At 35.8% G+C, this 123,430-nt stretch overlaps 5 protein-coding genes, 3 long non-coding RNA genes and 1 pseudogene across 8 annotated transcripts in view; 3 read left to right on the top strand and 6 right to left on the bottom strand.

Moving 5' to 3' along the window:
- Window positions 1-2,144: 2,144 nt before the first annotated feature.
- On the bottom strand, window positions 2,145-6,922 carry LOC104889572 (protein DUF642 L-GALACTONO-1,4-LACTONE-RESPONSIVE GENE 2). Its single transcript, XM_010674830.4, has 3 exons — window positions 6,716-6,922; window positions 5,265-5,762; window positions 2,145-2,935 (listed from the first exon to the last, which is right to left on the bottom strand). Exons 1-3 carry the CDS (start codon window positions 6,813-6,815, stop codon window positions 2,418-2,420), a joined length of 1,116 nt encoding a protein of 371 aa, XP_010673132.1. The 5' UTR covers window positions 6,816-6,922; the 3' UTR covers window positions 2,145-2,417.
- A 12,890-nt stretch (window positions 6,923-19,812) lies between these two features.
- LOC130590843 (uncharacterized) lies at window positions 19,813-49,498 on the bottom strand (annotated as a pseudogene).
- LOC125495929 (uncharacterized) lies at window positions 25,640-27,944 on the bottom strand. The gene is made up of 3 exons (XR_007272315.2): window positions 27,183-27,944; window positions 26,672-26,728; window positions 25,640-25,732 (listed from the first exon to the last, which is right to left on the bottom strand). It is a non-coding gene; the product is annotated as an uncharacterized LOC125495929 (long non-coding RNA).
- Window positions 33,585-35,232, bottom strand: LOC125495928 (uncharacterized). The gene is made up of 3 exons (XR_008968504.1): window positions 35,094-35,232; window positions 34,581-34,637; window positions 33,585-33,657 (listed from the first exon to the last, which is right to left on the bottom strand). It is a non-coding gene; the product is annotated as an uncharacterized LOC125495928 (long non-coding RNA).
- A 26,379-nt stretch (window positions 49,499-75,877) lies between the features above and the next one.
- Window positions 75,878-77,393, top strand: LOC125495927 (uncharacterized). Its single transcript, XR_007272313.2, has 3 exons — window positions 75,878-76,442; window positions 76,542-76,596; window positions 76,700-77,393. It is a non-coding gene; the product is annotated as an uncharacterized LOC125495927 (long non-coding RNA).
- A 15,261-nt stretch (window positions 77,394-92,654) lies between these two features.
- On the top strand, window positions 92,655-96,403 carry LOC104883883 (leucine-rich repeat receptor-like tyrosine-protein kinase PXC3). The gene is made up of 2 exons (XM_010668452.4): window positions 92,655-95,584; window positions 95,712-96,403. Exons 1-2 carry the CDS (start codon window positions 93,217-93,219, stop codon window positions 96,041-96,043), a joined length of 2,700 nt encoding a protein of 899 aa, XP_010666754.1. The 5' UTR covers window positions 92,655-93,216; the 3' UTR covers window positions 96,044-96,403.
- Window positions 96,404-98,204: 1,801 nt separating this feature from the next.
- LOC130590654 (uncharacterized) lies at window positions 98,205-107,911 on the bottom strand. The gene is made up of 3 exons (XM_057393151.1): window positions 107,803-107,911; window positions 98,604-98,714; window positions 98,205-98,482 (listed from the first exon to the last, which is right to left on the bottom strand). Exons 2-3 carry the CDS (start codon window positions 98,695-98,697, stop codon window positions 98,340-98,342), a joined length of 237 nt encoding a protein of 78 aa, XP_057249134.1. The 5' UTR covers window positions 98,698-98,714; window positions 107,803-107,911; the 3' UTR covers window positions 98,205-98,339.
- A 3,577-nt stretch (window positions 107,912-111,488) lies between these two features.
- On the top strand, window positions 111,489-116,549 carry LOC104883884 (sugar transport protein 8). Its single transcript, XM_010668453.3, has 4 exons — window positions 111,489-111,810; window positions 112,287-112,606; window positions 114,470-115,096; window positions 115,903-116,549. The coding sequence occupies exons 1-4, from the start codon at window positions 111,690-111,692 to the stop codon at window positions 116,341-116,343; spliced, it is 1,509 nt and encodes a 502-aa protein (XP_010666755.1). The 5' UTR covers window positions 111,489-111,689; the 3' UTR covers window positions 116,344-116,549.
- Window positions 116,550-117,477: 928 nt separating this feature from the next.
- LOC104883885 (hypothetical protein) overlaps window positions 117,478-123,430 on the bottom strand; it is a 13,549-nt gene continuing 7,596 nt past the window's right edge. The window contains exons 12-20 of the mRNA XM_010668454.4: window positions 123,394-123,430; window positions 122,998-123,147; window positions 122,612-122,687; window positions 121,104-121,231; window positions 120,813-121,004; window positions 120,400-120,537; window positions 120,183-120,299; window positions 119,367-119,579; window positions 117,478-118,187 (exon numbers count right to left, since the gene is read on the bottom strand). The exon at window positions 123,394-123,430 is cut by the window's right edge and continues 359 nt beyond it. Of these exons, the coding sequence (XP_010666756.1) occupies window positions 118,017-118,187; window positions 119,367-119,579; window positions 120,183-120,299; window positions 120,400-120,537; window positions 120,813-121,004; window positions 121,104-121,231; window positions 122,612-122,687; window positions 122,998-123,147; window positions 123,394-123,430 (1,222 nt within the window). The 3' untranslated portion in view covers window positions 117,478-118,016. The remainder of the gene's footprint in view (window positions 118,188-119,366; window positions 119,580-120,182; window positions 120,300-120,399; window positions 120,538-120,812; window positions 121,005-121,103; window positions 121,232-122,611; window positions 122,688-122,997; window positions 123,148-123,393) is intronic.

Raw genomic sequence — 123,430 nt, 5'->3', positions numbered from 1 at the left:
CATAACATGTGCATAAAACATAACATGTACATACACAACAGTATGTTTTCGCCAATTAACCTTTACAATGCCCAATAATCTTTCACCAATAATTAAGCATTCCCACCAGCTTTTCAAATTATGAATTTTGGGTCCAAATTTTTAAGTATTAGTGTACTTTGGATGATCAGTTAAAGTAGTACAAGTTCCTTGTCCTACATTGTAGAATATGAGTCTTTTTTACCTTCTTCATTATCTCTCAACTCACAGTTCGATTTCGTTAAAGGAATAGAGGGAGACTCTTGACCACCACACACAGGGGCGGACCTATTAAGGATCCTGGGTGGCACGTGCCCCACAAAAAAAAAATCGGATTCTTTTTACTTTTAACTTCAAGCAGATTTTTTTACAATAGGTTAAAATTAAAACACGCGTAATAATTACATATAATGCAACTTAGTCGAATGGTTCTCTTAGTAGCATGTAATTGCTCTTGCCGCGGCTCGCGGGTTCGATTCCCCTACACGCATTTTATGCTTTCTTTTTTTCTTTTCTTTCTTATTTGCTTAATACCTTTTGTTTTGTTTTTTCTTTTTCTTTTTTACTTCTTACTCTTTCTCTTCACTATTTTAGCATTTTTCTCTTCTTCATTTTGAATCTTCATTTCATATTTTAAATAGTATCCATCTCCTTGAGTTCTAGCTCTAATTTTAACCTTTTTTTTTTTTTGAGGGGAATTTTAACCATTTTTTTGTTTGTGATATAATGGTTACTTTTTCTTTCATTTACAAATAAATGCAAAAATGGATATAGTATTGAATACTTAATAATATTATTTATTAAGGTTGTGAAATTAAAGTGTTGCATTGTTTTAAAATATAATATTATGATTTTTCTTTTGTAATTTGGTGCCCCACCAAATTCAAAATCCTGGATCCGCCCCTGACCACACATGTGCGTACCGGCTGGGTTCAGGTGAGTCGGTGAGTGGCGCAAGTGTGGCCTGTTTTTCTACATTGTCTAATACCTTTAATTTCTTATAATTCACCTATTAGCAGGAAACAACACTACTCGTGAGTATTCGGTGAAAAATTCGTAAATTAAATGAACATACATCTTAAATATAAAAATCAGACCAATTTTCAACTATTATTATATATTTACATTTTAAACAATTTCGTATTCTTTTTTCATATTGAGTTGTGCTCTTTTTATATGTACTAAATTATGATAACGTACATATTGATTTTGAACTGTGTCTATAATTAAGTTTTTAATTGTCAAACAACTTCATATTCATTTTTATATTAAGTCATGTTCTCTTTTATATGTATCGGGAAGGAAATAGGTTAATATTCTTTTTCGTATCGAGTCGTGCTCAAAAGAACATATAGTAGTAGGTTGTACTTAGGTGCACAATAATATACAAGGTTTTTTTTTTCATATAAGTGTTTAGCTTTTGCCTAACTTCAAAACCCTTATGCTAAAACTACAAAAATTATTAAAAGAGACAATCTAATTTTAATATAAAAGTAGACCTAGTCACTAAATGGATCAAACTACAAATATATTAAAACGCGTTCGTGATAATGTATACACGACACGTGACACCTCTGTTACTCCACTAGAATTGTCTAATGTGTACATAAGTCATGTCGATTAACAAAAGTAAAATTAGCTTGCAACAAGATTTGGACCCGTGACCGATCTTGCTATAAAACATGACACAATTACCATCTCAACCAACTTTTAATCATGTTGTAAGTGTAGATGTCTACATTATTGTATTTGTACCTTTTAAATGTTGAGTTTTCCATAATATATTTTAACGAAAATGGAAAAAAATGCATATCAAGTTCGGATAACAGTACCAACCCGGAGCAACGCTCGAGCCCAAATACTAATTTTAATTTAAAAGTAGGCGGTCTCTTACAAGACAAACTCCTAAAACTAATCATGTCTCGTAGAAAGCAAGGAAAATAATGTTACTTTATAGTTTATCCATATTGAAAGAATTGAATAGCAACGCCCCTTAGCTTGATTATATTTATTATATATTATTGCATGTATATAGATGGAAGCAAAATAATGTTAACGAATAATAATGTACTAGGGAAAAAATAAATAATACCTCATGTACACATTTAAGGTATAACAATAAGATATAATTTCAAGATCAATTTATTACATATAGCTTTCCTAAGACGATATAAATTATATAACCGTCTAGTACATCCAAAATTATATATAATATAAGTATATATTTCTATGATGATATATTATTTATGACTATAAAAAATAGAGTAGCCTACAATGGATTTTTCGAAAATTAAAAATGTAAATCTAGCCAGTCTTTCATAATTTTTTGAGTCTGATCTAGTTTTTCATAGTCATATTTAATATCACCACCTACATACCAATCATGCTATATTGAATCATTAAAGAGGTACAACAGTAACATCATCCAAGATAGGACCACACATGTGCCCAAAATCCTCAACATTAGTGTGATAATGTGCACTCCAAAATGTTATTCTAGTACGATCAGAGATAGCCTGAAACTTAAGACTTGCATGCGTAAAACCACCCTTTCCATCAGACTCATGGTGAACTTTAACATTTTCCATAGCAGCAAATGCTTCCACAACCATTGATCCATGGCAACCATTTTCGGCATCTCCGATGTTGAAGGTCATAAGGTAGGATTTGTTAGGTTTTGTTCTTATGATTTGAGCTATGGCACTTTCTCTACCTCCAACTAACTCAACAGCAAAGGATCCTGAAGGTACGGCGAAATGTGCCGAATCAACGTATTTTACTGGTTTAAGCGATTCAACGATCCAACCAGGAAGTGGAGAAACAACGTCCATTGAATGTGGAGGTAAAAGCACCCCAGTTGAGAAATACTCGAATACATGAGGACCTATTTCAAAGTCTCCGTTTTTAACAAGGTTTCCTGCATTCAAATTGAGTTTTCATAAGTTCTATTTTTTTTTTTACAAAAATGTAGATCAGCAAGGATTGTTAAGGCATAAAGATCAGATTAGGCTAAAATCATCATTTACCAACATATATCTAAGATTTCAATAGCCAGCTTAGGGTTCAAATTTACAGTAAGATAAATATATACACTTCAGTTGTGCAAATATAATACTTCCTCCGTTTCTTAATAAATGCAACATAGAAAAAGTGGGGGAATACCAAGGAATATAGAAAGAGAAAGTTGGGACCACAATAAAGTAGAGTAATTCAAGTGACGAAACAAAAAAGTTGTGATCCCCTCTTGCTTTTTGGTGGCATATTTTTAATAATATTGAACTTTTTTTACCATTTTGAGCTTGGTTGCACTTATTGTGACTATTCCAAATAAGGAAAATGTTGCACTTATTAAGAAACGGAAGTAGTATTTACCTCTTAAGGAACACATAGGTTAACTTCCAAGTTTTCTATGGATAATTTTTTTTTTCAAACTATTCATTATATAACAATTATTTTATTCATTAGTAATTTCAAACTTCAGTTCAACTATTCATTAAATATATTCACTAGAGGAAAAAACATAAAGGGCTGCGCAGGAAGGGCTGCGCAGGAAGGGCTGCGCTTTTCGTAAAAGCGCAGCCCTACTAGTGAAGGGCTGCGCTTATTTAAAAAAGCGCAGCCCTACTAAGCAGAAGGGCTGCGCTTATTTAAAAAAGCGCAACCCTTCACTAGTAGGGCTGCGCTTTTTTAAATAAGCGCAGCCCTTCTGTAGGTAAGAAGGGCTGCGCTTTTAAAAAAGCGCAGCCCTACTAAGTGAAGGCTGCGCTTTTTTAAAAAGCGCAGCCCTTCTGCTTAGTAGGGCTGCGCTTTTTAAAAAAGCGCAGCCCTTCCTGAAAAAATTTGAAATTTCGGAATCGCGGGCTTTGAAATATTGAGCGGGATTCGTCAAATATATTATCTCTCATTCTCTCTCCTCTCTCACGTCCCTCATTATTCCTTTCCTCCTTCTCTCTCATCCTCTCTTCTCTCTATCCTTCTTCTCTCTCAAAATCTCCCATAAACATTTGCGACAAAAACCTTGAAATGATTTGCACTAAACATGGCGACGGAGTCCGATTGCCTATTGTGCTACCTTTTCGGAAGCGGAACAAGCCAACGAGTCAAACTCACCGCTACGCCGTGATGTTTAGGCTTTTTAAGCCATCCGAGTTCGTTTAAGCCTCCAAATAGCCATTTTAATTTTTCCAAAATTTTTTTTTCCTTAAATTATGTATTTGGGTTTTGTTTTATGTATTTAAACATTATTAGGTTGTAGTTCTTGTATTTTCAGATCTATAATGTTCTTGTATACTTCTCTTTGTTTATATGTTTTGATTAATGTTCTTGTATACTTCTCTTTTTATATGTTTTGATTAATGTTCTTGTATAGTTCTCTTTGTTTGATTAATGTTCTTGTATACTTCTCTTTGTTATTTGATTAATGTTATTCTTGTATGCTTCTCTTTGTTTATTTTGATTAATGTTCTTGTATACTTATTGTATACTTCTCTTTGTATATTAGTTTTTGTTCCTTTTTTTCATTTTCGTTTCATTCTTTTTATTGTTTTGGGTTTAGTATTTCGTTTCGTTTCTATTCTCTTCTGTTTAATTTCAGAAAATGTGAGATTATGAGTAAAAAAATGACAAAAAAAAATTTTTTTTTTATTTTTTTTTTGGTAGGAAGGGCTGCGCTAGTTAGGAAAACGCGCAGCCCTTTAGCTTAAGGGCTGCGCTTTTCTAGCGCAGCCCTACTTAAAAAGTGAAGGGCTGTTGTCAAAAAGCGCAGCCCTACATGCCTTTTTTTAGCGCAGCCCTTCTTCATTTTTCCACTAGTGATTAGACAATATAACACTTAGTTATTCATTAGTAATGATTTTAAAAAATTAAAATAGTAATTTGAGTATTAAAAATTATTTGTAGGGTTTCAAGTTGCAACTCAGTTTTATAGACAAAAACTTATTTTCATACTCAAAACTGAATTTGTTAAAATTTTAAAGTCAAAACAATTTTTTATAGATCAAAGGTAATTTGAAAAAATTGATGAGAAATTGACCTAGCTAATTAGATTATGAACTCTAAAACTAAAGTATAATTTAGAAGGTATATCAATTCTAGAGAAAGAGGAGGAGGATTAACAATTAAGGCTCTCTTTTGTTCAACTTAGTTTAGAAAAAATAAGATAAGATCATATTAGTTCAGATTAGGTAAGATAAACTCGGATCAGATAAGATGAATCAAACGAATCCTAAATGAGAAGCAAAGATTACCTATTGGTTTGGGGAGAGGCAACATCTTCTTGATGGCAATGGCATCTAAGAGTGGTCCACAAGTGCGATCTTCTTGAATGTTAGGGTTATAGAAAGTAACCTTAACAATATTAGAAGTAGCTTGAAAGGCCCAAGCATAGGTATCCCCTCCATTGCTACTATACATTGTTTGAATTGGTAAATCAACCGTCTCTTTAGAAGCTGATACTTCCAAAATCTCATCTTCCACACAAGTCTTTGTTGCACTAAAAGTAAGAGAGTAGTATGATCCCTTCTCCACTCTTAAATATTGGGATATAGAGGCATGATTTCCTAGCCTTATCGCGTGTACGCCACGAGGAACTGCGAAGTAAAACCCACCTGGTTGAGGTCCACCGGATACATATTGTACTAAACCTTTTTTCACCCATTTGGGAAGGGAGTATTTTCCAACGATTACCTTCCCCTTAAGGTTTGATCGTTTTGGTCCTTCTTCAAAGTTTCCATTTGGAAGAGGCCCTATTTGGAAAAGAAAAATTATTGTTAAAAGTGTTTGAATGAAAAGATTAGGCCTTAGGGCAACAAGGAAAATAAACTCAAACCTATGAAGTACATATATTGCAAGTATATATGTTATTCTATTTTGAATCTATATATTCATATATACTTCCTCTGTTCTTTTTCTACTGCAACAATTACCATTTTGGATAGTTTTACATTTATTGCAACAATACCATTTTTAGTATAAAAAGCAATTTTAATGGACATTATTACCCTTACTTTATCTTACTAAAACTCTCACTATAATTATTCACCAAGCCACCTTTTTCCTTTCCTTAAAAAACTGTGCACAAACCTATTGTTGCAATAGAAAAACGAAAGTAGTATATAATATAAAATGTTGTACATCGTGGTAGGATTTCCGCCACATGATACCTCCTTCATGCAATAAAAATCTATCGAACACTGCACAACCCGCTTCTTCCTTATTTTATAAATGACTTAAAAATTCTAAATTTCATTATAGTAATTCAAATCATTTATATAAATTAACAAAAATTGAAGAGTAAATGCATATACACATCTAGCTAATGTAATGTCCTATTCCTGCATTTCACATTACTTGAACACTTTGACCAAAAAGCTCTGACTTTTTTGTCAAAGTGTTGCAAGTAGTTCAAAACGGAGAAAATATATATTAGAGTTTAAAGGCAATTAGTATTCAACAAGTCATTTCAGATTTATGAGAGAATTTTAAGAAGGAAAACTAGCTTCAGTGACTTTCATTTCAAAATACACCTACTTAATATGCAGATTTAAAGTAATGTTAGGAAAATAAAGGAATAGAGGTAGTATCTCCTATAATATAACCTCAAAGTCTCAAACATGTAGATGTTACCACTAATAAAACACTATGAAATACTACTAAGTCAGAAAATATAGCGTTAGATTAATTAAAGAAAGTGACTCACCATCAAGAGGAGCGACATTGACTGGAGCAGCAATATAACAGCTGCTACTTATCGACAAAAAGAGTAGCACAAGGCAAAGAGAAGGGAATGGAGTTACCATTTCTATATTCTAGAGAGATAATTTGTGACACGATATTGTGCAATTGCAATAAACGATGAGACTAATTGATCATATAAATAACTGCTGCTAGATGCTGGAACTGAATGTGCAAGCAATTATGAAGAGAGATAGATAAGCCATAAGAGGCGTCGAGCTGTCTCCTTTTTTGTATCCTAAGATTTATTCTCATGCTTTATTTTTTGTCAATCTTTACTTTATTTATTAGTAATAATAGAAAGGGTGGAATTTTCCCTTTCAACTCGTCTCGCTCTCTAGTCACATACACTGTTTATGAGTGCATTTATTATAGACCTATATGGTTTATTTATATGAAAATAATAATAATAATAATAATTCTAACATAATAAAGGTTATATAATAAACCTCAAGTTTTTTCATACTTGATGCTACTGACTAGTGAGTGCATCACGCAAAGGCTACACATACACTGTGTGCCACACATAAAATGGGTGAATGCGTTACTACTAAAATATATATTATTACAAAAAATATTACAAATTTAGAATGTTTCGACATATAATTTTATTTTTAATGATTTGTTCTTTATCTTTGCTTAAAAAAATTATTTTATGAAATTTCTTTGTTTAGATTTGTATCAATTATTTGTTTAAAACTAAAAAAAAGAATTGTAATTTTTTTCATATTATTTATATATTAGCTCCATCTTATTCATCTTCACCATTTTTCTACTATCAATTTTTACTAAATTTTCCTGATGTTTTTAATTATTTAATTTGTTTGTAGAAAAATAGTGTTATATTATCATTCCTACCATGTAATAAATTTCATTTCGAAATATAATATTTCAATTGTATATGTATTAGGTAAATTCAAATATCGTTGAATAACAAAACAGGTTCGAATGATTGTAAGTTTGTAATTTTTTTTAGTAACAATATACATTTTAGTAGTAACACATAAAAAATATATATACTCCCTCCGTCCCAAAATATAGTTCTCATTTCCCTTTTTTTCATGATAATTTATGCAAGTAGAATCTAAGAGGGATAGTAAAGATTTTTTGTTTATTTAAATAAATGTTGTATTGGAAAAGATGATTTTAGGAGAGAGGATGGAGAATAATTCGTGAAAGGTAACATTTTGGTTGAATAAACAAAGGAAAAAAAAAAATTCAAGAAACAAATAAAAGATGGGACACGATTTTTAGATAAATTACGGAAAAATGTGGAACTAAATATGAAAATGGAAACTATATTTTGGGATACCCAAAATGAAAATGGAAACTATATTTTAGAACGAAGTGAGTACATTTTAGTAGTAACACATACATCCAGTATATGTGTAATCTACATATACCGAGTGTAGTCTACATATACTGAGTGTATGTGTATCATCTATTATATAATTTCCTCTTCTAAAAAGTTACAAATACAAACTTTTATTATCTATCGGATGAACTCTGAGCCGACTTTGTCACTGGTACTTTGGCTCCCTCGTTCATGTGATTGCATGATATTTTAAACATCACACTAATTTATCATAATTACTCTTAGGTTGTAAGTCAAATGATAACTTTTGCGACATCGATTAAATGGATATAAAGCTCATAACTCACCACTTTGTAAGTCAACTGAGTAATTTGCTTAGATTTAGAAGCACGTGACCTCCGCAATTGAAAGGCTGGAATGGAAAATTATATATACAGGCGTACATGGGTGTGAATATCCCACTAAACATAAATCTTAATATTAGTGGAATATAAATAACAAAGTAAACACAAATATTTTATTTTTCTAACTTTAGCAGGTAGATTATTTAAAGATAACATATTCGATAGGAATAACTAGATCACTTAGATGTCTTTTTATTGAGTTGGTTCGATACAATGTTACTTCACTTCTCCCGCTATGACTTCATTGCTATATGAGTATTTATCAACTTATATGTACATTTAAAAAATAAAATCTCTTTTTCTTTTTCTCTTCTCTCCTACAAAACCCTAATTTTCAACCTAGGGACTATGTATACCGCCATCCTTTTGGACGGTGATAAGCCCCTTTTCCCATTTTGTTACTAGTTTTTTATATTTATACTTCTGATAAACATCAGTCTCTCTCTAATGGAGAGTTTTTCTACCCATATATTGAATTATATATACTCATATATATTGGGTTTTATCTCTCTCCATGTGAGAGTTTGGAGACTTTATTTTTGGAATTTTGGGTAATTCGAGAGGTTGATTTGTTGATCGAAATTTGTGTGGAGTGGCAACAGATGTCAAGACTTCGTTTACAATCACTTGAATTGAATCCAGTTCTACTTCAAAACTACAAAAGATTGATAGACCCCTTACACAAGGCTGCATCAGACAGCGATGTGAAGACGAGGTTTTCAGAAGTGTTAGATCTACTCAACGATCGTGGTTTTGTCATATTAGAATTGTGTTTATTTTATTTTGATATGTATTTGTTTAGTTGTAATTTCTATTGTAGATGTCGTATGACTTTGAATCAATGAATTAATGTTAATTCCCACTAGTAACCCTGTACTATGGAACAATTGCAATGGTAAACCGTTTTTCTTTTGAGTTTCAAAAATAACCATATACTTAGTAATATTATACAACTGTGACATTAATGATGGTTTAATCGTTACTTCAACCATTAGTGTTATTGGCTTACCTAACCCAAATTAACCAACATTAACTAATACAAATAAAATGTTCTTCAATACTTCATCATAGTGAAGAAAAATCTAATAATACTAATGGTTGAAGTAACGATTAAACCATCATTAATGTCACAGTTGTATAATATTACTAAGTATAGGGTTATTTTTGAAGCTCAAAAGAAAAACGGTTTACCATTGCAATTGTTCCATAGTACAGGGTTACCAGTGGGAATTTCCCAAAAACTTATATGTACATTTATTTGCAATTGTTGTAATTGTAAACATTGGCTGGTCAAACCAATTTTTATAAAACCAATCAAAAAAAATAAAATAATGCCATTATATTTTCAATTGGTTTTTATGAACGATTTTTTCACCAAATACTCCGAGTTTTCATTGCATTCATCAAGTACCCTCGCACTTTCATAATCCTAATTTTTTGTTCAAACCCAATTTAACCCATAACTCTAACCCCCAACTTTCAACCCGACCCCTAACCATTACCCGTAACCCCTGACCATAACCCTTAGCCCCTAACCACCACTCCACCACCTGAAACCTAACCACCACCACCTCATTTGCTCCCCCCAACACGGGCAACCCCCCTTCCCCCACCTTTCTCCCTAGCTCTCTCCCCCGCCAAGCCCCCACCGTCGCAGCCCAACAGCCTCGCAGCTCCGTACCCCTCCCCCCGCCCCGCAAACCCGTCCCCAGCCATCCCCCTGATCCCCCACCCATTCGAAATACAAATAGATCAACTAGGAAATTGAAGAAGCTCTAAATTTGATAGTGAAGCTCGCACGAAATCGAAGGGGGTTGTGGGACTGCGAGGGTAAGGGGAGGGTGGGGATGCAAAAAATGAAGGGGTGTGAGATACAGGGGTAGGGGAAGGGGTGAGGGTGCTCGTGGGGGAGGGGTGAAGGTTGCAGGGATGGGGTAGGGGAGGTAGTGGTGGTTAGGGCTAGGTATATATTAGGGAGTTATGGTTAAGGTTTAGGGGTTAGGGGTTAATGTTAGAGGGCTTAATTATGATAAGAGGACTTAATTAGGAGTTAATGACTAATGAAGTTAACCATCATTAATCATTAAGCGCATTTTGATGTATTACTAAGAAACTGATAGGTATCTGGTGAATTTTGAAAAGTGTGACGGTATATCTGGTGAATGAACCCAAAACTCAGGGATACTTGGTGAAAAAAAAACCTTTTATAATTCCCCTCATTTCATACTTCCTTCGTCCCCTAATATAGTGCATGTTTCGAATTTTATAGGATAAAATTTTAAAACTTTGACCAAATATTCTTATTCATGTATATAAAAAAACATACCCATGTGGGATCTTGTTAGATTCGACTCAACATGTAATTTGACAATATCAACTTTTTGTATTTTCTTTTAATAAGGAAATGAAAATATCGAAAGTCAAAGGTCTATTTTGGTGACCATGTAAAAAAGAAAGAACCACTTTATTATAAGATGGAGGGAGTAAGTTATAAGAAAGTTGTATTCCCTCCATTCTGTATTAATGCTTCTAGTTTGGCTTTGCACATCTGCCAATACACATATTTAACTGTAAATATCAGTAATTATATATTTATAAAAATTATTTAAAAATATTATCGAAGTACTAATTTAAACTGATTATAAAAGACCCCGCATAATATTATTATTTGTTATTTCAAATAATGCAAAGATTCCAACTAGAAAGATAGATAAGGAACGAGGGAGTATTCTGAAAAAAATATCCCGTAAAAAATATAGTAGAATTGTCATTAAGTAACCAAAGGTGGATCCAATAAGGATCTTGGGTGGCTCAGAACCCCCCCCCCCCCCCAAAAAAAAAGGAAGTTATGTCTTGGGCCTTTACCTATCATCGTTTATAAGATAAATATATATTTTCACAATAAATCAATGCTAATAAACATGTTGGCTCAGTGGTATTATGTGCGTTTGAAACTTTGCATACTACACATGAGACACACGTTCGAGGCTATACTTTGTGCCATTCTTTTTCTTCTTTTTCTTACTTCCTATATTCTCCCGGTTCTTTCTGCCTTTAGAAATTTTTGTTCTTCCATTCTTCTACTGCTCTTGCTTCCATTCTTGTGTTTATTACAAAATTTTACTTTTACCTTTTTTTCAAATAATGTTCAACTATATTTAATATTCGGTTCCAAATTCATGTCTAACAATTATTAAATGCAACATTTTTTAAATAAATTAGTTTACCAAATTAATGTTAGATTTATTAATGTTGAATCTAAATTTCTTATCATTGTCCATTGCTGTAATAAAATTATTTGAGGTGTATTAGGCATATTGCTCCTAATTAGTAGGTTTAATTGATATATTGATGAGGACCTCGCAAACTTAAATATATGTCTCTGTAAGTAACCCTTTGTATAATCAATCCAATTATCCAAATAGTAAAAATTGTCATTAAGTAACCTCCAAATAATGAGAAGAAAATAACAACTGATTTTGAAATTTTGGTTAACTGTAGCATGCTCATATTGTCCCATTATATTCTTCCCAAAGAAAATAAAAACATTGAGTTGACTATTCCTCTAATTGGAGCACAGCCTAGGTTGAAGTTTCCTCCCTTGCACTATTGAATTAGGCTGCAGATTCTTAGTTCATCAGTACATGTACATGTACATGATCACTATCAAAAATTGCCTTTTGACTTTCAGATACCAGCAATCAGAAGCTGTACCAGGTATAACCAGAAACCATCTATGAAGCTTCAAAAAAAATCTTTAAAATAATTATAGATGCATGTGCATTTATTGAAAATTTTTAAGAGTATAATAATTTCCTTATATTACTTGGCGCCGCACCTTAAGCCATAGGTACGTCAATACATGAGCTTACTCTTATGTCCTCTCTAAATCAAGCACGACAGCACTTCCTTCTTAGAAATATGCCATGCATTGTATGGCTTGTCGGCTGTCGCACATTTAAGCTAATGGATCCTAAAGTAAAGATGTACTTTTTGCTTCATTTATAATTAGGTCAGCTATTCCAAAATTTTAATATGATTTTGCTGTGGTCTATATCTATTTACAAATTATTAAAATGACGGTCAACTTTATATGGTTTTTTTGTCAGAAAAGACCTAATAAAATACAAGTTTTGTGGGGAAGGACCTAATAAATTTTCTTTTGTCAAAAAGGACGTAATAAAATACTTCCAATTGTGAACAGGAACCACTTTATGAATTTCCGACCAAATTTACCATTTACCGGCGTTGACCCTTTTTTACCTCTAGTTGACTCTTTAATGTTCTGTTTCTATTACCGTAAAATTAGGAGGAGAAGAGAAATTACCGTAAAATTAAGAACCCTAATTTGCATTTTGTGAAAAACGTATTATAGGAGCCCTAAATTTCAAAAACCCTTAAACATTGAGAGAGAAAAAGTTGAAGAGCAAAACATACATTGGATTTGATGAAGGTTGCAGGATAAGATCGAATAGGTTGATGCTTCCCTTCAATGGAGATTGCGTTGTTGGGAGGAAAGTGTGAGAATTCAATATGTTTGGGTCAGTTAAAATAGGAACAAAGCATTAAAGAGTCAACTAGGGGTAAAAAAAGGGTCAACGTCGGTAAATGGTAAATTTGGCCGGAAATTCATAAAGTGGTTCCTGTTCACAGTCGGAAGTATTTTATTAGGTCCTTCTTGACAAAAAATTTTTTTATTAGGTCCTTCCCCACAAAACTTGTATTTTATTAGCTCCTTTCTGATAAAAAAAAAACCCTACAATTAGACAACTTCAACTTACATTCTCCTAACAATTTCAATCCATCTCACTCTAACCTAACAATATCTCTAGATATTTGACATCGACCTAATTGCCTCTTCTCTTCTCCTTTTTTGTTTCCCTTTGAATCTCGAACTACATCAGATAGTTTTAATAAATAACCAGTGGTCTTCGAATGGATTAAATTAGTCACTGAATGAATTAAAACTAGTCACTAAATTGATTCAAGCATGTGATTATTCAATGAATTAAGCTAATTACTAAATATATTAAACTGATCATGTAATAGGTTAAACTAGTAATTATATTTTAAAATATGGCCCGTTCTCTTCTTTACATTGAAGTTGGGTTGTTGTCTAATTTTAAATTAAAAGTAGGCAGTCTCTTACAAGACCAACTCAAATCTATTTGGCTGGGTTTAATTATGGTTTGATATGATACCGTGTGAGATAATTTTATTTTATTTTTAAAATAAATAAAAAAATTCTGCAAATTAGTATAATATACTACCTTTTATTTAGATTATGCAACCCTCGACTTTTTTTAGGTTAATGTTTGTAAACTTTAACCATATATACATATATGTAATAACAAATGCAAGAGGTGGATGACATATAATTGACTAAATTTAGCTAGTAAAGTCTTGTGATAGTGGTCAGGGGAGGGACCTATTAAGAATCCTGGGTGGCCCAAGCCTTATCAAAAAAAAAATTCGGTTATTTCACCAAATACCCCCGACAAATCAACAAATTCACAATATACCCTCAATGTTTCAAAAATGCACCATATACCCCTAAGTTTTCGAAAACGTTCACCAAATACCCTTTTCGTAACTGCCGTTACCTCACCATTAGCATTATTTACAATTTTGCCATTAGTAAACCCTAACCCTAATTCTAATCTAACCCTAACCCTTATTCTAATCTAACCCTACCCCTAAACCCTTTCCCTAACCCTAACCCTAACCCTAACCCTAACCCTTTGACAGCCCCCACCCCTCCCCTCAACCCCATCCCAGGCCCCACCCCTCCCCCTCCTCCACCACCGCAGCACCCCTTCCCCCCCCACCGCCGCAGCACCGCTCCTCCTCCCCCTCTTTGTTAACCGGTGCCGCACCCCCCACGCCTCCCCCCTCTTCGTTCACCGAATCAGCACCCCCCACCCCTCCCTCCCTCTTCGTTCACCGGTGCAGCACCCCCCACCCCTCCCTCTCTCTTCGTTCACTAGTGCAGCACCCCCCACCCCTCCCCCTCTTCGTTCACCGGTGCAACACCCCCCACCCCTCCCCACCTCTGTTCGTTCACCGGTGCAGCACCATCCCCTCTCCCCTCTCCCCCGTGATTCACCATCCCCTCTGAAATTCACCATTCCCTTTGCCAACCCATCCCCTCTCCTTCTTGATTTTCCCAGCCCCGACCCCCGTGACAGTGAAGGAGGAGAGAAAAGCACAGCGCAAGAGCAGCATCGACGCAAACAAGGTGGTACGCCTGGTACGGGTGTTCAATGTCGGATATCAGATTGGATCCGATCCGAAAATTCGATTATCCGAAAATTTCGGATCGGGGAAATTGCGATCCGAATCCGATCCGAAATTTTCGGATATCCGAACTTTTCGGATCGGGTCCGTTGAATTTTTTGAAAAATCCCGATCCGTATCCGATTCGAAAACCCGAAATTTTTTCCGGATACCCGATCCGAAATATCCGAAATCTTAAAATTGGATCGGATATCCGAAATTTCGGATCGGATCGGCGGATTTTCGGATCGGATATTTCAGATCGGATATTTTTGCACACCCCTAACGCCTGGTGGTCGAGAGATAGACCTGGCAAAGTTGGTCCTGATCCGAAAATCCGGTCCGAAATATCCGATCCGTGGTCCGATCTGGGTCCGAACGAGACGGTCCGAACCTTGATCCGAATCCGAAACGGTCTCGATCCGATCCGAATCCCGATCCGAATTAATCATGATCCGAAACTCATCCGAAATCTGAATGATCCGATATAATCTTACCCGATCCGAAACCGATCCAACCCGATCTAAAACTGATCCGACCCGAAGGTAAACCGATCCGAAATTATTGGTTTCGATTAGGCTTTGATCCGAAATACCCGAAACTTACCCGTTTTTTTATATAAAAAAAATATCATTGGCATAAGTATTCCATTCATTCCACCATAGTCCGGTTCCGATCCGAAATAATAGTCCGAACGATGACCCAATCCGAAACGATCCAATCCGGTCCGATCCCGGTCCGAATGTAACTTGATCCGAAAACGGTCCGATTTGAATTGGTCCGGTTCGATTCCGATCCGAAATAATAGTCCGAACGATGACCCAATCCGAAACGGTCCGATCCGGTCCGATCCCAGTCCGAATGTAACTTGATCCGAAAACGGTCCGATCTGAATTGGTCAGGTCCGAATCCGATCCGATTGGTCCGATTGCCAGGTCTATCGAGAGATGGAGCAGCAACACAAACCGAAGAGGGAGGAAAGCAGGAGCAGTGGTGGTGCTGCGGTTGTTGGAGAAAACAACACGTTGTCGGGAAGATGGCAGGAGGCACAGGCTGACGGGGGAGGGTTGCAACGGAGGGGAGAGGGGAGGGGAGCGGTGCTACGGAAGTGGGGGAGGGGTGGGGGCTGGGGTGGGGGGTGGTGTAGGGGAGGGGGTGGGTTAGGGTTTAGATTTTAGGGTTAGGTTTAGACTTTAGGGATTAGGATTTAAATTAGGTTTAGTGAATAATGGTGGCAAAATCGTAAATAAAGCAAACGGCAATCTAACGTCCGTTAGAAAAAGGGTATATGGTGCACAGTTTTGAAAACTCAGGGGTATATGGTGAATATCTGAAACATTGAAGGTATATGGTGAATTTCGCGATTTGTCTGGGGTATTTGGTGAAAAAACCGAAAAAATTGTTCTTTTTATTTAGGGAAATTTCTTGAGGTATCCTTGAGATTTGGCTTAATTCTCAAAATACCCAATGCTATGTTTGGATAGCAAGATTTCATTTCAAATTCTGGATTTGGATGAAATCTATTGTTTGGATGGCATGGAATTTGAAAGCATGGAATTTGTCCAAATTCTTATCAAAAGCCTGTATTAGTAGAATTTAAAATTTAAGTCATTATCTTGTCATTTGAATCTCCTCATACATATCCTAACTCCATGAGTATCTATATCCCAACCTCACTCATTCTCTTTCTAATATTTATTTCTCTCTTCTTTAGTAAACCACACTTTTTCTCTCTCCTCCATTTAACCTATATTTCTATCTCTTCTATCAAATTAAACCCCCTTTACAAAACAGTGATTAGGAATTGAAATACAAACTTTAAATTCCAGATTTCAATTCCATTATTTGAAATGAAATACAAGTTTCCAAACGCTACCTTATTGAATTTTGAAATTCAAAGTTTAAGTTTTAAGGGTACTTTAAAAAATTATTAATGCACTTAAATTTCGGTGTATGATAATGGTATTTTGAGCCCGAACACAAAGTTTAGGGGCATCCGAAGAATTTCCCAGATGTGAGAGATAATATGAGAATTACGTCAAACCTCAGGGTACCTGAGGAAAATTCCCTTTTATTTATTATCGTCAAGCAGATTCTGAATATCCGCGCTATAATTTAATTCTATACAAACTTAATCCGTTGGTGAACTCTTTAACTTCTTGCATGTTAAAGCGGCTTCGATTCCTGGATAGCCGCCATTCCAGTTTTTTTTTTTTTTTGGTTTAATTTCTTCATGGCGTTTTTTTTCTTCTTTCTTTTTTTTTTCTTTTTATTTAACTTTTTACTTCTTTCTCTTTTTTACTTTAACATTTTTTTCTCTTCTAGTTTGGATCTTTATTTCATTATTATATATCTTTTTAGTTTTAGCTCTAATTTTAACTTTTTTTAAAAAAAATAATGATTAATTCTCCTTTTATTTTCAAATAATTACAACAAATTGACTATATACACTAATGGTATGCCTTCCCATATCTCACGTTGGAGAACAATGTTCAAATCTTGGTGGAAGCAAAATTACAATATTGTTTGGGGGGGGGGGTTGGCTATTGTTGGTCCTCTGGGTGACTGACCTTGTACGAGGCAGCTCAAAAGAAATTTATTTTACCACGAGTTTTCGAAAGGAGTTCCAAAAAAAAGTTTTAGGCTAGCTACATGATTACTCTTATGTTAATAGTCGGGATAAGGCCATGGCCTCCCAATTAGATATCCCCTCAGCCTTATCTTCTGCTTCCATTTTCAATAAGCTTTCCCCTTGTGTTGGTTCATGTCTTGCTTGGAGCCCCCCCCCTCCCCCTCTCCTATTTGTCTTAAGTTGAATTTTGATAGTCTATACTTGCTAATGGTGAAACTTTTTATGGGTATTTTTTATATTAGGAAATTAAGTCGGTTCAAGGGCTAATCCCTACAAGGCTACTGATATATAGGAAATACCAACACATTGGCTGGTAAGGCATGTATAGCATACTAAGAAAATACCCCAGCATAATACTGGGGGTAAGGATCGGACCCCTGACCTTAGGGGCCAAGGGGGAGCGCTCTACCCACTTAGCTAACTCCTATCCTTAAACTTTTTATGGGTATGTTATTAGGAATAGTCAGTGTATCATTCTTATGGCTGGTGTTAATCTCTTGGTTGCCATACGAGCATTGTCCAGGTTGAGGCTTTAGGTCTCTTACATGGAATTAAAGGAGATTTCTCTATCAGTACTGCCCCATACTAGTATTGAAGTAAGGAAATAATCTCACGGTTATTAATGCTATTAATCATACTTCTAATATCGCGTGGGAAATTGCTAATATTATTGGTGATGCAAGTTTAGCTTTGCCTAATGTCAATCGCTGCTGGATTCGGAACTTTTTTTCGGGAAGCGAACAGAGCTGCAGATTTTATGGCGTATAAGGGTCATTCTTACCCTGACACTCTTTTTTGGTCCCCCCCCCCCCTTATGTATTGATTTTTCCCTCCTTATCCGCAAGAATATTTTAGGTTGTGCCTTTTAGTGTTGTACTTCAGTTATAAATACTAGGGGAATTGTAGGAAATGCAATCAATGAAAATAGGAAAATTTGATAGGAATAGTCCCAACTATGGGCGTTCCGCCAATTTTAATCCCAACTAACTAAGGATATGAATAGAAAGGGAACGGAAATGAATAAAGGAGGGGAATGGTAACAAAAATGGTTACTTTTATTGAGTGTTTGGTTCAAGCCAAGGAATGGAAATAAATGGTACCATTACCACCAAGTAATAGAATTTGTTACTTGAGGGGGAGGGGGAGGTAACAAATTGGGGGAATCCATTACCATCAAGTAATAGTAATGTATTGATGAGGGGTTGAACCAAACAAGAAAAAAGGAAATCTCGATAATTGATTTCGTTTCTTTGAGGCCAGTGAACCAAGCGTTCCCTTAGAGTATTAAGTCATCGAAGTTATAAAAGAACAAAGCAAACAACCGTTTCCTTAAAAGTTGAACCTCGCTAATAATAGTTCCTAAAATGAAATCTACTCCTTATTGGGCTAAATTGAAAGAATTATGTGATGCCACAACAGTTTAGCATAAGATGCAAGACTTTCCATTGAAATTCGAACTTATATAATCAACTAGAACACTTGAAAATATTGTAGAACACACTTTCCAAACAACAATATTATTATAGATATATCACAGATAACTCAGGAAAAGAAGCTAAACACGTATCAGCACAAAAATTCAAAACAAGAAGTAGAAAAACTAACTAGCAATACTTTGTGACAGCATCACTCCATGTCTCCATGTCGAGTTTGTCTAGGCAACCAACCGTTTGAGTCTCTTAGGGGACTCAAACGGGGGCAATTTGGTCATTTTAAGCCTTGGAAATTTCACGCGCGTGTTGTTTGGTACCAATGCTAGGTTAGATTGGTACCATTGTCCGAAAATTTTGATACCAAAGTAAGGTTGCTTGTACCAATCCTGATAACAATGTGATACCAATACCAGATTATAATGGTACCATTGTGTAACTTTTTGAGTGTTTGAGTCTTTTTTGGACTCAAACAGTTGGTTACCAAGGCTTTCTCATGTCTCCATTGCCAGAAGTCAGTGTTACAATAACTCCATAAAATCAAGCATTGTCTTACCAATAATTCTAGCACTAAAAATCTCGAAGATGTATTAGACTGCAACATCTCCAAATAGACCTCCCATAAGGTTCACATATGCTAGGAGGGCAATTAAGGGTAAAGAGGGAAACTAGTAAAATTCTCTATTTACATCATGTTGATGCTTTAAATAGTTAAACAGATTAATTAAAATATCTCAGGTGGTTTGTTAGAATCAGTCAGAGTTGGTTAGAACCAAGGCAGCATAAATAATAGGGGGGGGGGGGAGGAAGAATCTATCCGGAAAATATTGAGAGAGAAAGTTACTTCAGAGTTAAGAGAGCTCCACTTTACTCCTGAAAGAGTGTGGGTTGTATCTGATTTTCTACCTTGGTTAATCAATTATCCGGCCACTTAAGTTGTTCTTGATCGTAATTGCTTGATTAATCCTAGTTCTTAGCAAGACATCCAACAAAAAGGACTCTGGTTCACAGCTATGTTCATAGGTCAAAAACAAGAGAAAAGATGAATAGATATCCAATGTCAAGAATTAGACATTCAACCACACTCAAGCAAAGGTCACAAATTACCTTTTCAACGATAAGGCCTTTAGAAATGCTAGGGAAGGTCTGGATAATTTTCTCGGCGACATTTAAATCGGCGGCATAGAAGTTAGTTGCCATAATTCCCACAGAAGGTCGACAAATTTCCCTATTGAGAGGAAAAAACACTCTGTGAGTTCATGAACGCATATACAAGTAATGAAGAAGCTGAGATATCAGCAAGAACAAAAATATAGAGAGAGAAAGAAGAAGAAGTTTGTATTAATCTCAGAAACTGAATCAAGCTTTTACAGTTGATCAAATGATCTATTTATACAATAGTTTGTTGTAAGATAACAAACTTGTAACAGAATATGCTGACTAGGATTAACATAATTTATATATAAATCTTATATCCCCTTCAAGCTGGACTTGAGATACAAGACCAAGCTTGGAGCAAAGAAGGTGATGTTGCTGAGAAGCTAATGCTTTGGTAAGCAAGTCAGCCAGCTGAGCTGAACTTTGAATATGACAAGTAGCTAAGAACCCAGCCTCTACTTGCTCACGAACATAGTGCATATCTCGCTTGAGATGTTTAGTCTTTTCATGAAACTTTGGATTAAGAGCCAGGTGCTCAGCAGATGTATTATCACAATACATAGTGATTGGAAGAGAAACTGTCTCTTGTAAGTCTTCTAATAACCCATGTAACCAAACAACTTCACTAGCAGTGGCTGACATGCTCCTGTACTCAGCTGAAGACTTACTGACAGTGGATTGTTTCTTGGTTTTCCAAGAAACTAAGCTGTCTCCAAGACACACAGCATATGCACTCAAAGATCTACTAGAGAACTGACAAGCACTCCAATCTGAATCACTATAAGCAGTGACCAGAAGCTTGTTATTAGAAGGATAAAACAGACCACAATCTTTAGTACCTTGAAGATACTTCATAACATGTAAGGCAGCCCTGAGATGAGGAACACGAGGTTGATGAAGAAATTGGCTAAGATGCTGAATGGAATAGGATAGATCAGGTCTAGTAAGACCTAAGTATAACAGCCTCCCAATTAATCTTCTATAAACTTCTGGTTCATCAAGCACATCACCAATTTCAGTAGATAATTTCAAACCAACAGGAAGAGGTGCAAGAGAAGAATCACTAGACAGCATCCCACAGTCAACAATGATGTCATTAATGTATTTCTTTTGTGATAAAAATACACCAGAGGAATTTCGAGTAACCTGAACACCCAGAAAGTAGTTAAGATCACCAAGATCTTATATAGTAAATTCCTTGTCAAGAGCCTGTTTGACAGCATGAATTTGAACCAAATTAGTACCAGTAACCACCATGTCATCCACATATACTAAAATGGCTAAAAAATCACCCTCCAATTTTCTTGTAAATAGGGAGTAGTCTTGCTTAGACTGAATAAAGCCAAGACCCATGAGAAACTTTGAAAGCTCCTTGTTCCATTGTCTTGAAGCTTGTTTAAGTCCATATATAGACTTCTTCAGTTTGCATACTTGACCAGGAAGAGCTTTATCATAACCAGCAGGAGGCACCATATATACTTCCTCATCCAAATAGCCATGCAGAAATGCATTATTCACATCTAATTGGCACATAGGCCAGTTCTGTGCAACAGCAACAGCTATCAAAACTCTGACAGTGGCAAGCTTAGCAACTGGTGCAAAAGTCTGTGTGAAATCTTGACCTTCCACCTGTTGATATCCTATAGCAACCAAGCGTGCCTTGTATCTCTCAATAGAACCATCAGGATTCAACTTTGTTTTGTACACCCACTTAGAACCAATAGCCTTCTTATCTTCTGGAAGAGAAGTTAACTCCCATGTCTGATTAGTTTCAAGAGCCTCTATTTCTTTATTCATAGCAGTAATCCAATGTGGATTAAGTTTAGCTTGATTATAATGTTTGGGCTCTTTATGTGGCTGTGAATCAACATTAAAAGAAGCATAAGAAGTAGGAAGTGAAGGAGGAGAAATGTTTGTGTGATGAGGTATATAAGTGGTGATGAAATCATTCAATTTAGTAGAAGGTTTAATGTGTCTAGATGGTCTAGGAATGAAAGGAAGAGAAGTAGAAGAGGAAGTAAGATCAGGTTGAGAAGAAGAATGTGGGGTAGGACTAGAATTATCAATATGTGTGGGAGAAGAAATGATGTGAGATGTAGATAGAGAAGGAGTATTTATGTGAGAAGAAGATTCATTAGTACTTGAATCTTCAAGAGTAATCTGCCATTGATTACATGTATCCAGGGGGTCATCACCAAATTGAACAAGAGAAATGGATAAAGTTTGTTTAGAATGAACTTCAGTGGAATAAGGAAAAACAGTTTCAAAGAATATTACATCTCTAGACACAAAGCATGTATGAGAAGTTAAATCATATAATTTGTAAGCCTTTTGCCCATAAGGGTATCCCAAGAAGATGCACTTTCTAGCTCTAGCATCAAACTTATCTTTCTGCACATTCATGTTATAAGCATAGCATAGACACCCAAGTACTCTCAGATTATCATAGGATGGTACTTTGTTAAACAAAACTTCATAAGGAGACTTCCAGTTTAACACCTTAGTTGGAAGTTTGTTAATAACATGAGTGGCAGTTAAAAGACAGTCTCCCCAAAATTTCTTGGGAAGATTAGCATGAAATCTAAAGGCTCTAGACATCTCTAGTAAGTGTTAATGTTTTCTCTCTACCCTTCCATTTTGTTGAGGAACATATGGAACACTTTTCTGATGTAAGATACCTCTTTCAGTAAATAAATTCAAGCAACATTCTTTAATCACCTTAGTGCCATTATCAGATCTAATGACTTTCACCTTCTTATTGAACTGTGTATCAACCATAGCCAAGAAGTCTGCAATAGTCTTGACAACTTGTAGTTTGTTATGTAACAAAAAAGTCCAAACCACCCTACTGTTATCATCTAACACAGTTAAAAAATAAGAAGCTCCATTTAAAGCTTTCACCTTGTAATAAGGACCCCAAAGGTCTAAATGAATTAACTCAAAGCATTCAACAGCTCTACTTTGGCTAATAGGAAATGGCAACTTGTGTTGTTTTGCATGAAAGCACACATTGCAGTTATATTCCTTCAAATCTTTGCAATTACATACAACAATATGCTGCATTTTAGACAAAGAAACATGCCCCAAACGAGCATGTATTACATCAAGATTCTTCTTACCACTCATTTTATTCTTGATACTTGTACTAGTTTTATTTGGTAAAGTACTAGTATCTACAAAAGATTCAGTAACAACTACATTACATGAATTTTCACCATCAAGTATCTCATATTCTCTTCCAGATTTCAGCAAGAAGGAAGAGTTGAAGTAGTATAAACCATGTTGCTTCTTTCCCACAACAATAATGTGTTTGCTAGTAAGGTCCTGAAAGTAACATCCATTTTTGGTAAACACTACTGTAATCCCATATTTTTCAATAAGTTGTCCTATAGACATGAGATTATGTTTGAAATTTTCTACTAAAAGCACATCATGTAATACCAAACCATCTCCCAAAATAACTGTACCAGTTAATTTCACTGAACAGTGACTCCCATCAGGCATCCCTACTTTAATTGGAGTTTTTAGCAATACTTTATTAACTAGCAGATTGATATCAAATACCATATGATCACACGCACCTGAGTCAATTATCCAGTTGACATGCTCTTGTGATTTAAAAACAGAACAAGTAATAGAGTTATTACCTGCAAAACTAGCAAAGCTAGATGCTCCTTCATCAGATGTCATCTGCTTGCCCTTCATATTCTTCATAACTTGTTGACATATAACAGCCAACATATCATAATCAATCCCAGTAGCATTATTATGACTTTCATTATGAGTGTCATAGGCATCCAGTGGAGTATCTTGACTGGCAGTACGCACATTAGCCACAATCTTATGAACATTAGGACCTCCTTTCTTACCAGCCTTGATTGTGTTATACCATTCCGGATAACCAATCAATTTAAAACATTGATCAATAGAATGACCCTTGTTCTTACAGTGATCACAAAACTTATCCATTTTATCTCTTCTCCAATCTTTCTTTATAGGATTAAAGAAATTCTTCTGAGATTGAACAGCCTTATAAGATCAAGATCTCTGTGCTGCCATAGCACTACTTTCTGCACCAATTTCCACACTACCAGCACCTACTTCTTGTTGTTTTTCAATTTGTTGTACTATGGAAAATGCACGATTTATTGTGGGCATAGGATCCATTGACAGAAGATTAGAGATAGTAGAATTAAAACCACTGTTTAATCCAAGCAAAAACTGCATCAATTTATCTTCTGCCTCCAAATCTTGTAGTTTCTTTAAAAAATTACAAGAACATGAGTTTAATGCACCACAAGAACAGATAGGGAACATTTTCAAACTCTGTAATTCATCCCAAAGTTTCTTAACTTTGCCATAATAAGCAACAATTGACAGATTTTCTTGTTTTAAGGCACTAATTTCTTTCTTCAATTGATATACAAGAGGTCCATTAGATTGACCAAAACGTTCTTGTAATTCACTCCATAAATCTGTTGAATTCTCTATGAATCCAAATTCATCAGCCAATTCAGGACTTAGAGTTCAAAATCCAACTCATTACCATGTAATCATCACGTTTCCATTTATGGAAATTTTGATATTTTTCATCCGGCATTTTCAAGACTCCAGTTATAAATCCTTCTTTGTTTTTAGCTATTAAAGCTCTCCTTACATTTCTACTCCAACGCATGAAGTTATTACCAGAAAATATTGTAATAACAAGAGAAGAATTCGGATTATCAGATGAAGATATGAACAAAGGATCAATGTTACCTCCATTTTCAGTTCCTGCATTTCTACCTCCAGTATTTCCACTATTCAAAGATCCTTCAGAATCTTGCGTCATTCTTTGATTGTTACAAAACAATCAATATTAAACCTCAATTCAAAATTTCAATGAATTATGAAATTTTAAGAACTGAATCTTGAAACCTTTATCTCAGTATCGAGATAAAGCTCTGATACCATGAAGAAGCTGAGATATCAGCAAGAACAAAAATATAGAGAGAGAAAGAAGAAGAAGTTTGTATTAATCTCAGAAACTGAATCAAGCTTTTACAGTTGATCAAATGATCTATTTATACAATAGTTTGTTGTAAGATAACAAACTTGTAACAGAATATGCTGACTAGGATTAACATAATTTATATATAAATCTTATAAGTAATAATCAAGGTGCAACACGATTTTGGCAGAACTGGAAATGTTTAACATTGAGTATATGCATCCTATAGACAACATCATCCTGCATAATCCATACCCCTATCAATTGGATAACTAAACTGCTCCTCATTCAATTAGATTAACCGAATTGATGAGCGTAGAATGCCTCAAAGAAAGGAAGAAAAGGCAAGATAATTGGAACATGATACGCACCATGGTAACATATTTCAATGGAATTAATAAAAATCACCATGGCAAGTTTGGGAGGACATAATACGCACCATGGCAACTTCAGGGAGGACATGTGTAACACCCCCGAAATCCACGCGCGCCCACCACTGCTGCGTCGCGTCGACTTCGGGCGTGTTACCGCCGCGATGGAACGCAAGGCATAATAAGGGTTAACGATAACTTAAAACATTAACTTGAAAACTAAAATGCAGCGTAATTAAAATATAAATACAACTCGGGAATCATCAAGGACCCCTTTCATTCAAACCACAAACCATATATAAGTCTTAGAAAAACCAATAATACTTATTTCAAAATGCTTTAAATGTAAATACCAAGCCTAGTCCCCGTATGCTCGAGATTATGCAGCAGCACCAGCACACCTAGTCTGCTCCCCATTGTAGCATCAATGGTTCATCGCAGTTCATCAAAACATAATAACACACAATCAGCTATGCTGAGTACGTAATGAACCATTGAATACATGTAAACATAAATGATGCACACATGAACAATCTTAAGCATGATGATACACTATGTTACATCCTTTGACCTTTAATCTTTAATCTTTAATTGGCATCGAACGGGCACCGTCATCTTACTGGAATCATACGGGCTACTGAATCCTTAACAGACACTAGGTCTGTTAGATGAAATGCAAATACGGTTTTTGTTCCGTCTCACACCCATCACCTTAGTATGATCATACCCCCAAGATCGAACGGAACCTTCCGCCTACTTGAGTGTCAAAAATATAAGGACAATACTGTCGTCACAGTAGGCCTGCGTAGGAGCGTAGGACAAGTCCCACACTCCCCCATTGTTCATCACTTGTAGGGAGTCCAGCTACAAGATATTGCCATAATTCATTTTAATATTAACCATTCATTTCATAACCACATATAATCATTTACCTTTTTTCTTAGTTACAATGCTCAAATCGTATCTCTTGTAACACTCTTGTTACACTATGGATACATAGAATCAATTACCTGTTCTTTTCATTAAAATGCTCAAATCGTATCTCTTGTAACACTCTTGTTACACTATGGATACATAGAATCATTTACCTGTCCTCTTAGTTACAATGCTCAAATCATATCTCTTGTAACAACCTTGTTACACTATGGATAGATTAAAAATGCTCTTGTTTATACTACGATAGAATTACGCATTCCAATGCAACATATCGATTCCAATTACAAATGTCTAACCAGACAATCTCAATCAATCAAACGTTCCCTATCATGCTTCTAGGTTCCAATAACATAGATTGCAACCTAATCATGATACTAATACTTGGGATTAAACTGGTACGCGTACGTACCTTGTAACGGAGAATTTTCGCTGTCTTAATCGAACGTTCCGCTTATGAAATTGGGACCTAAACCGTTAAATAAAACTTTAGTGCTACGTCGTTGGTAATAATAACAACTACTACGTAACTAAGACTATACGGTTTAATAATTCGAAGTAAACGATTAATAAACCCCTTGTTTAAGAATTTTCGTTACTTTTCTTATTATAAAGAGTTTAACGTCTTTTATGAGTCAAAGCTAGTGAACATACTAATATTAGTTAGTGTCATTAGTCCACTATCTTGACCAACCAGTTAAATTATAAGTCCAACCATGTTTTATGTCCAAATCTTATGTCCAAAACTCTTAGGTCCAATCCAGTATTATGTCCAAGAGTTATATTCGCAATTATAGTCAGAATAATAAAATGAACTCATTAACTTGAATTATTAATTAATAATTATAATTTAACATAATTATGAAAACATAAATTATAGTTAAACTTAATATAATATATTCAATATATAAAATGTTTTATACCGTTAAGCTTGCCGGAAATCAAGTTCCGGCGACCGATTTCCGTCAACGGCACACAACCCCACGCTCTACCACAGCAGCCGCACGGCTACGCTCGAACCAGCCCTCGATTCGCACAGCAGCCTCGCACACGCTTCGAGCTTCGTCGCACAACTCGCACAGCAGCAACAGCAGCCTCGCGCAGCAGCAACAGCAGCCTCGCACGTCCCTCGAACACTCACGGGCTCCCTCGTCGCGCGCCTTTCGCACAACCGCACAATACTCGACTCATTCGAGCCCTTAGCCTCGCTCGCACAGCCTTCGATCCAGCCCTCGACTCCACTCACTCGCACAATCCGCACAACACTCGCACTACACTCTATCCCTTAGCCTCGCTCGCACAACCCTCGTCCCGCACCTGCACCGACACGCTTGCAACGCCTCGCACTCGCGAGCCTCGCACAGCAGCCCACTGCGAGAGAGAAGAAGTAGGCGAGGGAGACGAAACAAGCGAGAGAGACGAAGCAAGGGAAGAGAGGAAGAATCGGTGAGGGAGAAGAAACCAGCGAGAGAGGAGAGAGAAATTGAGAGAGAGGGAGATGACGGCTGAAGAGGAGAAAGGGAAACTTAGGGTTTTCTGAAATTTCTCCTCTTACTTTCCCTTTTTATACCCTTCCAAAAGTGGTAACCCTAGATCGGGTGAACTCGGTTTAACCTTTATAAATCCGAAATTAACACAACCGACTCGTATTAATATTATTATATTCTTATTATTCTGTAAATAATATTAAAATACCTTTTTATTATTTTTTGTATTTCTTAATTATTACGAATTAATTCCAAAAATACGGAGTATTACAGGCTTTCCCCCTTAAAAGAAGTTTCGTCCCGAAACTTGGAGGTAGCCAGTCTTAACGACGATCTTTTGCACTTCTAAGTCCCAAAATTTCATAAGCGTTTTCTAACGTTCGCACAACAGATCAGCAATAATTACAATAACTATCATAATTAACATACTTTAGGGTGAAAGCGCGAAATTCTATCGCATTCTTCCCCCTTAAAAGAAAAGTTACGTCCCCGTAACTCACGTACCTCTTGAAAAAGCTCAGGGTACTTCAGACGCATTGCATCTTCGGCTTCCCAGGTGGCTTCTTCAGTATTTTGATTTCTCCACAACACTTTGACAATTCTGATGTCCTTATTCCTCGTACTACGCACTTGCGGTCTAGGATCTGGACAGGTTTCTCCTCATAGGATAAGGTTTCGTCTATTTCGACATTTTCCGGTTCAAGTACATGTGACTCATCAGGTACGTATCTCCGGAGTTGGGATACGTGAAACACATTATGGACCCTTTCTAAGTTATTGGGCAAATCTAGGCGATAAGCGACTTTGCCTACTTTCGCTCTCATATGGTCCTATGAATTTAGGGCTTAGCTTCCCCTTTTTCCCGAATCGCATCACTCCTTTCATTGGAGACACCTTAAGCAATACTTTTTCCCCGACTTCGTAATTCTCATCCCTTCGCTTCTGATCCGCATAGGATTTCTGCCTGTCCTGTGCAGCCTTAATCTTTTCTTGAATGAATCGAACTGATCCATGTCTCCTGAATCATCTCAGGTCCTAACACCACAGTCTCACTAATGTCGTTCCAACAAAAGGGCTACGACACTTTCTCCCATATAGTGCTTCAAATGGTGCCATCTTAATACTAGCATGGTAGCTGTTGTTGTATGAGAATTCTATGAGGTCCAAATGGTCTTCCCATGATCCCTGGTATTCTAAGGCACATGCTCGCAACATGTCCTCTAATGTCTGAATAGTTCTTTCGGTTTGACCGTCTGTAGCTGGGTGAAAAGCTGTACTCATCAATAGCTCACTACCAAATGCTTCCTGAACCTTTTTCCAGAAATTCGAAAGGAATCGCGAATCTCTATCTGATACTATACTCGTGGGTATCCATGCAATCGAATGACATTTTTCACATAGGCCTTGGCTAAGGCTTCCATACTCCACGTATCTTTCATAGGTATGAACCTTGCTGTTTTGGTTAGTCTATCCACTATCACCCATATGGTATTATTGCCTCCCCGACTCCTAGGTAAGGCTACAACGAAGTCCATGGATATCGAGTCCCATTTCCATGTCGGAATGTCTAAAGGTTGAATCTTTCCTTGAGGTCTCTTGTGTTCACTTTTGACTTTCTGGCATGTTAGACATTTTGAAACAAATTCAGCTACTGCTCTTTTCATCCCAGGCCACCAGAACATCTTCTTGAGGTCCTTATATAACTTATCTCCCCCTGGGTGGACGGAATAAGTCGTGTTATGACCCTCACCCATTATCTTTTGTTTCAATTCTTCACATTTTTGTGGCACACACCTCTACCCTTATATCTTATGCTTCCATCCTCATGGATCGCAAACCCTTCTGCTTTTCCCTCCTTAAGCTTTGCTTTGACTCGCTCAAGCTTCACATCCCCAGGTTGACTCTCTCTTATTTCGTCTAGAAAGTTGGGCTCGATGGTTAAGGCACTCAGCAATCTTTCTACCTCCCCTTCATGAACAACTTCTAACTGGAGTCTAGAAAACTCCTCACAAAGTTTGTCGGCAACGACTAATGTATCAGGCTATGGCTAGACTTGCGACTTAAGCATCAGCAACGAGTTGGCTTTACCCTCATGGTACTGGATGTCTAAGTCATAGTCCTTGATGAGCTCTAACCATCTGCGCTGTCTCATGTTAAGGTCTTTCTGGGTGAAGATGTATTTGAGACTTTTGTGATCGTGAAGATTCGACAAGTCACCCCGTAAAGGTAGTGTCTCCAGATTTTTAGGGCAAACACTATTGCGGCCAATTCTAAGTCTGTGTTGGGTAATTGACTTCATACGGCTTCAACTGCGAGACGCATAAGCTATGACCTTCCCATTTTGCATAAGAACACAACCCAACCCATTCTTGGACGCATCACTATACACATCATATCCCTCATTCCCATTAGGCAAGGTTAGGACAGGGGCTGATGTTAACCTTTCTTTGAGCGTTTGAAAGGCTTTCTCACTGTCCTCATTCCAGTTAAACCTACAATCCTTCTTCATCAAATGGTCATGGGCTTTGCTATTTTGGAGAAGTCTTTCACAAATCTCCTATAGTAACCGGCTAAACCCAAGAAACTTCTTATGTCTGTGACATTCTTTGGAGTAGGCCATTCACTCACGGCTTTGATCTTTGCAGGATGACTGACACACCTCCTTGGAGACAAAGTGACCCAAAAATGACACTCTTTCCAACCAAAATTCACATTTCGAAAACTTCGCATATAGTTGGTTGTCCCTAAGTGTCTGCAAAATGACTCTCAAATGACCCTCATGGTCCTCCTTGCTCCTAGAATAGATCAGTATATCGTCTATGAATACAACGACAAATTTATCGAGGTAGGGTCGAAAGATCCTATTCATAAGGTCCATGAAAACTGCAGGTGCATTAGATAACCCAAAAGGCATTACAGTAAACTCATAGTGGCCATATCTAGTCCTGAAGGCAGTCTTAGGTATATCATGATCAACAATCCTCAATTGATGGTAACCTGACCTTAAGTCTATTTTGGAGAACATCCCCGCACCCTGAAGTTGGTCGAACAAGTCATCAATCCTAGGCAATGGTACTTGTTTTTCACAGTGACATTGTTCAACTCTCGATAGTCTATACACAACCTCAAACTACCATCCTTCTTTTTCACAAATAAGACAGGTGCTCCCCATGGTGACATGCTAGGTCTAATATACCCTTTGTCAAGTAGTTCCTCCAACTGGTTTTTCAACTCGTTCATTTCTGCTGGAGCCATTCGATATGGGGCTTTCGAAATTGGTCCAGTCCCAGGTACTAGGTCAACGGTGAACTCTACATCTCTCCTTGGTGGCATACCAGGTATATCTTCAGGAAAAACATCCTGAACTCTCGGACTACTGGCACATCCTCAGGTCTTAACGGATCATCCTCAATTCTTCTCACCGAACACATAAATAGAGGCCATCCCTTGTCTACTAGTTCTTAAGTTGTATGGCATTGATCACCTTAATTCCCGGTTCTCGAGGTATTCTCCTATATGACACTCTTTTTCCCAAAGGATCTCTCAGTTCCACTTTCTGCGCATCGCAGTCTATCTTAGCCATGTACTTTCCAAGCCAATCCATCCCCAAAATAAGTCTAGGTTTGATAAGTTAAACTCTATCAGGTCAGAAGGAAAGAAACTCTCTCCTATTTTCAGTGGCACTTTTAGAAATCTTTTAGAGCATTAACAGTCTCACCAGACGGAATGACTATAGGCATAGAAATCGACTCAGACTCGATCAATGTTAAAGTCCTAACAGTTGAATGGGCAATAAATGACAATGATGCTCCAGAATCAAACAATACTTTAACAGGAGTGGAGTTGATAGAAAATGTACCCGAGACAACATCCCTTCGAGCCTCTTGTTCTCTAGTCGACATCATATACAGCTTCCCCTTGCCCTTATCTTGGGAATTGGTTGCATTGTTCCCATTAGATGTTTGATTATTGGTGTGGGTTAAAGGCTTGGAGTAGTTAGAATTCCCATTATAAGCACTTCCCCCATTTCCATTCCCGTTTCCATTTCCATTTCGAGGTTGTCCCCATAATTCCCATTCTTTTGGCCATTAGGGTTGATCAGTTTGTTCTTCGAGTAGCACTCATATGCCCTATGTCCCAATTTCCCGCATTCTCGACATTCCACCTTGTTACCCTCACAGTCTCTACCAGGATGGTTGTTAGGGCACTTTCTACACCTATACACACGCTCAGATCTGCGGTTATTGGTGTTGTTATTGCGGTTATTGTTGTTGGGATTAGTTGTTGTTATTGGGTCCCTTACCGAAATTCCTTTGAGGGTCTTGATGGTTTTGGTTCCCATTATGCTTCTTCTCAAACTTCTGGACCTCAGGGTTTGGATTATCCTTTCGTTTCTCACCCTGCTTACCCCCTTCCTCTCTCTTCCTGATGGCATAAAGATGAGCAGCTTTGCCAAACACATGATCTAAAGAGGTGAATGTATCTCCCCCTAGTCTTCCTTGCAGGTCAAGGGTAAGTCCTAGTTCGAAACGTGAGGCTTTAGATTCCTCAGTAGGTGCTATTTCCGGGGCAAATCTCATCAGCTCGATGAATTTCCGGTAGTACTCCTCAACAGACAGAGTCCCTTGTTCCAACATCATAAATTCCTGGGCTTTCTGCTTCTTAAGGTATGGAGGGTAATATTTGTCCCTTAAGGCCTTTTTGAAAGTTTCCCACCCAAAACCAGGCTGACTCAGGAGGTTGCTCTTAGCTTGGGTCCACCAGAAATGGGCATCTCCCTGAAGGTAGTAGCTCGCTAAGGGACAGTTTTCTCATCAGGGCAAGGATAAGGTGAAGAAAAGTTTATCGAATTCCCCAACCCATTCTCTAATTCTTCAGGTCCCCCTTTCCCATTCAGTATTGGTGGGTTCCTACGGGCAACCTTTTCGATAAATCCCCTTCACGATTGTGACCTTGGGCTAGGTTGGCAGTGATTTGCACCAAGTCACGTATCGATTGCTCGATATTCAGAGAGGTTTCAGGCGTGCCTCCCTCCCGAACCATTCTACGCTGAAAATAACATAATAGCTATCTCAGTGACACACATCATCCTGTCCTTTCTTAACCAATACACATTGCACATATAGCAAGTAATTGTCACGAACAAATATTAAGTCTTTATTGACTTGCAACACAAACATCTCACATGAGACGTCACAACCATAACAAGGAATATCATAAAGTATCCTTAAAGGTTTTCGAACATATATCATATATATGTATATATATGTATTTAAGAGATAAAACGATCGTTTCAATCAAGTAAAGAGTTTTGTCGCAAAAATAAGGTTAATTCAACACTATTTTTTTTTTGAAACATCTTTGTACATCCTCTTAGCATATTCTTATTCGAATATTGCAAGAATCGTTCGCAACTTCAATTGAACCATCAAACAACACATTTGCGTTCAAGACACGAAACGAAATCACATTTGCAATCATTCCTATGACTTAATGCACATAACATATATGTTCTATATGCTCCTATCCCATACTACCCATTTTGAAATCGTTTTTAAAACGTCTTTGAAATTCAGAGCCTTCGGCTCTGATACCAGTTTTGTAACACCCCCGAAATCCACGCGCGCCCACCACTGCTGCGTCGTGTCGACTTCGGGCGTGTTACCGCCGCGATGGAACGCAAGGCATAATAAGGGTTAACGATAACTTAAAACATTAACTTGAAAACTAAAATGCAGCGAATTAAAATATAAATACAACTCGGGAATCATCAAGACCCCTTTCATTCAAACCACAAACCATATATAAGTCTTAGAAAAACCAATAATACTTATTTCAAAATGCTTTAAATGTAAATACCAAGCCTATCCCCGTATGCTCGAGATTATGCAGCAGCACCAGCACACCTAGTCTGCTCCCCATTGTAGCATCAATGGTTCATCGCAGTTCATCAAACACATAATAACACACAATCAGCTATGCTGAGTACGTAATGAACCATTGAATACATGTAAACATAAATGATGCACACATGAACAATCTTAAGCATGATGCTACACTATGTACATCCTTTAACCTTTAATCTTAATCTTTAATTGGCATCGAACGGGCACCGTCATCTTACTAGAATCATACGGGCTACTGAATCCTTAACAACACTAGGTCTGTTAGATGAAATGCAAATACGGTTTTGTTCCGTCTCACACCATCACCTTAGTATGCATACCCCCAAGATCGAACGGAACCTTCCGCCTACTTGAGTGTCAAAAATATAAGGACATACTGTCGTCACAGTAGGCCTGCGTAGTGAGCGTAGGACAAGTCCCACCCCCCCATTGTTCATCACTTGTAGGGAGTCCAGCTACAAGATATTGCCATAATTCATTTTAATATTAACCATTCATTTCATAACCACATATATCATTTACCTTTTCTTAGTTACAATGCTCAAATCGTATCTCTTGTAACACTCTTGTTACACTATGGATACATAGAATCAATTACCTGTTCTTTTCATTAAAATGCTCAAATCGTATCTCTTGTAACACTCTTGTTACACTATGGATACATAGAATCATTTACCTGTCCTCTTATTACAATGCTCAATCATATCTCTTGTAACAACCTTGTTACACTATGGATAGATTAAAAATGCTCTTGTTTAATACAGATAAATTACGCATTCCAATGCAACATATCGATTCAATTACAAATGTCTAACCAGACAATCTCAATCAATCAAACGTTCCCTATCATGCTTCTAGGTTCCAATAACATAGATTGCAACCTAATCATGATACTAATACTTGGGATTAAACTGGTACGCGTACGTACCTTGTAACGGAGAATTTTCGCTGTCTTAATCGAACGTTCCGCTTATGAAATTGGGACCTAAACCGTTAAATAAAACTTTATGCTACGTCGTTGGTAATAATAACAACGTACTACGTAAACTAAGACTATACGGTTTAATAATTCGAAGTAAACGATTAATAAACCCCTTGTTTAAGAATTTTCGTTACTTTTCTTATTATAAAGAGTTTAACGTCTTTTAATGAGTCAAAGCTAGTGAACTACTAATATTAGTTAGTGTCATTAGTCCACTATCTTGACCAACCAGTTAAATTATAAGTCCAACCATGTTTTATGTCCAAATCTTATGTCCAAAACTCTTAGGTCCAATCCAGTATTATGTCCAAGAGTTATATTCGCAATTATAGTCAGAATAATAAAATGAACTCATTAACTTGAATTATTAATTAACTAATTATAATTTAACATAATTATGAAAACATAAATTATAGTTAAACTTAATATAATATATTCAATATATAAAATGTTTTATACCGTTAAGCTTGCCGGAAATCAAGTTCCGGCGACCGATTTCCGTCAACGGCACACAACCCCACGCTCTACCACAGCAGCCGCACGGCTACGCTCGAACCAGCCCTCGATTCGCACAGCAGCCTCTGCACACGCTTCGAGCTTCGTCGCACAACTCGCACAGCAGCAACAGCAGCCTCGCGCAGCAGCAACAGCAGCCTCGCACGTCCCTCGAACACTCACGGGCTCCCTCGTCGCGCACCTTTCGCACAACCGCACAATACTCGACTCATTCGAGCCCTTAGCCTCGCTCGCACAGCCTTCGATCCAGCCCTCGACTCCACTCACTCGCACAATCCGCACAACACTCGCACTACACTCGATCCCTTAGCCTCGCTCGCACAACCCTCGTCCCGCACCTGCACCGACACGCTTGCAACGCCTCGCACTCCGAGCCTCGCCACAGCAGCCCACTGCGAGAGAGAAGAAGTAGGCGAGGGAGACGAAACAAGCGAGAGAGACGAAGCAAGGGAAGAGAGGAAGAATCGGTGAGGGAGAAGAAACCAGCGAGAGAGGAGAGAGAAATTGAGAGAGAGGGAGATGACGGCTGAAGAGGAGAAAGGGAAACTTAGGGTTTTCTGAAATTTCTCCTCTTACTTTCCCTTTTTATACCCTTCCAAAAGTGGTAACCCTAGATCGGGTGAACTCGGTTTAACCTTATAAATCCGAAATTAACACAACCGACTCGTATTAATATTATTAAATTCTTATTATTCTGTAAATAATATTAAAATACCTTTTATTATTTTCTTGGTATTTCTTAATTATTACGAATTAATTCCAAAAATACGGAGTATTACAGGCTTTCCCCCTTAAAAGAAGTTTCGTCCCGAAACTTGGAGGTAGCTAGTCTTAACGACGATCTTTTGCACTTCTAAGTCCCAAAATTTCATAAGCGTTTTCTAACGTTCGCACAACAGATCAGCAATAATTACAGATAACTATCATAAGTAACATACTTTAGGGTGAAAGCGCGAAATTCTATCGCATTCTTCCCCCCTTAAAAGAAAAGTTACGTCCCCGTAACTCACGTACCTCTTGAAAAAGCTCAGGGTACTTCAGACGCATTGCATCTTCGGCTTCCCAGTGGCTTCTTCAGTATTTTGATTTCTCCACAACACTTTGACAATTCTGATGTCCTTATTCCTCGTACTACGCACCTTGCGGTCTAGGATCTGGACAGGTTTCTCCTCATAGGATAAGGTTTCGTCTATTTCGACATTTTCCGGTTCAAGTACATGTGACTCATCAGGTACGTATCTCCGGAGTTGGGATACGTGAAACACATTATGGACCCTTTCTAAGTTATTGGGCAAATCTAGGCGATAAGCGACTTTGCCTACTCTCGCCAGGATCTCATATGGTCCTATGAATTTAGGGCTTAACTTCCCCTTTTTCCCGAATCGCATCACTCCTTTCATTGGAGACACCTTAAGCAATACTTTTTCCCCGACTTCGTAATTCTCATCCCTTCGCTTCTGATCCGCATAGGATTTCTGCCTGTCCTGTGCAGCCTTAATCTTATCTTGAATGAATCGAACCTGATCCATTGTCTCCTGAATCATCTCAGGTCCTAACACCACAGTCTCACTAATGTCGTTCCAACATAAAGGGCTACGACACTTTCTCCCATATAGTGCTTCAAATGGTGCCATCTTAATACTAGCATGGTAGCTGTTGTTGTATGAGAATTCTATGAGGTCCAAATGGTCTTCCCATGATCCCTGGTATTCTAAGGCACATGCTCGCAACATGTCCTCTAATGTCTGAATAGTTCTTTCGGTTTGACCGTCTGTAGCTGGGTGAAAAGCTGTACTCATCAATAGCTCACTACCAAATGCTTCCTGAACCTTTTTCCAGAAATTCGAAAGAAATCGCGAATCTCTATCTGATACTATACTCGTGGGTACACCATGCAATCGAATGACATTTCTCACATAGGCCTTGGCTAAGGCTTCCATACTCCACGTATCTTTCATAGGTATGAACCTTGCTGTTTTGGTTAGTCTATCTACTATCACCCATATGGTATTATTGCCTCCCCGACTCCTAGGTAAGGCTACAACGAAGTCCATGGATATCGAATCCCATTTCCATGTCGGAATGTCTAAAGGTTGAATCTTTCCTTGAGGTCTCTTGTGTTCACTTTTGACTTTCTGGCATGTTAGACATTTTGAAACAAATTCAGCTACTGCTCTTTTCATCCCAGGCCACCAGAACATCTTCTTGAGGTCCTTATATAACTTATCTCCCCTGGGTGGACGGAATAAGTCGTGTTATGACCCTCACCCATTATCTTTTGTTTCAATTCTTCACATTTTTGTGGCACACACCACCTACCCTTATATCTTATGCTTCCATCCTCATGGATCGCAAACCCTTCTGCTTTTCCCTCCTTAAGCTTTACTTTGACTCGCTCAAGCTTCACATCCCCAGGTTGACTCTCTCTTATTTCGTCTAGAAAGTTGGGCTCGATGGTTAAGGCACTCAACAATCTTTCTACCTCCCCTTCATGAACAACCTCTAACTGGAGTCTAGAAAACTCCTCACAAAGTTTGTCGGCAACGACTAATGTACCGCATACTCGCATAGCCGTTAGCCGCAATGTAAACATGCAAGTTTAAAATAAAATCCATCCCAGAGCTCTAGGCCAACATGATCAATATAGCATAAAGTAATAGATAAATACATTTCATTTTCACATACCCAAATTTCTTGTAGTACTCCCATCATTTGTAAACAATGTTTATGGGAAGAAAAGGAGTGAAAACGTCGTCATAGAAAGCAATACCAATGAAATCTCCAGCAATATTGAGAACTGGACCTCCATCACCACATTACAACAGAAAGCAAGTATTAGTGAAAATGTGAAATAACAAAACACCACACAATAAATTAATATGCATACATACTAGAGGTGATCATGGGCCGGGCCGGGCCGGGTTCGGGCCGGGCCTAAATTCGGGACGAATGTTTGTGTCCAAAGCCCGCTATTTCGGGCCGAGCTTAGCGGGCTTTTGCGGGACAAAACGGGCCGGGCCAAAAAATAGACTAAAAAGTCGTTTTTAGCTTGCCAAAGCCCGTCCAAAAACAAAAAAAAAAACAACCGGGCCGGGCCGGGCCCGGCCCGCGGGCCAAAAAATTCTGCCCAAAACCCGGCCCAAAAACAGGCCGGGCCGGGCCAGCGGGCCGGGCCAAAATGATCACCTCTCAATTACATACAATTCCCCAACATAGTGCCTTTCGTGAATTACCATGATAACAGAAGGTGTTTCCTAAAATGTGAAATAATAAAAAACCACATGATAAAATAATATGCATACATACCAATTCCCCAGCACAATGCCTTTCATGAATTATCATGATAACAAAAGGTGCTTCTGTTAAGATGATAAAAATATCTTGGTTCAGTTTAGGAAAGTTTGTTATTTTTTCCTACAAGTTGTTAGAAGTTAGTACTGATGTATTTAAAAGGATGTAATATCTGAAAAGTAAGAAAGCATAATAAGACACAAATTAAAGATTTTCTCTCTCTATCATTCTTCTCCCACTATTTTCTCTCTCTAAATTCTCAGATAGTTCTGAGATAGTTCTGAGATTTCACATGGTATCAGAGAAATTCTTGTTTTGAATTGTTTTTTCTTTCAATCTTGATTCTTAATCGAACGATTTTGTCTTCGATTATCTTCTCTTTTTCTGCATTTCTTGATCACGATTATGATTTCCTTCGTGTTTCTTGAATTCTTCTTGTTTTTGAGCTTATATTACTGGATAATGGCACCAGAAATCTCAGAAGCAGAAATTTCTTCGCAGCGTAACAACAATGGAGTAAATTTCAATGATCCTTATTATCTCACTAATGGAGATCATCCAGGAATGCAGCTTGGAAATAACATTCTTACTGGTTCTAATTTTGTTAATTGGAATCGGAGTGTGAGAATGGCATTAATTGCTCGGAATAAGCTTCAATTTGTTGACGGAACTCTTCTTTCTCCAGGTATTGACCATCCTGATTATCAAAAATGGTTGTGAAATGATTATATGGTTATGTCTTGGATTTTGAACTCTATGGATAAGAATTTAGCCGAGAGTTTTATGTTTGTCAATTCTTGTTGAATTGTGGTCTGAACTTGCTGAGCGATTTGGACATACTAATGCTCCTCAATTGTTTGAGTTGCATCGAAGTTTGAGTTCTACTGCTCAAAATAATGAGAGTATTGCAGAATATTATGGAAAATTGAAGAGAGTTTGGGATGAGTTACAGGTTCTTGAAGGAATTCCAGACTGTACTTGTGGTGCTTTGAAGCTATGCAGTTGTGGAATTGTCAAGAAGATTTTTGAGATGGATCAGATGAGAAAATTAATGCAATTGTTGTCAGGTCTGAATCAGAATTATGATCAAGTGACCACAAATTTACTGAGTTCTGATCCTTTGCCTACAATTTATAAGGCTTATCATACCTTACAGCAGATTGAACAGAAGCATAAGCTTAATCAATCTACTGTGTCAGTTGAGATGAGTGCTTTAAATGTTACTACTCCAAATTCTTTTCAGCCTAAAATGTTTCCTAAGCCTGTTTTTCATCAGAGGTAAGATAATTCTAAGCGCCTTAAGCATGATCTTCTTTGTGATCATTGCAAGAAGAGAGGTCATACTATTGACCAATGTTTTAAGTTGTATGGAGTGCCTGATTGGTATACAACTTTGAAAGGGAAAGGAGGTCTTCGAACAGCTGCAAATGTGTCTATTGAGTCTGGTGTTCATGGGAGATTACCTACAGATCATGCTGAATCTAGTAAAAGATCTGGTCCTGGAAATGGCAATGTCATTGATCCAACAGCAAATTCTGTGATGTATAATGAATTTCTGAAGATGATGCAGGCCAATTCTTCTCATATGGATAATCCTCTTTCTTCTGAGGTCAATTTTGCAGGTATCACCATTGCTTCTAATGTTGATGCTATAGTTAGTCATTCTGATAAAACTTGCTGGATCATTGACACTGGTGCAACAGATCACATGACAAGTAATTTGAAATTGTTTGCTTCCTATAAATTGCTTCAAAATCCAGTTAAAGTTAGCTTACCAGATGGAACTATTAAAGTTGTGTTTTATACTGGCAGTATATGTTTAACACCTCAAATCACCTTGCACAATGTGCTTTACATACCTGATTTTAAGCATAATTTGCTATCAGTAGGCAGATTGCTTGATCACAATAATTTGTGTGCTCGTTTTGAAAGGAAGTCTTGTTTCTTTCAGGACCTTGTGAGTAAACAGATCAAGGCTATTGGCACGAGAGAATCTGGCCTATATCGTTTTAATTCTGTTTCATCCATTTCTTCTTTTACAAATAATAGTGATACTTCACTTGTACATAACACTATCACTTCCGCTGTAAAACCTAGTGTTGAGCTTGTTCATGCTAGATTAGGTCATATTTCTGCCAGTAAACTCAAGCATGTAATAGTTTCTATTCTTGGTCATAATAACTGTGATTTTACTTGTGAAGCATGTGTGTTTGGAAAGCATCATAAATTGCCTTATCCTGTTTCTGATTCCATTGCTTCTGTTCCTTTTGAGTTAATTCATGTGGATCTTTGGGGAAAATATAGAAGGCCATCTCTCTCAGGTGCTACTTATTTCCTTACTATTCTGGATGACAGTACCAGATTAACTTGGACCTATTTGGTTCATGATAAAACTCAAGTGTCTGGGATTTTATCTTGTTTTTTTGCGTATGTTGAGAATCAGTTTGGGACAAGGATTAAGACTCTTAGAAGTGATAATGGGACATAGATCATTCAGGAAGCTTGTGCTCAATTATTTCTTGCTAAGGGTGTTATTCATCACAAAAGTATTCCTGGTAATCCTCAACAAAATGGGCGGGTTGAACGTAAACATAGACATTTGTTGGAAACTGCGAGGACTTTAAGGATTCATGCTTCTTTGCCTTTGAAGTTCTGGGGAGAGTGTTTGTTGGCTGCCACTTATCTCATCAATCTTCTTCCTAGTTCAGTGCTTAAATGGAAGGCTCCTTATGAGTTATTATTTGGCAAGTCCCCTGATTACAGTCATTTGAAGGTGATGGGTTGTTTATGTTATGCTGCTCAAAAGGTTGGTGATAAGTTTGAACCTAGGGCGCGTAAATGTGTGTTCATTGGTTATCCTTATGGACAAAAAGGCTACAAATTGTATGATCTTGTTACTCATAAGATAATTTTGAGTAGGGATGTTGTGTTTTGTGAGAATGTTTTCCCTTTTCAATCCCAAACACCTCCTTCTATTAATCCAGCATTACCACTCATGAATCCTGCCCTCGATAACTCACAGCCTATTCTTCCTGATTTCTCTTCCTCCTCCCCTAATTCTATTCTTGCTTCTGGTGATCAGAATATTTCTACTTCTCCACTTTCCTCTTGTTCTGCTGATGTCGCTCCTTCACCCTCTCCTAATTCTTCTTCTCTTCCTATTATAATACAATCTTCCAGGACTCGACAGCTTCCAAAGAAGTTTGATGATTTTCAGCTTACTATTCCACCTTCTTTACAGACTGGTTCTTCTTTTAGTGTGTATTCTGAACCAGTTCTTGCTTATATGGCTCAGGATTCATTACAAAGTCTTGAAAATGTTTTAACTGCTTTTGAACCTAGCACATATAATCAAGCTAAAGCTCATCCCGAATGGATAGATGCTATGCAAAAAGAGCTTGATGCAATGGAGACAACTGAAACTTGGGAACTTACTCAATTACCCCCTGGCAAGAAGGCCATAGGTTCTAAATGGGTTTACAAAACGAAATTCAATTCTGATGGAACTGTGGAGAGATGTAAAGCTAGAATTGTTGCACGTGGTGATAAACAAATTGAAGGCAAAGATTATAAACATACTTTCAGTCCGGTAGCCAAGTTTACTACAGTGCGAGTGGTTATTGCTTTAGCAGCTGCTTTTGGCTGGGATGTTCAACAAGTTGATGTGAACAACGCTTTCTTGCATGGTTATCTTGATGAGGAGGTCTACATGACCCCACCTCAAGGTTATACAAAAGCAAACTCAGGGCAAGTTTGCAAGTTGAAAAGGTCCATTTATGGACTCAAACAAGCATCAAGATGCTGGAATAAAGAATTAAGCAAATTTTTGCTTGATTTTGGTTTCACTCAGTCTCAGCAAGATTATTCTCTTTTTATTATGCACTCTTCCACCTCTTATACAATTGTGGTTGCCTATGTGGATGACTTACTGATTACTGGTACTGATGTTACTGTTATTCAGAATCTTAAGACTGCTATGCACACTGCGTTTACTATCAAAATCTGGGTAGTCTCAAATATTTTCTGGGCATAGAAGTTTCTCGTTCTCAATCTGGGATTCTTCTAAATCAGAGGAAATATATCTTAGATATGTTAAGAGATGCTCATATGGAAGGCTGTACTACAGCTAGTTTCCCTTTACAAAAAGGTTTGAAGCTGAGTAAGGATGAAGGGGATTTGCTAGCTGATCCTGAGCAGTACAGGAGGATAATTGGAAAACTTTTATACTTAAATCTTACTCGCCCAGATATTAGTTATGTTGTTCAGCATTTGAGTCAGTTTCTTCATAATCCTAGGGCTCCTCATCTATCTGCTGCAGTTCATGTTTTGAAATATCTTAAAGGTACTCTTCATTATGGGTTGTTTTATCCTGCACATAATGACTTGAAGATTACAGCCTACAATGATGCGGATTGGGGGACATTTGTTGACTCAGGACGATCTTTGTCTGGATATTGTGTTTTTCTTGGAAAGGCTTTAGTATCCTGGAAAACAAAGAAACAACAAGTTGTTTCAAAGAGCTCTACAGAAGCAGAGTATAGGAGTATGAGTTACACTGCCAATGAAGTAGTTTGGTTGGAAAGACTACTTCATGATTTGGGGTTTTCAATTCCTACTCCAATTCCTTTATACTGTGATAATGTTTCTGCACAGTATATTGCAGAAAATCCATGTTTTCATGAGAAAACTAAGCACTTGAGGTCAAAGTCTCAGAAGATAGACGTTCATTTTATCAGAGAAAACGTGCAGTCAAGTTTTCTTAAGACTGTTCATGTTCAATCTGCTTTACAACTTGCTGATTTGATGACAAAAGCTTTAGGGACTGATCAACATAGGTTCTTAAGTTCCAAGATTGGTATTGTTTGTCAACCTCCAGTTCAAGATTGGATCTTAGCAGCTCCATCTTGAGGGAGGGGTGTTAAGATGATAAAAATATCTTGGTTCAGTTTAGGAAAGTTTGTTATTTTTTCCTACAAGTTGTTAGAAGTTAGTACTGATGTATTTAAAAGGATGTAATATCTGAAAAGTAAGAAAGCATAATAAGACACAAATTAAAGATTTTCTCTCTCTATCATTCTTCTCCCACTATTTTCTCTCTCTAAATTCTCAGATAGTTGAAGTTATAGAAAAACATCTAACATGATTTGACTACAGAAGATCTCTCCTGGAGAACCTAATAAACAAGTTGAAGTTAGAACAAAAAATAGGAAGCTCCAGCTCTTCGGGCATTGATAAGATGAATCAACTACATATAAGCTGGCAGAGCCAGACCTTCTGTTTGGTTAATACCTAAACCTAATCGAAATTCACAACAGTAGGAACTACACTCCATTTTTGGTGTTTAGAAAGCCACAATGGCATGGATGAGAATCGATCCCAAGATCTCTTCAAATCCGGAGGGGAGCTCTAACCAACTGAGGTATCCCTCACTCTCCAGGAACTACACTCTATGGATTGGTGAAAGAACATGGCTTTCTAGATTCAAGGCCTAACGGTTCAGTCCACCAACATATGGGCGCATGAGGGGGATAATTGTGCTACCAAATGCGAATGCCATACCCAAAACTCAATTCTATTTCTTATCTGACTCACTCAAGCACATATTTATAATAATCAACCCCTTGTCAAGGCCATCAATCTACCAACCAGCCACTTTCCTAACTATCACTTATCAATCTACTACACCTAAATCTCCATAGTAACCCTTTCCGATTTCATGATTATCTTTCAAATTTTTTTAATTGAAACTTGATCAGCTATCAACTCTTTACTGGTATGATGTTAAAATAAATTAACTGTTTATGTTTTCCCACTTTACCTTAGTATAGAGGAATTCATACACACTGAGCATTTTTTCCATTGGATTTACATGTATATGTAAACATACAGTGTAGTACTATGGTAGACTGGTAGTATGGTTTTCCTTTTGACATTTTAGTATTTTATCAATAAAAAGAAATAAGAGCATAAGGTTCTTTTGTTTTCAAAATCAAGGTTATCGGAGTACCTGTTGCACTTATGTCAGAAACTTGTACTCGTGATACACAAAAGCAGCGTTCACTTTTCAGTTAGGTAGTGTTTGGAAACTTGTATTTCATTTCAAATAATGGAATTGAAATCTGGAATTTAAAGTTTGTATTTCAATTCCTAAACATTGTTTTGTAGAGGGGGTTTGATAGAGGAGAGAGAAATAGTGGTTTAATGGAGGAGAGAGAAAAAGTGTGGGTTTACTAAAGGAGAGAGAAATAAATATTAGAAAGGGAATGAGTAAAGTTGGGATAGAGATACTCATGGAGTTGGAATATGTATGAGGAGAGAATTTCAAATGACAAGGTAATAGCTTGAATTTCAAATTCTACTAATATAGGCTTTTGATAAGAATTTGGACAAATTCCATAATTTCAAATTCCATACCATCCAAACAATAGATTTCATCCAAATCCAGGATTCGAAATGAAATCTTGCTATCCAAACATAGCATTAGTGGATTTGGAGCAAATAAATACAAGGTAAGAATTTGTGTTACCTTATTCAACATGACCTAATTAATCAGGGATTTTCTGCCTTGGATAAATCTCACAAGTTAGACTATTGTGAAATTTCATATTAGCAACAATTCTTTCACCATAACGAAGAATGAAAAATCAATAGACCCCCAAGGGTGGGGGTGTTAACAAACCGAACCAAGACAGAACCTGAGAAGGCTTGGCTAGGCTTGAAAACATATTTTATTGGGCTCGGCTCGAGCTTGAAGCTCGTCGAACTTCGACTCCAAAACTTACAGCTCAACTCGAATTCGATAGGCTCAAAAAGCTCGCAATCCACTTTCAACCAAAGGTTAGATTTTATGAGCCCAAGCAAATAGCCAGCTTGCTCTAGGGAACCAGGAGGTGAAGGATTTGTTTTATAACAGCTTGTAACTAGGTCCTCAAGCTATCCCACCGATGTGGGATATGCATCTGCCAAACTTTTGTTTTTTAAGCTGAAGCTTTGCTCTTACTTTTTCTGCCAAGAAAATTAGGAGAGTGCCTCCAACATCGCAATCCAGTTATGGGACTCCATCTGTACCTCAGGGGTATGGGCCACCGCAGGGCCAAAAAAGGCCACCAAATCCATCAGCATATGGTCAGCTCAGCAATCACCATCTCAAGCAGGTGCATCACCTCAGAGCTAGTAATTTGTGTGTGAGAGAGTCGTCGAAGGAGTTAAACAGTTTGTTCTGGTATTGTGAAATTTCATATTAGCCATAATTCTTTCACCAAAACGGAGAATCAAAAATCATTGGACCCCCAAGGGCCAAGTGAATCAAAAGGTTGTAAGTTGTTAGGAATTTACGGGTAACAAAGAAAAGAAATTTAATCGACACAAAGTATGCAATCAACATCTATCGGGAAACTAGAGAATAGAATCTAACAACTTTGAACATGTACCAAGAAGCTGACATTACTTGGTTCAAAAGTCAGGTTGTCTGAAACAGATTTTATATTCTTGCATGTTACTTTCTTTATTTCTACTCTGCTCAATTCTCTTTTGTCTTTCCACTATATTATATATCTTTTTTATTTATACTTCAATGCATCTTTTCCTTGGACTCTAAAATTGAAACAGAATTAGACACAACATGTGCATTCCTACCTATTGACCTCTTCACTCTAGAATGTTTGAATCGAAACCAATGTAACTACACATACATGCACAAAATAAACATGCATAGGCATTAGTCGCACTGTGTGAGTAGAAAGACAGAGAAGATAAGGGCTAATAGCGTAAGGACGTACCCTTGCTATTTTGCAAGTTGCCTTGAAGAGCTCTTTACAGTCATAATTACAGCAATCAAGACTAAAGATAAATAAACAAGACACACATGGTCAATTCAATTGACCAAAAGTTTTACCAATATAATGCTTTAAAATAAATCACTAAATAAGATATGTTTTATTTACCTAAGAACACCTGATGCAGCCCTAAGATCGTATGGGCTCGCAAAATGTCGCCCAATGACAACTATAGGATCACCAGGTGAAATGCTAACCAAACTTGAATTACGAACAAGAACAGGTGTCGCCAAGCATTGGCTTGGGTTGAGATGAATAGAGTCATCCAGTCGTTTCCTTGGTGCACATCTGACAACATCATCAGATGCAAATTTGATGGCGGCAAAGTTGAGGTGGAAGTCATGGGCACACAATTCAGCATCGTATGATATGCCATCAGCTAGCGTAACTTTCACCTGCAACAATTAAAAAAATTATATTCTTCATACAATTAATTAAGCCATTAGAATATTTGATAAGTGCATAAGTATCTATGTCTTAACTCACTAATTAAATCTATAAGGTCACATATCGTGATCTGTTTTGAAATTACGTTTTCTCTTTGTCATTTTAGGAGAAATTGTGAAGTTGAGTAATCTTCCCTTCTAATGGTATCAAGTAAATTAAACTTCAAAAATGGGAAACAAAAACTGCATTTCGTTGCCAAGGAAATTACTTTTCGTCCTAAGGAATAGGAGGCCTAGGTATAAGAAGCCATAGTCCTTGACACTATTGCCATGGGGGGCCAATGGCAAAACTAGGGTGGAAAAGGTCCCAAGGGCCTTCAAAGCTTGTTGTGCAATGTGTGCAGTCAAAGTATGTTCACAATCATTCTGGAAAATTATTGGTAAGGGGTGGCAATTTTTAGTGACATCAAACAATTGATGGCATATCGATAGTGGGAGAGTATTTCAGTTTGGTATGAAAATTGGATTGGAAGCAGTACTCTCTGTAGCTTTCTTCAGACTCTTAATCAGCGTACATGGATGGTGAATGGAACTTTCACAACCTCTCCTTCTCCCTCTCCCCTGAAATTTTGGACCGAATTTATAGTCTCCCTAAGCCAAACTAAGATACGCAAGACTCCCATATCCCCCCTTTGTTATCCAATGAAAATTCTCCCTCTTATAATAAAACAGCGGCTTCACAACCTAAAATACCAAATCTCACCTGGTTATGGAACTTTAAAACCCCACCCAAGTAATCATATTTATTAAGGCTGCTGTGGAAGGATACAATTCCTCAAAAAATCTCCTTGACTCTAGGTGTATTATTGACCTTCATGTAGCTCGTGGAGTTTGAGATGAAATGCAGCAAAGCCCGCACCTCAGGAAATATTAGGACATGGGTCCAACAAAACACCCAGTTCCATGTTACAAGAAGAGAGAGCCTAAAGTGGTTATCATTTTCCCCTTCATAACCTATGAATTATGGGAGCAAAGCAATAACTTGGTCTCTATTCAATCTTCCCAGCTGGCCTCCCTAACCTTGATTACCAAAGCACCAAAATAGCATGGGAATATAAGGCCTCCCTGTCATGCCCAGACCTCATCAAACAACCCTCCATAACCTAGCACCATCCCCTCCCCCTCTCATAGGTAACTCCAAGTGTATTTGTTGATGCCTCCTTTGCCAACAGTGTGTATACTTCAAGTGTTGTCCAGGAGTCCTGCGGGATCATCATGGCTACCGATTGCAAAGCTTCTAATAGAACACTGATTTATACTTTGACGTTTTGCATAAACTTAGGGAGTTGCGTGCGGCAGTCATGAGCTTAGAGTCAGATTGTTTAGCAAAGAAAGCTAGAAGTCTTTTGAATTCAATATAACTAGCCATTTTCTCCAACCCTGGTTATTATTTTAAATTTTACTTTGCATATCGTAATCGGCTTAATGCCACACCTTAATTTTCCATATATACTTTCCTTTTTCACCAGAAAAAAAAAGAAATATAACTTAAAATATAGAATTATGATCAATGACACTATGATGAGCAAAAATGACCAAAATCGTAAAGTTTAATTAGTTGAATTATCTTCTCATGGGATCAACCCTTGAGTTCACTCATGGTACACCCGGGTGTACCATGAGCATGGTACACCCAGGGGTATTTTTGTAATAAATTAGAACTTCAGGTGCTCATTTGACACTAAATTTGCTCATATGTGCATTTTGCTCATTTACTCATTTGTTCATTTGCTCATTTTGTATTAAAAGTGTTTGCTCATTTTCTTAAATGAGTAGAAATGTTTGCTCATTTGTTCATTTTGCTCATTTGCTCATTCGCTCATTTTGCTCATTTGGAGAAAATAGTCTTGGGTGTACCATGAGCATGGTACACCCAGGTGTACTATAAATATTCTCTCAACCCTTCTTTAACCTATAACTATTATACATGATATAGTTGAGGGTATACGGTATCTTATAGTTTTCAATGATACACAAAGCATATCAATAATATACTCCATAATTAAGTTTACATTCATTGATATGCAACAATGGAACATTTGACGGGTAAGTGTAAGAGAATTGACCATATGGTATTCATCATACACTGTACTTAGTTACCTATCATCCGTCCAAACTGAGAAATTTTGGGACTTAAATAATTGATGAGAAGAGATAAATTTAGCATTACCTTAAGATCATGAGCTACTTTGTTTTCAGCAAAGTGTTTTTCAGTGCGTTGTCTAATCAAATTGGCTGAAGTGAACACTACACGAATATTGGTATCATCAGTCGCAATGATAATACCAGAGCTCTAGTTCAACTCTTTCTCTCCTAAAAAAAAAAAGATTATTAATTTGATGAAATAGGTGACTGGAAACAACTAGGGGTGATCATGGGCCGGGCCGGGTTCGGGCCGTGACCAAAAAATTGCCCATTGGTTGAGCCGGGACTGAATTCGGGCCGAATTTTTGTGTCCAAAGCCCGCTATTTTGGACCTAAATTAGCGGGCTTTTGCGGGCCAAAACGGGCCGGGCCAAAAAATAGACTAAAAAGTCGTTTTCAGCTTGCCCAAAGCCCGCCCAAAGCCAAAAAAAATACGGCCGGGCCCTGCCCGCGGGCCGAAAAATTCTGCCCAAAACTCGGACCAAAAACGGGCCGGGCCGGGCCAAAATGATCACCTCTAGCAAACAACAAACACAAATGTGATCGTACATTACCAGTGTAAGATACCAGAGAAACCACAAATGGCGAAGCCACTAACGCCGCTTTTTTGACGTGAATATTTGAAACACATCGTTTCAGTAATCCTAGTTACTCTAATGAGAATAATTTCAAAAAGGATTGTACCAACTTCACAACACCAAAACAAAGCTAACAAAAGCCCAACCTAATTGATTCTGTCGTATTAGAAAATATTACAAATTGAATCAATAGAAATACAAATAAATCAAAACAAAACAAGAAAACAAACTAAAATCAGAGAATAAGAGATAAAAATCATACATGGCTGCCCCTCACAAGGATTTACTGTGAAGAGGAAGAGAGACGAGGGGACGAGAGCCGCCAAAGAGAAAACCAAAGATAACATCTCCAAGTAGAATATACTTCTTTTGTCCGTTTCGGATTAATTATATTGTGACACTCCCACTTTCACACATGTCAATATAAAATTTGGAGAATATATATCTCTAATTTAGTATCGGTAAAAAATTATAAAAAGTTCATATAGAAAAATATATATTAAGATGAATCTAATAAGAACCCACATGACTATATTTTTATTTGAACTTCCGTCCACAAAAGTACTTAAAATCGCCCCAAAAAAGTTGAAATTATATCTCTAAACTTTTCCTTCTTTCTCCCTAAACCATCTCGCTCCACCACCGAGGAATGATAAATCTCTTTTTGCTAGATGTTTGCAAACATCTAGCAGATAAAAGAGGAATAAAACACTATTAGCTGATTAAAAATAGTGCAAAGCAAATTAATTAAGAAGAACATATCCTTAATCCATAATTTTTTTTAATAAAATTTTGATATTATCTAATATAAATTTTAATTATTTTTTATCACTTGATTTTGGTCCAGGTTAAATTTTTCCGCCTTTGGTCCTTCTATAATGGATGGTTGCAACTTTTTTTCGATTTTGCAAAATTGCAACTTTATTTATAATTTCTTTATTAATCATTTAATTGTGCATCTTTTCAATTTCTTTTTTTGGGTTTTCTTATTGACATATTAAATGATCAAGTACTTACATCCTTATTTTAACATTTCTTTAAAAAATTTCGGACCAAAAAATTGTTTATTGTTCGGTCTAGACAGAAAAATAAAATATTCAAAAAACTTGGACTTAATGAGGGCCCAAATATGTAGGCTCGCCTTTGGGCCTCCAAAATTTCAAAAACGGGGCTATGTCTGTGAATGCTGGTCTGATTCCAAAAGATAATTATTATGGAAAACTTCACCCTTTAATTCCAATTATACAATGTGGAGATATTTGTACTAAGGAGGGTTGTGCAGGTGATCCTGTATTTAATACTCGACGAGAAGTGGTTGGCATAATTGTTTCTAATAATTCCACTAATCAAGTTGCTATTCATGTAACTTTAATTAGAGAATTTGTTAAGGAAGAATGTATCCATGATCAAGATTGAAGATGATACAAGGTACTTTTTGGTTTCATTTGCTATGTCTCTGCCTAATTTAGTTTCATTTACTCTTGTCTTGAGCTATAGTGGAATCAGTGTTTCATCTTCATCATTGTTTTGTTTGACAGTGATACATACATTTTATTGGATACCCCTTGATACTTTTACGTAAATAAGGAAATTCCTTTGAGCTTAAAGGCTAAGCTCAACCATGTACAAATAATGCACCTTTTTGTTTTGCTTATATTGTCCTTATATTTATTTACACTTATTGATTCTCAACCTAAGGAGTAGCAGTTTTTTGTTTGTAAATCTCTATAGAAAAGCACATCATTTCCCTTTACGTGGTTGTAGCTTTCTACTTTTCCTCATACAAAGTCATCTTTTGTTTGGTCTTTAGACGTTATGTTCTTTGATCATGCATAATTTTTTTAATTTGCAGAATCTACTCGTTATTTACTTCAATCTCGTGTTGTGCTCCTTGCAGTTCTCTAATCTCGGAACTGCTATGAGGAAGAGTTATTTGTTTGCTAGACCAGATGTGAGGAATGTGCATAAATGGCGTCTTAAGGGTGCTTCGTGCTCTTTATCTTTGAAATTAGTCTTCGAGACAAATGAAACAAACTCTTGTTTGTATTTTCAGTTAGTGTTTGTTACTATATGTAGTTGGAGATTGTTAGCCTATTGACGATTGTAGAGTTTAGCTCCTTTTCTCTATGAATCGAAACCTGATAGGTAAATTTTGATGCTTCGTCATCTGTTGTTAAAGAGCTAATATGGATTGATCATGTTTTTCGTTTTCTTAGGTGATTATGGATTGATGTTGTTGGACTATATTATGTGTGTTTATTGTTTTATATCTTTGGCCCAATTATGATATTCCTTGAGGCACATTGTATAGTTAGCCTTTTAACTATTAGGTTGTAAAAGATTACGTGGGAACACATAAATACAAAAACACAAAAACTTACCTCTCATACTCCATCCTCGAAAGACTGTTGTTGTAGCCTTGACATGGTATCAAAGCGCTAGTGATCGGTGGCTGTGCGAACCATTTTTTTTTCGATGAACCTTGACTACACCTTAGTCTCACACGCGTGAAGTGCTACGGAGAAACACAATGATGGGGGACGAGAAAATCGTGATTCCTGGAGCGAAGGGGAGTGGCAGGTAACTTATAGATTGTTAGAAGTGTGTGTAGATAAAACGGTGAGTAACAGAATATTAGAACTTCCAAGCACGTATTAGATACACTTTCCTATAAGTTATTTACCGACCCACTAGGAACAACAGAGTATCACGGTAATGCTTATGAGATACGAAGAAGAAACATTGAATCTTGGTTGTTAACAAGAAACAATATCAACAAGAGTTTGTAGTTTGATTTTGTTTAGAGAAAACACAAGAGAATTTTATTCTCTAAGCAAGTACCATGGAATGATTTCACACTTTAAGTAAGTATGAGTGATCTCTCTTTTTCATTCCACATGTGATATGTCCCTATATATATTAGGGAAGACTTACTAATGAAAAGACGCAACCATATACGACAAGACATGCACCATTTCGCAAAAGAAATGCCTCGTCAGAAAAACTGACGAATAGGAGCTGGCGCTTCGTTGTGGAGCCGGCGCTCCAGGCAGGAGCCGACACTCCTCAGCCATGTCAAGAATTTGGTTCTAATTTCAAATCCTTGCCAACTTTGAGCGTGCGCTCTTTTGGAGAGCGAGCACTCTATTGACTTGCTTTCTCGTTTTTCCTTCTTACACATCAATAACACCAACAAACACATTTAAAACTATAAATGTTCCAACAAGTCTCACACACGTGAAGTGCTACGGAGAAACACAATGCTAAGGGACGAGAAAATCGTGATTCCTGGAGCGAAGGGGAGTGGCAGGTGAGTACCACCTCCCCGTTTTACCTGGGCTTCGGCGACCAACCGGACGACATGATCAGTCATGTGATTTTCTCAGGCGAAAATTACATGGCTGGGCGCGAGCGATGATGCTCTCCCTCCATGCGACGTAAGTTCGTGTTTATTGATGGGTCGGTTGCTAAACCAACCAAATTGAATGCCTTGTGTTGTATAATATGAGCACTATAAGAGGGGGGTGAATTATAGTGAGAGAATAAGTTATACTTTTTGCGGAATTAAAAGTAAACTTGGGAACAAACAATGGGAACACGAGAGATTTTACGAGGAAAAACTTCCTAGGCCTAGTAGGAAGAAACAACCTCGACCACAAGGGATTTTAAACAACTTTCCACTATAATAGGCCAAAACAACTCTGATTACAACCTATTACTTTTCTCTCGATTCTCAACTTAAGTCACTCAACTCAAGTTCCCAACGACAGTTCCCAACAACTGACGTTTTCTCTCAAACTTCACTCGAAGTTCCTTTCTCTTTCTCTTTCTCTTTCTCTTGCTTCACTCAAAGCTTTCTCACACTTACAAGAGTTCACTCAAACCCTTTTTCTCAAAAATACACTTTATATAATAATGGAAGAGTAATAAACTCGATTAATGTAAGTATGAATTCTCTCAAGGAAAAGGCACTGACACTTTAGATAACTTAGGACAAATTAACTAAGTCAGACACAATTTTGCTCAAATGAATTAGGCGCGCGCCTATTAATAGACAATTAAGACAAGACATGTTCTCCACTAACTTAGACCATTAACACATGTTCACCATGATGTTTAATTAATTAATTAAATTAAATTAATTATTCCATGTCATGTAAAGTATCCACTAATCCACTACTTCAATTCATAGAAGCAGTAACACAATACGTGGTTTTTGCAGAACTTGGAGAATAATTAAACTTATTTAATTAAATAAATACTTGGAGGATAATTAACTTAAGCCACTAAATCCACTAACTACATAAAACGTGTAGCAGTAAACTTTAGGCGTGCAATCTAGATTTTAGGAAATAAAATAAAATACTTTAGCTAGTTTTTAGGAAAAATATCTTTTTCAAAATCTTTTATAAAACCGGAAAAACAGTTTTTATAATTTAAAAATCCAAAACATTTAAAAACCGGAAATATTAAATTTTCGAAAACTAAATCTTTTAAATAAAATATAAACGATAAAATATATATTTTGAAAAGATAATATTTGAAAATCAGTTAATTTAAAATCAGAAAATCTTTTTAAAATCTTTTCCTAACAAACTTAAACTAACTTCCTAAAATAATGGATCTTAGTCAAAGTATCCCTAAAAACTCTAACAACTATATTGGGCACACATTTCACTTAGGCGCACAATATTAGTCACTTAGAAGTTCCTAAATTAGTTTTAAGTCTTGTTCCCTAATTTTTAAGTCTTGTTCCTTAGCCTTGTTCCTATAGTGTCAAGTATGTTCCTTTCATGGGAACAGAACCAAGTTCCTTTGAGAATTCACCACGAACTTAATAAAGCTTTTACTCAACCTTAACAAGAAGATTAATAAATACCCTTATGTATTCTAATCTTCATTCCATGCTTGATTCTTCATCTCTCGAACATCTTTACTTCGATCTTGATTAATTCTCCGCTTTAATCTTCAATCAAGTATTCTCTTAGCTCGAGCATGAATTACCTTGCAATAACATAAATAAAATATACTATGTCTTTTGTGGTTAGGTCATCTTCAAAACCCAAGGGTCAACACCTTGCTTGATTGGGAAACTGTATACTCGATGATTATCTCATGGCTGCTGAGAAGCATGGAGCCGAGAATTGCAGCAACCATACCGTTGCACGATAATGTCAAAGACTTGTGGGAATACCTTGAGAGGAGATTTTTTGTGGCAAATGGACCCCGTGTACAGCAGATTAAGGCAGCCAATACTTATTGCAAGCAAACTGACACAACGAAAGTGGATGAATATTACACAAAACTCATGGGGTTATATGACGAATTGACGAGATTGAAACCTTCGCCTTCGTGTGAATGTAAAAAATGTGATTGTGGTCTTGGTGCGAAACTGGCGAAAGATAGGGAAGAAGAGATCTTCCATTAATTCTTGATTGGACTAGATGCTAAGTATGGTCCTGTGCGTACTAACTTGTTATCACAATAGCCTTTTGGTGACTTGAACCGTGCGTATCAAGTCTTGATTCAAGAGGAGCAATCGCGAGTGGTTGTTCATAGCAAGGATACTCATGAGAGTGTTCATGCTTTCTACGTGAGTGGTGAACGTGGGAGAGGGCGATTTGATTGCATTGATAAAAGTAAACTTGTGTGTTCGCATTGCAAGAAACAAGTACATGAAGTAGGTACTTGCTTCAAGATCCATGGGAATCCAACATGGTATGAAGACCGGATTCTTGCGCGCGATGCTGCTGCAGGGTGGTCAGATGGTGGGACGGCTGGAGGCTCGGTCGTGTGGGGGACAACACGTGGGTGCTGGCATTGCACGGTGGTGGTGGTGGCTCGGTTGGGCAAAGTAAGGGGGAAGGGGAAATCGAGCAAATGTAGTCCAAGATGGTGTGTTCAACACGCCTAGTGAAGGAGGAACTCCTCTTGCAAACCTTACTCCTGAGAAAATTCAAACTCTTATGAATCTTATTAACAACGAACTTAATAATGGTGAATGTATGACTGGTGAGTTTTGTGATATGGCTTGGATCATGACACGGGAGCTTCACATCAAATTACTGGTGCATTGTCATGTTTATGTAATGTGCCTAATGTGGAGGGGAGACTAGTTGGACTTCCTAATGGGAATACTGCTCTTGCAACAAAAACAGGAGATGTTTATCTCACACCTCATCTTGTTTTACGTGATGTGTTGTTTGTGCCTGAATTTACTTGTAGTTTGATTTATGTGTCACACTTGGTGTTTGATAATCAATGTATTGTCTAATTCACTCCTTCTTTATGTGTTATACAAGACCTACCTTCAGGAACTTTGATCAAATCCACAACATTTCGAAAGTGGGTAATCTCTCGGCGTTCAATCATAGCTCCCCCTTTCTTCTCATCATACGACATAATCTCCTTAAAGTCACCCCCAAACATTATAGGGAGTTCCGTTTCATTACACAAGTGACGGATAAAGGACCACGTTTGATGCTAATTAACTCTATCCGGCCATCCATAAATACCGACAAACCTCCACTCAGTCCTATTCTATGTCAACACATCCCCACATATGTGATGTTGCGAAAAAGAAACAATCTCAAACCGAATTTTCTTCGTCCTCCAGAACACATATAGACCTCCTGCTTTGCCTTGACTCGACACCCCAAAAGCATTCGAACACTCAAGAGACTCTTTCAAACTCTCCACTCTCTCCTTATTTACCATAGTTTCCGACAAAAAGATTAAGTCGGGGGAAACTTCACGACTCCATTTCCGAAGTCTACGAACTGACCAAGGGTTGCCCATCCTTGGCGGGTCTGTTCCTCGACAGACCTCGCCTCACGCCATCTAGAAGTTTCGTCAACACTTCGAGCCTTTTTTGCTGCGCCCATCTCCACGACCCCTTCAAAGCCCCCTTCTCTTCCTCGCTTGCCTACTTGCTCAGTTAGCATAAAATCATGCTCCACCCCTTCCATAGCATCACCCTTATCTCTTTTAAACTTCTTCCAGTATCTCGCTCCTTTCTTGTCCCCCTCTGCTGCCCCAGAAGGAGGGCCTACCACGTCTTTGGACAAAAACACTCCACTAACGCCCCCCATTTGTCTTTACTTGTACCCCCTTCACCTCATTTATTACATTACTTTCCTCCCTAATAATATTAAAAGTTCCAGATGCTATCACATCTGACCCTCCATTATGCCCCACTTCTTTCTCACCCCCTTCATCCACTTTGTCAAAGCTAGACTCCAACAATCTTGGGCCACTTCCCTGCTGTGCCACAACACCTTCACTCAACCCAATATCTCTTGTACCCTCTCTCTTTTGTATAGGACAATTATCACCTCCTACTCCTACTCCTTCCTTCTCTCCCCATAAGTCCCCAATCACTTCAGCCCTCCCATGAAAAGCATCACCTCCTCCACTTATATAAAGCCCCCTCCCCTTTTCTTTAATCTTAATATTCCTTGGTTTGGCAACAAAATGGTTCTTACGGCAGGATTTAACTTCTTCCACCTCCTTGACAAGTTTTTTAGTCCCACGCCTAGGAGTAGCCCTCAAGTGTTTACCCCATCCGATGCGTTGTTCTGGTTCATCATCATCAACATTTACACATTCCTTCTCGCTATGTCCAATGGTCCTGCAAAGAAAACAAAAGAATGGTAGTCGTTCATAAGCAATGGAAATGCGGAAAAATCGACCATCCTTACCTTGAATATCCTGAAAATGGCACAGTGGTTGTGCAACATCCATCATCACTCTCACTCTTCTATAATTGTCAAGGTTTAATTCATCATCTTCTGGTTCCATCACGTACCCAAATTTTGAAGCAATTTCCCGACAAATCGCAGACGAGCGATAATTGAAAGGAAGGTTCTTTAGCGAATCCAAAACGGTGAATGTGTGAGGGGGACATCCACCAGTTGATCCTCACCATTGATTTCGTTAAGAATAAGGACTTGATTCTCAAAACACCAGGGTCTACCCTCCATAACTTTCTCCTTATCTCTCCAGTGGAAAAATTGGAACATAAAAAGATTTGGTCCAATCATTCGAATTATTAGGCGCTTATTAGTGACTGCCAACACCTGGATCATTGTCCTCTTGAATGCTTCGATATTAAAGCTTCTTTCGGTCACCAATCGTCCTACAAGAACCAACGACACTTGGTCCTCATCAATTCCGTCTTCCAGTTCGCCAATCTCAAACACTTGGGTTTCAGCGTCATTTATTTTAAGGTTTTTGCACTTTTCTATGAGTTCATTGGCCATGGTGGAACGATCTCGAGCCCCTAGGGTTAGGGTTACCTGTCTTTCAAGGGAGAATATGTAAACCAACTCTTCAATTTAAAATCCCCCTTCCCAAAACATTACAGATCATTTTAAACTTAACCTCAAAGTATCTTAATTACTTGGTTCGCATACAAGCCATCATTTACTTCATTTTAACGGTTAGACAAATATCCACATAATATGATTTTGGAAAAAAAAAACCTTTAACCAACTCAAGCTTCTTCAATCCACGAGTTTAGAAATTTTTAGTATGCAGCTAGAAATGGCTTCAAGTGATCAAGAGATTAAATCTAATTGATAAAAACCTGAAATACAAACTAATAACTCAATAGCAAAGCAAATACCAATTGGCGCTAGAATTTAGCCCAACACTCAGCGTCTCAGCCTATTCACCATAATCCATAACAAGAATATAGGGAACAAACATTTTACACCTAAGACGTGCAACACTTACTCAAAACATACAACTTGATTCGAGTACCAAAAATAAAAAGGTATTTTTTGTTTTTGTTTTAATAGCTAAGAAGAAATTCTTTTCGCACAGGACCTATACCCAGAGAGTCTCATTACAAGCCCATTTAGAAATATTAATTATTCGGTTTGAGTTTCTTTTTCCAAATGTTTCTCGTAGCAACTTGATTTTTGTATATTATTTATTAGAAACTAGTTTTCCACCCGTGCAAAAATGCACGGGAAGTTTATTTTTTTGATTTAATTTTTTATATCAAATAAGAATGTGTATATATTATGTTATACATGGTAAAACACTGCAAGTTTGCATGTAACATTTATTGAAGAGGAAACACGAAAAAACCCTTTTATCTCAACGAAGTGAATGAACATCACAAATGAATTATTAAATGACAATAATAATAAGAGTGTTTTAAAAACATTTTGAACCACGTCTTTGTACTATACATTTGTGGTAATATTTGAGTTTTCACGTTCTTTATCAGCTATTAATGTTTTTCAAACCCTTTTTGCTAATAACTCTTGATATGACAATATATATTTAAAATTATATAATACATCCCTTGAAATCATGGTGTATCTATATTTATATAAATATGTAATGAAATAGTATAAACATAAAAGTAGAGCAGGCAACCAGCAAGTTGGGCTGGCAATCAGTTCAAGTTTGGTTGGATTTGCTTTCGGGTTTACTACACATTTGATAAACAGGTTGAAATACTCAACTATGACCCGACCTATTTGATAAGCGAATTACCCGTTGAACCCATTTAATCATAATTAGTATTATACAAAATATTAATTATTTTCTTAAAAGTATATATGAGAGAGTTCACTGTTGAAAGTATCCATGTTTAATATTTCTTATAATAATTGTGACCAATTTTAGCAATATTTACTTTTTTAACCAAATTTTAGATTTATCAATATATTTTTCGAGAATTTTCTACATATATGTAAGTTAATAAAGTCAAAGCATGTCAATTTCGAGTCGAAAATGTCAACCTCAACCTACCTGTTTAATCAATGGGTTATAAAATCGGTCAAAGTTCCAATCCTAACCTGCTTATTTTGGGTTAGGTTCGGGTCGTATTTCGTATTGAGTTAGCTTTTGCAAACCCTACATAAAGTAATGACATTATAATTTACACTGTATAGTAAATGTAAATTAATAAAGAAATTAAAGAGAAAATACATTTTTCTATGTAGTTTATTAAAAAAATAACATGTAACTCATGTTATCAAATAGACAATAAATTTCATGTATATTGTAATATATATTGTAATATATAAATTTTTCTTCTAATATATACCTAAGAAATGAATATAGAAATATCAGTTATTAATGTTCATCAAACCCTTTTTGCTAATAACTCTTGATATGACAATATATATTTAAAATTATATAATACGTCCCTTGAAATCATGGTATATATATATATTTATATAAATATGTAATGAAATAGTATAAACATAAAAGTAGAGTAGGCAACCAAGTTGGGCTGGCAATCAGTTCAGGTTTGGTTGGATTTGCATTCGGGTTTACTAAACATTTAATAAACAGGTTGAAATACTCAACCCTGACCCGACCTATTTGATTAACGGATTACCCGTTTAATCCATTTAATCATAATTATTATTATACAAAAATTTCATGTATATTGTAATATATAAATGAAATATATATTGTAATGTATAAATTTTTTTTTTCTAATATATACCTAAGAAATGAATATAGAAATATCCTACACGATATTATGATCTTGTAATGAGAATCGTATAAATTAAAATGGGTTTAACATTAAACAAACTAACTAAATGGGCTTGTTATCTAAAATGATATAATATTGTATTAAGATTTAAGAATAGTCTAAAATTGGCTTACAACCCGTGCGATGCACTGTACTGAAATATATATTATCTATACTAATAATCATTATTATTATTATTATTATTATTATTATTATTATTATTATTATTATTATTATTATTATCCATATAAATGATTAAGGGCCTGTTCTCTCCGGCATAAAACAGCTGAACTGAACTGAATTGAACTGAACTGAATTGAACTAAACTGAACTGATCTGAACTGAACTGAACTGAACTGAAATGAATAGTGATATGGGAGAGTAAAAGTATTGTCAAGAGCTGAACTGAACGGAACTGGTCTGAACTGAATTGAACTGAACTGAACTAAACTGAACTAAACTGAAAATAAGCTGGGGAGAACAGGCCCTAAATGGTACTAAGTTAATAGCACATACATTGCTTAGGTTAATTTAATTAACTTTGAGTAACATTTAGTGGTCAAACTTGTTCAAACTCGCTTTAAGCTCACATAAATTTTCTTACAATGAATCTAATTGTTTATATCAATATTGTTACATATTAAAAAAATATCTATTCCCCCCTAGATAGCATGGTTTTCATTTGTGGGTCAGCAAAATATGTGCTGATAATTAATATTAATAACATATAGTATCTAAGAAAAAATATGAAAACCCAAAATATTTCAATTTAGAAATTGAATATTTTGTGATATTTACATTAAAACATGAAGTGATCATACACAACTAAATATTGAAATAATTTAAGAAAGATATAAATGAGAAATAAAAGATTAGATGGCTTTTAAAATTTGTTACTATTGACTTGCGAAATAATTTACATCTTGACTATTTGAGAAATAATTTATATTAAGATTATCTGGACGTGCATAATGCACATGGATTTTTTTTAGTTCTCAAATAGTTTTTTTAAATTCCAAAATTATTGGAATGACTACATTTAAAATTGAAAGATTATAAATTGTAAATTTATATTTCATGATATAATCTTTTCATTAGGGCTATCAAAATTAAAGCTGATCCAATATGATAACCCGTCTCGAATCTAACTTGAAAATTTCTGATTTGGGTTAAAATTTTCGACCTGAAAAAAAAAGATGGGTCAGCCCAACCCGACCAGAAAAAATAATGGGTTAGGTTCAGGTTGAATTTTTGAACCTCAAAATAATCAGAATAATCTGACTTTGAAGTGGGGTCAAATTCAAGGCAGGCCAACCTATATTTATCTAACTTGTATTAGACCAAACTCGTTTCTTGAATATTCTAAATTTGATTAAGTTGGCATTTGAATTCAAGACTCACTCAATATGTTGAATTATTGCAATGATTAAATTTAAAATCAGGTCATTTTGGGTTGGTTTCGGCTCAACCTGAAATAGAAAAGGTCGGGTTCAAATTCTAATTTTCGACCTGAAATCAGAATCAAGTCAAGTTTGGATTAGGGGTAAGTGACCCGAAATAGAAATCAGGTGAACTTGAAATTAATTCAACTCGAACTTATTGCTACCCTACATTATTAATATATAGACAAACGACACGTAAAGATAATTATTGTATACTACAATAATATCTAATAATAATGTACTCTACTGGAGTAATAATTAAGCAATATAAAAAGTTGTGAAAATTATCAATCCTGCAACTCCAAAATAAATTGTCTACATTATAAATCAAATCTACGACTACGGGTAAGTTAAATAAATGGTAATGTAAAATGGTAAGTTATATCAATATTAACATTGTTTATTATTAGTTAGCAACTTTGCCGGAATTATACACGAACTAATATGATTGTAAAGTACTTCCATTTGCTGAGTGAAACTTACCAAATTTATAAGATTGTAATTGATCCATTTTACACGTGGCACTAAAAAAATGAGAATAAGTATAGTGATGACATGTGGCGAAATGAGTAATATCTTGACACATAGGCAAATTTTTCTAGCTTTATATATATTATAGATACTTCTTCCTTTATATTTTTTTTTTTGCTTGCAACATTGATACTCTCTCTGTTTTTTTTTAATTTGCTACATTGTTTAAGCACAATTTTCAAGACGTTTTTTCCTCTTAAGTAAAAATTTGATATTTTGAATCTACACGTCAACAAGATCGCACATGACTATATTTTTACTTTTAAAAAAATTAAAATAATTGGTCAAAGTTGGTAGTTTGATTTACCAAAATAGAAATGTGGCAATTACAAAACGCTGGGAGTTGTTGGGCCCTAGAATTTACATGTTGGATTTCAAGTGCAAGGAAATAAGAAGAATCAGTTATCACAAGAGAGCATATGGTGGGAGGAGTTGACTCAATCTTTAACAAATTAAGAGAGGAATAAGGAGACAGTTGAGGAAATAAAGTTGCCCCCTATTTTGAAGGAAGTACTACAACAACAATCAAGAATTTCTTCGGTCAAATACAAATAGGAGATATGTAGTTAATTTTGGGGGGATTAGCTACATTAACTCTCAGTCTTGTCTAACTACTATTCTCTCTAGCTCCTACACTCTCACAGTGCATTCTAGGCTTCTAACTAATATTTCCTCTCATCCATTCCATTATTATTCGGCAAAGCTTGAAGGCTAATTGTTTTTATGCGCTTGTATTGACTGTGGCATATTCATAGTGGGTTGGTGGTCAAGAGTATCACCCGCGATTTTTCCTATTCCTTGAGTTTTTTGCGTCAACAATTACTTGTGTTCTTAATCTTTTATTTACATTTTCATTATTCGTTATTTATTCCATATCAGATTAGTATATTGTTCTTGTTGTTGGATCCCCAATACCTTTTGCGTACTTGGTACAAAATCTGCATAAACAGGAGTATTTTTGCCGATATATTCTTTTTTCTCTCTTATAATACATGGGTCCTATTTTATTCTTTTTTTTAACCTCACTATTTCTATTCTCTCCTATAATCTTGTGCCAAATTTTCAATGTTGCAAGTAAACAAAATAATATATAATATATACCATCAAATACTTTAGATCTAAGGGTTGGGATTTTTTCAAAATTCAAATCATCATCACCAGGCACCACCCTCTCATTAGTCATCACGACATTTCCCATTTCGCTATATTTCCTTTCTCTCTCTTCACTTCCTCCTCTCTCCTCACTTTAGATTTTGCCACAATTATCACTGAAAACTCGTGATTTTGCCTTATATTCTTGCTGGCGATTTGTGCTCCAGTGGCTTGCTAGTGTCGGTGACTTATTTCACTACGATTTTGTCGGAAATCGGTTAATTTTTCTTCAATTTTTGTGGCTCAATGCTTCTTGAACTTCTCAATGTCGATGTTTTTCGATTTTGGTGTTGATTGAAATATATTAAAATTGATTATCGTTTGGTATGAAATTCTTGTGGTATTGATTGAAATTTTGGTATTCCACATTATTATTATTTCGATTATAATCTTATTATCACCATACATGATCAATGTATACAAAATATATCATGTTCTAAATTAATGTATATCATTTTCTAAAACAATGTATATCACCATACATGATGAATGTATGCAAATTAAAATGTATATCCTGTTCTAAATGATGTATATCATGTTCTAAATGATGTATATCATGTTCTAAAATAATGAGTAACATGTTCTAAAACGATGTATAACATATTCTAAAACAATGTACATCATGTTCTGACCTACATCTATTCTCACACACATTATATATATATATATATATATATATATATATATATATATAAGTACACATTATCACCGGATCTCAACTGTGTGTGTGTGTGTGTGTGTGTGTGTGTGTGTGTGTGTGTGTGTGTGTGTGTGTGTGTGTGTGTATGTGTGTGTGTGTGTGTGTGTGTGTGTGTGCTTCTTGAAAAATTTGTTCCAAAAACAGGAGTATTTTTGCCGATATATTCTATTTTCTCTCTTATAATACATGGGTCCTATTTTATTCTTTTTTTTAACCTCACTATTTCTATTCTCTCCTATAATCTTGTGCCAAATTTTCAATGTTGCAAGTAAAAAAAATAATATATATATATATATATAGAAGGCTCTTGTGAGAACACATCCCTTATATGAGAACATTATAATATGTGAGAATAAATCTAAGCCATGAATTACTTTAGATATAAGGGTTGGGATTTTTTTCAAAATAAAAAATCAAAATTTAAATCATCATCACCAGTCACCACCCTCTCATTAGTCATCACGACATTTCCCATTTCGCCATATTTCCTTTCTCTCTCTTCACTTCCTCCTCTCTCCTCACTTTAGATTTTGCCACAATTATCACTGAAAACTTGTGATTTCGCCTTCTATTCTTGCTGGCAATTTGTGCTCCAGTGGCTTGCTAGTGTCGGTGACTTATTTCACTACGATTTTGTCGGAAATCGGTTATTTTTTCTTCAATTTTTGTGGCTCAACGCTTCTTGAACTTCTCAATGTCAATGTTTTTCGATTTTGGTGTTGATTGAAATATATTAGAATTGATTATCGTTTGGTATGAAATTCTTGTGGTATTGATTGAAATTTTGGTATTCCACATTATTATCATTTCGATTATAGTCTTATTATCACCATACTTGATCAATGTATACAAAATGTATATCGTGTTCTAAATTAATGTATATCATGTTCTAAAACAATGTATATCATGTTCTAAAATAATGAGCAACATGCTCTAAAACGATGTACATTATGTTCTAAAACAAAGTATATCACCATACATGATGAATGTATGCAAATTAAAATGTATATCCTGTTCTAAATGATGTATATCATGTTCTAAAACGATGTACATCATATTCTAAAACAATGTACATTATGTTCTAACCTACATCTATTCTCATATATATATATATGTGTGTGTGTGTGTGTGTGTGTGTGTGTGTGTGTGTGTGTGTGTGTGTGTGTGTGTGTGTGTGTGTGTGGTGTGTGTGTGTGTGTGTGTGTGTGTGTGTGTGTGTTCACATAAGGACACATTATCACCGGATCTCAATTAACCTTGTGTGTGTGCGCGCGCGCGCGTGTTTGCGTGTGTTTGTGTGTGTGTGTGTGAATGAATGAATGAAAGTCCCTTATAGGAGGAGAATTGGGGATCTTTCATTGCAAGGGGTGAAACTCAATTCCAAGATCTCTAGGATTGGAGATGATGCCAACACCACTAGGCTATCACATGATGCTCAATAAAAGAAAGTATATTTTTCATTGGATGACGACCAAACAACTAAATACGTCAACCTTTATTAATTGCAACATTTTGACTTTTCTACTATTAACATTTCGCGCTTGAACGATATATGATGATCAATCACACATAAATATGGTCATATGAGATCTTATTTAATACGTCTCAATGTGTAGTTTTTTAGTATTTCATTTGCATAATTTTTACAAATACAAGTACATAACTAAAGTTATTTATGGGCAAAATTGTGCATTGACATTAGTATGAAAGAATTCAACGACAATATATTGGGAACTTGGGATAATATGGGCTTCTTGAAAAATTTGTTCCAAAAACATGCTCAGCATCTATGTGACTATGTTATTTTTTAAGGGATCTATGACTAAAATTTTTGTAGGATTTAACATTCTTCCGCCTGATTTTTTTTTTAATTATTATTCTTATATCTACTTTTTCTCTCACAATAATATTTCGTAACTCTCTGAAAAGGTAATACTATGGTGACAATAACAAAAATATAAACTCAATTTCAGAATTTGTGAACTAATAAAATCAAATCATTATATACTTCACATCATAAAAAAAAAATTCGAAATTTTCTAAAGAAGTCAGACTGAAAGAAGAGGCTCCTATATTCATTTTATCATTGTGCGCTTTTCACTCAATAATATTGGTGTATGCTGTAATTCTTGGGGGTAGGGGGGCCAAAATGTTAAAGGTGCAGTTAGAAATAAAAATGATGGGATGACCATGAAGCATGAGGCAACAAGGAGTGAAAGGGATAGAGAAAATGATGCCCCAAATAAGAGAGACAAATGATGATACAAACCTCATGATGCATGTCTGCTAAAGTTAAAGCTTCAATCTCTATCGATTATATTAGATTCCACACTAAAACGCCGTATGTTTCCCTTTTTTCTTTCTTTTCACCTTCCTCTGCCCCTACAAATGAATTATGGAGTAACAACTTATATGAAGCATTAGAAGCCATTAATAAAGAGGTTATGAGTTAAAATACAAAAATTATGTAATATCATAATAAATATGTTATATATATAAGGTGTTTTCGTATAACATTTTGATATATAATACTCCACTATTTTTTATTTTTCTCAGTTAAAATCTTAACACTATTCATACTTAAAGAAAATCTTCTTAATTTTTCTCAATTTCTAAGAAAATATATACTTTATTAATATTCAATCATTAGAATATTTACTAATATATATTGAAAGATATTAAGTTCAAAGAAATATATTGAACGTACAAGAAAGTGAGAATGAAAAAAAAAAATAGAGAAAGAATATGCTAACTATATTTCTATATAAATACAACAGTTTAAATTTATTTAGAGTTTTTTGTGGGCATATATCAGGGTAATAGGGCATTTTGTGGGGATATACCTCACTAAATTTTTTTTGTCGGGATATATCAACCTAAATTTAAGTTTTGTTAAAATGTATCAAAAATACTATTTTCGACGAGAGTCAAATTTTCAGTCCTTGACTTGCTTAATTACTCTTTGTATAGTGTGTGACATTCAATTGTTTCTATTACATTCATTTTCCTCCAACTTCCTCACTGTCACTTTGTGGCTCACTCGCGAGTTCCGACCAAGTCAAAGGCCGAAAATCTGACCTTTTCGCCGAAAATAGTATTTTTTGTACCTTCTCACAAAAATTAAATTTAGATTGGTATATCCCCACAAAAAAATTTAGTGAGATATATCCCCACAAAATGCACTATTACCCTGGTATATCTCCACAAAAAACTTTTAAATTTATGGTTGTTGTCACCATTAAAAATTGATGCTTTAAAAGTATGCGTTGCAACTAATTCAACAACTTTACTATATAATAATATTTTCTGTATATGCTAGCTCAAATATGTAGTTGAAGTAAGTACATAAATAATGCAAAAACTAATATTTTGCATTTAATTTAAAAAACAGACGCAGTATATAACCTGTTGTCATATTCGTTTGCTCCATTTGTTTGAAGAATGTGGCAATCTCTTTAGAAAGTGGGGCTTCTTTGCAATATCGCACTTGCACATGGTATCGGCCAATGGCCAAGGGCCCAAGGGGTAGCTCTAGTGGTGTCAAGTTCGTCCCTACGAAAGTAGAAAGAAGAGATAAAGAAGCAAAAAGATTTGATTCGGATCTGTTTTTTTATGTTGTTCTTCGTACAACTTATTTGGAAAATATACTTTGTACTATATGTTTGTTTGTGCCTACAGATGTTTACATTTTGCTTAGGTAGGTCAATATTCTACATCGAGGTGATAAAAGTTTAATCGACACGATAATACGACACGAATCAGATACAAAACAAATGCGATAGTGTCGAGTCTTTTCAGCATACGTATACGAATTTTATCAAACTGTATTAGTGCTGAGATTTTTAATACAAACCAAACAGACTTTATTTGTTTGACTTAAACGTTTTAAAAATATTAACATATTCACATTGAAAAAATTGACAATAGAGGTCTGAACTTTGGGCGATAATTTTTAAAAGGTTTGAACTATTGATTAACTTGTGTAGGTCCCAACTTTAGGGGGTCTTAGCTTTTAGCAGGCCTCGATGATTTAAAAATGACGTTTTTTTTTTTAAAATCTCACCTAGTTCCTACTTCCCTCCCTTAACTAACCCTTCTGGTGTGACCCAAGTTTTACAAGTTATGACTTATTAAGCCAGTTTCAAGTCACTAAGGCCCGCTAAAAGTTAATACCCCTAAAGTTAGGACCTACACAGGTTAATCAATAGTTCAGACCTTTTAAAAATTACCACCCAAAGTTGAGACCTCTATCGTCAATTTTTCCATTCACATAATATAAAGATACACGTTAACATGATAGGAATTGATTCTAAAATTTTCTAATATATTAGCAGGTATTAGCCATACATGAATTAATACAATGGCATAAAAGTTGGAACATCAAAAATTAGATTATTGTTAAAATTTTCTTACATTCTAACTTAAATCGGTTAAATGGGTCTACACCCCTAACAGTTAAATGCACCATGTTAGGTTAGCGTAGTCAAGGGTTTTGACAAGTTCATATATTGAAATGGGTCGGGTTAGTGTCAACGGGTATCATCACATTTATTTACTGATAGGAACACAAATTTGACGTCACACAACCTATTTGACAGCTCTAGTTCTAGATCTACTTATTGCGTATATATAAACAAATGCTATTATAGTATTATGTATGACATTGAATTTGTCTCAAGGTATATTTTGATAATATCAACTTTTAGTAATTTTTATTAGTAAATAATTAAAGATGCTAATAGACAAATTTGAATCTTGGCAAACTTACAATTCAAATGGTTTGTAGTTTTTACAGTGTAAAGCAAGTGTAATTTTGCCATTCACCCCAAGAAGAGGTTTTGTTTGTCAAGATGATCTTTAAATTGTGGAGACAAGAGACATATTATGAGTCTTTAGTGGATCATATTGGGTGTTTTGTTTTAGAGGTAATAATCTTTATGAAATAATCATACACATCAAAATTGTTGTGTATGAGTGAAACAATAAAAGGTGGGATATAATATCATGTAACGCTTATAAAAGGTAGGAGTAAATGGAAATATATGGAATTGAACATCTCTCTATATAAAGAAAGTCACGGTGATCATCAGGTTGAGAAGCTTGTAGCGATTTATTTTGATTAGAAGGAAAGCTTAAAGATACAAGAAACTCTTATTGGTGTGTGTATTAAAGCTGAACACCCAAAATACTATAAGATCATCAGAGGGGTAGATGAGGGTGTGCAAGGAGCCCACCAGCACAGGGCCCCCAAAATTATAAAGGCCCCAAAATATATTATTTTAAAAATTTTACTTCATATTTCAAGATTTCACCCTTGTTTCCCACCCTTAACAAATTTGTCAATGATTTATCTTTTAGATTTTCAACTTTCTATCTTTAGAACTCTAACCTTCCATCTTTATTTTCTATAAATTTAGGGGCCCAATTTTCATGTTAGAACCGGGGCCCCAAAATCTTCAAGACGACCCTGAAGATCATCATATGTTGGGTAGCTTGTGAAACACTAGTTAATAATAAAGATACATAATATCTTTCATATCTTATATATACTCATATTATCTTAGAGATATCCTTCCTCATCTCTTCTGATCTTGTATCTTTGTTTATCTTGTATATCTTGTATTATCTTTACTTACTCTATTAGTCTTCTCCTTTGTACTATATATTTTTACATGTAATGCTTCTGAATATATGAAAAACTCAACCTTTACATGGTATCAGAGCAAGCTTTCCCCGACCTCTAAACTGATTTTTTTTTTTCCCTGCCATTCGCCATGCCGTCCACCACTATCCCCAATGCTGCCGAACCCGACCACCCTCTCACAGTTGTCAACCTTTCCGGCATCATTAAGCTAACCTCCACCAATTATCTCTCTTGGAAGCTTCAACTCCAAGCTATCCTTCTCGGCTACGGTTTATCTCATCTCCTTTGATGAGCTCCATGAGAAGCTCCTTGTCCGTGAGATAAGTCTTGGTCAACAAACTCCTTCCCCTACTCTTCCCGTCACGGCCCACTCCACCACCACACGTCCATATCATTCCCCTGCTCCTCCTAGTGCTCCCCACCATGCTGCACCTACTGCCCTACCCTCCTCTAACTCACGTCCATCTTATGCCTCCACTTCCAAGAAGCCTACCAAGGGCTACCAAGGTAAGTGCCAATGGTGTCATACTTTTGGTCATTCCCTTCATCGTTGTCCTCAATTTCAAGAAAAATTTCCTACTGCCAAACCTACTCCTCCACCTTACTCTAACTCTTCCCGTAGCCCTCAAGCCCACCTTGCTACCACTATCAACCCCACGCCTAACTCACTCCTTGGCTCTTAGACTCCGGTGCTTCGCATCATGTCACGCATGACCTCTCCACTCTCTCTCTTCATCACCCCTATGATGGTCCCGAAGAGGTTGTTATTGGTGATGGTACGGGTGTTCCTATTACTCACATTGGTGCTTTGTCTTTAACTCTTCCCTCCTCTAAATCATTACTTTTATCCAATGTTCTTTGTGCTCCCTCTATGTCTCGTAACATAATTTCCATCTCTCAATTATGTGCACAAAATAATTTGCTAATTGAATTTTCTTGTGATTCTTTTCTTATGAAGGATCGTCTCACGGGGGCACACCTTTTTAAAGGACCTACCAAGCATGGCATCTATGAGTGGCCTTCCACCGCTTCCGCCTTAGCTCTCTCCACTACCACAACTTCCGCTCTTGATTGGCATCACAAATTAGGCCACCCTTCCCTTGCTATTCTCAAGTCTCTTGCTTCTCGTTTTAATCTTAATGTATCTCATTTTAATTCCTTTAATTGTGATGCTTGCCATTGTAATAAGAGTCATAAACTCCCTTTTAATAAATCCACTTTAGTTTCATCTTCCCCCCTTGACATCATATATACTGATTTATGGTCATCGCCAATTTCTTCTATTGATGGTTTCAAATACTATGTTATTTTTATTGATCATTTCACTAAATATATTTGGTTTTATCCTCTCAAATACAAATCCGATACTAAGCCTATTTTCATTCGATTTAAGGCCTTAGTTGAAAAATACTTTGAGACTCCTATTAAAACCTTATATTCTGACAATGGTGGGGAATATGAAGCTCTCACTAATTTTCTTACATTTGATGGTATTTCTCACCTTACTTCCCCTCCTCATACTCCAGAGCACAATGGTTTTGCCGAGAGACGTCATCGCCATATTGTAGAGACGGGTCTCTCTCTTCTTTCTCATGCTAGTCTTCCTCTTGAATTATGGAGTTATGCTTTCTCCACTGCTACATATCTCATAAATCGCATGATCACTCCCACCCTCTCTCACAAATCCCCTTATGAATGCCTTTTTAAGACTTCTCCAAACTACTCCAAGTTACATAGTTTTGGATGTCTTTGTTATCCGTGGCTTCGCCCTTATAACTCTAACAAACTTGAACCCAACTCTCTTCCTTGCATTTTCGTAGGCTACTCAAAATCCCAAAGTGCATATTATTGTTTGGATCCTACAACTCACAAAGTATACACTTCCCGTCATGTACGATTTATTGAAAATGCCTACCCCTACCCCACCCTTATTAATCCCACGCAACACTCCTCTCCTATTCCATCTCCTGACCAATGGTGTAGTATCACTCTACCTCTTGTTGACTTTCCTTTGCCTACTCCTACACAACCTCATCCTACCCCTCTACTTACTCCTCCCTCCACTCCAACTCCTACACCTCATGAGTTGCCCAGCCCACCTCCATCTCCTAACCCTTGGCCTCGCCACATAGCTCTCCCTCATCCACCTCTCACGCTGACTCCATCTCTCCTCTCTCTACTAGCAGTTATGAACCCACCATTCCCACTCCCTCCTCCACGTCTCCCACCAACTTCCCCATGTCCTCCTCCCCCTCCTTCGAGTATTATCACACGCTCCAAACATCACATATATAAACCTAATCCTAAATATGCCAACCTCACAACCCTCACCTCAAAACATGTTGTTCCCACTACTGTTGCCCAAGCTCTTAAGGATCCTAAATGGAAACTAGCCATGGATGAGGAGTACAAATCTCTCACTAGCATGGGTACATGGCACCTTGTTGAACCACATACTGCTAAAAATATTATCAAAAGTAAATGGGTTTTTCGAGTTAAATATAAACCCAATGGTGATGTTGAGCGTTACAAAGCGCGATTAGTGGCTAAGGGCTTCCAACAACGTCCTGGTATTGACTATACCGAGCCCTTAGCCCTGTGGTAAAAGCGGCAACGGTTCGCACCATTCTTACTTTAGCTACTACAAAGGGTTGGTCACTTCGTCAATTGGATATCAACAACGCATTTCTTCAAGGTACTCTCCATGAAAGTTTATATGTACAACCTCAAGGGTTTGTTGATCCCTCCGCTCCTCAAGCTATATGTAAACTCAAAAAGGCCATTTACGGACTCAAACAAGCACCCCGTGCTTGGTACACCGAGCTTATGAATTTTCTTGTTGGTTTTGGGTTTACACGCACAGCATCTGATTCTTCCCTTTTCATTCTTCATGGAGCTCATCCTATTTATCTTATCGTCTATGTCGACGATATAATCATAACCGGTCCTAACCATGTTCACTTGGATGTGTTTGTTCAAAACTTAGCTCAACGTTTTGCTTTAAAAGATTTGGGCACATTATCTTACTTTCTTGGCGTTGAAGTAATACCTACTGCCAATGGTATTTTCTTGAGCCAACGTAAGTATATTTGTGATCTTCTTGACACCATGGGAATGCTTAGTGTTAAACCTGCCACCACACCTCTTATAGTCACAGTTCCTCTTCTAGCTAGCTCCGGAACTCCTCTTGACACTCCCAAGGATTATAGGGCTGCTCTTGGTAGCTTGCAATATTTAACGCTAACTCGTCCCGATGTTGCGTTTGCTGTTAACAGGTTGTCTCAATACATGCATTGTCCCACCACAGATCATTGGCTTGCTTTAAAGCGTCTATTACGCTATCTTAGTGGCACTATTGATTATGGTATTAATATCCTACGTGACTCTCCCTCTTGTCTTCATGCATTTACGGATGCCGATTGGGCGGGTAACAAAGATGACTACACTTCTACCATGGGTCATATAATTTCTTGGGTCGCAATCCTCTTACCTGGTGCTCCAAGAAGCAAAACGTGTAGCTCGTTCGTCTACCGAGGCCGAGTATCGTGCTATTGCCCATACCACTGGTGAGCTCTTATGGTTGAAGAATTTATTTCATGAAATGAGGCTTCATATTACTCAACAACCTATGCTCTTCTGTGATAATCTTGGTGCTACCTTCCTCAGTTCTAATCCGGTTTTCGACTCAAAAATGAAGCACCTAGCTCTAGCTTTCTACTTTATACGTGAACAAGTTCAAGATGGTTTATTGCGTGTGGTTCACGTCCCTACAGGTGATCAACTAGCTGACTTCCTCACAAAGCCGTTAACTCGGCCTCGCTTGGACACATTACTTCTCAAGATTGGCATGACTAATCGCCCGCCACTCTTGCGGGGGCATAATAAAGATACATAATATCTTTCATATCTTATATATACTCATATTATCTTAGAGATATCCTTCCTCATCTCTTCTGATCTTGTATCTTTGTTTATCTTGTATATCTTGTATTATCTTTACTTACTCTATTAGTCTTCTCCTTTGTACTATATATTTTTACATGTAATGCTTCTGAATATATGAAAAACTCAACCTTTACAGTTAATGTCTTATGGCGCAAAATAGGTGTGGGAAGCTTGTTTATATATGGTACATGTATGGCAAAATAACCCTGCTATTAGAGAGCTAAACACCATAAAAAGATCAAATTTTAAGGTACTTCAAGAACATGCTTGTGTTGCCTTTCTACTTTAACATTTTGCTGGGTTTGTTGGTGCATGATGTTTGATGTAACAAACCGTTCGGAGAAAATCGTTCGCGCGATGAGCCACCTACGAGTATATTGCTTGCACCCTAGTTCACTCGTACGTTATGCTGCACAAACCTTAATGACAAATTATAGGCCAATTTTAGTACTATCTAACAAAACACGTAAAAGTTTAGCATTGAATTGCCACATACATGATACTAACTTTTTTTTTTGGTGAAAACATGATACTAACTATGATGCCTAAATTTTACTTTCAACCTTTTACGCTTTATTAGCTTCCCAACTGGATTGGGTACTCCCCTTCCCTTCACAATGACTAGTTATCAACAAGCAATGCAACTAGTGTTAGGAATTTTGGCTTTTGCAAATTTTGGGCGAGTTTGTTGTATTTAGAGTGAGATGTTTTATTTGAAAAAAAAGGAGGAGAGAGAATTAGTGGTGCTATTGGGAACGTTTGCAAATTGTTGTATTACACTCTTTGTTACATCGATCCCATATGCTTGCTAATACATGGTATTTATACTAGTTGATGTATGTTGTTATTTTGCAACCGACTTGCAAAGTCTTCATCTAGATATATCTCTAGATAATTCTAGTGTAATTGCATGTAACTACAACAAATGACTTCCTCTAGATTTCTTTAGGTAGTCTAACTAAAGTAGATGATAATAACTTCCTCTACATTTCTCTAGGTAGTCTAACTAAACTAGATAATTTTATAGAATTTTCTAGATTAGTTTTTAACACTCTCCCTAATCTAGAAGATCTTGTACTCCGAGTTGTTTTCGGAACTGGATCAATTTCTCTGTTGGAATTGCTTTTGTGAATATGTCCACAAGTTGCTCCCCCGTCTTGCAGAATTTTATTGTAGCTCGATCTCTTGTTTGTCGACCAAATCTCAGATGAAATGATGTCGTATTTCGATGTGCATCGTGCAGCTATGAAAAACTGGATTCTTTGTCATGGCTATTGCTGACATGTTGTCGCAGTAGATAGTTGTTGGTTCTTTTGATGTATGTTGTAGATCTTCAAGAATTCTTTTAAGCCTCTGCTTCTGCTGATGAAAGAGCTACTGTTGCTTGTTTCTTTGATGACCAAGAAATAGCCTTGATTCCCAGCTGGAAGACGTAGCCACTTGTACTCTTCTTATCGTCAATGCTTCCGGCCCAATCGCTGTCTGTATATCCTGTAGCTTGTGATTTTCCTCTGTCTCATACATAATTTCATAACTATTTTGTTCCCTTGACATACCTGAGAATCCTTTTTGTTGCTGCCAGGTGAGCTTTACTTGGCTTACTCATGAACCTTGACACAATGCTTATAGAACAAACTATGTCTGGTCTCGTGTGTGTGAGATATATGAGAGAGCCGACCACACTTCGATATATTGATGCATTGACCTTCTCTTTGCCATCACTCTTGGATAGCTTTTCATTAAGTGCTATTGGTGTAGCCAATGGCTAACATTCACTCATGTTGAACTTTTTAAGTAGGTCATCTGCATATTTCTCTTGTGAGAGAAATATTTTTCCTGGGCTTTGCTTGACTTGCATGCCAAGGAAGTACTTCATGGCTCCAAGGTCGGTCATCTCATACTCCGACATCATTGCTTTCTTGAATTCCCTAATCATTTTCGAACTAGTGCCTGTGTATATTAGATCATCTATATAGAGGCACAATATGAGAAAATCTTGAGCTCCTTGGACCTTGATACATAGTGATAGCTCACTTGGGCTTTTTGTGAAGCCATTTTGGATGAGGTAGCCATCAATTTTGCTATTCCAGGCCCTGGAGCTTGCTTAAGCCCATAAAGGGTTTTACGAAGCGGTATACTTTGTCTTCTTAGCCTCCAATAATGAGATATCCTTGCAGTTGCTCAACATATACTTCTTCTTCGAGCTCTCTGTTCAAAAATGCGATTTTTACATCAAATTGAAATACTAGTAATTTTAATTAAGCTGCAAGTGCAAGGACTGACCTGATTGTCTCCATGTGAACTACTGGAGCATATGTCTCGTTGAAGTCAATTCCAGGTTGCTGAGAGGAGCCTTTTGCAACGAGATGCGCCTTGTATTTTTGAATGGAGTGATCTTCGTTCTACTTGACCTTGTAGATCCATTTGAGACCGATGACTTCACTAGTAGAAAAAGGACGATTTGCGTCCCCTCATTTGCGTCGCACAGACACGGAAGTGACGCAAAAACCTATTTGCGTCGCATGCAAAAGAGCGTTTGACGCAAAAATGAACCATCTGCGTCGCACGTACTTAAGGTGCGTTGCAAATTATTGATTTGCAACGGACCCCAAGCCCATGCGACGCACATCTTAGTTGGGCCGCGTACCCATCTCACTATCTCCCCATCTCCCCATCTCCGTCTCCTAAAACTCCTCAACTCCCCATCTCACACTAACCTAAAACTCTCTCTGATTTGCTTCTCTCTCTCTCCCTCTCTCTCTCCTTCACTCGAATCTTCTTTCTCCCTCCCCGTGTCTCTGAAACCCAGAACTCCAGAAGTGAAGCGTCCCCAATGGCTTCGTCCCCAATGGCTTCGTCCCCAATGGCTTACCGACGCCATCTTAGTTGGTTCTGCCGGATTTTTACCGCTGCCGTCCCCAAAAAGACAAGATCTTTACCCAAAAACCCCGTCAAGCGTCCCCAATGGCTTCGATTTGAAATAATTTGGCTTCGAAGGAAAAAAAGCATGGTGAAGCTTCGAAGAAAAAACCTTATAGATCTGAATAATTTGGCTTTCTTCAACGTTCTGAAATAGCAGGTTCGATTTTTTAAATTTTTTAAATCCGATTTTTTTTGTGTTCACAGATTCAATTTTTTAAATTTTTTATTTATGATATTTTTGTGTACCCTCTTATAGATCTGAAAGTGACTGAAATACTTTGGCTTTCTTTCCCATTCTCCATCTCCAACAGGTTCGAATTCTTTAAATTTTTTCTTTCTGATTTTTTTGTTTACACTTTTCTAGATCTGAAAGATAATGGCGTTTTTTTATTTTTTATATTTGGTTTTTAACAGAAGAGGGCGACTATTGATGATGAAGATTGAAGAATGTTTTTTATTTTTTTGGATCTATGTAAAAGTTGTAATAAATTGTAAATTTTAATGTTTGGATATTAAATTTTAGGGTTTTTTGTGTGTTAGATCTATTTTTTTTGTTTCAAATTGTGTGTTAGATCTAAATTTTTTGTTTTCAAATTGTATACGAGGTTCTGTTCTTCTCTTTATTTTTTCTTTCTTCTCTTTATTTCTTTTGTGCGTCTCACAGAGATGATTGAATCTGGAATTTTAGTTCCAAAAATAATTTTTTTTTTATTAAAACAGTGATTTGCGTCGCACATAGCCTATTGTGCGACGCAAATCACTAATGTGCGTCGCACCCTTGGCAATGTGCGACGCACATTATCTCTGCATTACTCTGAATTGGGCTGGGATAGCCATCTGCGTCGCACCGTATACGAGGTACGACGCAAATAGATGAAAATGTGCGTCGGATCTGCATTCGACGTAGATCATTGATAGTCATTTGCGTCGAGGCCTGTGGCGTCGGACCCATGTCCGACGCAAATAGGCGCCTCACATCCGACGCAAATCGCCTATTCTGTACTAGTGCTTCTTTGTCTTTAGGTTTCTCAACAAGCTCCCATGTGTTGTTTTTTTCGATCATCTTGATTTCTTCATTCATGGCCTCGACCCATTTATCTTCTCATGCTGCTTCTTGAAAGCTTTGTGGTTCGTTGGTGAAGAGAGCCATAATAGCTTGATTCCACTGAAAATCTTTCAAGTATAGCTTGGTGGTCGTCAATCCCTTTGTGTTCGTCGAACTGGAGCTGGACTATGAGAGTTAGACTGTGTTGTTGGACTCACCGATCTCGAGGATGTTGTAGGAGATCTTGGCGATGATGGGCTGGAAGACGGTTGCATTGCTGGAGGAGTCGGACCTTCATCTTCACTTGGACTTGGTGGAAGAAAATCTCCTTCATGTGGTGGAAATTCCTTTTTTGTCCATGTCCATTGAGCTCTTTCATCGAAGATGACATCTTTTGGGATTATTGACTTCTTAGATTTGGGCTGATAGAGACGATATCTTTTAGACTCGTCACTGTATCCGATGAAGATACATTTTTCTCCTTTTCCATCGAGTTTTTCCCGATTTTCTTTCGGGATGTGGGCTTATGCGATGCACCCGAATACTTTTGAGGTGCTCCACTCTTGGCTTTCTTTTATGCCAAGCTTCATAGGGTGTCCTACCTTTTACAGCTTTCGTGGGAGACCTATTGAGAATATACACTGTTGTACAGACAACTTCGGTCCAAAAATATTTTGGTAAATTCTTAGCTTGCATCATATTGCGGGCCATTTCAGCAATTGTTCTATTTTTCTTTTCGCAACACCATTTTGTTGAGATGTGTGTCTTACTGTTAATTCTCTTTTAATCCCATGCTCCTTACGGAAACTATTGAATTATTTACTCGTAAATTCTCCCCCACATCTGTGCCCACTTTGTTTTTCCAGTGAGGGCTTTAAATTGTATGAAGTGGGAAAAATGCTTCTGATTTTCACTCCAAGATATAAACCCACATCATGCGAATGAAATCATCGACAAATAATAGATTTTATCTTTTTATGCCAAGAGACAAATTTCTGGTAGGGCCCCATATATCTGTTTGAACAAGTTCTAATGGAGGTCCCTCCAAGATGAAGTAGAGAATGGCAATTTATGCATTTTGCCATATATACATCCCTCACAAACTTTTCTTTCATTAGTTATAGGCGGAAGCTCAATCACCATTTCCTTTTGTTTTAACAGTTTTAAACTGTTAAAATTTAGATGTCTGAATCTTAAATGCCACAATGTGGACTCATCCACTATAGAACTCGGGGAAACATTATGTTCCAATTGCATTCTATATGGGAATATTTTATTAGGAGTCATTTGAGTTGTAGTAATTAATTGCCCTTTTTTCTTATCAAATATGAGATATTTATTAGCATCAAATTTCACCATGTAGCCTCTTTGGAACAGTTGGCCTACACTTAACAAGTTTTGTGCAAGCCCGGAGACATAGAAAACATCATAAATGGATTTAGATGAGCTGTTTTTTATTTTAACGGATATTGCCCCTTGCCAGCAACCTCTTGGTTGCTTCCATCACCAATACTAATTTGTGTTTTTATATTTTCATCTAGACTGACAAATGAATTTTTGTTGCTAGTCATGTGGTTAGAACAACCACTATTGATATAGCATATATCGTTTGACTCTTGGTGAGCATTTAAACATGTATAAAATAATTGATTTTTGGGCTCCTTATTTTCCATAAAATTGGTCTCATCCTTTTGCCGGAACCAACAATCTTTTTCGAAATGAATGTGTTGTTTGCATCTTTTACACTTATACATATTCATTTGTTTGTAGTATAAATTTAAACAAAGTTTTATCTATTTTTTCCTGGAAATATTATGTATGTATATTAAACTTGTCTATTTGATGTAGGAAGATTATAATAAGAAAATAGATGATTATAGAGAGAAGGGAGTCAACAAATATACCAATGAAGTGTACTTTAAGACAGTGGGTGGGAGGAAAAAAGGATCGATTCCTGGCTTAGGTACAAGTGGTGATCTTCTTTATAAAAAAATCATCAACCCGCACTAGTAGCTCTTCTAGTGTCTACACGCCTTCTATGCTTTCTCAACTTTCAACTTTTGTGGAGCAATATCAGCAACAATTAGCGGATCAGATAGCTGAATTTTAGAGGCAAGAAAATGAGTGGGAGACACATCGTCTCCAAACGAAAAAGGGAAGGGAAGAGGCAAAGAAATACATGGAGGAGATGAAGTGTTAGATGTGATCAATGAGAGAACCGGATATCCCACTCCAAGGCACGGAAACTACGCTTTCCTATTAGTTTAATTTCGCCCCTCTAGGATCACCGGGTTAACACGAAATAACTAATGAGATACAATGGAGAGAAACAATTCACTTAGATGATCTTCTAAGTGAATCAACAAGAACTTGTGTTTTTGTGTTTGTGAAGAACACTCAAGAGAAGATTGCAAGGTTTCTCTTAAGCAAAGCAAGAAGTATTTGAGAGTATAGAAAATCTAATTTTCGTCTAACCCCTCACTTATAGGAATCCAAAGGTTATATAAGCACAATTAACCTTTCATTGACTAGAGAGGTTAATCACATAACTCCCATCTTAATCACTCATCAAAGGCCTTTAATCTACTGATTTAAGGACCTTAAAAGTCATTAAAATGATCAACAAAGCATCACAACGGATATAAAACCGTCGAGGCATTTTTTCGCATTCTAAGGCAGAAGACGCGTCGCGACTCGCGAAGAAGCTCGCGAGTCGCGAGGCACTGGTCGCGACCCGCGACGCCTGTCGCGACGGGCCACTGGTCGCGACTCGCGACGGTTGTCGCGATTCGCGGCCAGTCTTATGTCTCCCTTGGTATAACAATGCGCGTTGTTACCACTTGATGCACTCTAACCTTTTGCATACTAGACCTCCTCCTCTTCTAGTACATACCCATATGAGTTTCAAAACCCATTACCCTATAAATGTTCCAACAATCCTCCTCCCATTTATAGGGTAATGTTGAAAAGTTTTCCAACTTGCTATAAATCGCAAACACTCATGTTCATGCATCATGGAAATATCTAACGATTGAATTTCCATTTAGTAAAAGTAATCTTTACAATAATTTAGATCATAATGATAGACAAAGCTTTGAATCATATAACCATTACAAATTATTGAAGTTACTAATACACACAAACATAAACTAGGTTCTTAAAACCTCCGACACCTATGAAGCTTTGGTGTCCATATCCATTCATAAGCATTCCAAGTCAAGCCTTAGACTTGATGAAGCGGCCAAACTTCTAGCTTATATAGGTAAATCTTTCCGAACATGCTCCTACAATTGAGCATTTTTATCAAAGATTTATTAAGAATAAACATTCAACCTCTTTTATCATTGTAGCAACAAGCACTAACCTAGGGATGTATTAAACAAGTGCTCCCAACCTCTAAGAGAAGTACTATCCTCTTTGAATTTGAGATCTAACGTTGTATTAGACATCAAATAGAGTTTTCCTTCACCATAGGTTGATCAATAGGCTTAAGACCCATCCCTTTGTTCATTTTGTTCACTAGTTCCCTTGACAACGGTTTTGTAAACGTATCCGCCAAGTTCAAACTAGACCGAACAAAATTGATAGTTATACAACTATTCCTTATCATTTCCCGCACATAGCTATGTCTAACTCCAATGTGCCTTGACTTGCCATTGTAGACTTCACTATATGCTTTAGCTATGGTTGATGCACTATCACAATGGATAGCAAGAGGTGACATTGGTTTCACCCATAAGTCCACCTCACTCAACACATTTCTTAGCCATTCCGCTTCTTGGCAACAAGAAGCCAAAGCAATGAATTCCGATGCCATAGTGGAAACCGTTATACATGTTTGCTTCTTGGATGCCCATGAAATGACACCTCCTCCAAGAAGAAACACCCAACCACTAGTGGATGAATAATCTTCCTTATTCGAAATCCAACTAGCATCCGAGTAACCTTCTAAGATAGAAGGTTCTCTATTGTATGTTATGACATAATCCAAGGTCTTATTCAAGTACTTTAACACTCTTCTCAAAGCTTGCCAATAGCAAAAGCTATATCCGGCCGAGTGCTAGTCATAGCATACATCAAGTTTCCAATTAAGCTTGCATACTCCAATTGTGAAATTGGAGTACCACTACTCGGAACCAAGTGAATACTAGGATCCATAGGAGTAGCAAAATGAGTCGAATTTGACTCATTATACCTCTTGACCACTTTCTCAATATAATGAGATTGTGATAAAGAAAACGACCCTTTCCCTCTTATTATTCTAATACCTAGAATAACATCCGCTTCACCCAAATCTTTCATGGAGAAGCTGGAGGAAAGGAAGACTTTGGTCTTTTCCACTTGTTCCAAATCAGTCCCAAAAATAAGCATATCATCAACATATAAGCAAATTATAACTCCTTTACCGTTATTATCAAATTTGCTATATACACACTTATCGGACTGATTTATTTTAACCCACTAGACAACACAACTTCATCAAATTTTTGATGCCATTGCTTAGGTGGTTGTTTAAGACCATACAAAGATCTAACTAATTTGCAAACTTTAGTTTCTTGACCCTTTACCACAAACCCTTCAGGTTGATTCATGTACACTTCCTCCTCCAATTCACCATTAAGAAAAGCAGTTTTTACATCCATTTGGTGAATTACTAGACCATGAATCGCAGCTAATGCTATCAATAGTCTAATAGTAGCTATTCTAGCTACTGGAGCATAAGTATCAAAGTAATCGATACCATATCTTTGCCTAAAACCTTGGACCACTAACCGGGCCTTATGTTTTAGTATGGTTCCATCGATTTTCTTTTTCCTTACAAAAATCCATTTACAACCTAGGGGTTTGCAACCGGGAGGTAAATTAGCTAAAATCCAAGTGTGATTACCCATTATAGAATCCATTTCATCATTCACTGCCTCTTTCCAGAAAGCAGAATCATGAGACTTCATAGCCTCATCAAAGGACCTAGGATCCTCCTCCATATTGTAACAATATGAAATTTGAGTCGAAATTGACTCCCTTGACCCTTCAACTAAATATAGTTGAAAATCCGGTCCAAAAGATTTCTCTTTTCTAATTCGTTTACTTTTCCTAATTTCCGGTGTTGTAGTATCATGATCATTTGAAATGTCATCTACAACATTGGAACTAGTACTAGGTATCATGTCCTTTGGTCTTGGAATCGATGAGAATCTAGTCTCATCAAATATTGCATCCCTTGACTCTATCACGGAGTGAATAGAGACAAAGTCATTGGGCTCAATGACATAAAACCTATAGGCTTTGCTATGTACCGCATAGCCTATAAAAATGCAATCAATTCCTTTTTCACCTAAAGTTTTCCTTTTAGGTTCCGTCAATTTGACAATTGCCCTACAACCCCATACCTTAAGGTAATTGAGATTAGGCTTTTTATTACACCAAAGTTCATAAGGGGTAGTCTTATTCCTTTTATTAGGAACTCGATTTAAAATATAACATGCAGTTAAAATTGCATCACCCCAAAAACCGTCATTAAGACCCGAATTAGAAAGCATAGTGTTAACCATTTCTTTTAGGACCCTATTTTTCCTTTCCGCTATACCATTACTTTGAGGTGAGTATGGGGCGGTTGTTTCATGAATTACACCAATGGAACTAAAATAACTTGGATTATAATATTCACCACCCCTATCCGTTCGAAGTCTTTTAATCTTTTGATTAAGTTGGAGTTCCACTTCGATTTTAAAGGTCTTAAACTTTTCTAGTGCTTCATCTTTAGTAAATAATAAATATATGTAACAAAACCTTGAAAAATCATCAATAAAAGTTACAATATATTTTTATTTCCTAAAGAAGGTGAACTATGAAAGTCACACAAGTCACTATGCACCAATTCAAGCAATACCGTTTGTCTAGTCACACTAGGATAAGGATTTTTTGTAATTTTATTTAGCACGCAAGTGTGACACTTCTCTAACTTTAAATCGAAAGGAGGTATCAACCCCATTTTAGACATGTCATATAATCTACGATAATTCACATGACATAAACGATTGTGCCATAGAGAAGAAACATCAAGCATGTAAATAGAACTAGTACCAATTTTATTATCAATACTAAATTTAAACATTCCATTACAAAAGAAACCTTGTCCAACAAAAATACCACCCTTGGAAAGTACAAATTTATCCGACTCAAAAACAACTTTAAAACCATACTTATTCAAGAGACCTCCTGACACAAGATTCTTCCTAACTTCCGGTACATACACAACATCCCGGAGAGTTAAAGTCTTTCCCGAGGTTAACAACAATTCTACTTGGCCTATGCCTCTAGCCTTTACCGTAGAATCATTCCCCATATACAAGATTGGACCATCATCCAAATCTTTCAAAGACTTGAAGAAATCCTTGTTATTGCACACATGTCTAGAGGCTCCCGAATCTATCCACCAAGAATCATCAACCTGCACACACATAATTTCAGAAATCATAGCAACAAAATGCATTTCTTCAATTACATTAACATGTGCATTGTTACCTTGGTTTTGAACAACACTAGGTTGTGTGTTCTTTTTCTTCTTCTTGTTGTTAGAAGGACAATCCCTCTTAAGATGAGGACCATTGCATATCCAACAAGAGAGGGTCTTCCTCTTCTTGTTTGCAACATTGTTGTTTGTTGTTGTTGTTGTTGTTGTTGTTTTGTTGTTGGATTTCTTGGTCTTACTAGACCCACCAACCTCTACCAAATTAACGGTAGATTTAGGAATACTAGGAGTAGTATCCTTAACCCCATCTTGAGCCCGGATCCCCTCTTCAATACGAAGATGAGTTCCTAATTGCTCCATGGACATGTCTTCCTTTTTATGTTTTAAAAGATGTTTTGTATCTTTCCAAGAATTTGGTAATTTGTCAATGATTGAGGCAACCGCAATTGCCTCATCCATCACCATACCATGTGATCTTATTTGGTTCAAAATATGATGAACCTCATGGAATTGCTCCATAATAGGCCGATCATTAGTTATTTTAAAAGAATTAAAATTACTAACAAGGAATTTCTTACTTGAAGCATCTTCCGAAATGTACTTGGCCTCAAGAGCATCCCAAAGTTCCTTTGCACTCTCCACATTTTGGTAGAGATCAAACAACGGGTCGGTGAGAGAGTTGAGAATATGACCACGACAAATGTAGTCATCATTTTCCACTTTATCCTCTTCCTAGTAGTCCAAGAGACTCTTCCTCTCCATCTTCCGGGAGTGGTGGCATAGGTGTTGATAAAACATAAACCACATTCAAAGTGGTCAACAAGAAGTGCATCTTCTTTTGCCACCTACGATAGCCTACCCCCTCAAACTTATCCAACTTTTGGAAGTTCATAGTCATGTCCTTGAGTGTTTGAGCCATATCCGAAAAGAAATGAGAATATTAAACTAATAGATTGCTCGCGAGTCGCGAGGCGCTGGTCGCGACCCGCGACGGTTGTCGCGACTCGCGGCCAGTCTTCTGTCTCCCTTGGTATAACAATGCGCGTTGTTACCACTTGATGCACTCTAACCTTTTGCATACTAGACCTCCTCCTCTTCTAGTACATACCCATATGAGTTTCAAAACCCATTACCCTATAAATGTTCCAACATGAAGACTACAATGGAAGAGTATTCTCAAATGATGACTCAGTGTGGAGGTACTTTCCCTTTCACTCAACCACGTGACAACGTGATCCTTCTGGTGGTGGATCAGGATTTCCTTGTAGTAATTAGACTTATAGCCTTTTATTAGTATATTATATATCTTGAGAAAAATGATGTTTAATTTTGGTTGTTGGAATTACTATTAGATCTATATTGTTGGATGTTTATTAGTTCAAGCAAAAATATGTAATTACTTCAAGCGTCTATGGTTTGATCTTCACATTAATCAATAATCACATAATAGCGAAGTTATTAAAATTCTAAATCCATTAAATCAGTTGGATGATCCAACATGTCCAAGTCATATCCAAATCATTAGAAACTATATGATTCAACTTTAACCGTAATCAGACTTGGCTAGTGTTGAACAACCGGACCCAAAAAGAAACATGATATAATAAAATATAATGGACTAGAATTTGAGCTAAAGTGGACCATAAGTGAACCAGATGGCATCACACTAATATTAATACTCATTCCTCACAATCGGTTTGATGCATCTACTGATCTAAGTTTCACTCCACAAAGCTAAACTATACTAGAACAATCACTATTCACATTTTCATTGCTCCCCAAGAACGATGATTTTCTGTTTAATTACACAAGAGCATGATCATGACGAAAGAGTTGAGACGAAAGAGTTGAGACGAAACATTCCCATCAATTTGATAGATACCAAACAAAAGTTGCAGTATTTAAAAGTTGTACAATTTTGTATCAATTTTAATTGTTTAGCGATTCGCTACTTTTAGTATCGATACTTTTTTTTTTTTTTTTTATCCATATGAGCCACGAAGGCAGTACAAAGTACAAAGAAGGGGAAGGGGGATTTGAACCTGTGACCTATCGTTCACAGCACCTCAATTTTAACCACTGAGCCAAAACATCCTTGATCTTAGTATCGATACGTAAATTGAATAGTGACACACTGATGCTTACTTTGTAAGACTCTTACTTTAGAAATTTGAGCTAAAGTGGACCATAATTGAACCAGATGGCATCACTACTATTCACTAATATTAATACTCATTCCTCACAATCGGTTTGATGCATCTAGTGATCTAAGTTTCACTCCACAAAGCTAAAGTATACTAGAACAATCACTATTCACATTTTCATTGCTCCCCAAGAACGACGATTTTCTGTTTAATTACACAAGAGCATGATCATGACGAAAGAGTTGAGACGAAACATTCCCATCAATTTGATAGATACCAAACAAAAGTTGTAGTATTTAAAAGTTGTACAGTCTTGTATCAATTTAATTGTTTATCGATTCGCTACTTCTAGTATCGATATGTAAATTGAATAGTGACACACTGATGCTTACTTTGTAAGACTCTTACTTTAGAAATTAGTTTCTAAAGTCTTTAATTCGAATCTTATCAGGTGGTGATGTTTGAGAGTAACAATTTCCAAATAATATGTCAAATTAAGAATTGTGGAAGTTGAGATTTGAATAACAACTTTCTAAAATTCTCCCTACTTATTAAATAAATAAATATTACTGACTTACTGCTACGTAGGATAAGGAATGTAGGATGTAAGAAGTTGATATAGGGAATCTAGCAAGGCCCAAGCGCACATGGGTGCAGCAATAATAGGATAATGTTGTTCTATCATTAAAAACCTGGATTAAATGTAGATAAATTATTCATTATGTTACCCTTTTAGTTTGTTGCATTTTGGTTTTGTATTTTATAAATTTATAATTGATAATATATATGCAATATTATCTTCTTTAAGTTTAGGATATATTATTGTAAAATAATATCTCAACACATTTTGTTAAATATGATTAGGATTACTATTTTAATCCTATAAATATTAATTAATGGAATATAATAGATAATTTATTTGCATATATTCAATACATCTTGGCCCTTGGTTAGATTAAATTCACAATAATTTATTGTGCCTTGAGCGGACTTTATCACACAAAAACTTACCATATCATTTTAAATAGATTTTATCATACAAAAACTAATTATATGATAGTAGATTATTATGTCATACAAAAACTGATTATATCAAATGAACCGTTGTTTTTTTTCCTATTATTGGTAAGATGTCTTATCTACTTTCTCTCTTTTTCTACCTATATCATCAACTTTTTAATATTTTAATCCACTTTTTAGTTTCTCTTCACTTTTCAATAGCTCCCCCACCTTTTCAATTTTTTTCTCAAACTTTTGTACTTTTTCTTTGGTTCTTACTAAATTAAAAAGAAATGAAAGGAAAAAGAACATATCACATGATTTACGATGTATAATAAATTATTGTAAATCCGATCCATTTAAAAAAATTTAATGAAATTACCTTGCCATATTTTTTTTTGGTTGGGGTGGGGTCGGAGGTGGAGGGGGTGTCATGGTTTCATATAAGAGAACATCCGAAAATAATAGTCGATGTAAATGATAAAGAAAGGAGAGATGTGTTAACTCGTAATTCGTAAATCTGTTTAATAAGCTAAAATGCGAAATTATATCACATGATTTACGATGTATAATAAATTATTGTAAATCCGATCCATTTAAAAAAATTTAATGAAATTACCTTGCCATATTATTTTTTTGGTTGGGGTGGGGTCGGGGGTGGAGGGGGTGTCATGGTTTCATATAAGAGAACATCCGAAAATAATAGTCAATGTAAATGATAAAGAAAGGAGAGATGTGTTAACTCGTAATTCGTAAATCTGTTTAATAAGCTAAAATGCGAAATTATATCTAATAAGTGTGAATGTGTGATGACTAGCATCATGATATAGTAATGCATCTTCAGCGTTTTTTAGCCTATTTTAGCATCATGACTAGCAATCTATGCATCTAGCACCATGATATAGTAATTTTTTCACTCTAAAATCCTAGCTTTCCCAACCCCTTCTCAATCAGTTAGGGACTATTATAGATGATTTTATCCACGGTAAATCCCTTTTATTTTCAATTTTAGTTTATTTTCTTGTTTTTCTAAATAAATTAGTATCTATTTATGATATTTCTTCAAACCTTGATATGAAGTTTTTAGTCTTGTTGTGGAGATCTCCTTCTCCCCTATGGGAGTTGTGAGTGTGGTTTTTTTGTTTTTAGGTATGAGAAATTGTTCTTATCGGTTGAAGTTCGAGACTCAACATGAATGTATTGGAATCTCAGATGCGGTTAACATGGCTCGATCAAGAATACTCTTCCCAAACTATGTCAGAATGATAGACTTCCTGATCAGCAATAGCCCCTTGATTAAGCAAATACAAGGAGTTGCGCCGTATTGCTCGATCTGGTTCATTATAGTTTTTTTGAACACGAATTTGATTTAACCTTATTTAGTTGCATTTTGTTTTTCTTTAATACATATCTATTGTAGATGTCGTTGGGCATACAATTAATCTGTTGGGCATTCAATTAATGAAATTTATCTTTCAAAAGAAATAATCATAATTCGCAGTCAAGCCAAAAGCGAGTTGACTTAATTAAAAATTGCAGGTTTTCACCTAGTATATATAAAAATGAAATAAAAGGCTCGTGAACGTAATTATATACACTAGTTAAATAAAGGGTGCTATGTATTTAATTCTGACACAATACTTTCACTTAAGTGAACGTATTGTGTTAGACCGTCTGACACAATACATTTGGTCGGACGACCACTCCTCTCTCTCTGTTCATCACTTCCACTGGAACTCAATACCTGCGGTGATTCTGATGCAGATAACGTACTCGTGCTTCAATTTCAACTCTTTATCACAACCCACTTCATCAATCCTACTAAATTGCAAAGAAACCGAAGCATTTGAAAAACCCCAATTTTGATACTTTTCCCTAAAATTCGGGCAACCCATTTGATGGTTTTCGGGTTCTTGAACTTGCTAAATCGTTCTGTTTGGTTCGTAACTTGTATTATGCAACCATACCTATATCAAAGAAAGTTGTGGGCGGGCGGGTTCGATATCGAACCTCGGGTGATGAGAAATTTACTGCCTTGGTGCAACTTACAGAAGATGAAAGAAGTGATGAGGTTTTATTATGGAAATCAGAGGATAAACAATGGGCCAGAATTCGGGTCGGGCCTACATTCGAACAACAAGAAGAAAACCTGCAATACCAATCCAAGATACTTGATATGGTAAGTTACTTTCATTTAGAGGTAACTTACTTTTCATATATTTAGAGGTAACTTACTTTCATTTAGAGGTAACTTACATCCAACTGAAAAAAAGTTAAAACCAACTGAACAAAAATTGAAACCAACTGAAAAAAAATTGAAACCAACTGAAAAAAAATTGAAACCAACTGAGTTTTTTTTTGAAACCAACTGAAAAAAAATGAAACCAACTGAAAGTCGTCCGACCAAAGATTATGGTCGGACGGTCTGACACAATACCTTCTCTTAATTATATCCATATGGTTTGTAGAATTGTGGTACGAACCTTCAAAAAATTCTCTTGAAACAAAAAAAAAAAGCCTTCACAAAATTTTGCATTCTATATTTATATTGATGTTGCTAGATATAATATAAAAAAGTAGTAAAGATTAGATGTATACTCCATATGTGATTCACATTCAATAAAGAATAGGAAAAATTAACAAGAATGATTCCAATTTTCACCATTTTTTTCAAAATAATCCCAATTTTTTTTTTTTTTTGACGAAAAGAAAAGGGATTTCATTAATATTTCGCCAAACGACACTTACAAGCCATTTCTGAAAAACATAAAATTCTAATAGAAATACATATCACCCTAGAAATGTAAACATCGCAGATTTGACTTAATTTTGCCTTAATAAAAATCTTCATCTAAAGCAATGCAATCTGTGAGTTCGCTCTGGTTCGGCATACGATCTGCAAATGCGGAAATTTTGGGATGAACGTACTCCAATAGTCTTCCATAATTTTACAGAAGTTGTGAAACCCTAATTCTTCAAAAACCAACACAATCAACATACTAGAAAAAATCACCATCTAAAAGATGGGAACTTTTATTGAAAGCAAATAAATAGGATTTTTCGGGGCTTACCACTGCTTAAGACACCAGTGGTAGCCCCTAAGAAAAGGATGAAGGAAGAAGAAGAGGAAGAAAGAAGGAAGGAGAAAGCTTTAAAAAAGTGAAAACCCTAACCGCGGAGGCTAGGAAGAAACCCTCCCAAGGAAAAACCTAGAGGGAACAAACTCTCTCTAGAAAACTAAAGAGAGAACCGGAAAATAATCCCAATTTTAAATTAGTTTAGAATAATCTCAATTTTATGGGGGTAGCTTTTTTTTTGAGAGGTTGGTTTTATTTATCACTTGGAAGGCAAAATCTGCATTGCACAATAGATGCCCCAGGCATCAGTTTAGAGTAAGATACAATCAGTCCCTAAATTTTGAAGGTTTTTTTATTTTACCTAATTCTAGTTTCTACTTTTTAGTATGAAGCTACAAAATTCACATCCATAGTGAAATCTTCTCCAACGAGAAAAAATCAATTCCTATAATGATTGTAAATTTACAAGTTTCATTCTCTCTAAACTCACTAAGTGGAACTTTCTGAAACAAAAAAAGTCTTTCAAGTTAGTTTGTCACTATTTTTTTTCACCAGGTGGAAAAAAGTGTATTTTCGAAAGATAACTTTAGATAAATTTTCTATTTCACAATTATATATAGAATTATGCAAAAGAAAATTTGGAAAAACGGAAGGCGAAATGGATTTTCATATATCTGATCATATGGTTGAGCGAAAATAGACTTCGATCGGGCTTGTTCTCCCCAACTTATTTTCAGTTCAGTTCAGTTCAATTCAGTTATGCTCCAATCAGTTCAGTTCAGTTCAATTCAATTCAGCTCCATTTCTTTATAACCATTTTGTTAAATATTATTATTATGTTGGTCTAATTTATTTTACTAATTACTCTTATTATTATTGTTATTATTATTATTATTATTATTATTATTATTATTATTATTATTATTATTATTATTATTATTATTATTATTATTATATCTATATATTATTTTGTCTATTATAACTTTACTCATTATTATTACTATTATTATTAGGAGGAACATGATTTAGGTCAAAATCATAAGCTAATCAAATCGCGTCAAAACGGTTTATGATGCAGTTTTGCACGGTCCAACCCAATCGTTATTTTATTACTAAATATTACTCCCTCCGTTTCCTAAAGATCTTCCCACTTACTGTTCCTACATATACCAAGGAAAATCAAATTGTGTGGGACATGGTGTGAGTAAAGTAGGAGAGAGAAAGGGGTTAAGATAAATAAACAAATAAAAATGGGTTAAAGTAGGAGAGAGAAAGGGAGTAAAATTGAATTAATAATGTAATGGTGGGCCATATGATAGTGACATGAGAGGGTAAATAGGGAAATTTGTTTTGCCAAATAAGGATTAAAACAAAAGAGGAAAGATCTTTTGGAAACACCCTTAAACGGAAAGAGGGAAGATCTTTAGGAAACGGAGGGAGTATTATATTATTAAATCTAATTATTAAAATAGTAATATTAATTTACTTCTTAGATATTATTGTTATTATATAGACATCATCAAGTATTAATATATTAATACAAAGACTATAAAATAATTGTTATCAATTATCATTATAATCATTAATCATTATTATTATTAATACTCCCTCTGTTTTTTTTTTTTTTTTATCATTCTCACTTTCCTATGCGCGTCTCCCAATGCACCTCTTTGAGCTTAAATATCTTTCATTATATATTAGTAAAATTATAACGATTGAATATTAATAATGTACTAATTGAGACGAATCAAATAAGACCCCACATGACTATGTTTTTTCTTATAAATTGTGAAACAATTAGAAGATTCTCTCTAGGTATGAATAGTGCGAAGATTCTAAGTGAGAAAGATAAAAAAAAACAGAGGGAGTAATAATTTATGATTATCAATATTATTTATTTATAAGTTATAACTATCATTTAAAAATATCCAAAATACTATTATTATTACTTATCATTATAATTTTTATTTAATATTCATATTATTATTGTTTAAATATTTATTAAATTCAATTTAATTTAATTCAATTTTATTCAATTGAATTCAATTCAATTGAATTCAATTGAATTCAATTGAATTGAATTCAATTCAATTCAGTTCAGTTCAGATCAGCTTCAATCAGTTCAGTTCAGTTCAGCTGAATTATGCCGAAGAGAACATGCCCTTCATCCAACGACATTTCAAACAACCTTTTTGTAAATATTATTTTGATGATGGTCTTAGATATCTATACAATAATCACCATCCAAGGACATCTCCAACCGCCTTTTTATAAATATTATTTTGATGAGGTCTTATACATCTATATCTATACAATAATCACGGTGTAACTTCACACTCACATTCACTATAAAATTGATTGCATCGTCTTTGCCTTTTATAAACCCCATCCAAGTCATAATTACGCAAATAAATTGAAACGAAGAGAGTATTAATTCAAGTTTATAGAGTATTGATGCTTGGGAATCCTAACCCAGGCAGTCAGCCACGAGTCCACGACACCTCTCTCTGTAGACTGTAGTCTCTATGAAGTCTGAAACATGAAGTGACTCAGTGACTATGTATCAATGTATGCGTAGGACAAAGGGAAAAACACCTGGTCCGTGAAATTAGTACTACTACCCAAAAAATATTCAATATACTATGCTGCTTTCACCTTCTCCTCTTTCCCTCCTTTCTTTCCCATAAAGTTACACTACCAATTTTGGTCCTTTGCAATCAATGTGTCTCTTCCTTTTTTAATTTCATTAACAACAAGAAGAAAAAAAAAACCGCTCTTTATGTCAAACATTGCCCCAATTTCTGCTTTGATTTTGCTCTCATGAAAAGTTCCACTTCACGTTTTCCTCTTTCTCCAAAACTAAAAATTTCAAAATATTTAACACATATGAGCTCACTTCAGATTCCTTAAAATTCAGTTTCTCTGTAATGGGTTTTCTGAAAAGTGCAAATTTTCATCTGGGTTTTTATTGTTTGCAACTTTTCCATTTTTTCTTTCATGGGTTTTTCTAAAAATGTAAACTTTCATCTGGGTTTTTAATATTTGCAATTTTCCTTTGAAGAAAACCTTCACTTTAAATTTTGTTTGCTTTTCTGGGTGTTCATTTTCATGCCCACATTGTTCCATCTAATTTTGGAAAAGTTAACTAGAAAAAGAGAGAAAGTGTAAGTAGGAAAAAAAAAATAGTTGAAAAAATGTGCTCAACTCAAAAAGAAAACTCAGTTGAGAAAATATCAAGAATTTGTTTGTGTCTTTTGTTAGTTGGGTTTGTTACAAGTGCTCAATTAGTGAGTTCTGAACTTCCTGATCAAACCATAATGTTTGCTATAAATGCAGAAATTGGGGTTCCAGGTTGGGGTGTAAACAACTCAGATTATTGCTATTGGAGAGGTATTCAATGTAGTTCAAACCAAACTGTGGAAATTCTTGATCTTTCTAGCCGTTGGCTTAGAGGTAATGTCACTCTAATTTCTGAGCTAAAAGCATTAAAATGGTTAGACCTTTCTAATAACTATTTTTCTGGGCCAATTCCCACTGATTTTGGTAAATTATCTGAGCTACAGTTTCTTGATTTATCTGCAAACAAATTTGGAGGTTCAATTCCTGAGGAATTTGGTAAATTGAGGAATCTTAGAGCATTGAATCTTTCTTACAATTTTCTTGTTGGTGGGATACCTGATGAACTTGCAGAGTTAGCAAAATTGCAGGATTTTCAGATATCTGGTAACAAGTTAAATGGCTCAATTCCCAAATGGGTTGGGAATTTAACCAGTCTTAGAGTATTTTCTGCTTATGAGAATAACTTAGGTGGTGAAATTCCTGATAATTTGGGTTCTTTATCTAAACTTGAGCTTTTGAATCTTCACTCTAATTTACTTGATGGGTTCATACCAGAGAGCCTTTTTGCTAATGGGAAACTGGAGTTTTTGGTGCTTACTCAGAACAGATTGACAGGAATCATTCCTGAACTGATAGGGAACTGTGATAACCTTTCGAGCATTCGAGTTGGGAATAATAATCTCATTGGCAGTATACCGAGAACTGTTGGAAATCTAACTAGCCTTACATATTTTGAGGCTAACAATAATAATCTTTCGGGGGAGATAGTCATGGAGTTTGCTCGTTGCTCCAATCTAACTCTTCTGAACTTGGCTTCAAATGGGTTTTCTGGGATCATTCCTCCTGAACTAGGACAGCTCAATAACCTGCAAGAATTGATAGTTTCAGGTAATAGTCTGTTTGGGGATATACCAGAGTCAATTCTTCGTAACAGAAATCTTAACAAGCTTGATCTCAGCAACAACAGATTCAATGGCACCATACCGATTGATGTATGCAACACCTCAAGATTGCAGTTTTTGCTTCTGAGCCAAAACTCCATGAGAGGAGAAATACCTCATGAAATTGGGAATTGTGTAAAATTGCTGGATTTACAACTTGCTAGTAATTATCTAAGTGGCACAGTTCCTCCGGAAATTGGTCGTCTAAAGAATTTGCAGATAGCGCTGAATTTGAGCTTTAATCATCTTCATGGACCCCTACCACCCGACTTGGGGAAGCTCGACAAGTTGGTGTCGCTGGATGTGTCTAACAATCGGCTTTCTGGTCCAATACCATCAGCCCTCAAAGGCATGCTAAGTTTGATTGAAGTTAATTTCGCAAACAATCTGTTCAGTGGCCCTATACCTGCTTTCGTACCATTTCAAAAAAGCCTAAATTCAAGCTTTTCAGGTAATAAAGGTCTATGTGGTCAGCCATTGAGTTCTTGTGACAACTCAAATGGAGATGATCAGGGTAACTACCCTCACAAGGTTTCTTACAGGATTGTATTAGCTGTTATTGGTTCAGGATTGGCAGTCTTCATTTCTGTCAGTGTGGTTGTTCTGCTGTTTATGATGAGAGAAAAACAAGAAAGTTCAGCCAAAGACGTAGGCATTGTCGATGACAGTGCTAATAGCAAGCCACTGATAATTGCAGGCAATGTCTTTGTTGAAAATTTCAGGCAAGCTATTGATTTTGATGCTGTTGTTAAGGCAACTTTCAAGGACTCAAACAAGCTCAGCAGCGGGACTTTCAGCACTGTTTACAAGGCAACAATGCCATCAGGGCTCATTCTCCTTGTCAGATGTCTTAAATCAGTGGATAAGACCATAATCCATCACCAGACCAAGATGATAAGGGAGCTTGAAAGGTTGGGAAGAATATGCCATGATCATCTGATGGGACCAGTCGGTTTTGTAATCTATGAAGATGTTGCCCTTGTTCTTCATGAATACATGTGTAACGGAACTTTGTTTCAACTTCTTCATGAGAATACCAAGAAACCCGAGTATGAACCAGACTGGCCTGCGAGGCTTTCCATCGCCATTGGGATAGCTGAGGGTTTGGCATTTCTTCATAGTGTGGCTGTTATTCACCTTGATATTTCTTCTGGTAATATACTTTTAGATGCCAATTTGAGTCCTCGAGTTGCTGAGATCGAGATTTCTAAGCTTCTAGATCCTTCCAGAGGAACTGCAAGTATTAGTGCTGTTGCAGGCTCATTTGGTTATATTCCCCCAGGTCTATTATCCTGATAATCCCTTATTTTCATAATTATAATCTTTTCATGTTGAACAAACTCTTTTATGCTATTGTATGCTGCAATTTAATGCTTTCATCAATTTAAAGTTCTTCCTTTGGTGAACAGAATATGCATACACAATGCAAGTTACCGCACCAGGAAACGTGTACAGCTATGGTGTGATCTTGCTCGAGATTCTTACAACATATCTACCTGTCGAGGAGGCGTTTGGCGAGGGAACAGATTTGGTGAAGTGGGTTCAAAGTGCTCCTATGAGAGGGGAAACACCAGAGCAGATACTTGATGCAAGGCTTAGCACAGTTTCATTTGCTTGGAGAAAAGAAATGCTATCAGCATTAGTGGTTGCTTTACAATGCACAGATAGTACACCCGCGAAAAGACCCAAGATGAAAAAAGTCATTGAAATGCTTCAAGAGATTAAAGAGAACAAGAAGTGAAAATTTGAATGCATACATTATGTTTCTGTGTTTGAGGAAATGCTGATGTTTTTGAGAAGTCAAATTCAGAGTATTTAGTTCAAAAACTATATCATGAATTCACTAGATATTTGGAGATAATTTAGCCCCTCTAGGTTTATATTGATGATAATAGAAGTATGAACTGCTGTTTTATCATTCTGTACAATTTGTTCCATAATTGTTCCAAAGCTCTTTCCTAGAATTGCAAAAGAGACTGTTCTTTAAAAGGCTATGAAGTACTTCACTGTAAATAAAAAGTGAAGTAGATTTAGTGAGACTATTGATGTAGTTAATTAATCCTACTATAAAGTTATAATGGAAGTCAAATTTATCTGCATATTTTTTGAACTTTGTTGGTTTTGTATGAAAAGTTAATGATTTATACTGCAAACATGATCTACATGCGTAGCAAAGAAATGTTTGCTTGATTGGAAATCTGTGGAGCCGTTACCCACATTATTGTCCCAATAAAAAACTAATTTATAGTACTCTTCAGTCTACCCCAACATCAAAGATAATTCTCAAAGTACATATATTACGAATTTACGATTTTGCCCTGCTCATAAATTTGTAAAGAAAAGTACTAGTTCATCATTATTCATTAAGCTACTTTAAACTCGTAACACCTTGAAATAGCCTTATCTTTTTTGTTTAACATGGAGAACATATAAAAGTAGTCTATTTATATGATTATGAAAAAATGGAAACTAATAATTCCACCTTTGTCACTCATGCTCAAAACAATCCCACTTTTTTGAAATTTGGAAAAAATTCCACCTTTATACCCCATCTTCTCAAATGAGCTTTTTATCGATTTGTGAAATTGTAACTTGTTTCAGAAGGTGACGTGCCACGTGTCACCTTATGATTGGTCTTCCCTCCCCTGCCTCCATATCTTTTGATTCTCTCACCTCACCACCCTACCTCCATAGCAACCACCATATCACCACCAAACCTCCACTCCCATCACGTCTAACTCCCGCCAACCCACCCCCGACCACTACCCCACCAAAATCCACAGCCCCACCTTGAAACCTCACTCAAACCAACCAAAACCCATCCTACCCCCTTGAAAACCCACCTTAACCCCAGACACTAAAATCCCGCACATTCCACCCAAAATCCAGTGTCGATTAGGGTGGCGCGGCGACTGTGAGGCAGGCGCGACGACTGTGAGGCAGGTGCGGCGACTATGAGGCAGGCGCGGCGACTATGAGGGAGGGGGATCGGGGTTCAGGGAAGGGGAATAAGGAGTAGCTGGTCTACAAGGAAGGGGGATCGGGGAGCAAGGGTTACGAACTGCAGGTGGAGGGGAGGGGAGGGGGAGGGGTGGGGGCAGGGGCTGGGCTTAGAGGTGGTGGTGGTGCCCATGGTGGGAAGAGAGAGATTAAACGACAAAAAATAAAAAAATAGCCTGTTAAACAGGTTGGAGGTAAAACAGCTTATTTTGAGAAGATGAGGATCAAAAGTGAGATTGTTTCCAGATTTTCAAAAGGTGGGATTGTTTTGGGCAGAAATAGCAAAGGTGGAATATAGATACTCCTCTCTTCTTCTTTATTCTCTCCTCTCTCTCCTCTCTTACAAAACCCTAATTTTCAAAAGGTGGGATTGTTTTGTTGCTAGTTTTTTATGTTTCTGTTTCTAATAAATTTCAGTCTCTTTCTAATGGAGAGTTTTTCTACCCATTATTTGGTTATATCTACCTATATATTCCATGTGAGTGTTTGAAAACTTTCTTTTTCTGTTTTTGTGTAATTAAAGATGTTGATTTGTTTATCGAAGTTTGTGCGGAGTTGCAACAGATGTCAAGACTTCATTTACAATCACTTAAATTGAATTCAATGCTACTTCAAAACTACAAAAGATCGACAAACCCCCTTGCAGAAGGCTGCATTAGACAGCGATATCAAAGACGAGGGTTTTCAGAAGTGTTAGATCTACTCAACAATCGTGGTTTTATCATATTAAAATTGTACTTATTTCATTTTAATATACTTTTGTTTAGATTCTACCTCTATTGTAGATGTATGACTTTAAATCAATGAATTAATGCTAATTTTAAAAAAAAAATAACAAAGGTGAAATTATTAGCTTCTATTTTTCCTTTTTTTTAATCTCAAAGTTTTGGGTATCATGGGGGTTTTGATAGAAGAGCAGATTGTAATTAGCTAGCAAACGGAACATTGTAACTTAACTGGATAAAGCAACATTTGAGTTAATAAACAAGCTACATACGTAAAGTTACAATATAATCTTCCTTCAGGAATAATTATCCCTATTCCCTGGATTTGACGATAAAATTCTGGCGGCTGATGGGGTTCATAACCACCGGAGGGCCTGCTGTGCGCGGCCATTTCTGAAACTTCTTATCAGTTTCTTCCCACCATTCCTTGTTAGCAACAGTTTTTGGGGTTGTGCCTGCTTCAAATTAAAGTACTTTCCAGCTATAATTATCACAATTCGGATTTAGAAGCAAGATTATATTATTAAGATGCTCAACTAAAATGATAGTACTAAGTATTACTAGTATATAACTTGCCTCCGAATATCTTCTTGTCAGCAGCTTGATGATAGAACACGTATGAAACAGCAAATGATCCCAACAGAGACGAGATTATATAATTACCAGCCATATTATCCAATCTGCAAACTACACATCAATGAACAAGTAGAGATCATCAGATCACTTGCGATAGCAATAGCAATAGCAATAGCAATAACAGGAGTAACATAGTAATTTGTAAACAGTTTTTTCACCAGATGTCGTCCTTAGACAAAATTCTTTTTGTACCATATATCCTTGTACCCTACAAGTTCGTAACTCACCATATACCCCCAGTTGTTTACTCCTTTAGTCATTCAGAGCATCCTATGGATTTTTAGAAAATGAGAGAGTATATAATGAATTCTAAAACTTGCAGAGATATATGGTGCAAAAAAATTTGTCGAGATATATTGTGAAAAACCCGAATTATAAATAGACGGACATAAGTAATAAGTACGAGGAAGGATTTACAAATACAAGATTATTACCAAATCCAAGAAACCTTCATATATAGAAAGTACTCTTTGCACTCTAGAAATTATTGTAAAACTTAATTTTACTCCAAAATTAATTTACATGAGACACCAAAATTTTCAAAAATTGATAGCATCAAAACCATGTTTTTTATCATTAAAAATTATTGAAACAATTTACAGTACTAGATAAAAACTTTCTACTACAACCACAACACTTTATACCACCCCACCAAAACTTATCATAAAAAAGCATTTTCCGCTTATATTATAAAGTACTTGTTACTCTCTTAAGTGTCCAAAATGGACTTCTTGTTAGACCTCGTTCACTCCATCTTAAAAAGTATATTCAATAAGAATCAATGTTAATTACTAAATCTTCAGTTCTAAGTAGCAAAAAAGATTTTAATTAGCATAACTAAGTTATAATCAATAAAAGTTCTAGTCAATAAAATCATTTTATTGTATAATAGATTAACACAAGATAATCATAAAAACCCAGTTTTAATTAGTAAAAATAAACTTCAATTAGTAAAAATCATTCCCGATAATTTATTTTAATCAAGTAAATCGATTTAATCAGAAAAATAATTCTACTTCACTAAACATCAAATTGAATTATCGAATTAGACTACAATGAATGAACAGTAACTTAATCTAAAATTAATCTCCCGTGAACTAGAGAAATAAGGAGGTCAATAATAATAATAAAAAAAGAGTTGTTAATTAATCAAATATCTATCACCACGCTTGTAGAATTGACATGGCCTTTGTGTTTTGAAATCGTTCGGTCACACCGGAACAAGGAACAAACATATGCACCTATGGTCTATGGAGAAACTTACGTGATAGCATTGACAATTTTCAATGCATTCCTAGGATTCCAAGGAGTTCAATTCCGAAAGGCCAATTAGCCATGTAATACATGTACATACCCTTGTGGGCCTCTGCTATTTTGGTATAAAAAGAAGATGTTACGTATTTGGGTTAAATAACATGATTGGCGACCTAGAGGCCTACTTAACCGCAAAACATCGTGTAGCTCTTCGTTGTCCCTTGTTTCTTAACTTTTCTTATTTATATCTATATCTATTATATATATAAACCTAAAAAAATTTACCTACATGTCATGTTCACATCTCTTCCGTCCACATGTCAAGTGCAAATGAATTTTATGCCACGTCAGCACATCGTATTTCTTGGACAAGAAGTGGCAACATGATTGCTATGGGCATTAAACTTACCATATAATTGTCATGCAAATCTAACCAAATCATGCCTAATTAGTTCCATGATCATTGCCAAATTTTGTTAGAACTAGATAAAGGGTGAAGAAGATGATTACTATGAACAATGAAACTTCTAGGCGTGTGTAGACACTTTCCCAAAAGTGATATTCCGACCCTATACGAAGCACGGGTTGCACGGAATTCAATTTCGAGATACAAAGAAGAACAACAAGAGTCACGCTCGTATGAATCTTGTAAAAGTGAGAATAAGAATTTTGATTTTGTGTTTGATGATCAATGTAATCAAATAACTTTTAGAGAGAGAGCTTTTAGAGAGAAAATAATATCTCAAAACTCCTCCTTTCATCTGTGAACCAATGCCACTATATACACGCAATATTAAGAAGAAACCGTCAAAAACCGCTGAACACACACAACTTCACGCAAGACACAGTGGCCTGTCGCGAGCCGCGACAGAGCTCGCGAGTCGCGAGCGAGCCTGTCGCGAGTCGCGACAGTGGTCGCGAGTCGCGGCCAAGGTTCTGCCCACTTCTGCCCAGTCTCGTGTTCATCAGCCAGTCGCGAGCCACAACAATGGTGGCGAGTCGCGCGACGACGTTTTTGCCTAGCTTCGTGCGTTTCTCATTGTTTATTATACCATAAACAACCCACGTGTATACTTAACGTATCTTGAACAACGTCACCATAACCAAGTCATTCAAGTTATACGATACATGAAATTAATCAACTAAATACTCTAAATAATCCAACAATCCTCCCCCATTTAGAGTATTCTAAAAGATAATAAGCAATAAACATCATCAAACACAAACAATCTCATGCGTAAATGAAAGTGTATAAAACTTGAACTTTCATATAGTAAAGTACACATTCCAAGTATCCGTATCCAATTGGTGTCGATAACGATTGAACCAATTTCAATACATAATGGAAACCCGAAGATACTATACACACAAGATAAAGATTACTTAAACTCATTATAAACCGACACATAAAGCCTTGTATCCATATCTATTCATAAGTGTATCAAAGCTATGCCCCATTAGCTCCTTGAAGCGGCTAAACTTCACACTTACATAGGTAGATCTCTAAAATACATGCTACTGTGAAAAGCATAAACAAGAGACCTATTAAGTATACAACCTCCTTATACAACACAGTTATAGAACTATAAACTTAGGATGAATAAAAGTTCTACAATCATCAAATGAAGAAATTAATCTTATTGAACTTAAGACCCAACGTCATATGGGCGTTAAGTTAAGATTCCCTCATTCGTGATTCTCGAGGGGCTCCAATCCTAAACCGATTGCCATCCTCTTTACATTATCTCTAGCCAAGGCCTTTGTAAAACAATCCGCTAGATTATACGTTGTACGTACATAGTCAACAGTGATTACACTATCCTTGATAAGTCCTTGGATGTAGCTATGCCGCACACCAATATGTCTTGACTTACCATTATAGACTTGACTATATGCTCTTGCCAAAGCAGCATCGTTATCACAATGAATCGCTATGGGCGATATCGGTTTTGGCAACAAAGGAATCTCAATCATGAGATTCTTCAACCACTCCGCCTCTTTGCTTGCGGAAGATAAAGCATAAATTCCGAAGTCATGGAGGAATCCGCTATGCAAGTTTGTTTCTTGGAAGCCCAAGATATAGCACCTCCCCAAGTAGAAATACCCATCCACTTGTGGAAGAGTGATCCTCTTTATTAGAGATCCAACTTGCATCCGAATACCCTTCTAAAACCGAAGGATCCACATAGGATAAACCATAGTCCTTGGTTTTTCCTAATACCTTAACACACGACGAATAGCTTGCCAATGTTGTACACTAGGATTACTAGTATACCTACTGAGTTTGCCTACCGCAAATGCGATATCCGGCCTAGTACTCGTCATTGCATACATCAAACATCCAATTACCCTTGAATACTCAAGTTGAGATACAGCACTACCTACATTAGGTAGTAATTTCTCACTAGGGTCCATTGGAGTTGACACAAAGAGCAACCACTAACATCGAATTTCTTAAGAACCTTTTCGATGTAGTGAGATTGAGACAAACTCAATTTACCTTTGCTTCTTTTAATTCTAATTCCTAGAATGACATCCGCCTCCCCCAAATCTTTCATTGAGAACTTAGAGATAGAAAAGATTTAGTCCATTCAACTTGGGATAAATCAGTTCCAAAAATTAGCATGTCATCTACATATAAGCAAATCATCACACCATGACCATTGTCATCAAATTTGCTATATACACACTTGTCTGAATTGTTCAATTTGAATCCATTAGACAACACTACCTCATCAAATTTTTGATGCCATTGCTTAGGTGCTTGTTTTAGCCCATACAAAGATCTAATCAGCTTGCAAACTTTTTGTTCTTGACCTTTGACAACAAATCCAACCGGTTGTCTCATGTAAACCTCCTCATCTAATTCTCCATACAAGAACGCAGTCTTGACATCCATTTGATGGATCACAAGATTATGAATTGCTGCAAGAGCAATCAATAATCTTATAGTGGAGATTCGAGCTACAGGTGCATATGTATCGAAATAATCGATACCCGGCTTTTGAGAAAAGCCTTGTGCCACTAACCGGGCTTTGAACTTGTCAATAGTTCCATCGATTTTCATTTTCTTCTTGAAAATCCATTTGCACCCTATTGGTTTACATTTAGGAGGTAGGTCCGCTAAAACCCATGTGTTATTCCCCATGATTGAGTCCATTTCATCATCAATAGCTTCTTTCCAAAATGAAGCATCTTGAGATTGCATGGCCTCATCATAAGTTAAAGGATCCCTTCCACATTATAGACATATGGAAATTTAGTCAAAACACTATCTCTTGATCCTTCAACCAAATATACATGAAAATCCGGGCCAAAAGATTTCTCTTTCCTAACCCGTTTACTTCTCCTTGGTTGAGTTGATGTAGATGCAACATTTTCATCTAGAATTTGTTCATCTAACTCATGATCATCATTTTGATCAATCTCTTGAATTTCGGTACTTGGAGTTATATCCTTTGGTCTAGGAACCGATGAATATCTATTTTCATCAAAAATTGCATCCCTTGACTCCACAATAGTGTGAACCGACCAAAAGTCGTTTTGTTCTATAACATAGAACCTATAGGATTTGCTATGAGCAGCATATCCTATAAAGATGCATTCAACTCCTCTTTCACCTAACTTTTTACGTTTAGGTTCCGGCACTTTCACTATTGCCCTACATCCCCAAACTCTAATGTAACTTAGATTTGGTTTTCTTTTGTACCATAATTCATAAGGGGTTACTTTGTTCTTTTTCATAGGAACACGATTAAGATGTAACAAGCGGTTAAAACCGCTTCACCCCAAAAACCATCACTCAAACCCGAGTATGATAACATAGAATTTACCATTTCTTGTAAAGTTCTATTTTTCTTTCCGCTACACCATTTTGTTGTGGTGTATAAGCCGCGGTTGTTTCATGTATAATTCCTAAAGCTTGGAAATAACTAGGATTATGAAATTCACCACCTCTATCGGTTCTAAACCGTTTAACCTTGTCACTTAGTTGCAATTCTACTTCATTTTTATAGATCTCAAATTTTTCTAGGGCTTCATCTTTAGTAGACAATAGATATACATAACAAAATCGTGAATGATCATCAATAAATGTTACTATATATTTTTTGTTTCCTAAAGAAGGTGTACTATGAAAATCACAAAGATCACTATGTACCAAATCAAGCAATTTAGTATCTCTTTCCACATTATTAGGGAAAGAACACCTAGTTATTTTGGTAAGCATGCATGTTCTACACTTCTCAATACTTGGATCAAAAGAAGGAATTAAATCATCCTTAGCCATAGAATATAATTTTCTATAATTAACATGACCAAGTCTTAAATGCCAAAGAAAGAATTATCATTAATAACACACACATTGTTACTAAAGCATTTGAAATGCTGAGTTTAAACATACCATTACACAAATAACCAAGTCCAACAAACAAACCACCCTTAGATAATAAAATTGTCCGACTCAAAAACCATTTTAAAACCTATTCGATTCAAGATAGCTCCTGACACTAGATTACGCCTAAGTTCCGGAGCAAATACAACATCTCTTAACACTAGAGATTTGCCGGAACTAAAGACCAACTCTACTTGTCCTACACCGAGAACTTGAGCTGTAGAGTCATTCCCCATGTATAGAACTTCTCCATTGTCCACCTCCTTGAAGGTTTTGAATGAAGACCGCTCCTTGCACACATGTCTTGAAGCTCCTGAATCGATATACCATGAACAATCATCCTGTACACAAAAGATTTCAGAAATCATACACATATAATTCAAACTTGAATTACATGAAAGTTGTGTACAAGTACCTTGTTTGGCTTGGGATTGGCTAGACTCGCCTTTCCCTCCACCTTGCTCATTCTTTTTGTTCATTTTCCTCTTCCATAGGAAGCAATCCTTTTTGAAGTGTCCGGGCTTGCCACACTCCCAACAACCACGTTGTTGAACACCTCCACCATTCTTAGGCTTCTTAAAGTTGTTGCCTTTGGTGAAATTATTAGCCCTCTTCTTAGGATTTGAGTCTTTGAACTTTCCATCCTCCACCATGTTAATGGTAGAAGAATTAGGATTTACCTCCTTTTGTCCATCTTGAACCCGAATGCCCTCTTCAATCCGAAGATGAGCACCCAATTGTTCCACATTTATATCATCTTTCCTATGTTTAAGAGTATTTCTAACATCCTTCCAACTTGGTGGTAATTTGTCTATTATTGAAGATACAATAAAAGTTTCATCCATACTAATATTGTGTTGTTTAAAACTTCCTAAAATCCTTTGAATTTAATGGAATTGCTCCATCACAGGCCTTGTTTCATTCATCTTAAAGTTATTGAAATTACTAACTAAGAACTTCTTACTAGATGCATCTTCGGCCATGTATTTTGACTCAAGGTCATCCTAAAGCATTTTAGCTATAAAATTGAAGATAAAACATAACATCAATAAATTGTCAGACATACCGTTTAAAATGTGACCACGACATATATATAATCGTCATTCTCCCACTTGTTCCTTCTCCTTGAGGTCTCCAAAGTTTCATCTTTCACAAACTCGGGTTTTGGAGTACTCAAAACATATGCGACCGAAAGAGAAGTGAGAAGAAAATGCATCTTCTTTTGCCATCTACGGAATCCCACACCCTCAAACTTTTCAAGTTTCTGAAAATTCGAAGTCATTTCACGTACCGTAGCCATCTTCAAGAAATATCACTTTTGGATTGTTAGAACTAGATAAAGGGTGAAGAAGATGATTACTATGAACAATGAAACTTCTAGGCGTGTGTAGACACTTTCCCAAAAGTGATATTCCGACCCTATACGAAGCACGGGTTGCACGGAATTCAATTTCGAGATACAAAGAAGAACAACAAGAGTCACGCTCGTATGAATCTTGTAAAAATGAGAATAAGAATTTTGATTTTGTGTTTGATGATCAATGTAATCAAATAACTTTTAGAGAGAGAGCTTTTAGAGAGAAAATAATATCTCAAAACTCCTCCTTTCATCTGTGAACCAATGCCACTATATACACGCAATATTAAGAAGAAACCGTCAAAAACCGCTGAACACACACAACTTCACGCAAGACACAGTGGCCTGTCGCGAGCCGCGACAGAGCTCGCGAGTCGCGAGCGAGCCTGTCGCGAGTCGCGACCAAGGTTCTGCCCACTTCTGCCCAGTCTCGTGTTCATCAGCCAGTCGCGAGCCACAACAATGGTGGCGAGTCGCGCGACGACGTTTCTGCCTAGCTTCGTGCGTTTCTCATTGTTTATTATACCATAAACAACCCACGTGTATACTTAACGTATCTTGAACAACGACACCATAACCAAGTCATTCAAGTTATACGATACATGAAATTAATCAACTAAATACTCTAAATAATCCAACAAATTCGGTAAATTTTTAATGCTATTTTTAATTGTCGCTTTAATCTAGATATTTTTAAATGCTATTTTTTTTAATGCATCAATTAAAATTCCCTAAATTCGGTAAATTTATAATTTAATCTCCTCTTTTACTTTTCATTATCCAAAAAGATAACATTTTCAGTTCGAACAACTTATCAAAATATCCTTATGCAAAAACTAAAAAAAACATATTCTTTTTAATTAGAAATGATAATTGGTCCAAAAACCAAACCTAGCTAGGCTACATTACTAGCCTATAAGGCACAATAGCTAAAAAGCTAGATACAGCTAGGTACAAGCAAGGCGAATTAACCCAGAAGACAACAAGCCTAAAGTAGGCCACTGCCACCACAAGTGAGAAATTTCCAAACTTTTCTTAGAGATGCAAGTTCGAACACTAAATAGGGTGGTACTCCACAGAACTACCACCTCTCTCTCACGACACATTTTATGAAGTTCCCAATATAAACATACTAGTTTACAACTATGTTCCCCCTCAAAAATTTCTTTCATGGATTACAATTTTCTATTGAAAATAATGTACCCCGCGTCCAACTAGGTCTTTGTATGCTACTAAAGCATTTGATGATAAATTGATATGGGTGCACTTTCAACTTTCAACTACAATTGACTAAATCCTTATCAATATATAATACTACTGAACTTACGTAATTTAGATTAAGTGAAGTACTTTACAGAGGTTCAAATGTTTAAAAGTATGGAAAAGTAAGGTTCTAAAGTGAAAAGTCTTTCTATCTTTTTTTTGGGTTCAAATTGTCATGGGAATTAAATTCTCACATATTATTTCCAAAAGTCAAAGAAAGGCCTTTATTTTAGAGTGAAGGTACAGTATGAAAACAAAAATTATAGCTAAAGAAATGTAATACTTCACCAGGAACATGGAGACATAAACATATATTACATGCATGTTGGTTTCTTAATTACAAAGATAGATATATTATAGATGAATCACTTTAAATTAAATTCGAACAAATACATGCCTATCCTTTTAAAAAATAAAAAAACTAATATGAACCCGGTGCACACTAATTAGTGTGCACCCGATCCATATCACGTGAGTTTATGATAGTGTATGTTAAAATGATATAGTGTATGTTAAAATGATATAGTGTATATTAAAATGATATAGTGTATATGTTAAAATGATATAGTGTATGTTAAAGTGATATAGTGTATATTAAAATGATATAGTGTATGTTAGAGTGATATAGTGTATGTTAGAGTGATATAGTGTATGTTAAAGTGATATAGTGTATGTTAAAGTGATATAGTGTATGTTAAAGTGATTTAGTGTGTGTTCAAATGATATAGTGTATGTTACAATGATATAGTGTATGTTAAAGTGATATAGTGTATGTTAAAGTGATATAGGGTCACGTGCCTGGGCCTGGTCCACACTATTTTTAGTGTGAACCGGGTCCACGCAAGTCGGATTGTTTAAAAAAATTCACATACCTTTGACGAAACGGGTAATGGCTGTAAATGATACTTTTTTGGGTGGCAACCTTTGACGTCCGACGCTCCTAGCACCTCCTTCAATTATCTTTTCATAAATGAAAATATAAAATAAAAAAAAACAATGAATCCAATTTTATGCATGCATGAGCATCATGCCAGCAAAGTAGAAACGGTCCCACGTTCGGTGCCAAAACTACTTCCAGCTGACGCATGTCATGTACGTGGATCCATCTCATTCGTATATACTCTGACTAACAATGATATTCCCATATTCGATATTATATTATGGCAATTCTGTAATTATTGTGATAAAAAATAATATTAAAAAATTATAAAAAAAAATTATATTTTATATATTTTTATTTGAGGTTTGCTATTTGAGATCCAAGTAAACATTTCAAATGACCAATATATTATATTTTAATACTATCTTATCATATCAATTAACTATTATATTATATGTTGGATCATTGGGTGCATTTTATCATATCAAGGACCTGTTCGGCAACAACTTTTGCACTAGCTTTTAGTATGTCAAAACACTAATTAAATATTTGGCATAGTAGAGATTGAGTAGCCGAGTAGCTGTTGGAGTTTCAAATGGCTTTTGGATAGCTTTTCCAAAACGTTATATTTTATAACGTTCAATTTCTGTAAGTAACTTTTTAAGGATAAAAGTTTGGGATTAATAGAATATCATATATTCAGGATAAAAATTTGAGATTAATAGAAAAAATTTCCACTTTTTAAGGATAAAAAAATCCCACTTTCTCATTTTTATCAAAGATAATTTTTTTATCAACTAACTCTCTTGTTTTCGTTCTGCTTATATTTTTTAATGTTGATTAGTATACTTATATGCCTGCTAGATACGTGGATGGCTTGGTGCATTATATTCTCATTAATATTTTTATGTTATTCACTGTTATGTTAGATACGTAGATGGCTTCATCTTTTTTTTTTTTTTTTTGAAAATAATATTAATTCATTGATTCAAAGTCATACGACATCTACAATAGAAGTCAAAACTAAACAAATACATATCAAAATAAAATAAACACAATTATAATATGATAAAACCACGATCGTTGAGTAGATCTAACACTTCTAAAAACCCTTGTCTTTCCCATCGCTGTCTGATGCAGCCTTCTGCAAGGGGGTCTATCGATCTTTTGTAGTTTTGAAATAGAATCGGATTCAATTCAAGTGATTGTAAACGAAGTCTTGACATCTGTTGCAACTCCGCACAAATTTCGATCAACAAATCAACATCTTGAATCACATAAAAACCCAAAAACAAATTCTCTAAACTCTCACATGGAGAGAGATAAAACCCAATATATTGGGTAGACATAACCCGATAAATGGGTAGAAAAACTCTCCATTAGAGAGAGTCTGAGATTTATTGGAAACATGAACATAAAAAACTAGTAATAGCGAGAAAAAGGGGCTTACCACTACCCAAAAGGATGGTGGTAGCCCCTAGGTTGAAAATTAGGATTTTGTGGGAAAGGAGAGAGAAGAGAGAAAAAGGAGAGGTGGCTTCATCTAATAACAAAGAAGGGACAAACGAGGTATTTAAGTGGATTGATGAGGACACTGTCATCCTATTATGAACCATATACTAATTAATCATATAATTATAATTAATATTATAATTAAAAATATGTTATTTTTATCATATATAAGTATAACAGCTACTTTTACCGAACACTTATATTGTAAACAACTACTTTCACAGCTAAGAGCTAACAACTACTAGCCGCAGCTAACAGCTACCCGAACAGGTGACAACTACTCCAACAACCAACAACTACCCAACAACTACTTTTGTCGAACAAGCCCCAAATAGTGTTATATTTTATTGAATTATATTAAATTGTAAGTAACAATAATTATAAAAATGTCATGATATTAAACAAGTTGTCTAATATCAAATATGTGAAAATACTTTTTCATAATTTGACTCTACACTTTGAGATGTCAACTTATCAACACATGTCGAAATTTCTGATGTATGAATACAAGTATATCAGCAAATAAATCAGCAAATAAATAAACAATAAAATAAATAAATAAATAAAATACCTATGTAAGTTCACATCTTGGTGATTCCATTTTATAAATTTTGAATTCACATGTTAGTACTTAATATCTTTATTATTTATGCATCTGTTAAAATTGGTTTTTATATTCTATGCACCTAGTGGATTGGATACTTTATTTATTTCTAACAAACTTAGCTTTTGAAATATTATAAATCTATTTTAGAGGATAATTTACTTTACTTTTTATATTTTATTAAGATAAATTCTAGTATCTCTTTAATCTATAAAAATCCCCGAAAGCTCTATCTTTTTTCTTATTTCCTTCTGTAAAGACAATTAGACAAAACAAAGAAAAGGAAATTTTGGCATAGTAGAACATTAACATAATATAAAATTTGGCAGGCATATAGTAGTACTACACGATGTTGCAGCTATTTACAAAATTGAAATGAAATGACTTATTATACTCATCTCTGTCCCCGAAGGAGTTTTTTTATTAGATATGGAGTACTACCTTCTTCCACTGTTCCACAATTCCTACCATACTTGCAATTTTACGGCTTTTGATATACTACTTTCATCATCAATATTTTTAATTGTATATTAGTGAAAATTATGAAAGTTTGACATTTGAGTTTTTGCATGAGACATATATATAAACATAATGATGATAATTTACGATCAAAATTTATTTAGTTGACCTATAAATTATAACGATCATAATTTATTCATGGTTAAAGTTTTGTATTATTTATATAAATATTAAAGGAAAAATTCACATGAATAATCCCAACTTTAGATTATTTCAAATAATTTAAACTTTTGAGAGGACGTTCTCAAAATAATCCAAACTATTTTTTTTTCTTGCGTGGACTAATACATTTTAGGTCTATGATACGTTGAAAATTAATAGTTTGAATTATTTTGATAATGTACACCCCAGAGTGGGGATTATTCTAAAATAATACAAAGTTAAGATTATTTTGAGAAGACCGATGAAAGTTGGGATTATTAATGTCAATTTTTTCGATACTAAAAAGGTTACATTTTCTCCAACATACCATACAATCATACATGGATAAGATTTTATCTAGCATTCATCAAATTCATGTGACGAAACGCATACTTGTTTTTGCATTTACATCGATTAATAAATGATATGAGCTGTTACATGTTAATACTCATAAAAGTTAAGTTTGAACGAATTTTTGAGCAAAACCGAAAGCTGATAAATATGGAGCTATTATTCAGCTAAGCAAAGTAAATTCTTAACCATTAACATATAATAAGATAAGGGTGAAAAAGCAAAACGTGGAGTAGAGGATAATTACGATAAATTATATCTTTGAATTTTGATTAATTTATTGTGAAGCAACACGAGACACGTAACAGGAAATAATTTGCCCATGAAGGTAGATCCAATAGATTATTTGTTAGGATCACATGATGCATCATGTATCATGCATGCATGTGCACCATAAGCATTAATCTTAATAAATTAATTGATCATTAATCAACAAAGTCAACGGTCAGCATTGATCAAGAAAAAAGAATAGTCAACTAACCTAAGGTATTCTAGGTTACGTTGTATAACAACATATCCAAAGTTCCTAAATATAAGGAAAATGAGATAACTAGACCGAGTTTAAATGCTCAATTTTCTGCTATAATAGAGGAAATTATCAAAAAAAAACAGCACATTAGATAATATATCATTTATTAGCTGAACCAACTTACGGTTACACACTATATATATCACACGTAATTTTGTTGGGATTTGAAGTTAATACCTCTTATCAAGTGGATTATAGTGGATAACACAAAGATAAGTTAAGGATGGCTGCAACAACAAAGAAAGTTGATGATTTTCCATGGAAAGCAACTCCTTATGTCATAATTTGTTGGATATTAGCAGCTTGTGGAGGCCTCATGTTTGGTTATGATATTGGCATTTCAGGTAAAATTTAACTTGTGAAACCTTCTATGCTTAATGTTATGCTACTATATAGATCAGACTTGTCGAATTAATCGATCAGGCTAGATTCAAATTGATTGAGTAGATTCAATCCGATAAAAAAATCGTTTTCAAATTACTATTGATTTTTCTTATCTTGATATGAAGTCGATGACAATTTATATTTATATAGTAATCCTTGATCATAATTTTCAGTATGAATATATACTAGGCCCAACACGTGATTGATAGTAAAATATCGATTCTTCTGTTGAGACTTAATTCTATTTTCATAGATTTTCCGCTTTGTTATAGCTAAGGCCGTAAATTACCTGAATTGTTTTCAGAACCTCAAATTTTAAGTGAATTATGGCCGGATTTTTTTGGTTAAAAACTTATCATAGTACTACATGCTGATTAGTTGAGAAATTATGGGAAGTAACGTAACAATTAACGTTCTTTTTTTGGATAAAATGCAGGTGGAGTGACAGGAATGGATGATTTCTTAGAAAAATTCTTCCCAAAAGTGTATGAAAGAAAACAACATGCTCACGAAAACAACTACTGCAAATTTGATAACCAAAATCTTCAGCTTTTTACATCATCGTTATATTTGTCAGCACTTGTTTCAAGTTTTGTGGCATCAAAAGTTTGCTCTTCTAAAGGCAGAAAACCTTCAATATTAATTTCATCCTTGTTTTTCTTGGTGGGTTCGGCTATGAGTGCATTGGCTCCTCGTCTATGGATGGTCATCATAGGCAGAGTTCTTATGGGTGTTGGCGTTGGTTTTGGTAACGAGGTCAGTCAATTTACATTCATTAATCAACAATTTATCAATCACATTAGTAACTTTAATTTTCTGAAACCCCTTACCCCTCAAAGTAGAAGATATTATCACGATTTGAAAAATATTAATGGTCAAAATTAATACTTTAACATTATACTAGATATATAATTTATATTATATTTGATATAATTTATACAGTATGTCACAATATATTTTATGTATATTTAGCTTGTATTGTGAATAATTCAAAAAATATTATGGATCGGGACAAATTTGAATTTTGCAACTAGCTAGGTATTTGGGATTTGCTTTTCTTATTGTTCCCCTTTGAGTGTGGTTTAGTACAGTCATTTACTTTAAAAATCATAACTAAAGACAAAACTAGTCAAGTATATTTAATTAATTGCATACATAAGCGTTTGAAAGTGTTGTGTTTTAATAGTAGGTAAATTTAACCTTTAACCTACCAATAACGCACGTCAGAGAGAGAGGTGGCAGGTTAGTGGAGGATCATCCCAAATTTTAGGACATAACGCGCATACATTATATATTTTGCTGAACTTTTTTTTTTTTTTTTTGATAATTGTTCATTTGCAAAAGCTCTAAATTAATAAATAATAAATATAACGAGTAAAAAGAAAAGAATTGAATGAGTCCGGATCCTCTAAAGTCTTAGTGAAACTCTATAAGGCATTTTAAAATCAAGGGATTATATTGGTGGGAGAGAAAAATTAGGGGTGGATTTTGATGAGAAAAAATAGGGGGAATTTTGAAAAGATAATATATGAGCCATTGATTTTTTATTCAATGGTTAATATTGCTCAAACTCTACGTTTAAGGGATCCAAACACCTCTTTCAGTGTGACTTATGAGTTATGACTTCTTAATAAGTATCTTTAATAAATTCAACACAAATCAGATAAAAAAATATTTCCAAAACTACCCCACCCCAAATAAACCTCAAACTTGACTACTTGAGTTTCCCGGAATTCATGTTTGATGTCCTACAATGAGCTACAACCAACTGGATTAGCTGTATAGTTTTATTAATCATGATTGATTTCAAACAATTATTTCAAAATTATAGTATGATAAGCACTCTAATTTTTATTTCCCTTGAGTTGGCAAATGTCACAAGTTAACAAGTCCAAGTACTTCAATGACTCATCATTTATATGAAGTATTCAATAGGTACTACACAAGAATTAGTTCCCTACCATGTCATAACATAAATAGTCTTTCATAAGTAGTCTTTCATTTTTTATTAGAAGTATCATTAAGACAGTATGAACATATTTTATTTAATTAGATAATGACATAGGACGATTATTGGAGTCATTTTTTAGAGATAGAAGATATATTTGGTTGGTAAAGGGATATTGTAGTCTTGTAGAGTATGTAATCTTTTAAACATTCTCTGATTTTCATGTTCTTTTAATGATATTTTACGTTCCTTTGAGCATATAAATAAGTTATTGAAAAATAAGTATACTAGTAAACATTTTGAACATGTATGGTAAAATTTTGTGATGGACATAGTAATAATTTTCAACCTATCTGTAAAATCATTGAACATAAAGAATATGTTAAAAAAATCAAAATTTTTGCTTCTATGTTCAAAATATATATTCATTTTCTCATGAAGAAATATCATATATAAGTTGCTAATAAATGTTCAAAATATTTTACATTATGTATATGCTCAATAAATTAAGCAAGATGTTCAAAATTGTTGTCCAAGACCATGATACTCATCTGGATCACGTGATACCATGTCAAATGACCAACTTAACGAAAAGGTTGAACTGATGGTTAGAAGTTCCATGCATAGTTTTATAGTGTATCAAGTAATGATATGTTTGTTTATGTATGCAGGCAGTGCCATTGTTTTTATCAGAGATAGCACCAGTCCAATACAGAGGAGCAGTAAACATTCTGTTCCAACTTCTAGTGACAGTAGGCATACTGATTGCTAATCTTGTTAACTTTGCAACCTTAAACTTACACCCTATAGGATGGAGGGTATCCCTTGGTTTAGCCATAGTTCCAGCCTTACTATTGTTACTTGGCGCGATTATCATAACCGAAACTCCTACAAGTTTAATCGAGAGAAATCGAGTTGATGAAGGTCGAAAAGTGCTGAAAAAGATAAGGGGAATCGACGATGTTGAGGCTGAGCTTCAACAGATTATAGAGGCATGTGATCAAGCTAAGTTAGTTAAGCACCCTTTTAGGGAATTAAGGAAGAAGCAAAGTGTACCACCTCTTGTAATTGGGATTTCAATGCAAGTTTTCCAGCAAATGACTGGGATTAATGCAATCATGTTTTATGCTCCTATATTGTTCCAAACTGTTGGATTTAAGAGTGATGGATCACTTCTTTCTGCTGTTATTATTGGACTTGTTAATGTCTTTAGTACATTGGTTTCTGTTTTTGGAGTTGATAAGTTTGGAAGAAGGAAATTGCTGCTTCAAGCTTGTGTTCAAATGTTCATTAGCCAGGTATCTTCCCCATTATTATTCTTTGCTACTTGTTCATTAATCTTTTGAGTTCACCTATATGTTACTTTTAATCTAAATTTGCATCTCTTATTTGTTCACTTTAATTTGCATCTTTGTGTTCTCACTTTAATCTAGTTATATGCAAGGTAACAAGGAGAAGGATAATAGATGCCTAAAACACTTCTTTTTTTTTGTTTCTTTTTTGTCCAATTTAGTGGCACTTCAATCATTTTAACAGTACTTACAAGGGTGTTTGAAGCCCCTTAAGAGAAGGGGACATTCAGGGGCGAAGCAAGATTAGGTTTAGGTGTAGGGTCAAGTATATTTCCTTTTTGTTATTATTACATTGTGAGGAGATATTTTACTAGAATTCCTAATTTTCATGTATTCGAGTCTCTTATATATTATAGGTACGGTCAGACTAGCAAGGACCATGAGCCATTAATAGCCTCACCCTTGGGGTCATTAGTTGTTCTTCCCCTATACTTTCTTTTTAAAAGAATGTTTATATGTTCATATTCCTCTAAATTTTTAATTTCAATAGATCTCATTTTGATGTAGGCCAAGTCAAACTTTAAATAATAGGATACGGTCTGTCTTGTTAGATCTTATTCAAACCCGACTCATTGTCATCTTCAAATTAAAAAAGCATCTCTGATCTCTTTTGTCCACCTTAATTTACGTATCAATCATCTGTTAATTTTATTTATGTTTCCTTTGTTACCCTATATCATGCTTATTATATTCCAAGCTAAGACTAACACATATTCCAATTATATATATTTGTTGTGATTGAATGAATGCAGATAGCAATTGGAATAATCCTGATAGTAAAGTTAACAGACACAAATACACTACCAAAAGGAGCAGCAATGTTAGTAGTTGTATTAACATGCATGTTTGTGATGTCGTTTGCATGGTCATGGGGTCCACTAGGTTGGTTAATACCAAGTGAAACATTCCCAGTAGAAACAAGAACAGCAGGTTTTGCTTTTGCTGTCAGTTCAAACATGTTATTCACCTTTATCATTGCTCAAGCATTTTTATCAATGCTTTGTCATATGAGAGCTTATATCTTCATCTTCTTCTCCGCCTGGATTGTTGTGATGGGTATTTTTGTCATTTTCCTTTTGCCGGAGACGAAAGGAGTCCCCATTGATGCTGTTGCTGAAAGAGTTTGGAAGAAACATCCTGTGTGGAAGAGGTTTATGGATGAAGATGATCACAAGGTTCAAAATGGGCCTTAAATTTTTATTTTTATTTTTTTTTTGGAGGGGAAATTTTAATATTTACTCCTTCATTTGAGTTTGGAATACATTTCTTTCTTTATAAGTATTAAAGTATGTGCTATCAACATAAGATTTTTGTTGTATAATACTCCATTGGACTTGTAGAATGAATGAACAAAAGAAAGTTTGCCATTCTTTGTTATGATAATCTTTGTTATGCTCCCTGCGTCTTCTTTTGAAATTTACATATAATTTGTTTTTCTTTTTTGAGATTTACATTTGTCTTTTTTGGGTATCTAACTCACTACTTTTTTATTATTATATTTTTTTACGTAATTACTTTACATTATTTTCGTAATAATTTAACTATTAAGCTGTCTTTTTAAAATATTTATATCTAAAATAATATGTTAAACGAGTTGTCCATTAGTTGGGATCAATTTACAAAGACACTCTCATAATTAAGATTATTTTCTATAATAATCTAATACTCCAAAAAGATCGGTCATAGTTATTAATTAATCCTAATATTATTAAACTTAAAGTCAATTACTTGGAAATAAAAAGGGCGAAATTGCAGACAACGTATGACGATTTCCACTTCCAAATGTTGCTCCCACCTTGCACTTTTTACCTTGAAATTTCCGAGTGATATCTTCAAAGGATAAAAAGAAACTTACTTTTACACAGATCAAAAGAGACATTTCCTTCTCACTGAAAAAACGCTTATATCAACTTATTTGAAACCTATAAGCTGATTTTTTGGGTTGTGAATCAATTGTGTGCACTCATTACGCGTACTTGTTGGACCTAAGTTGAATTTATTTTTTGCCTTCTAAGACTTATTTTTACCCTTCAAACTAGGCTTACAAGTGAAAGGCAGGTAAAACCACAACCTTACTTGAAATCAATGGCTTCTTTTTTTTTTTTAAAAGGAACCCACAAACACGGGAAACTTACATCATTAGATCAGAACGAGCACCACAAGATACAAAACTAGGAAAGTCGCACTCGAAATAGTTTCACCCGATTCCAAAGGAAATATGGCCAATACGCTAAGCTAAATCATGGGCTACCTTATTACTTCTACCATTAATGTGAGACATAAAACATTATCAAAACTAGAAACTAAATTAAAGATATCATCTAGAATTAAAAACAACGAGCTCGTTCCCATAAAATGCTGCTTCAAAGCATTAACAATAGTGAGACAGACACTCTCAACTTCAATGTTGCGAAATCAATGGCTTCTTTTAATCAGAACTCAGCAAAATTATACACAAAAATTTCTGATATTCATATACATACAAAACACTTGGTGTCAACACCAATAAACTCATCGGAAAAAATGTTTCCTTTTTACAGAGCGGAAACTTACATCACAGATGGAACTGTTGTAAATCTTTACTGTAATATCTACACTGACCATGCAAAACCCAGAAGATACAACCTGTTCGCAGTATCGACTGGAGAACATATCAATAACCCAACAAAAAATAAAAAATAAATTGAATTTTTGGAATCTAGGACTGACTATTCAAGCTGCTTCAGGAGTAGCTGATAGAGATCTCTAGCTACTTTGCGCGCAGAACGCCTGCCGTATGTGAGACAGACCAAGATGTCATGACCAATTCCAGAAACAACGAAGTATGAATGTATACATATATACTGCTCTCCTGGGAGCATTTTAATCAACAACCAGCTGCTTTCAAGAAGTTGTCATAAGGACTTAAAGCGGGAAGCTTATAGTGCTGCGGCTGTTGCTGATACTCAGTAGCACATAGCATGGGTGCAGGATGGGCAGGTGGCAATGCCTTGAATGTAGGAACCATTACGTTGTCATCCAGAAAAGGATTTCCCCCCTGCAAAATGATTTCAACTCAAACTAATTGAAACACAGAAAACCATATCTAGTTTCTTAAGAAGCACTTCTAGTCTTCTACTTATACAATCATCAATAAACATCAAGTAACTGACATTTTCACTTTCTGAGATAACTTTGTGCTGAGCAACCAAAATTAATATCTCGACTTCCATCCCCAATTGAATTAACCAATTATTTGGGTGGAAAACATTTTGCAGGAAATGTTGATTTCCTATTTGCCTTTGATTTGTTACGGATAGAAATAGTTTCCAAATAGTGGAAAGAAATATTTCTCCCAAAGGTAGTAAGCTTTTCCTTTTCAAATGAAGAAAGGCCACATCGTTCTCCCTATTCACTACCTTCTCCTTCCCCTCCTATCCATAGTCTCCTTTCCGTTTCCATTCTTCCTTCTCTCTAACTATCCATGCAAGGAACCAAACAAAGGAAGGCTAATTTACAATTGTGTTTCTCCTAGAAACATGTTTTATAATGGAAAAATCATTCTCCACTAGAAATGTGTTAAACAATAAAACTCCACCTCCTCTCTTTACAGTGTGTTTGGATAGCAGTGGTGGAGGGAAAGGAAGGGGAAGAAAAGAGAGAAAAGGGGGAAGCAAAAAGAGGATGGGGGAAATGGGGTTGTGTTTTTCCCCTTTGAAAGTTTGAATCTTTCCAACTATGAGAAGACTTCGTATATTAAAACAGAAACAGTTTGGAGTCTTCCATTTCCCTCCCCTTCTCCTCCCCCAATATGCCTCAACAAGTCTTATTGATCCTCTTATCGCATTCATGTCGTCTCATTGATAACTGGTTGTTCCTTTTTAGTACTTCAAATTGTTTGTATTCTTGGGACATTCAAACTATGAAGAATTCAACCTTCTTGTTAATGTTATGCACTTCACAAATGTGGGAATCAATCCATCTAATAGTAGACAATTCTAGATTTTCATATTTAGTCAAGGGACTAAATAGCATTTTGCAAGCTAAAAACTGTCAAGTTTTAGTTTTTTAATGATAGATTCTTAGTATTTGCATAAAGTGACAGACAGAAGAAGTACGAAAGTAGACATATTCTTGAAGCAAGTATACAGGAAGAAAGAGAAAAAAAACAATAGGACAGATGATGAATATGAAGGAAAAAACAAAGAAAAGACAAATTAAATAAATCATATTATACCAGTGACTGAGGTACTGTCTTGTCCGGCTCAAGGTCAATGTTTTGGACACAGAAGCTGAATAAATTTTCTTGTCTCTGAGCCGTCATCAAATGAGACATCTTCTGCTGCTTACCCATCAAAAGAGCTTCACAGTGACTGGCCATTTCCTTATAAGGCAAATCAGGGGCAGTTGAGACGGAAAATCTTCCGACTTGGTGAGCTGTATCCAGGACCTGCAGTAAGAAGAAGAGGTTACTCATATATTATGTGTAAAGATAGAAAAATAGGAACTGTGCTCTTAAAAAATTGATGCTACATAATCACAAAAGAATAGACCTTACAAAGGATTAGTAGGTGAAAAAAGAAAACGAGATGGTATCAGGAAAGACGGTTCACAATTTCACATTAAAAGAACATCCAAGAGTAGTTTGATCTTAAGCTTGTTTTAACTTTCATTTGTTGCAAAGCATTAATAGCTCATTAGGTACGAGGGCATAAAAGGTGATACAACGAATTTAGTGTAGACAGTAAGAATAAATAAATCTGTCAACATCCATGGTAATTAGAATTCATCTCCAAATATGTGGTTTTCTTAATAAATTTGCATTACCATCCATTACCACTTTAATGAGTGGCAGTGGAAAATTTGTTCGACAATTGATTCCATTACCAGAGTAGAGCATTTTTCTTGCAAATTACGCATGAATTCATTACCATCACCACCATCTAGTACTAGTGCACACCAACTAAATGGGCCAGAACACTGATATTATAGGGTGAGACAGATCAGAACCCATGTCACAGTGACACTGAAAAAATGTTATGGAGGAACATACAGATTCTAAAAGTTGATTGACACTCAAGAGATTGGCATTCTCTATAGTCAATAGTGACTCCTGCTTGGGCTGATTATCAGGCAAAGAATCGTCATCGAGTGTGAAGAGCGGCATAGTCTGAACAAAAAGGCAATAAAATGTGAGTCCTCAGGCTAATAAGCAAAAGCGGTATTGATGTCCAGAAAATATGTATGATCAGCTGGTGCAGAGTCATTACTTCATCCTGGCATACACTTTGTCGGGCATCCAGTTCGTATATTTTGGATGGACTTTCAAACATCTGTGCTCCCAGGGGACACACATCATCTGGCAAAAATTCACTAAGCAATTGCTCCTTCACAGTGCAAATTTCAGCCTGGATAAAGGAGTCACAAGTCCTGATTAGTTTGCAAGTAATAACAAAAACATTCAAGGACCACAATCCTCAAATTTAATTATTCATATGAATTTACTCCCCATCACCTAAAGCCTTTCCCATTTGTTTTGGGAACAAAGTTTTGGAGGAAGGGTTGTGAATGGCCTAGTTTTTTATATTACTTGAAAAGTGGTGCCTTATGGGTAATGTTAAAAATTTGGACGAACATAAATAGAAAAATAAAAAAAGCTTTGGGGTAGAGAGGGAATTCTTACATCCTTCATCTTTTCAAGACTTCTAACAATTTCAGCAGCAAAGGATTCCCTGGTTTGATCCTCTGTAAATATAATATCTGATAGATATCTCAAAGCAGAACTATCATCCTCCTTGGACCCAAATTCTATAGTGGCATTCTTGTTAACAGCCTGCAATTTGCTATCTCCCACCAAACACAGAAATGGATCAACCTGAAACAGAGAAAACGAACATCAAACGCCTCCATTTACAAGCATAAGATGAGCAAAAGGTAATAGATGATAAGCTCGACATATGCCTCTTTGACATACCAATTTATTGTTCAATGTTGCCTTGGCACAAGAGACGAGAGAATGGATTTCATAAGCTTTTGCCGAAAAGATGATCATTGCTGTGGCCAAAGTGAAAAGTGATCGACAGCGTGATGGTGGCAAAGGCCCTATACCACAAATGAAGAAATGAGGTGCATGAAAATCTCCTTCATACTCACTTCCACTTCCAAATCACAAGTTGCATCATCAATTCGTCAGCAACACTAGAAACTCCATTGACATTGTGCACAACCCCACCCCCCGATATCAAACAAAAAAGAAGCAAAGATAATTCTGATCCTCAAACAAAGAGCAGGCTCAAATTCCACATATTCTAAAGCCATATACGAACATTTTCGAGCCTTTGACCCTCAAATATTATGTCTCTCTTTTCTTTTACTCATCATAGTGAAGTAAAGTTTAGTATCAATGGAAGAGACAAATTAGAATCATCAGAGTAACATATACACCAAGTCGTAAACTAAGAAATCAAATTTCACAATACATTTTGTGCAAGGAAACATACACAAAAACAGATTCAGGGAGATCCTTGATCATTCGACCTGCTAGCAATTCAGATTGAATTTACTAACAAGCATAGTTATATGAATCAACTTCGATTGCTTCCCTTTCAGATACTAACTATTTTGAGTTGACTCAAACCACTTAGGCTGGAGTTCTATATCCCATATCCCAATCATATGCAGATCATCTGCGACAACCCATTCTTTGACAAACTCAACAAATGATAAAGGAAATAAACCATGCAAAAAATGTGGTTGCAGTAAAAAATGTGGTCAAGGTCATAAAGAGGAAGCTTAATTTATTATGATGTTGTGTAAAGGGTTGCAAACTTCACATATTGGTCGTATTGGCCATATCATCCTTCTATTGGTCTTATCAGCTTGTACTGGTGCAGGGTTTAAGCCCATTATTCATCACATGAAGACATGAAACCTTAGTAGCAGAAGAAGAAACAGGGCGCAAACCTGTTTTATTGAAGAAAGCAAGAACTACAAGGAGAAGATTCCCTGGTATTTGCACATATCCTCCAAGTCCTAAATTACTATATTATTATTGATATATCAATTCATGTATCAACCAAGATTTTAACAGAAATTGTTAGATGTTCTTCGTATTGGAAATTTTGAGCTGTAGTTGTTGATCAATGCCTTTAGAAATCAATTTACATTTTATGAGTGCAGATTCTTGAAGTAAATTTTCTCTAGATTTATTGTTTGTAGAAACTATTCACAGATCTAGTGGTTAGGAATAATTATTTTGTGGTAAAAGTTGACAAGTAGTAGTCTCCTATAAGCATTCCCATATGAATGTGTTTGACTGCAGCTGTGAATTTAAATTTATATTATTATTCCCCCATATTTGCTAAATTATATTGGCATTAGACATTATTTTTCCCCAATCAGCTACATCAACCAACTAGAAAGTGGTATTCAATATAACTTATGATATGAAGCATTAAACAAAGTTAAAGCCAATTTAGGTACCTCCTTCTGCTAGTGAAATGCCTCTCAAGGAAAATGAAAGCTGAAAACTCCGAACAAGTGCCTCTTGGCTAGAACTCTACAAGCAATACAAGGCTAATCAGAAAAGTTCCAAAACTAAAGAAATAATGTAAGAAGATAGCATTATGAAGCATTTTTTAAGCAAAGAATGTGAGAAAGATTTGGTGTCACAGAAACAAGAACAGGGGGCCTAACTTTCGATCAACATCTGATAAGATTCTAAATGTAATTTATAAAAGTAAGAAGATATAATAACTCCGGAGATGTAGTGTCTCTTCTCTGAACACAATTGAAGGCCTTATATGCTATTAAGTGCAAGAGAATATGTGTCTACTATTTTGAAGAGAGCATAACGATTTGTAAATCACCTTGGCACGGGAAAATAGCAAAACCAGGCTGTATGTATGAGCAACTGCCTCATAGTTTTCAGGTACATTTTCAGGAGAGATTGATTGAGCCCAAATTGATGACAAAAGGAGAATGATCTGTCGGCTACTCAGCCTGAGTGAACTTCCTACCTGTTTTGTAGAGTAACAACTATCATATTATACAATAAATTCTGAAAGTGTCAATTAGTTCAAAATTTACATCCTGCTAATTGTGAAAAACCATATTGAAGGAAACATACACCAAAAGTATAAGCAAGAATTGAGAGGCAAGTGAGAACAAAACTTGCATACTGAAATTCAGGTTCCACAGGTATAAGGCAGCACAAAAGTATTAAAAGCTAGAGAAAGAGGGAAAAAAGGAAATAGATAATATACCACTTCTTTGTTCAGGTTGCCCAAAGAATTATCCTCT

Source organism: Beta vulgaris, chromosome 3 (genome assembly GCF_026745355.1).
Source record: "Beta vulgaris subsp. vulgaris cultivar EL10 chromosome 3, EL10.2, whole genome shotgun sequence".
NCBI lineage: Eukaryota > Viridiplantae > Streptophyta > Magnoliopsida > Caryophyllales > Amaranthaceae > Beta > Beta vulgaris.
This window is presented reverse-complemented; position numbering and strand designations above follow the sequence as displayed.

Coding starts and splice junctions, on each gene's coding strand:
- LOC104889572 (XM_010674830.4), bottom strand. CDS start 6,815: ATGGTAACTCCATTCCCTTCTCTTTGCCTTGTGCTACTCTTTTTGTCG. Junction 5,763..6,715: donor CAATGTCGCTCCTCTTGATG/GTGAGTCACTTT, acceptor TTTTCCAAATAG/GGCCTCTTCCAAATGGAAAC. Junction 2,936..5,264: donor GCCTCTCCCCAAACCAATAG/GTAATCTTTGCT, acceptor ATTTGAATGCAG/GAAACCTTGTTAAAAACGGA.
- LOC104883883 (XM_010668452.4), top strand. CDS start 93,217: ATGTGCTCAACTCAAAAAGAAAACTCAGTTGAGAAAATATCAAGAATT. Junction 95,585..95,711: donor ATTTGGTTATATTCCCCCAG/GTCTATTATCCT, acceptor TTTGGTGAACAG/AATATGCATACACAATGCAA.
- LOC130590654 (XM_057393151.1), bottom strand. CDS start 98,697: ATGGCTGGTAATTATATAATCTCGTCTCTGTTGGGATCATTTGCTGTT. Junction 98,483..98,603: donor TGACAAGAAGATATTCGGAG/GCAAGTTATATA, acceptor AATTTGAAGCAG/GCACAACCCCAAAAACTGTT.
- LOC104883884 (XM_010668453.3), top strand. CDS start 111,690: ATGGCTGCAACAACAAAGAAAGTTGATGATTTTCCATGGAAAGCAACT. Junction 111,811..112,286: donor TTATGATATTGGCATTTCAG/GTAAAATTTAAC, acceptor GATAAAATGCAG/GTGGAGTGACAGGAATGGAT. Junction 115,097..115,902: donor TTCAAATGTTCATTAGCCAG/GTATCTTCCCCA, acceptor GAATGAATGCAG/ATAGCAATTGGAATAATCCT.